At 44.2% G+C, this 125,122-nt stretch overlaps 2 protein-coding genes across 11 annotated transcripts; one reads left to right on the top strand and one right to left on the bottom strand.

Annotated features, from left to right (window-relative positions):
• The first annotated feature begins 15,497 nt into the window (after positions 1-15,497).
• On the top strand, positions 15,498-62,248 carry TGFBRAP1 (transforming growth factor beta receptor associated protein 1). 8 transcript variants are annotated; one of them, XM_090020962.1, is made up of 16 exons: positions 16,146-16,281; positions 20,178-20,227; positions 21,026-21,133; positions 21,952-22,178; positions 22,676-22,862; positions 24,376-25,077; positions 30,236-30,430; positions 33,336-33,490; positions 41,713-41,795; positions 45,122-45,463; positions 48,314-48,371; positions 48,916-49,059; positions 50,707-50,853; positions 53,098-53,257; positions 54,569-55,002; positions 56,193-62,248. In XM_090020962.1, the coding sequence occupies exons 6-16, from the start codon at positions 24,393-24,395 to the stop codon at positions 56,382-56,384; spliced, it is 2,595 nt and encodes an 864-aa protein (XP_089877088.1). In that variant the 5' UTR covers positions 16,146-16,281; positions 20,178-20,227; positions 21,026-21,133; positions 21,952-22,178; positions 22,676-22,862; positions 24,376-24,392; the 3' UTR covers positions 56,385-62,248. The 8 variants fall into 8 exon arrangements, with proteins under 8 accessions (XP_089877078.1, XP_089877088.1, XP_089877116.1 ...); XM_090020990.1 differs by adding an exon at positions 23,651-23,809 and having other exon boundaries at positions 21,026-22,178; XM_090020980.1 differs by lacking the exon at positions 21,026-21,133 and adding an exon at positions 19,068-19,117 and having other exon boundaries at positions 16,150-16,281.
• A 10,534-nt stretch (positions 62,249-72,782) lies between these two features.
• GPR45 (G protein-coupled receptor 45) lies at positions 72,783-106,758 on the bottom strand. 3 transcript variants are annotated; one of them, XM_090031681.1, is made up of 5 exons: positions 106,534-106,758; positions 104,895-105,059; positions 91,832-91,930; positions 90,932-91,007; positions 72,783-74,569 (listed from the first exon to the last, which is right to left on the bottom strand). In XM_090031681.1, the coding sequence occupies exon 5, from the start codon at positions 74,286-74,288 to the stop codon at positions 73,173-73,175; it is 1,116 nt and encodes a 371-aa protein (XP_089887807.1). In that variant the 5' UTR covers positions 74,289-74,569; positions 90,932-91,007; positions 91,832-91,930; positions 104,895-105,059; positions 106,534-106,758; the 3' UTR covers positions 72,783-73,172. The 3 variants fall into 3 exon arrangements, with proteins under 3 accessions (XP_089887807.1, XP_089887806.1, XP_089887805.1); XM_090031680.1 differs by lacking the exon at positions 91,832-91,930 and adding an exon at positions 91,534-91,633; XM_090031679.1 differs by lacking the exon at positions 91,832-91,930.
• Between the last annotated feature and the right edge of the window lie 18,364 nt (positions 106,759-125,122).

Below are 125,122 nucleotides of genomic sequence, written 5' to 3'. Positions count from 1 at the left end.
GGTGTGGTTAGCCTTCCTGACTGTGTCCTCACATTGTCGGTGCATGTTCATCTTGGAGTCAGTAATGACTCCAAGATCTTTTTCTGCCATGTGCTGACGAAAAAGGAGTTCCCCAGGCTGTAGGTATGCTGCTGGTTCTTCCTCCCCAGGTGCATCACCTTGCACTTGTCAGTGTTGAAACCCACCCTGTTCTCATCTGCCCACCTCTGTAACCTGTCCAGATCTAATAGCAGCCTGTCCCTCTCTTCTAGCATGCCCACTTCTCCCCACATCTTAGTGTCATCTGCGAATTTGAATAAGGTGCTTTTCACCCCCTCATACAAGTTGCTGATGAAGATGCTGAACAGTGCGGACCCGAGGACCGAGCCCTGGGGAACCCACTGCCCACGTCCCTCCAGGTCGAAAATGACCCATCCATCACCACTCTCTTGGTGCAGTCCTCCAGCCAATTGGCGACCCATCTGACCATGTAGGCATCGACACCACAGTCATCTAATTTTTTAATGAGAATGGGGTGAGAGACAGTGTTGAAGGCCTTCCTAAAGTCCAAAAAGACTATGTCCACTGCTATCCCTGCAACTAAGGATTTTGTGACCTGGTCACAGAAGGCCACCAGGTTGGTCTGACAGGACCTGCCTCTAATGAACCCATGTTGGTTGCCCCTAAGCATAATCTCCCCTGCTGGTCCCCTGTAGATATGCACCTGGATAATTTTCTCAAAGAGTTTCCCCAAGACTGAGGTAAGACTAACTGGCCTATAGTTTCCTGGGTCCTCCTTCCTTCCTTTTTTGAAAATGGGGACCACATTGGCCCTTTTCCAGTCCCCTGGCACATCACCAGAGCATCATGAGTGCTTGTAAAGCTGTGCCAGGGGTCCCACAATGACCTCTGCCAATTTCTTCAGCACTCTGGGGTGGAGATCATCAGCACCTGCTGATTTGAACACGTCTAGTCCCACCAGAAGCTCCCTGACTAGGTCCTCACTGACCTTGGGCCTGGCTGTGCCTCCCCTGGGACCATTGGGGATCCTGGTAGGGGAGAAGACCTGGTCCCTGCTCAGAAAAATGGAGGCAAAGAAATTGTTAAAGAGATTAGCTTTGTCATCTGGTGTGATCACCAGATTTCTTGCGTGTCCTGCAGAGGCCTCATTTTACTCTGTACCCTCTTTTTACCCCCTATGTATTTAAAAAAGGGCTTCTTGTTATCCTTGATCTGGGTTGCTAGTCCCAGTTCCATCTCTGCCTTAGCCTTCCTAACAGCCCCCCTACAATCTCAAGCCAAGGAGGTATAATCCTCCATGGTGATGGCCCCTCCCTTTCATTGGGTGTATGCCTCCCTTTTAGCTAGAAGATATTCCCAGGTGCTTTTGGTGAGCCATGAGGGCTTTTGCGCCCTCCTGCTCCCTTTGATCCGTGTTGGGATTACCGCCCTTTGGGCTTGGAGGATCGTCTTCTTAAGGAGCGACCACTCTTCTTGGACACCTGGCTCCCCTCCCCTGTGGGACCTCAGTGCCTCCCCGACTAGTTTCCTTACCTCATTGATATCTGCCCTCCTGAAGTCCAGGGCTGCTGCCTTCCTGCTGGCCTTTGACACCCTGCGCTGGATCATGAATTCTAGTGGGCGATGATCGCTATCGCCCAGGTAGCTGAGCACCCGCAGTCCCCTCACCAGGTCGTTGCCTGTGGCCAGGACCAGGTCCAGCAAGGCATTTCCTCTGGTGGGACTGTGCACCTCCTGGGTTAGATGGAGGTCCTGTAACTCAGCTAGAAACCTACGTGAGCAGTCAGACCTGGCTGACTGCTCTTCCCAGCAGATGTCCAGATAGTTTAGGTCATCCATGATGACCACGTCCCTTGTCTTACCTGCCTCCACAATCTGACCTGAGAATTTCCGGTCCAGCTCTTCCCCCTGGTTGGGTGGCTTGTAGTAAACCCCCACTGTTAAGTCCCTTTCCCCCTGACCCCCTTGTTTTTGGACCCAGAGTACTTCATTCTGCCCCTCGTCCGACCCAGTGTTGTTTGTTGAGGATGTGTACTACCCTTTGATGTAGAGTGCCATACCCCTACTTTTCCTCCCTGTTCTATCCCTCCTGTACAGCCTATAGCCCTTGATGTTCACTGTCCAGTTGTGCACTGGATCCCACCAAGTTTCAGTGAGCCCCACTATGTCTGGGTTTGTGTTAGGTAGCAGGAGGGCAAGTTCCTCCTGCTTGTTCCCCATACTGCAAGCATTGGTGTAGAGGCATTTAAGGCCTCTTGAAGGTGCATGTACTGCTCCCCTAATCCCAGGACTATCTGGGTCCCTGTCTCTTACCTGGGTATTTCTTGTGCTCGTTGCCTGTCTTGGCTGAACTGTTCTTGTGGGTGACTCTTCATCCTGTGTTCTGTGGCTCCCTCCATCCTCATTCTCCCCCTCCCCTAATGAGCCTAGTTTAAAGCCCACCAGAGAAATCAGCCAACCTGTAAGAGAACACACACTTCCCTTTGGGCCAGAGGTGAAGCCCATTCCACCCAAGCATGTTTCTTGTCCTGAAGTATGGGTCACGGTCCAAAAAGCTGAAGCCCACCTTGAGACACCATTTCTGAAGCTGCAAGTTGACTTCTCTGATGCAGGTCTCATGGCATTGTCCATGTCCGTTCACTGGAAGGACAGATGAGAAGACCACCTGTGCCCCTTTCTCCTTCAGCTTGCCCCCTAGAGCTTGGTAGTCCTTCATCAGGTGATCTGGGCTGCCCCTGGCCGCATCGTTAGTGCCCATATGGATTAGGACCATGGGGTAGTAATCAGTGGGCTGGATAATGGCCAGGATCATCTCTGTCACATCCTGAATCCTCACTCCGGGCAGACAGAAGACCTCGTGTGCCAAGGAATCCTAGTGACAGATGGGACCCTCTGTACCTCTCAGGATGGAATTGCCTATGATGAGCACTCGGTGTCTCTTCTTCCAGGTCAACTCGCCTACTTCAGCCTGTTCTGTGCATGGAGTAGCCTCCTCTCCAGAGGTTTCCTCCTCTCCTTCCTCTTCCTCCAATGTCTCCAGGGCCTCATATCTGTTTCCCAGCTAGACTGGGGGAACTTGTACTGCACTGCCATGAGCAGCCCTGGCTCTGGAGGGAAACTTCTGCCATTGTGCTGTGGAGGGCACCTCCTGGGGTGCTTCTCCCTTTGGTACATGGCCCTGCAGGAAAAGGAAATACCCGTCAATTTCATCCTCTGCTTCTCTGATCCCCCTCAGCCTGCTAACATCCTCCTGAAGCTCCCTCACCTGTCCCTCCAAAACCCTAAGAAGGACACCTGCAGGACATTATACTACATGGGTTTAAATGACATGGGTTTGAATGAATGAGTGTATGTGTGCTATGGTGACCAGCACCCCTCATAACTCAAAGTTTGCATTTATTGGTAACTTCACGTCCCATACAATAAATTAGAATTCATTATGATCCTGTGAGTTGGTCCTTTGTAGGCAACAATGTCACATGTCTGTCTCCTCCCTATGCCTGTGCCAAAACAACACGTGCTTCTGCTTAAGCACTCTTCTTCTTAGAGTACAACTAACACCCAATGGCAGGATAGGACCCCTCACAAACATAAGTACAAAGAGCGGGCGGGCTAGGGGGGACTGTCCTCCCAAGCTAGGGAGCACCCTCAGGGTTAACCATTGGGGAGCAGGCTCCGGAGGCACCAGATCCCCCTGGGGGGGAAGCATAGGGGGTGGGACTGCCGGCAGGCACTTCTGGGAAAACCAGAGCACCTGATTGGCTGTTGGGGCAGCAGTGGGAAATTCAAACTTCAGTCTTTAAAAGCTGCGGTTTGACGTAGCCCCCGGCACTTGGGAGCAGGAGCAGGGAGGAGAAGAGGGATCCAGGCACACGTGTGTCCTGTATGCACATGTGCCCCCTTACCTAACCCAAGGCGGAGGAGGGCACAGAAGCAGCAGAGCCAGCAGTGGGGGCAGCATCAGCTGATCCCCCTAAGGTAAGTGAGCAGAGAGACCGGACACAGCTGAGCCAGATCCGGGGGGGAAGCCTCCCCTATCCCTCTTAGCTGAGCCAGTAGGGAGTCACGCTCCTGAGACATGCCGCGCGAACACAGTGTGCTGGAGTTTGCATTGGCATTTGCGCCGGTGGGCGAGCAGGAAGGGTCAGGAGGGAGACTCCTGCTAGGGTAGGGCGAAGGCACTGCACTAAGCTATAAATAAACAGCAACTCCTACGATGGTGTCAACATGAAGTGCTGCCAGGGCCCCTGCCCGGGGGACGCAGCCTACCCAGGGCTTGTCTGAGGCCTCCACCCAGACAGAACCCATGGTGGGGGTGGCGTCCCCCCACCCCCTGGCCTGCGGGGGTTGTCCAGCAAGGCCGGGGGGGGTAGGGATTGGAGACCTCCACACCTGTCCTGCAGGCGCCCGCCTTAGAGAGAACAGGTGCGAGGCCCTGGCAACACTAGAGGAGAGGGAAGGAGAGGAGGCAACTGGAGAGGAGGCAACTCCACACTCTCCACGCTCTGAACAGGCCAAAGGAGCTAAGCAGTCCCAGAGGAGAAAGTGTCGAGTGATCATCATAGGCAACTCCATCCTGAGAGGTACAGAGGGTCCCATCTGTTGCCAGGACCCCTCGACACATGAGGTCTACTGCCCGGAGCAAAGATTCAGGATGTGATGGGGATGATCCAGGCTGTGATCCAGCCTACCAATTACTACCCCATGGTCCTAATCCATGTGGGTACTAATGATGTGGCCAGGAGAAGCCCTGATCACCTGATGGCAGACTACTACACTCTGGGGGCGTGCTGAAGGAGATAGGGGCCCAGGTGGTTTTCTCTTCTGTCCTACCAGTGAACGGACGTGGAAGATGGCATGAGACATGCATCACAGAGACCAGCTGGCGGCTTCTGGAATGGTGTCTTGAGGCGGGCTTTGGCTACCTCGACAATCACCTGCACATCACGACAAGAGACATGTTTGGATGGGATGGGCTCCACCTTTCCCCTAAAGGTAAGCGTGTGTTTTCTTCTAGGTTGGCGGATCTCCTCCAGCAGGCTTTAAACTAGGCTCATCGGGGGAAGGGGAAGACGAGCGTGGAGGAAGCCTTGGACCGCTAAACCAAGCAGCACACACAAGTACAGCCCAGCCTAGACCGACAAGCGGAATATATACACAGGTAAGCAACAGGGGCCAGGGCAATGCTAAGATTAGGGGGCCAGTGCACACATCCTCAGGAGGCCTCAAATGCCTGTACACAAACGTTTCTAGTATGGGAAACAAGCGGGAGGAATGTACTCTCCTGCTAGCTGACACCAACGCAGACGTAGTGGGGCTCACTGAAACATGGTGGGACCCAAGACATGACTGGGCAGTGAATATCAAGGGCTATAAGCTGTACAGGAGGGACAGGACAGGTAGAAAAGGTGGTGGTGTGGCACTCTACATTAAGGAGGAATACACATCCTCATAAAATAGCACAGAGTCAGAAGAGGGGCACTCTGAAGTGCTCTGGGTTAGAATACAGGGCAGTCAAGGGGAAAGAGACTTAATGGTGGAGGTCTACTACAGACCACCCAACCAAGGGAAAGAGCTAAACCAGGAATTCTTAAGTCAGCTCATGGAGGTAGTTGGGTCAAAGGATATGGTCATTATGGGTGACCTGAACTTTCCAGACATCTGCTGGGAAGAGCAGTCAGCCAGGTCTGACCGCTCAAGTAGGTTCCTAGCCAAAATGCAGGACCTCCATCTAAACAAGGAGGTGCACAGCCCCACCAAGGGAGACGCCTTGTTGGACCTGGTGCTGGCTATGGGTGACGACCTGGTGAGGGGGCTGCAGGTGCTCGACCACCTGGGTGACAGTGATCATCGCCTGCTGGAATTCACCATCCAGCACAAGGTGGCAAAGGCCTGCAGCAAGTAAGCAGCCCTAGACTTCAGGAGGGCAGACTTCAATGAGCTAAGGAGAATAGTCGGGGAGGCACTGAGGTCCCAGAGGGGAGGGGAGTCGGGTGTCCAAGAAGAGTGGTCGTTTCTTAGGAAGACAATCCTCCAAGCCCAAAGGGAGGTAATCCCAACACGGATCAAAGGGAGCAGGAGGGCGCAAAAGCCGACTCACCAAAAGCATCTGAGAATGTCTTCTAGCTAAAAGGGAGGCGAACACCCAATGGAAGGGAGGGGCCATCACCAGGGAGAACTATACCTCGGTTGCTCAGGGCTGCGGGGGGCGGTCAGGAAGGCCAAGGCAGAGATGGAACTGGGACTAGCTTCACGGATCAAGGACAACAGAAAGTCCTTTTTTAAATACATAGGGGGCAAAAAGAAGGTACCGGGTAATGTGGGGTCTCAGCAAGACACGCTGGGAAATTTGGTCGTCACACCAGATGACAAAGCTAACCTATTTAATGACTTCTTTAAATGGATCTGGTCCCTGCTCCATTTTCCTGAGCAGGGACCAGATCAGCCCCCCACCGGGCCTCCCTCAGGCCCCAGGGGAGGTGCACCTAGGCCAAGAGTCAATGAGGATCTAGTTAGGGAACTTCTGGAGGGACTGGATGTATTTAAATCAGCTGGTCCAGATGATCTCCACCCCAGAGTGCTTAGGGAATTAGCTGAGGTCATTGCAGGACCCCTGGCATGGCTTTACGAGCACTTGTGGTGCTCTGGTATAGTGCCAGAGGACTGGAAGAGGGCCAGTGTGGTTCCCATCTTCAAAAAGGGGAGGAAGGAAACTATAGGCCAGTTTGTCTTACCTCAATCCTGGGTAACCTTTTTGAGAGAATTATTCTGGCACATGTCCACGAGGGGCCAGCAGGGGAGATTATGCTTAGGGGCAACCGACATGGGTTCATTAGAGGCAGGTCCTGTCAGACCAACCTGGTGGCTTTCTATGACCAGGTCACCAAATCCTGAGATGCAGGGGTAGCAGTGGACATAGCCTTTCTGGACTTTTGGAAGGCCTTCAACACTGTCTCTCACCCCATTCTCATTAAAAAACTGGGGGACTGTGGTGTTGACACCTACACAGTCAAATGGGTCGCCAACTGGCAGGAGGGCCGCACCCAGAGGGTGGTGGTGGATGAGTCATTTTCGACCTGGAGGGATGTGGGCAGTGGGGACCCCAGGCTCGGTCCTTGGGCCCACACTGTTCAACATCTTCATCAGTGACTTGGATGAGGGGGTAAAAAGCACCCTGTTCAAATTTGCTGACGAGACTAAGGTGTGGGGGGATGTGGGCATGCTAGAAGGAAGGAATAGGCTACAATCGGACCTAGACAAGTTACGGGGGTGGGTGGATGAGAATAGGTTGGGATTCAACACTCACAAGTGCAAGGTGATGAACCTGGGGAGGAAGAACCAGCAGCATACCTACAGCCTGGGGAACTCCTTTCTCGTCAGCACATGGCAGAAAAAGATCTTGGAGTCATCCCAACACGGGGATGCCAAGATGAACATGGGCCAGCAGTGTGAGGATGCAGTCAGGAAGGCCAACCGCACCTTGTCATGCATCCACAGATGCATCTCAAGCAGGTCCAAGGAGGTGATCCTCCCCCTCTGTGCGACACTGGTCAGGCCGCAGCTGGAGTACTGTAACCAGTTCTGGGCACTGCACTTCAAGATGGGATGTGGACAACATGGAGTGGGTCCAGAGGAGGGCCACTCGCATGATCAGGGGGCAGCAGGGCAGGCCTTATGAGGAGAGGCTATGGGACCTGAACCTGTTCAGCCTTCAAAAGATAAGGGGATCTAGTGGCCTGTTACAAACTAGTCAGGAGGGACCAGCAGGCACTGGGAAAGTCCCTGTTCCCCCGAGCACTGCCAGGAGTGACCAGGAATAACGATCACAAGCTGGCAGAGAGTAGATTCAGACTAGACATCAGGAGGCGCTACTTCACGGTCAAGGTGGCTAGGATCTGGAACCAACTTCCAAGAGAAGTGGTGCTGGCTCCTACCCTGGAGGTCTTTAAGAAGAGGCTAGATGTACACAATGGGGTCAGTTGACCCCAGTACTGTTTCCTGCCATGGCAGGGGGTCGGACTTGATGATCTTCTTAGGTCCCTCCGAACCCTACTATGAAACTGAGTGGAAAGCGCATGGCAGCAGAGAGAGAAGTTCATGGATTTGAAGCCAAGAGAGCATGACTATGTAGCCTAGTAGTCAGGGCACTCAGGGGGATAGGATTCTTGGGTTCTAGTGTCTGTCTCCAGCACTGTTTCTGTGTTTTATACAATGACTGTTTTATATATAATACAGAAATAATTTTGGGAATAGAGACCAGTATCAAACAGCAGGAGAAAAATATGCAAGGAATATTTCATTACATTGTATAAAGTAACCCATGAGAGGGTTACTTTATACAGCCTAGCAAGTGCCCATGGGCCAAGTATGGTTAAGCACAATAGCTCCCTTAGCTAATGCATACAGGGAACTGATATGGCTAGTATTATATCCAGCTCTCCTGGACTTCTACTCTGGATGACCAGATGTTCATTTACAGTTGAGTCAACCAGGGGAGGCTTTGGCACAAGTCTGGAGTGGGACTCAAACTCAGGTCCCTACAGCCATAGTAGACCCCATTAACATTCGCCACCACATTCCACTGAAGTATTTAGTTTCATAGTCAGTAGGGTCGGAAGGGACCTGAGCAGATCATCAAGTCCAACCCCCTGCCATGGCAGGAAAGAATGCTGGGGTCAAATGACTCTGGCAAGGTGTCTGTCTAGCCTCCTTTTGAAGACTCTCACGGTAGAAATGAGCACCACTTCCCTTGGAAGTTGGTTACAGATCCTAGCCACCCCGACTGTTAAGTAGTGCCTCCTGATATCTAGCCTGAATCTACTCTCTGTCAACTTATGGCCGTTATTCCTTGTTACTCCCAGTAGTGCTTGAGGGAACAGGGACTCTCCCACTGCTTGTTGGTCTCCCTTGGCCAGTTTATAGACGGCCACTAGATCCCCTCTCAGCCTTCTCTTGTGGAGGCTGAACAGGTTCAGGTCTCATAACCTCTCCTCATAGGGCCTGCCCTGCTGCCCCCATATCATGCGAGAGGCCCTCCTCTGGACCCTCTCGATATTGTCCACATCCCTCCTGAAGTGCAGCGCTCAGAACTGGACGCACTACTCCAACTGCGGCCTGACCAATGGTCAGAGGGGCCAGATGAATGATACAAACTATGCAGGCTGGACCAGACCAACACACTAACCCAAAACATGTTCTGGAGTGGCCAGAGTGGGTACTGCATGCAGCCCAATGTTGTTTGGACCACTCCAAGGCTGTGCTGCATGTGGCAGCCACTCTGTTGCTCTGGGACACAAGCTGGAATAGATGCCACATGTGGCATTCAGGGCCATCCTGTGTGCCCTGTATGCTGCCTGTGAATCATTCTGAGACCCATGGGCAGCACTGGGGCCTGGATGATACAACTCCGTGGTTGGGATCCAGCCCTCAGACTTTATCTTTGACACCCCTGCACTAGGTGAATGCCATTAGCTTACATTTTGTGCTAAGGAAAGGTTAGTACCATCACAGTATAGCTCAATAGGGAAAATACAAAATCTGTGGCACCAACAAACACGTTACTACAGTTATTGCCAATCAGAAGATCAATAAACAAAATGATTATGTAACTGCACACAGGAGGTTTGTTATTGAATTAAATAGGTTCTGGATTTGGCCTATAAAAATTATAACTAGCTACTAACATTTGATGATATTCAATAACAAAAGATGTTTGGTTATTGTGAAGTAAAATAATTTGTTTGCTGCTTTGAGTTAGTAATCTACTTATCCATCTAAAAACAAAATAGAGAATTACAAATAATTAGGTTTGTAAATTAACCATGTTGCCGTTACAACATACAATTACAATGCAATTTAGAAGGCTTAATGTGTTTTGCAAAATTAAGAAAAAGCCACAGGAAATAAATGATGAAGATATATACATCATTACCAAAAACTTCAGAAACTGAACTCAGACTTTGAATGACTCTAAACCATTTATTTTCACACACAGCTATGTAATCACATTTTTCTATTGCTGCTTGCCTGGTTTCACATTTGTTTTTTTTCTCACTGTTTCCTTGTGCTCTCCCTGTCCCCTTGCATCCGTTGTCCCTTGTAAACTTTCTGGGGCAAGAACTGTAATTTTAGTATGTGTTTGTATAGTGGCAAGTTCAGTGGGGGGTCTTGGTCCATGATCAGGACCTCTGGAAACTATAGTGGTACTAATAAATAAATGTTGAATTTCATTTTAATCAGTGGGGTCAAATGTACAGTCTGCCGTCTGAATCTGGCCCATGATGTTGTTCAATTCAGAACATTAATGAGCTGTTTGAAGTTCATAGGGATGGGGCCTGCTGCAGAATTCAGGGTCCCCAGGCCCCAAGACTGGCTAGGCTAAACCATAAAGACATCCCCTCTGGACTGAGGAAATTCAGGCACATGCCTGCAGTGGCTCAAGCTAGAAGCCAGGGGTGCTAGAGTAGCCCTCCCTTCCTTTCCATAGTACTGAGCTGAGAGAGGGTGTGGCCAGGTTCGGGCAGGACACTCTGATTAGGGAGGGGTTCTCCCCACCTTAATAACAGAGCATTTATAAGCTCTGTTATCAACATTTAACACCCCATCAGAAAACAAAGCACCTCTCATTAATTCAAGCTCTTCTTAAAAAACTTTTTGCAAGGAAGGAAGGGAAGGACATTATCAGCTGATCTGTTGATTAGTTCCAAAAAGCCCTAAAAACACTGTCCTGTCTGCCTTACACAGACACCTCTCAGCATTAACTAGCATACCACATGCTGACTACCACCTGTGCCGTGGAAGGGGAGATCCCTGACTGAGCTGAGTGGGAGGTAAGGGAGAAAAGCAGGAGGAAGCCAGGCAGATGCTCTGTGCCTGCAAGTCTCTGCTGGAACTTCAGCCAGGGAGCAGAGGGGAGGAGCCAGCCCTGCTGTGGAGCAGAGAACCCCACCCAACCCAGAGAGCATGCTGGAATGCTGGGAGTCTAGTTTAACTTAAACCAGGAATGGGGTCTGGGACAGACATTGCATCAACCAGTTTGATCCATATCAGTTAAGTCTGATACTACATTCAACCAGGTTTATCTCAAACTGGTTTCAGTAATTTTCAAACTGGTTTATGTGCACTGAACATCTGTTCTGTTACAAATTTAAACCAGTTTCTGATCACTTAAACTGGTTCATTTGTAATGTCTGTCCGTAGCCCATAAGACTTAGCCCTCAGCTACAGGGGGGTGAGCAAGGCCTATGTCCACAGACACATCCCTCCACCACTGTGCTCAAACTCCCACTGCTGTACCCAGACCCCCAGCACTGACCCTAAACCCATCACTGTAAATCTGGCTTGAGAGGAGCCCCACGATCCAGGTCCATCCCAGAGACCAGGGTGAGGTTGACATCTCTGTCTTAAATGAATCACTGGTCTTACAAGCTAAGTCAGGGTAGGTCTGTACCTCACAGAGTAATGTGTATATGAAGTATGTGTCTGTGTGTGTCTGTGTCTATCACACGGAGAGAGAATCATAGAAAACTACGTTTGGAAAGGACTTCAGGAGGTCATCTAGTCCAACTGCTCAAAGCAGAGTTGTCCCCAACTAAATCATCCCAGCCAAAGCGTTGTCCTAGTTGGGACTTAAAAATCTCCAAGGATGGAGATTCTATGACGTCTCTGGGTCACCTGTTCTAGTGCTTTACTACCCTCCCAGTGAGAATTTTTTTCCTAATATCTAACCTAAACTTCCCTTGCTGCAACTTGAGACCATTGCTCCTTCTTCTGTCATCTGCCACCACTGAGAACAGTTCAGCTGCATCCTCTTTGGAATCACCTTTCACGTAGTTGAAGGCTGCTATTAAAACCTGTCTCAGTCTTCTCTTTTCCAGACTAAGACCAGTTTCCTCAGCCTCTCCTCAGAAGTCATGTGCTCCGGCCCCCTAACCATTTTCGTTGCCTTCCTCTGGACTCTCTCCAATTTGTCCACATCCTTTCTGTAGTGGGGGACCCAAAACTGGACACAATACTCCAGATGTGGCTTCACCAGTGCACTTCCCTTGATCTACTGGCAACGTACCTACTAATGCAGCCCACTATGCCATTAGCCTTCTTGGCAACAAGGGAACACTGTTGGTTCATATTCAGCTTATTGTTTACTGTAACCCCCAGGTCAGCTGCTGCTTAGCCACCTGGTCCCTAGCCTGTACTGGTGCATGGGTTTGTTCTGTCCTAAGTGCAGGACTTTGCACTATTTCTTATTGAACCTTGTGAGATTTCTTTTGGTCCAATCCTCCAATTTGTCGAGGTGCCCTTTCAAAACCCCTGGGCCAGGTCACTGCCAGCTAGCCCGTCACATCAGTGTAGATATGTGTCATCCACAAACTTGATGAGGGTGCATTACAACCCATCTTCCAGATAAAGATATTGAACAAAACCAGCCCCAGGACTGACCCCCTACTGCCAACTAGTCATTGAGCCACTGATTCGTACCCCTTGAGTCTGAAGATCCAGCCAGTTTTCTATCCACCTTACAGTCTATGCATCTAACCCAGGGGCGGGCAAAGTTCAGCCCGCGAACTGGATCGGGGCTGCAGCAGACTCCATTTCCCAGCAGCCCCTGCCCATATTGCTGCTGCCAGTTTCCATGAAGACCCCAGTGGCGGCGGAACCATGACAGTGCAGGGTCACAGTTCCATGGAGACCAGCCCTAGAAGCACTGGTAGGGCATACGGCTGGGCTGAGAGTTGCTCCAGGACTGGGATCTTGCGGTAGTGAGAGCATAGTCCAAAGATGGGGCAGAACTGCCAGGCCATGCAGATAGTGGCTCTGCCCTGGCTCTGAACATGCTGTAACCACCGCAAGATCCCAGCCCTGACCCTGAAGCACTCCCCACCCAGCCGCGTGCCCTACCAGTACTGCTGGATCCGTTCTCCAGGGAAACCCTGGCCCCATGCTGTTACGGCTCACTGCTGCTGGGGTCTCTATGGAAACCAGCCACAGTGACATGCTAGCCGGAACTGCCATTTTGCCCACCCCAATCTAACCTGTACTTCCTTAGCTTGCTTGCCAGCATGTTTTGGGAAACCGTATCAAAAGCCTTACTGAAATCAAGGTTCATGTTCACTGCTCTCCCCGCATCCACAGAACCAGTCATCTCATCATAGGAGGCAATCAGGTTGGGCAGGCATGACTTGCCCTTGGTGAATCCATGCTGACTGTTCCTAATCACCACCTTCTCCTCCAAGTGCTTAGAAATGGATTCCTTGAGAACCTGCCACATGATTTTCAGGGGACTGAGGTGAGGCTGACTGGTCTGTAGTTTCCTGGATCCTTCTTTCCTTTTTTAAAGAAGGGCAGTACATTTGCCCTTCTCCAGTTGTTCAGGGCCTCTCCCACTAGCCATGAGTTTTCAAGATAATGGCCGGCAGCTCTAGAATCACATTGCCCAACTCCCTCACCATCCTCAGATGCATCCCATCTGGACCCAAGGATTTGTACACTTCCAGCTTTTCTAAATAGTCCCTAACTTCTTTTGCCATTGTTAACTGCTCACTTCCTCCCCAAACCGTGCTGCTTAGTGCAGTAATCTGGGAGCTGACCTTGTCTATGAAGACTGAGGTGACAGGCAGAGTACTTGGCCTTTTCCACATCATCTGTCACCTAGTTGCCTCCCCTATTTAATAAAGGACCCACACTTTCCTTCCTCTTCCTTGTGTTGGTGACATACTTGTAGAAACCCTTCTTGTTACCCTTCACATCCCTTGCTAGTTGCAACTCCAATTGTGCTTTGGCTTTCCTGATTTCATCCCTTCATGCCTGAGCAATACTCTTATAGTCCTCCCTAGTTGGTTGTCCAAGCTCCCACTTCTTTTTCCAATTTTCCTTTTTGTGTATTAGCTCACTGAAGAAGTTCAATAAGCCATGCTGATCTTCTGCCATACTTGCAAGTCTTCCTGCACATAGGGATGGTTTGTTCCCGTGCCCTCAGTAAGGTTTCTTATAGAACAAGCTATACAAAAGTCTGTTCTCCATCCATCCATCCCTCTAGTTAGTATATAACAGAGGTGTCGAACTCATCCAACCCACAGCCCTTGGCCCCATGCACTGGAGCCAGTGTACAGGGCTGGGGTTAGTGAAGGCACCTCATACAGTGCACGCCCTGGACCAGCCCTGGTCAGGGGCTTGCATGGGGAGCTGGCGAGTGGCATGGTTCTGTGAGATGCCTGCACTGGAGTGGCCCTGTGTGCTGGTTCTCATGGATGAGGCTGGTGTGTGGGCCCAATCCAGACCAAGCCTGGAGGATGCCACATGCAGCATACACCCCATGCTGCACGTAGTGTGCACATCCAGTCCAGATACATGTGCCATATACAATATGCATCCACTTCTGTCTGGGGCATGCACTGTACACAGCATGTGGGCCGGCACTATGCCAGTCTGTGGGCCTGATCCAGACTGGCCCTGGAGCCAGCATCCAGAGCTGGTTTAGCACAGATCCCACATGAAGCACATGCCCTGGATGGGCTCCCTGTGCCACATTCTACTTGCCACATCAGGTCTGGCACATGCTGTATGTGGCATTTCAGGTTGGTCTGAGACCCCAAGGTTGGACTGTAGGATTCCACAGCCTGGATCTGGCACATATCTTTGACCCCTCCCCCCAGCTCTACAAGTTGCAAACCTACCCTGCTTTCTGCTTTGTCTATCTTACAAGAACATCCACACCCACACAAAGCCCCATTGGCATCACTTGTTTTTCACTGCTTGGAAGGAGAAAGGGCACTTGGTGCCAGAAAGCTTGCGCAATATCCTACCTGACTGGAGCTGGACCAAGAAAAGGTATCACCAAAATAATAAAAACAACATAAGGATGATGACACTATAATGACAAAATAACTACAATAATAAATAATGTTGAAATAACAATAAATGACAATGAGAAATTATAACAGTAGTGATAACATAACGATGAAATAATAGTGATAATAATAATACAAATAGTAACAATAATGTCAATTATATAATATTAAAATAGTGATAACAACAATAATGGTAATAATATAATGTTAAAATAATAGTTATAACAACAATAAACAATTATGATGAAATAAGAATGATAATAATTAATAAATAATTACCATAACAATAGTCAAAGTGATGTGATGAAATAAGTGATTAAAAACAAAAATAATGAAATAATTACAATAACAGCAATAGTCATAGCAATGCGATGAAATAAGGGATTAACAATAATAATAATGAAATAAACAAGAATGATAACAGTGAAATTATAACAACAGCAGTGATAATGTAATGATGAAATAATAGTCATAATAATTGGGATAACAACAACAATCATAGGAATAATGATAAAATAATAGTGGTAGCGATAATAGAAATAATAGTGGTAATAATACAAATCATAATAATTATGGTAATAGGATAAAAGTGCCAACAGCAATAATTATAATAATAAATAATAGTGAAATAATAACAAATATTGAAATAAGAATTACATAATAACCACAATAGTCTTAGCAATATGATGAAATAATAGTGATGACAGTAACAGCAATAAGAAATGAGGATGAAATTATTATAATGATGAATGCTAATAACAACCAGAACTCATAGAAGAGATATCTTTTCTTAGACTAACAAGATTTTTCCAAAAAAAATGTTTTTTTGCAAAAAGCTTGTTAGTCTAATAAAAGATACCATCTCTACTATGAGTCCATTCCCAATTGCCTTTTCCTCTAGACCAACAGCACTACGACCTGGACACCTGAATGATAATAACAACACTAACAATGAGGACACGTGACCCTATTGGGCCGCACAGCAGGTTGCCGGGCCTGTCTGGGGCTGAGTCGTGGCAGGCGCATGCGCACGGGGCGAGGCCGTGCGCCATTGCAGGTACGCGCACGTGGGGGCGGGGCCTCAGGCGCACGCGGGGGCGGGGCGGATACATGGGTGGAAGCAGCCGCGCTTCTCGCCCCGCCCTTGCGCTTCGCGCCCCGCCAGACCGCTCTATGGGCGGGTTCCATCCCACTCCTTGGCGCCGGCACCGCCCCTTCCGCTGTCCATCACGGGGCCGAGCTGGCGCCTCTCATGTGACCGGAAATGGAGCTGCCCCCAGCGGAAGCTCTGATTCGGGGCCCGGTCGCCGCGGACAGGCCCTGAGGCGCCGCCGCGGTGCGGGGGGCCCGGAGCTGCGCGGGAGCCGGGTCAGCGGAGCAGCAGAGACGGGGAGCGGAGGCGGCCCGGAGACGTTGGCTTGGGCGGCCCCGGCCGGTGAGCGCGGGGCGGGGCCCCTCACGTCCGCACCCCGGGGGCGGGGGGATGCGGCAGCGTTGGAGAGTGGTGGCTTGGCGTCGGGTGGGGCGGGGCCCTCACGGGTCCCTCCCCAAGCTGGCAGTATGTCTGTCCAGGAAGGTGCCACTGGCAGCTCCCCCCAAGTATCGTGTGGCTGTTTTCTTGTCCTTTGCGTCTCTGTGCAGCATCTGCTGATTCCTTGGACTCGTTTGAGGGCCAGTGGGCACCGTGCTTTGCGTGCCCCTCCACCCCCCGCACTCCGTGATCTTTTGACCTTCACTCCCGACCATGTGTTGTCTTTTATTTGTGCCACAAATCTAGTCACCTTTTTTATTAACAGAGGGGCTCACTGTTGATCTGGCGGCACAATGCCTGTGTTCTCAATGTGTGTCAAGTAGGTCTGTGTCACGTGGCAGCAGAGAGCAGTTGCTAAAAGGGAGGATGAACTGGGTGCCACCAGGGTTTTTTTTTTTCATTGTTCCTTTTGCAGCCTCCAGCACGTCAGGTCTAGGAAGGTCCAGTTCAGAGTATGTATCCTAACTCCCTTGCTCAGTAGCTCCCGATGCCCCTTTCTTCCAAGAACTTGTCCAATCCCTTTTTAAATCTGGCTAGACTTATCAGCCTCCATCACATCCAGTCACAGTGAGGTCCAAACTTCAATGATACACTTGGGGCGGGGGGGAAATAAACTTCCTCTTAGTTTGAAACTTACTACGTATTATTTTTGTTTTATGACTCTTAGGTCTTAAAATGTGCAAGATAGTAAGTCATAAATCCCCATTTAGTGTTTTATAAAGCCTTTTCATGTTTCTCCTCAAACATCTTTTTCTAAACTGAATAGGCCTAGCCTTTCCCTTTCAGTGGATGCTCTCTGCCCCGTGCGAAACAAGTGCAGGAAGCCTCCCACTCCCCCAAGAGGGGAGGGATGCTTGGTTCAGAAGAAGGTGGAGGTAGGGAAAGCAGTGACTCAGGACTCCTGTTGCTCCCTGGCCGACCAGCCAGCAGCATGGGAAAGTGGTAGGACCCCCCTGGAGGATACTAATTTCCTGATGTGTCATAGGGAAACATGAGCCAGTGCCCACCAAGTAAAGCTGTAAGCCTCCCTTAATAAGAGAGGATGCTAAGGACACACTAGCTGATTATTTGGTTAACTGAAAAACAAAACAGGGACAGGAGTGAGGGTCAGAGGTTGATAACAAGCTCTCCAAGGTGGGGAATGAGCAGAGCACACCAGCCAGTACCCACTGGTCCTCAGATGAATCCAAGGAGCCAGTGGATGCTGTCCTGTGAAATTCTGCCTGGAGATGTGATCAGATAAGGGACATGAAAACTGCCCCAAAGTCACTGGGAGTCTTGTGTAGCACAGGCTTTTTGGTGTGCCTCGTGGATCATAGGCTTGGGTCCATCAAGGAAGAACTACAAGCTTCCCTTATTAGGGAGGCCCCTGGAAATGCATCAGCTGAGTTCAGGGAGCAACTAAATAGAAAACAGGAATGAGAGTGAGGTCACAGGTTTAAAACAAGGGTTCCAGGGGGTGGCACTGAGCAGAAAACACCAGACAGGGCCCATTGGCCCTCTAGCAAGTCAAGGGTGTCAGTATATGCTGCCCAGTGAAACTCTGCCCAGAGACTCGAGAAGCCCAGGGACAGGAAAGCAGCCCAGAGGGTGGGGGGATGGTCCTGTGACGTGCAGGATGTGGGTCAAGTTCCTTTTACACTGGAGCTTTTGGCACTAAGATTTGGTCATGATCAGAATTGTATAGCTGCCCCAGTGAGGCACGGATCATTTTCTCCCTCCTGGGGCTACAGGAACTTCAGGTGCACCTTCAGGTAGGAAGGGCAGCCTGGAGTTCTGAGAGATGTGATTCTCAGGGTGCTGCCGCATGCTGAGGTGCCCTGAGATACTTTTGTAGGATGCTACAAGATGTGAGGAAATAAATGCAGGCTCAGGCTTGTGCCAGCTGCCCTGCCCCCATTGCCTGGAGGTTAGCATGGGAACGATCGCATTATTTCTTGAAATGAGGTGCTGCTCAATCACAAAAGTTAGGGAGGGCTGCATCAAGTCTAGAAAGGTTGAGAACTGCTGCCCTAGGGGTAAGCTTTGCGTTCTAGCTTGCAGGCTGTTTTTCAGCCTTTTGTTTTGACATCAGACTTGGCTTCAGCACTCATTTGCTGAATACATTATGTTCCACTTTTGATAACCTTGTAGGAGAATGTGCCTACTTTACTTTGTCAAGTAACTTGTATTATGATTTTACCCTGGGTAATTTCTTTTCTGGAGGTTGTTTTGATTATCTAAGGTAAAAAGCCTAATTTAAATTCCAAGCAAAGCAGGATTTCCAAAATGTCCCAGATAAACCCTTAATTCAGTATTTTTATAGGTACTTTCTAGGAAAATTATATAACCAAACATGGCAGGAATTCTCTTTTTTTTTCCCCCCTCGCGTAAGAGCTTAAATTGGACCAGATTTATGTTAGCAACTATCAGTTAAGAATTCTGCTATTTTAAAATAGTGCTCTCCATTCAGGGACACGCATCTTTTGATCAACTATAAATTGCTAACTAATCTAGGTGGCACTCCATGCAACTACAAGGCAACAAACAGCACAACTGGACAAACCTTTGCAATGCTTCTATCTAATATCTTTCTTTGTGTGACTGTTCTCACTGTTAGAAGGCAAACCAGATGTTTGTAAATGTACTATTTTTAAATGTTTTTGTGTGTCTAGGTCACTTAAACCAATTTTTTCAAATCTGCATCCCAGATTCATTTCAAGAGTCCAAACAGAAGATACTTACTACCTCTGAAAGCCAGGTATCCTGATTTAAAGTGAAGCTTGGGTGGTTCATCTCTGGTGTGGTCACTTCTGTTTATTCCCAGCTGTCAGCTCAGCAGTGACCACAGACCTAAACAATGCTGCTGCTTGTTTTAGTTTCTGTGCTCTGGTTATTTGCAGTGTCTTAGTGTGACCCATGACTCCTGACTAGTGCCTCACATTCCAAGGTGGTCTCCCATCCAAGTACTAGCCCAGGTTGGACTCATTTAGTTTCTAGGATCAGACAAGATCGAGACACTCAGTCTGGCATAGCTTCCCCTGCTTTTACTTTAGATACTTTATAAACCATTTTTGCAGCTTTCCTGTAGTCACCCAGGGTGCCTGTACATGAGTGCCAAGGCTGCTCTAACATGGTGTATTGCAGTGTGTCAGAGGAGACTCGATTAATTGCCGCTATTTTGAAGCACGGGGATGCTGATGCGCAAGATGCGGCAGTGCTTTAATTAGAGCAGCTCCCAGAGCTGCTCTAATTAAAGTGCCCCCTCCCACCTCCAGAGCATGTGCCACCAGTTCTGAAATATTTGGCTAGACTTTCCCAGTGGTTATTATTTTGCCTATTTTTACCTCTGCTTAATACATGTTGACTAGTAGTCATTACTTGTGGCCTTCTGTGTCAGGGTGGGCAAAATATGGCCTGGGAGCCAGTTCTAGCCTGCTAACTGATTAGGTGCAGCCTGCAGATAGGTGCCCACCAAGTGAATAAATATGGCCTGTGGGTGGATGGCAGCTCTGGCAGCTGCATTGTGCTAGGCGCCAGGCCTGCCACCCATGTTTAATAGTTTCTAGAGTCGGAAGGGACCTGAACAGATCATCAAGTCCGACCCCCTGCCCTGGGCAGGATCGAGTGCTGGGATCATAGTAAACCAGCCAGATATCTATCCAACCTCCTCTTAAAGACCTCCAAGGTAGGGGAGAGCACCACCTCCCTTGGAAGCCCATTCCAGAGCCTGACAGCCCTAGCCATAAAGTAATGCCTCCTGATATCAAGCCTGAACCTGCTCTCAATCAATTTGTGGCTGTTATCTGTTGTTATCCCAGGTGGTGCCCAGTGGAACAGAGCCTCACCTATTTTCTGCTGGTCTCTGCTGGTGAGTTTATAGACGGCAACCAGGTACCCTCTCAGTCTTCTCTTGTGGAGGCTGAATTTCATTCAGGCCCTTTAGTCTATCTTTGTAGGGCCTGGCCTGCTGCCCCCGACCATGCAAGTGGCCCTCCTCTGGACCCTTTCAAGGTTAGCCGCATCCCTTTTGAAGTGCGGTGCCCCGAACTGGACACAGTACTCCAACTGTGGCCTGACCAGTGCTGCATAGAGGGTAAGGATCACCTCCCTGGACCTGCTTGTGATGCATCTGTAGATACACAACGAGGTGCGGTTAGCCTTACTGACCGCTTCCTCACATTGGCGGCTCATGTCCATTCTGGAGTCGGCAATGACTCCAAGATCCCTTTCAGCCACCATGTTGTTGAGAAGGGTGTTCCCCAGCTTATATGTGTGTCATTCTTCCTAGATGCAACACCTTGTACTTGTCTGCATTGAATTCCATTCCATTCTCATCTGCTTACCTCTGTAACCTGTCTAGGTCTAGTTGGATTATGTCCCTCCCCTCCAACGTGCCCACTTCTCCCCACAACTTTGTGTCATCAGCGAATTTGGACAACGTGCTTTCCACACCCATCTCCAAGTCGCTGATAAAGATGTTTAATAGCACAGGCCCGAGGACCAAGCCCTGGGGAACTCCACTGCCCACATCCTTCTAAGTCAAAAAAGACCTGTCCACCGCCATTCTCTGGGTGTGACCATTGAGCCAATTTGCCGCCCATCTGACTGTAGGCATCAATGCCGCAGTCGCCTAGTGGTTTTTTTTTTTGTTTTTTTTTTTAATGAGAACGGGGTGAGAAACGGTGTCAAAGGCCTTCTTGAAGTCCAGGTAGATGACATATATACCTCAGTGCCCTCATCCAAGGACTTTGGCCTGATCGTAAAAGGAAACAAGGTTAGTCGGTCAGGATCTGCCCACAGTGAACTTGTGTTGGTTGCCTCTGAGCATTACCTCCCGTGCTGGCCCCCCTGCAGATGTGTTCCTTGATAATTTTCTTAAAGGTCTTCCCAAGGACTGAGGTGATACTAACTGGCCTCCAGTTACCCAGGGCTTCCTTTCTCCCTTCCTTGTAAATGGGGACCACATTGGCCCTTTTCCAGTCCTCTGGGACTGGCCAGAGCACCACGAGCACTCATACAGCCATGCCAGGGGCCCTGCTGTGACCTCCGCCAATTCCCTCAGTACCCTCGGATGAAGAGCACCTGGACCTGCGTATTTAAACACGTCCTGCCCCTCCGAGAGTTCCCTAACTAGATTGTCCTTGACCCTAGGCATGGTGTCATATCCCCTGAGCCTGTCTGTAATCCAGGGACCAGGACAACTCCCCCACCAGCTCAGACATGGAGGCAGAGAACTTGTTGAAGAGATCAGCTTTTTCCTTTACTGCAATCACTAGATTGCCAAGCCTGTCCTGTACGGGCCCCATGTTACCTGGTGCCTTCTCCTTAGTCCCTGTGTCTAATCCCTATGCATTTCCATGTAAAAGGATAGTATTTTTGGGCACTATAAAAGTAACTGTTCAAGTCCCTCCTTAATCCCTAATTTTGGTCACGAGTCCTAGTTCTGTCTCTGCCTTGGCAAAAGTACAGCTAGCAACCAGAATTAAGGATAACAAAAGTTATACAATATAACTGTTATACAATATATACTGTTATGGTTATACAATATAACTGTCCCTTCTGTCTTTCTAACCTATGCTTCTTCCCCACTAGTTCTGCTAAGCATTTGGGAGAGTTGCTTGCTGGCAGTCCGAAAGAAGAGTAGGAGAAGCTAGTTAGTACTAGTTGATACAAGGCCATAAATGCATGGTCTCCTGATACTAAAAGTGCTAAAGAAGACATCAGCTCAAGTGCCTTATGTACCAGCACCTGTCAATGATGATGTGAAACAGGCATTAAATATCCATCCACACCCCTAGTGTTATTTCCTCTGTGAGAAGGCAAGTGTATTTGGCAGAGATTTCATATAAAAATACTGCTAACATGGTTTTGGCAAGAATTTTCATAACCTCAGTGGTGTTGACTTGCATTCAGTGAATGTTTTGTAGGTAACTCTTTGATTTGTATTTTTTTTTAAATTACTATCGTGTGCAGCTTCCATGCTTGCCCATAAAATACACATGTAGATAGTTAAATAGAGAAGGCAGAAATAACAGTGCATTTAACACCCCCCCCAACTACATGTAACTGACCACTTTCCATTAAAATGTAACTGTTACTTGAGGGTTTGAATGATTCTTAACCTTTGTCCAAAGTTCCCATTCAGTGTGGGTTGTGAGTGTTGCATTTTCTTGGCCCTAACTAAATTCAGCCTAAACACTGAAATTAAGATTTGGCTTTCATTTAAAAACTAATTGTGAAAGCCTTCATGTAGCATGAATATATGTATCTGTTTTTTTACTACCTTGTAATCTGTAAACTGAAAATTTGGTTACAGTGACTTAAATCAGGACCTGTAATGAAGCACTCCTCTTACACCAGCAGCGAGGACGTTTAATCTCCTTGTCTGGACAGTAAGCATACTTTCCCTGGCAGCACTACCCTCAAGCAGCCTGTAGCACTCTGGAAAGGTTGTCTCCTAAACAAAAAGCTGTGTGACTACCTCTGCACTGCACTTTGGACAGGTTGGTTAGCACTGCTGGGTGACTTTAACAGAACAAGCCTCTAGCCATGTTTGCAATTTTGATTCTAGAGATTCTCAACCAGGAGGTCACGACAGGGTTCCACACAATGTTAGCCTTGTTAGGTTTGCAAGCACAACTGACTCTCAAAATAAACCCAGAGATGTCAAATAGAAATCCATACTTGTGGTTTTTCTGAGTTCTTTGCAACAGAAAAAGCTTTATTTTTCTGTTGTCAAAAAATGAGTGAAAACTAGGAGTTAGCAATTTGCCAAGGAATGCCTCAAGTCTAGAAAGGTTGCGAACCACTGTTCTAGTACAACATAGCATCCTTGTGCAGTAAACTTACTGTGCAGATGTAGTCTTCACTTTTTTTAAAGAGTTTCATCATGCAACATCCACCTGAAATTCTTACAAAGAAATTAATAACTGTTACAGTCAACTAGTTTGCATATTTATCTTTGGGTTTTTAGTTCCTAGGATGCCTTGAACAGTTACTTTTATAATGCCCAAAAATAATATCCTTTTACATGGAAATGCATACTAAGTTTCCTTTTTTGCTTTTGTCTTGCCCTAGTGACCAGTTGGAAGCTCCACCTTAGAGAGATAAAACCAGAAAGTAACTGTATAGCAATTTGGAGACATGCTCATTTATACAGTTGCAGCAGACAATTATGCTGTCAAAAAAGCTATGCTTTAACTAAAAGGCTTCCATTGTTCTGCTCTTTCCTTACATGTGCTGTTTCAATGTAATAAGTCCCTGAAGACTTTTTTCTTCTTTTTTTCTGCAGTGATGTGTTTTGAATCATAAGTACATGTTAAATGCATACATGGCTGCTGAAGTTCCTTGTTGACTACACTGTATCCTCCCCTTCATGCACAATATCTTAATAACAGAGGGTATTATCTTCATCTTGTCAGGATATGCAAATTAATAGAAGCAAGTTTGTGTGAGTTATTATAATATTCTAGATTCACAGCTTTAAATTTGAAGTCTGGAAGACAGATTAACTTGTTTTATAGGATGCAAGTACAAGGCACTTGTGGAATTTTGGTAGGAGCCAAGTCTTGTGTACAACCATGTCTTAACATCTAAGAGCTAGTGAAAGGCAGTGGGACTCACTTTTTATTTAATTGGACTACATTTGCACCTGAGACTCCTAGTGTGCTGGGTTCATTTAAACATTTTGAATGGTTTTTAAGGGATTGGCACTAGTGAAGTGTTCCTTTCCTCAGTGCCCCAGCTTCCAACTCCTAACTCCCTGCAGTTTCCTTTTAACAGAGTTCTCAAGTTCTGTTTTCTCTCTGACTTGCTACTGTTACTGCTTTATTTTGTTCAAGCACATAGTGGCTTCCATAAGCATAATATCCATTCTGTTGTGTTTTCTAGTTAGTTCTGAAAGTGTTAATAATCTGAAGTTCTATGCTGGTGAGTGTTAATTACCAGCTCTCATGTTTGCTCTTGCATTTGTGTGGGTTTAAGTAAATTGCTTTTTCTTTCTCCCTCCCCAAATAGATTGGCCAAGAGGCATAATGAGCGTCAAAGCCTTCAGGCTGGTCCCTGCTGTTGAACGGGAAATGCTAATGGGAGATAAAGTTCGAATCAACATTGAGTGCATTGAGTGTTGTGGGAAAAACCTCTACATTGGAACTAATGACTGCTTTATCTATCACTTTCTACTGGAAGAAAAGATATCAGCAACTGGAAAGATCACTTTTGCTGCCACCAAACAACTGTACAAACACCTGGGCTTCAAGAAAGCTGTGAATGAGCTGAAGGCAGCATCAGCACTCAACAGACTTTTGGTGCTGTGTGACAACACTATGACACTAGTTCACATGATGAACTTGGAGCCTGTCCCCTCTGGAGCTAGAATCAAGGGAGCTGTGACATTCACATTAAACGAGAACCCTGTGAGTGGGGACCCTTTTTGTGTAGAAGTTTGCATTATTTCAGTGAAACGGCGGACAATCCAGATATTCATGGTGTACGAGGATAGAGTCCAGATAGTGAAAGAAGTGCTCACGCCAGAGCAACCATGTGCTGTGGCTATAGATGGTCATTACTTATGCCTTGCTCTCACCACACAATATATCATATTGAATTATAATACTGGCAACTTCCAGGACCTGTTCCCTTACTGCAGTGATGAGAAACGGCCAATTGTTAAAAGGATAGGCAGACAGGAGTTTCTGCTGGCTGGACCTGGAGGGTTAGGTGAGACTCACATTTTTGTAACTTTAAGTTCTGCCTAAAGTTCAGTTTTCTAGGTTCAGATACCCCCAGTAACTGATGCCATTATACAGCTTCCTTCTAGGTTATATTAGGGGTATGCATATTGAAGGGTAAGTAGTAAATCACTAGAACATGTCACAGGTTAGTGGGTTGTGGTTTTGGGGGCTTGTTTTTGTGTGTTGTTTTGTTTTTTAGTTTTGCAAATTAAAAAAAAATAACTAATGTTCTTTAAAATGTTAAACTCTTTGTAGGTAACCTTCAGTCTAGGATTTCTACAGAATGGGATAAATTTTTGTCTTGCAGTTCAGAACGAAAATAAAAAAGGGGGGAAAAGTGATATTTTGAAGGCTGTTGGCCTGCAGTTCCAACTATAGTGCTTGTCTGAACCCAGTATGAGGTGGCCAAGTTCTATTCTGACTTGCTGTGTGACTAGGTGAATCGCGCTAGGTTTGTGCTTAAATTTTTCCACCTTTTACCCACTTTTGTGAACTACACTAAATGCTGACTGGAAGTGTTCCTTGAGGTCATGTGAAAACTTGCATTCTGCTTCAGTTTCCTGTAAATATTTCAGGATGACAGCCGATACCTCTTCTGGATTCTTTTCTCCTATCTCCCATAGAAATATTTTTAGATTTGCTCCTTAAAAGACATTGGGAATAATCTATTTTTTCTATAAAATAAAGTACAACTTCGGACTTTTCTCCCATAAATTATGAAAAGAAAACTGAATCACAAAGCCTTTAATGTTCCTCTCCCAGAGAGAGCTAATTTCTGGAAAAGTCCACTTGTACTACAAGTAAGAAGCGGTCTTGCGGTATGCTCTTCCAGTAGACTTTCAGACTTGAGTCTTTCTGGTAAACACGTTCTAGAACTGATGGACCATGCCAAAACATGTCACTACAAGTCCTCTTCTGGATCTGTAATGAGCCACCTTGAATACCAGTGGGAACTATGGTGTATAGTAATATACACAGGCACAGTCAAATATCTGGACTTGAGCTCACTTAAGGCTTTTTGCATTGCTTCCAAACTACGTTAAAGGATGCATTTGCTTTATGTTGATGGCTGCTTACAGACATAAAAATCCCCCTAAAAACAGCATTTTAAACTCTGCACACCCCCATACTGAGCCCTGTACATGCCCAGAAGAGGCAGTGCATTAGTTGGACCTGGCTTGCCCAATGTCTGTATAGAGTGGGTGCTTTAGTGGTGCTTTTTAGGCACTTTTTATCTAATAGTTGATTCAATCAGTTTTGGGTAGAAGCGCCCAAAAGCCCCTCTGAAGCTTCCGAGCTATACAGAAGCTGTGGAGCTGGGTTGAACTAATGCACTGCTTATTCTGGGAAAGGATGGGGTTTTGTTTGTGTTTGTTGTTTTGTTGGATTTTTTTTTCCACGTCTGTCAGCAGCCAATATTTATGAGTCTCTTGAGATTCCAGTTTTTCCTGTCATTGAACTTACTGGATACGTTAATCAAATGCACAAATTATGAAGTGTGGACAGATCATTGATTTACCCTGGAAGAAATGAAGTGATACATTCGTCTAGAGCTCTGCTTTTACCATTTGTGGAATGTACCTTTATTCCAGTTGTCTTGGACCAGCTGCATTAACCTGCTAGATTTTTTTTTTTTGATGCAGGATCTATTCTTATCCACCAAAAATTATTATAACTATTTCTCTAAATGTAGACCCTCATTTAAATGTCATATTCTCATATGAAAATCACAGTGACATTTCTGTTTTCTGTACTTTGTTTTTAATCAGCCTGGTTTTGACATACCCAGAGTAACTCTCTCCAAAGAAAGTCATTTCAAATTCATGCATGATCCTTTCCTTTAAACTAAAGATAAATAATTAAGAAAACTCCACCAAAATTTTTTTCTTTATTTTAATTGCTTTCCATATTGCATTGTTCCCTGTTTTTTAATATGCTTTGGTTTTCTTCCTTTTGAACTTGCTAAATAGTATCATTCTTAATCTATCCTTGTGAAACTTCTGGTGAGAGTGATAGGTTAAACTTTCTGCACAACTTATCCAACATGACCCATAAGGCCAGTTCTGAATTTGGAATGTAGGTAGTAGTGGTTGAAATGTTTTAAGACTTATTAAGGGTGGACTTTAATATGGTTTTGTAAGCACATTTTGCATACAGTCTGGCATTTTAAGTGTCATTTACTCCATTGCAGGTTAAATTAAGTTCAGTAGCTGATTTCTAAATTGTTTGGTCTAAATTTTAATCTTGTTTTGTTTTTGATACTTAGTCATTTTCCTATAAACAAGTTGATTCTTGCTGGCTGATAGCCAGTAATATGTTGAACTGTAACTAAATATAGTATTTTAGTACATGTGGTACTTGTTAACTAGAATACAAAATATAAATCAACGCAAATACACACTTATTTGTTAATTTTTATATTTGGAACGACAAGTGTTATTTATTGGATTAGTTTTCTGTAACTTTGTCAATTTGCTTTTATATAGATTTTGATATTCAACTAAACCATAGAAAAACAAATTAGTTTTAATTTATTCAAAATGATGCTGGATACACAAGGAAGAAATGTTATTGAAACAAGTTTTGGGGTTTTGGTTGTGGTCATATTGGTCTACAGACATAGGCAGGCAAGGTTCTTTGGGTAGATGTGATGATTTTTTTTTTTTTGGACCAACTGAGTAGTTGTAAGAAAGTTCTTGGCAAGCTTTTGGGTGCTTGACTGATAGCCTTCAGCAACAAATGTACGGCAGGGATATTTGTGTTTAAGTTATTAAGTTTTAGCCTTGATTTATAGTTTGTGGTTATCTTAAATTTTATGATGTGTTTTTAGTTAATGGCTTCAAAGTATGCTAGCAGTGCAAGGTAGCCACGTCATTTGAACACCCGTGTTGTCAGGACTGACCTAGACAAAGAAGATGATGCTGGTGAGGGTTGTACTTTTCTTTTTAATGGCTATCATTAGCACCCATGCTTACTGGACAGAAAGTTAGGAAGGTTATGTAGTTCATTTCTTCACAACTGCTGATATTGTTGACTACTTTTAGCTATAACTGATACAGCAGTTTTCTTCCCTGTCTTCCTTCCTCTTCTCCTCCCTTCTCTTCCCCCTGTCTATAATTTGGAATACTTTTAACACTGTCAGCTTTTTATAACACCCAACATTTCACATCACATTTTTCATGTCAGTTCATTCAAAAACAAGTTGGTTGGGATTAAAAATGGGATTTAAATCAAGCATTGATTTTTAGTTTAAAAAATGATGCAGTTGGGTAACACTTGTTACAGTCAGGTTCCTATTTCGTTTTTCACATAGAACTGATTAGGGTCCCCAACCTAATTTTAGCAGAGGCCCATATTGCAAAAACCTATTCCCATTATTAAAAGTAAGTAGCAACTTTAGGTGATATGGGAGACCAGAATACCCTTCAGCTCGGCTTGAGAAAATACTCGCAAGTTCTTAGCCATGCTCTCCCTGCTCCAGAGGTATAGCCTAATCATTTGCTAGTACTTGCAAACAAGCACCCAAGTGGCAAAAAACCCATGTGCCAGTCAACTTACTTTAAGCCTTCTTTAGGCCCAGAGAAAAGCAGGTATATAGACAGTTTCAGAAATATCTAAAATAAACTTGGTGAGGGTTTTACTGCTAAATACAGTGAGTTGGGACTCCACTTACTACCTCTTATTAAAAACAGGATGTAGGCACCGCAAGTAAATTTTTCAGGATTCTGAGGAACTGGTACTGCAGTGCGACTTAGATACTGCTATTTTTATTTTCAATCTTTAGCTAAAACAAAGGCACATGCTTAAGTTGGATACACATTTGGTACAATTTAATATTCGAAAGATATTACTCATAATGGTAATACAAATATTGGCAAAGTTTATAGAAAGAAATAAAGCTTTGTTTATCTGAAGAACTCAGTGCATAGCGCACTAGTTTTAAACATGGTCGCTGCAGACAACATTTTAATGGAATGCCGATACATTGATTATTTTAGCACTTTACAACTATGTAAACTAGTATAGAGCTTTACATGCAATCAGAATACTTTCTTTAAGCAGACTGTGTATATATTTCAATTTAGAAGGGTAAAATAAATTGTGCTGCATAAAATTTATCAACTATTTACAAAAAAAAAAAATAAGGCTTAAGTTACAACCCCTGAGAGTACAAATTGGGAATTGTTTTGGGATGGAGACCTCAGGAAGTAGGAGTTGGAAGTATAACTTCAAAACTCCAGAGGTGTGATCAATGGCAAATAGTTCCAGAAAAAGTGATTTCTCAGTAATTTTTACTTTGGGGAGGTCCAGGGTATGGGATGAATCTGAGACAGATAGTCTACCAGAGAAAAATAATGACAAAAGTAAATGCGAAGATCACACTAAAATAGCAATGCCTTGGAGACCACTTGTTTTACATCTTGAATTTGTGAATTAAGTGTTGTTAATGTTTGTACATTTCCTGGTTTCCTCTTTGGCAGTATGATTTGCAAGAGCATTTGTGTTACTTCTAGGTCATCTTTAAAATTACTGTAAACACATTTTGTGGAAATGTGAGGGAGAGCTATTTCATTCTTTGGCAGTTTATTGAGGACCTGTAGGTAAACATGTTCCTGTAGCCAGAAATGTTCTGAAAGCATTTGAGATGTTAAAGGTAGGAAGAGAAGCCAAACAGAAATGGGAGTGATATCATGCCAGTGTAAGGTCAGGATGGATTGGCTCAGGATTCTGCTTGGTTTGGTGGTTTGTGGGACACTCACTGCATGCCTTAATTCTTTCAGATCTGTTTATTTTTTTTTTAACATAAGCCATTCACATCAATGAGAAAAGAGAAAATAAAAGCTTATGCATTTAGTTGATGCTGGTTGGGAATGGGGCAATGAGAAGAGGATTTTTTTTAACTACCTTTCTAATCAAGCTATAGAGATTGTGTTCTGTAATGGGAGAACATTGATTTTTTTTTTGATTATTTAATAAATAAATGTATTTATTTATTTATTTATTTAAAGTTTTGCATAGTTTCATCCTTCAGTGATTATCCTTGGTTCATAATACAGGTTATGGTGCTTAACTCTTTAGAATCTGGGACAGCTGTTATCTTTCAATGGCCCAAGCTTTCAGACTTATTTTTTCTTTCTCGACAGGTATGTTTGCAACTGTAGATGGTATTTCCCAGCGTGCACCTGTGCACTGGTCAGAAAATGTGATTGGAGCAGCCCTGTGTTTTCCTTATGTAGTTGCTTTAGATGATGAGTTTATTACTGTGCACAGTATGCTGGACCAGCAGCAAAAACAAACTCTACCTTTCAAGGAAGGCCACATTCTGCAAGACTTTGAAGGTATCAGTAGGCTTCTAATATAATGATATATAAAATAAAGTGTGCTAGAATGTTACAAAAGAACATTAACTGGTCTAGAATCTGTTTTCAAGCTTACAGTTCATATGTTGGAGGAATGTGGCATTGTAAGGCCATATGGTGCTTGTTTGGTAGTCTTTCTAATTTACTTCGCCCTCACAAATTAAATTAATTATCTTCCATTAGCCTAGAATTGACATGTGCATCTGTAAAATCATGCTTAGTTGTGATGTCAGGGTACACCAGCTTGTTGCCAGTTCAGATGCACAATCTTTGTTTATGCTTACTGTGATAATAAATCAAACTCAAGAGGCTAGTTGGTCAGGCCCTCAGGGACCATGACCCCAGGGAGATGGAAGTTCAAGAAGAGTGGTTGCTTCTCAAGGAAGCGATCCTCAGTGCACAAGCTAAATCTATTCCAACACGGAGGAAAGGCAGCAAGAAGGCACAGCAGCCCCCCTGGCTCTCCAGAGACCTAGCGGACCTACTGTGGCTAAAAAGGAAAGCCTACAAAGGATGGAGGATGGGATTCGCCTCCAAGGAGGATTACTCCGCGCTGGTCCGGTCCTGCAGGGAGCAAACCAGGAAAGCCAAGGCTGCAACTGAACTCCAACTAGCTTCAGGCATCAAGGACAACAAAAAGTCCTTTTTCAGATATGTGGGGAGCCGGAGGAAAAGCAAGGGCAACGTTGGACCCCTGCTAAACCAGATGGGGCAACTGACAACTGACGCCCAGGAAAAAGCCAACCTATTAAATAGGTACTTTGCGTCAGTCTTTCATCAGTCACACGGGACGCCCATGCTTGCTATGGGACAGGGAAATCCGGGTGAGGGGAATCCCCTACCCTCCATCAATGCTGACCTCGTGAAGGAACACCTTGAGAAGCTGGATACCTTCAAGTCAGCTGGCCCTGACAACCTGCACCCCAGGGTACTCAAGGAGCTGGCGAGCGTCATAGCCCAGCCCCTGGCATGGATCTTTGAAAACTCCTGGCGCTCCGGTGTAGTGCCCGAAGACTGGAAGAAGGCCAATGTGGTGCCGATCTTCGAGAAAGGGAGGAGAGTGGATCCGGCTAACTACAGGCCCATTAGCCTGACTTCTATCCTGGGGAAGATCTTAGAAAAGTTTATTAAGGAGGCCATCCTTAAGGGACTGGCCCAGGCTAACATTCTAAGGGACAGCCAGCACGGGTTTGTTGCGGGTAGGTCTTGTTTGACCAATCTCATTTCCTTTTATGACCCGGTGACCTATCACCTGGACAAGGGAGAAGAGATTGATGTCATATATCTTGACTTCAAAAAAGCTTTTGATCTGGTATCCCATGATCACCTCTTGGCCAAACTGCCCAGTTGTGGCCTTGGCTCCACCACGATCCGCTGGCTGGGAAATTGGCTTCGTGGTCGGACCCAGAGGGTTGTGATTGATGGGAGTCGCTCATCATGGTGCCCTGTGACCAGTGGGGTCCCTCAAGGCTCTGTCGTGGGACCCATACTGTTCAACATCTTCATTAATGATGTGGACATTGGAGTCAGGAGTGGACTGGCCAAGTTCGCCGATGACACCAAACTTTGGGGCAAAGCATCCACGCCAGAAGATAGGCGGGTGATCCAGGCTGACCTGGACAAGCTCAGCAAATGGGCGGACGAGAACCTGATGGTGTTTAACACCGAAAAATGCAAGGTTCTCCACCCTGGGAGGAAAAACCTGCAGCACCCTTATAGGCTCGGCAGTGCTACGTTGGTTAGCACTACAGAAGAAAGAGACTTGGGGGTCATCATTGACCACAAGATCAACATGAGCCTGCAATGCGATGCTGCGGCTAGTAAAGTGACCAAAATGCTGGCGTGCATCCATAGATGCTTCTCGAGCAAATCCCGGGACGTCATTCTCCCCTTGTACTTGGCCTTGGTGAGGCCGCAGCTGGAGTACTGCGTCCAGTTTTGGGCTCCACAATTCAAAAAGGATGTGGAGAAGCTTGAGAGAGTCCAGAGGAGAGCCACGCGCATGATCAGAGGTCAGGAAAATAGATCTTACGATGACAGGCTGAGAGCCATGGGACTCTTTAGCCTGGAAAAGCGCAGGCTCAGGGGTGATCTGATGGTCGCCTATAAATTTATCAGGGGTGACCACCAGAATCTGGGGTAACGTCTGTTCAACAGAGCGCCCCATGGGATGACGAAGTCGAACGGTCACAAACTCCTGCAAGACCGTTTCAGGCTGGACATAAGGAAGAATTTCTTTACTGTCCGAGCCCCCAAGGTCTGGAACAGTTTGCCAGCGGAGGTGGTTCAAGCACCTACATTGAACACCTTCAAGAGTATATTGGATGCTTATCTTGCTGGGATCCTATGACCCCAGCTGACTTCCTGCCGTTTGGGCAGGGGGCTGGACTCGATCTCCCGAGGTCCCTTCCAGCCCTAATGTCTATGAAATCTATGAAAACTTATTAGAAGACTTCTTTATTGACAGGAAGCTTTCCATGGCTGCAGTGCACTTTTTGGTGCTGAGTATTTGTAGCCCTTGCATCTTGGTTTGCTTTGAGATTCATAATAGAATCTATAATAGAAGCTGTACTGTGCCTGCGAGAAATGAATACAAACATAACAAAACAAACAAACAACTCCCTTCCTCCCACCCACCTCCAAAAAAACCTTGTTAATTTGAATGATTCTTTTTTTAACTCTACAAATTTTAGGGCAAACTGCATAGACTTTGTATTTGACTTAAAAGAAGTACCTGCAAAGATGAGTTTCTGAACATGAAGACAAGAACAATTTGGTTTTCAGTGAAGTGTATTTGACACTGAAGAGAACTTTTACTATGCTAAAATTATTTCTGTTGCACAAAATGTAAAATTATCACTCTTTCTTGTTCTCTCTATTCCAGGAAAGGTAATTGTAGCTACTGATAAAGGGATATACATCTTGGTGCCATTCCCTTTGGAGAGACAGATTCAGGATCTCCTAGCCAGCCACAGAGTGGAAGAAGCTCTTGTCTTAGCAAAGGGGGCCCGAAGGAACATTCCAAAAGAGAAATTTCAGGTATGTCCTTTTCAGAAACCTATGTGGAAGCTGATCCATTGGTAAGCAAGTAACTGAAGAGGAAAGAGCTCACTAGGGAAATCCCCCTCCTTAGGCTTAAAAATATAGATTTGATTTAGTATTCCTGAATTGACTCATCATTGGAAGTGAATAATGGGTTTGTAATAGTGCTGTGTGGCTCATGTCGCATGTTATGCAACTTGGATATTAACAGTAGCATCTGTAGTCAGTTGGTAAACAGGTGGGTTCTGCTTTACTTGTGTAAACAGACAGGTCCATCCATTTTTTTTCTTCATTTTTATTTGCTTTCTTTATTTTTAGTTACTTTTTGAAAATGAGTTGTAGAATGAAATTAACTGGGTGTGGGCTAGGGCAGCAAAAAAATGCATAGGTCTGCTTAAAGTAGGATTTTTTTAAAATACTATAAAGATTATAAATCTTGTGCAGCATTTTTAAAGCCAGAAAAAAGTGTATTTTGTAGGGTTTTTTGTGGGTTTTACATTTTTTGTAGTTTAGTTTGATATCCCTTATATAATGCAGGCTATAGAATTTCTTTGAAACACATTCCTGCTTCAATTACAATAGCTGTGCTTGAACTAGAGCATATCTTTTTAGAAAAACAGCACCTCTTCATTAAAAAATGTCCAGTGATGGAGATCCCAGCACAAACCTTGGTAAGTTGTTGCAATGGATAATTACCTTTGCTGTTAGAAATAAAGTCTGAATGTGTCTAGTTTTAGGTTTTCATCTGAGGTTCTAAGAATACATTTACAAACCTTAAAGCCTTACAGCCTTGTGAAGTAAGTTTTGTTATTCCCATTATGGAGCTGATTCTGAGGCAACAAAGGCAAATGCGACTTGAATAAAGGTTTGGGTTAGAACACACAAAACTGGGACACCTGTGTTCTAACCACTGACAAATACAGTCTTAAATGGGTGGTTAGATTTGTGTAAGACAAGTTAAATTTAGAGCTGAATTGTCAGCTATTTTCTTCTTGAGCCTATAGTCTGCGGGAATTCATTTCTAGATGAGACTGGAGTAAACATACTAGAACCGGGATGATATGTATTTTGGTGTGTTGCATTCCTGTTTAGTTTCCAGTAGACTGCTAAATTTAAAGATGAACTGCTCAGTTGTTTGCTGCAGCTCTTACTTCACAGGGCGCTTCTTCCCTGATGGAGCTCTTCAGCTGTCCTGTGCAGCTGACCATAATGCTGCCCTTTGAAGTTGCAACAAACAGCTAAAGAACTTTAGCTTGCATATGCAGCTTTGTGTTGCAGCTATATATGCCCCTGGTGCACAATATTTCCATCATGCAAATCCATACTCAGAACAGCAATATGAACTGCTCAAAAGATGTGGTTAAAAAAAAGCTTAACTTTTTTAAGAATAAACCTCAAGCACTAAGGGAAGTAAAATTCAAGAACTGATTTAGTACGTGAATTAATATTTTAAAGGAAGCTCATTTTCCTTGTATCCTAAGATGGATGTTTAAAAATATACTTGTGGTATTAATATTTATTGCCTTTTCTGAGGCCTTCTCTGTCACAGTTGTGACACAGCTATCAACAAGTTATGAAGGTTTGATGCAAAGAAAGTTTTTAAAATGTCATGTATCATTTCAAAAGAAGAGACTACAAGCATTTTAATAGGTTTGAAACAGTCTGTCAACTATCAAACTCTTTTCTGCTTTTTATAGTTTACTGTTAAAAACTGAGACTTTTTGATAGTAGCACTAGTGCCCCAAAATAATAACAAGTAAAATTTAAGTATGAGGAACTGAGAAGAAAGTCAGTCGTTTGTTCCTGATTATGTTACCCAAGTTCAGTGCCTATTGAATGGTTGAGAGATGTCTTAGGCCCTGGCATATGTTTATTTAATTGCACAATGGGACTTGTTTCCCCATTCCAGCAATCACCTTTCATGTCATGTTGCACATGCGTTTCAGGATGTGCAATTTTGGAATCAGGAATTAAATCTCAGTTATGCCACTAGCACTTATCAGTATAGGGGGAGGTTGGGGTTACGATTGCAGGGTCCCCCTTCACCAGCAAGTTGAAAGCTAGGAACCAGTACAGTCATGGGGTTGTGACCAACAATCAGCTGATTGTGGGTTGCAGCCTCAAGACCACACCAGAGTCTTGAATTGGCTCCAGTGCAGTCCTGGGACTGGGATCTACAATCAGCTATATGTGCTCAGCTGATTGTGGGTCTCGGCCCTGGGATTCCACTAGAATCAGGTGGAGACTCTGTTGTGGTCTCTGGGCTAGGGGATCTGGACCAGGAACATGGGACTCTGGCATCATTTGACAGAAAGGGGTTTGTGTGCGGGTGCTCATCCCCTTGCTGTCTTTGGCACAAGCACCAGCCTCTGCCCTGGGGTGAGTCAGAAAAGGTTGCCTACCTCTGCCTTAAGGATGATACTGTGCAGATATGTGATACTGGAAATGTTGGGGTTTTTTTTACTTTTAATACCCGACTCTTCAGAGACGGAAAATGAGCAAGAAAGATGTATAAAAGCAAACAAGATGGCCACAAGGTCAGTAGTTTGACAGAACTGCACTTTTATGTGCCATGAAGCAAGAACATTTTTGACTTGTCAGTTTAACCTCCATTACCTGGAGGTATATGGGGAAAAATCAGACCACAGTCTGTTTTTAGCACAAGTTTAGCTACTGTCCATGTTTAAAAGCAAATACTGCAGAACTTCTGTGATTTCTGTCATTTTTTTCCTCTGGTTTTTAAAGTGTGTGTGAACCAGTATACAAAGACAGATGTAGCTAACATGCTGTGTTTCTCTTCAGTGCCTTCTTTCAAGCCTGAGTGAAATCAAGAAACTGTTTTTTTTCTTTAACCACTCCTTACCTTTTTTTAATACAGTTTTATAAAATTTAAATGCCCTTTGAGAAGTTTCTGTGATCCTTGAAGTATTAAATGATATTAATACAAAGCTCAGAAATACAAATACAAAATGTTTATGAAAAATATTGTAACAGATTCCCATAGATGTGAAAAGAAAAATGGAAAAACAGTTTATAAAATTACAGCAGCTTTTTTTAATACAATGATTATCCCTAACATAACCATGTAATCTAATTTAATAGATATTAGTGTTGTGACATCAAATCATTATGGAGTATTAATTAGCAAGTTAAATCACTTTACTGGAGCCAGAATACTAAAAATTCTAGATCCAATCTGTGACAACCTGGTAAGGTAAGAGGTAGAACGAAGTTCACCTTCTTTTTTATGAAGAAGACATTTTTTTCAAACTTTGTTTCACGCAACTAAAAATAAACCAACACTTTGATAATTAGTATAATTCAACAGTGGGGGCCAACCCATTTTGGCAGGTGTACTATAAATTAGCCCTGTACCATCCCTGAATACCACTTAAATCTTTCTCCTCTCCAGTCTGCTCCTTGCCCAGTACTCCCTGATCAAGATAATACTCTGCTTTAGCTTTCCTATCCTGTACTCCCTAATCTGATGATCTGCTTTCTGCTCTGTGATATCTGCCACCATGCTGCTTTTCCCTTTCCTAATGTGCTGCCTATCGCACCTACAGGTTGTCCGTGCCACAGGTCGGCTGCTGCTAATATAGATGACGGATGCTATATAAAAATATAAATTGACAAGTACAGTGTAGCAGTGTATGTTCACTATATATATTTTTCATCAGAGAGCAAGTTGATGACAAATTGACATGAAAAACTTTATGGGAGGCATTCTCATACTTGATGAGAGACTTCATTAAAAATAATTTCCAAAAAGTTGATGATTGATTTTCCCCAATTGTGCACAGAACACTCATAACCAGTGTACAGTAACATTATCATTCTGTGACAGCAGGAACACTTTTGCGTCAAGAATAACTTTAAAAAAAGTAAGTCTCTGCCCACTAATCTGATTTTCCAAGTGCTGTCAAATTTCTAGCTTGAATGTTCTTAAAAAAATTATAATTTCACATATTAAAATATATATATTTCTATGCTTTGAACTTTAACCATGGAGATGGTAAAATCCTTTTTGTTCAAAAGCAATGCGTCTGACATTCTGGGGCATTTGCCCTGCTCTCTGCTGCCTCCATTTCTGCAAGACTTGCACCTTTCTAATATTAAATTAATAAAGCTAATGGAAGAGATCAAAAGAGACCTCTTGGCCAGAGGTGTTGGTACCGGGCAGAAAATGGACCTTCTTCAAGGCCTACGTGGAAATGGTTGGCACCCTTTTTGATATATGTTTCCCATTACACACTAGTGGCTTTTTAAATACATTATACTGATTTACTGATGTCAGTTTTGCTCAAAGGTCTCATCTAAGCCAGTCCTAGGAGGAACAAGTGCCTGCCAGCTGCTGGGATCAGGCTTTTTCTCAAATTTAAACTTCTCTCAACTGTGGGGTGGGGGGGGGTGTTAAGGCTAGTAGATTTTGCATCAATCAGAATTATGATATTTGACTGGCATTTAGGAATCTAAACACATTTGGAGGCACTTCTTTGGAATTTTTCATGTTCCATTTAACAATATTCTGCCAAATATATTTTTAAAAGCTTTCGAACTTAAGATTTTTGGCATGTAACCAAGATAATATTCCAGGAAAATGCTTAAGACTTGAAAATAGAGACATTTTCATAAGTATATCCTTGAATTCTCCGATCCCTCTGCACTCTGTGTGTGTATAAGAGCTGGATGTTATCTAAGCACTTTGTCAATTTTAAGTAGAACAATTTGTTCTCTTATTCTAGGTTGCCGTCATGTGGCTCTTCTGGTTGGCTCATTTAAAACAGTGCCAGTCTCAAGTAGCTAGTTTATACTTTTTCATATGCTTGTAGATATGCTTTTCAGATTCCTTTGCTCTGAGGTTTTCTTTTTGTGGGCGTAAAGCAGTAATATGCACTCAGAGTACTCCATGCCTTATAGCGTATTTCCAAAATTAACGAAGGTGGGGTAAAGGAAGCACTTCTGTAGCTTGTTGAATTGTAACAGGCTATATACTTCAACAGCTCTTAAAAATAATAAAACTTATAGTAGTATTTCCCAGTTTTTTGACAGCATCTGAGATGCTTGGAGATGATGATGTTCCTTGCTATACATATTTTTTCAAAGGGAAATGCAGAGCTGGTGGTATCAAACTAGCTAGCAAAGAAATCGGTAGGTTAAAATGTTATACCTAGCTAGCTGTGATTTAGGTGAAATGCATGCCTTCTGTTGATCATATGCATTACAAATACTTTTCAATTTAGATATACATCTGGAAATACATTCAATCAGTATCGAAAACTCTCCTCTAGTTAGATTTAAGTCATTTTTTCTTAGCTTAGTTTCATAGTTAGTAGGGTCGGAAGGGACCTGAGCAGATCATCAAGCCTGACCCCCTGCCATAGCAGGAAAGAGTACTGGGGTCAAATGACCCCAGCAAGGTGTTTGTTTAGCTTCCTTATGAAGACTCTCAGCGTAGGAGCCAGCACCAGTTCTTTTGGAAGTTGGTTCGAGATCCTAGCCACCCTGACTGTGAAGTAGCACCTCTTGATATCCAGCCTGAATCTACTCTCAGTCAACTTATAGCTGTTATTCCTTGTTACTCCCAGTAGTGCTTGGGGTAACAGGGACTGCCTGCTGGTCTCCCTTGGCCTTGGGCCACTAGATCTGCCCCCCCCCCCCCAGCCTTCTCTTGTGGAGGCAGAACAGGTTCAGGTCCCATAGCCTCTCCTCGTAGGGCCTGCTCTGCTGCCCCCTGATCATGAGTGGCCCTCCTCTGGACCCTCTCCATGTTGTCCACATCCCTCTTGAAGTGCAGCGTCGAGAACTGGACGCAGTACTCCAGCTGTGGCCTGACCAGTGCCTCATAGAGGGGGAGGATCAGCTCCTTGGACCTGCTCAAGATGCATCTGTGGATGCACGACAAGGTGCAGTTGGCCTTCCTGACTGCATCCCCCCACTGCCGGCCCATATTCATCTTGGCATCAATGATGACTCTAAGATCCTTTTCTGCCTCTATACTGACAAGAAGGGAGTTCCTCAGATTGTACGTGTGATGCTGGTTCTTCCTCCCCAGGTGCATCACCTTGCACGTGTCAGTGTTGAATCCCATCCTATTCTCATCCGCCCACCTTGTAACCTGTCTAGGTCTGATTGTAGCCTATTCCTTCTTTCTAGCGTGCCCACATCCCCCCACATCTTAGTGTTGTCAGCAAATTTGAACAGGGTGCTTTTTACCCCCTTGTCCAAGTCACTGATGAAGATGTTGAACAGCGTGGGCTCGAGGACCGAGCCTGGGATCCCCACTGCCCACATCCCTCCAGGTCGAAAATGACCCATCCACCACCACCCTCTGGGTGCGGCCCTCCAGCCAGTTGGTGACCATTTGACTGTGTAGGTGTCGACACCACAGTCCCCCAGTTTCTTAATGAGAACGGGGTGAGAGACAGTGTCGAAGGCCTTCCGAAAGTCCAGGAAGACTATATTCACTGCTACCCCTGCAGCGAAGGATTTGGTGGCCTGGTCATAGAAGGCCACCAGTTTGGCCTGACAGGACCTGCCTCTAATGAAACACAGTTGGTTGCCCTAAGCATAATCTCCCCTGCTGGCCCCTCGTGGACATGTGCCAGAATAATTCTCTCAAAAAGCTTACCCAGGATTGAGGTAAGACTAACTGGCCTATAGTTTCTTGGGTCCTCCTTCCTTCCTTTTTTTTTTTTTTGAAGATGGGAACCACACTGGCCCTTTTCCAGTCCTCTGGCACCACACCAGAGCACCACGAGTGCTCGTACAGCCGTGCCAGGGGTCCTGCAATGACCTTAGCTAATTCCCTCAGCACTCTGGAGTGGAGATTTAAATACGTCCAGTCCCTCCAGAAGTTCCCTGACTAGATCCTTAGTGACCCTTGACCTAGGTGTGCCTCCCCTGGAGCCTGAGGGGGGTCCGGTATGGGGCTGATCTGGTCCCTGCTCAGGCAATTGGAGGCAAAGAAGTAGTTAAATAAGTTAGCTTTGTCATCTGGTGTGATGACCAAATTTCCCAGCGTGTCTTGCAGGGGCCCCATGTTATCCAAACCTTCCTTTTGCCCCCTATGTATTTAAAAAAGGACTTCTTGTTGCCCTTGATCTGGGAAGCTAGTCCCAGTTCCATCTCCGTCTTGGCCTTCCTGACCACCACCCCCCGCAGCCCTGAGCAACTGCAGTATAATCCTCCTTGGTGATGGCCCCTTCCTTCCATTGGGTGTCCCTTTTAGCTAGGAGACATTCGTGGATGCTTCTGGTGAGTCCTGTGGGCTTTTGCGCCCTCCTGCTCCCTTTGATCTGTGTTGGGATTACCTCCCTTTGGGCTTGGAGGATTGTCTCCTTAAGGAGACACTCTTCTTGGACATCTGGCTCCCCTCCCCCCCGGGACCTCAGGGAAGCACTGACTATTCTCCTTAGCTTGCTGAAGCAATCTTGCATGTCTTCACATTTTTTACTAACCATTATGTTGGACAGCTTTAGTTTGAAGCTAAATGTTTTGACAGTTTTAATGTAAATAGCAGCTATCTAGTTGGTGGCCTAAAGGGGGGCGAGAGAGGCTATGTGGGGTAGAGTGCCACTGACTGCTCAGGGAGTGGGGCTCCATCCCTGCAGCATGCTTGCCATGTGATTTTGTGGCCCTCAGCTGTGTGGAAGCTGGATAGTGCTGGCTTGAATGGTATTTCATTTTTTGCAAAATCTGTCCTTCATATAATCTTAACAGAAATGTTAAGAGTTTTGTAACTTCTTTTTTGGAAAATGAATTTTATGGCATTGCAAGATCTGGTATTTCCTAGCTATTTATTTTCACTTACCTGTGGTGGGATTTTTTTGGGGGGGAGGGGGTGTTATATAATATTCTCAAGTCTTGGGATGAGGTAGAAGCTGTTGTTAAATGGCTCAGTCAACATTTTAAATTTTAAAAAACGTACACTTTTTATTTTGTTGATTTAAGTTTGTGTTTTTGCATTCTAAGCTGAGGGATTCAGAACCTTATGAAAGAAACTAATTGTGTAATACTTTCAAAATAGTCTTTGTTACTGCGTGAATGGAGTTACAAACCTGAAAGTCTGAGGTTTTTATCATGTACAGTAGTTTGGAACCCTGATTCTAAATTATGCATTGAATACTTGGTCAGTGGTTATTGTTCTAAGTTATTTACATGACTTTTAACATAACTGACTCAGTTACACTAACAAACACTTTCCCCACTCTTTTCAGGTAATGTACAAAAGAATCCTGCAGCAGGCGGGTTTTATACAGTTTGCACAGCTTCAGTTCCTTGAAGCAAAAGAACTCTTCAGGTAAATAGTACGATGAACAACACATGTTCTTTAAGCAAGGAAGTTACATGCTTGTTTTGTAAGGCATTGAGTGGCTGTAACATTTGTGGTAGAAGTGTAAGATTGCTACAGTAGAAATGATTATGATTTCTGCTCCTTATAACTTATGGATCAGCTTTGGGCAAAGAGTAATATAATGTTTTTGTTTGTTTGTTAGTTTTAAACTACAATCTGTTTAACCCGAAAGACTATTGACCTGTTCCTGTAACTTGATCACACTGTGTCCTTATGTAAATCCATTGGCTTTCTATTTGGAAAGAACCAGGTTTCTCTTGGAGTGTATTGATACTGCAAAATCTAGCCCAAAGTCCATGTAAAACATCTTAGTTGCTAGGTAGATGAGGCTTTACAAAGGCAGGGGGGTGGAAAAGACTGTACTAATGTGCCAGGACTCCAGTACTCCAATGGGCAATTAGTTTCATTTTTTAAGGTAGAATAAGCTGTAGATTGCATTGCTGTTAAACATCTACCAAATTTACCTATAAAGCTGTTCATAGAGGCAATTTTCAACACTTACCCTATTAGACTTTTTCCACAAATCCCGCTTTCTGTCATTACAGTCTTTACAGATGCTCTTCTTTTTATTTATGTTTATTTCTGATTTTGAAAATATGTGATGAAGTGCTCACTGCCCCCAAAACTGTGGTAAAAATGCTTCTTATGTTTCTGGTCTAGCTTCTGTCACAGTTCTGTGACGTTGTGGGCTCCTGTCTCTCTGGAGTTCCAGAGGTACTTCGGTGTTTCAGCATAGCCCATACCGATTACTTCTTCTTTGTCCAAATCAAAATGGTAGACACAAAGAGGGATGGGGTGGGGAATGATACTACAAGAAAACATTAATTCTATGTCCTCTTCAGATCCTAGATCAGAGAGTTTAATCCTTCAGAGAGGAGGGGAAGTCTAACTCAGATGACAAAAGTTTTAGATTTTACACTTTTTCCCTTTCATAGTTTCAGCATTTTTTGGCTTTTTTGCTGTGGAAGTTGTGTGGCCAGATGAAAAAAAGGATAGTGCAGTAGCTACATCAGCTCTGTGCTACATACAGGGAAATTCCTTGTATTAGAAGACCTTTTGGGAGGCAGTGAGCCAGCTGGAGCAGTGTAGAAGGGCAAAGGTAAGATGCAGCAAAATGGAGCTACTAATAATAATTTAGGAGGAGACTTAGCAGGCCCTTGTGTTCCTGAAACTCCAGAAGCTGTCAGCACAGTAATTTGGCAATCAGAAAATTGTCCAAAATGTGGACTGGATGGTTAATTCTTCTAGCCCATCTTGTATGCTGCTATCTAATAACAGCCCTGAAACTGGGAGCTTCAGGGCTCCCATTAGAAGTAAGGTACTTGAGGTATACGTTACTTAATATAACCAGCCTTAATTATGTACTAACAGCTGGGCTGTGGCTGAGGGCAAGCACTGAGTAACTATTTAAGGAGAATTAATGTGGGAACAGCCTGTTTAGTTGTTCATGTCTCATCAGTTAACACACTTAAAGAGGCTTAAGCAGCATCTCTGGTTATTGAAATCAGTGTAATTTTAATGGTATATACTGAATTCTGTCCTGACCAGGAGAGTCTGAACACCTGCTGATTCTAAGCATCCTGTCAGTGTAGATGAAACACTAATATCCCATAGTTGGAGCTTCAAAGGTTTTTTTTTTTTTTTTTTCTACAATTGTTTTGAATAGAGGACTGTCTACTCTTCTAAACTTAAGTTATAGCTTTAATACCTAGATCTCAGTAAGGCAGATATTCTAGACCTCCTAGATCTCAGGGTATGCAACAGCTTGTTCTCTTGTTCTGATTGTAACTGTATCCTTGAGGAATAACTTCAGCTGGGGATGAGAGTCTTCCTAAAAGAGAAATGGTTTCTATTAGTGTTGCTAACATTTATTAAGCATTGCTAGCCTGTTCACATGAGTTCTTGCTATTCTTCAAAGCTCTGTCCTTCATGTATTGCATAGTGGTCACTTAAAAGCTATCTATACATATACTGATGGCCACTTTTGAGCCATAATCAGAACTGTGATGTAGAGTTCCTGATTAGCTTACTATTTTTTTTTAAGGGGGAAAAAAAAAGCTAATTTTAGTGCTGTTGAAATGTACCAACATAGTACTGGAAATGTCACCTTTTATCTCTTGAATAGTTTGCGCTAGTCGTCTTAGTATGTCTCAGCTCTGGTAATATAACAATACTTGCCATCAACGGAAAGACCAACAGTTGATATAAATTGTATACTCTCCACACCCCTGCAGACTGGTCTGGAGCTGCCAACTAATTTCACACAAACCACTTGAATAGTTGTGAGATATTAACTTACTTAAGCTGGGTCCAGACTCCCCTCAGAAGCAAAAAGCTGATCACCTTGATACCAACCCCAGAGTTAGTGTGACACAGTGGTTTTCAGCCTTTTTCATACTGGGACCCATTTGCCAAGATCAGTGGCTTGTCCTGACCCACACCACCATGGCCCTGCTGGTGTCCCTTGCTCCCAATCCTCAGTCCCCTGCCCCGCTAGTCCTGCCGGAGGGGGACTGCAGCTGCCCCCGTTGTATTTGGGCCAGAGCATGAGTAGCAAGTCCAGGCCGCTGCATGTATGCATTCTGGCCCTATGCCACCAGCCCGGGCATACAGCTCCCTCCTGCAAAGGATCACCCCTGCCTGCTTCCCTCCCCTGAAGGGCCAGGTGTCTTCTCTCCCTGCTCTCCCTTCCCTGGCACAGCCCTACACCAGAGCACCATCCCTAGTGCTGGGATGTTTGTTTGTGTGTGTGTGTGCATGTGCACACACACATGCACCACTCCCCCTGCCCTCCAGAGAGTCCCCTGGACATCCATCCCCTCGCTGCTCCCCATAATTAGCTGGGACTGGCCTTACTGTATGCTGGCTGCGTGCATCTGCCTGCACAGATGGACATGAGCCCACTGCCAGCATAGCAAGGTGTGGTTTCATGGGTTTTTGTGGGGACCTCCTCTCAACCCTTTCAAATATTCTTGCAATCCACTTTTGGGTTGCAACCCACTGGTTGAGAAACGCTGCTCTAAAGAATGTAGATGGAATGGCAGATGTTTTTAATTCTCCTGGAGTATTCATTCCCTATGCTTGATCTGAGTGAAAAACTGTACTAAAGTTAGTCACTGTAGTAAAGTTAGTTATTACTTTTTAACTCTTGACACCTTCAGTGGTGTCTGCCTCTCAAACGTGTGTGTGCACTACCTCAATGTTATTTTTTTGTGCCTATGTATACTTTTTCTTTCTTTTTTGCTTCATTTAGTTTGACACTGTAATTGCAGAAGCGGCCAGCTTGATGTCCGGGAGCTGATCTCTCTCTACCCCTTCCTGTTGCCTACTTCCTCTTCATTCATACGGTCTCATCCCCCTCTTCATGAGTATGCTGATCTAAACCAGCTCACTCAAGGGGACCAAGAGAAGATGACCAAGTGCAAACAGTTCCTCATGAGTTACTTGAATGAAGTCCGGAGTACTGAAGTTGCAAATGGCTACAAGGAAGACATTGACACAGCTTTACTGAAACTATATGCAGAGGCTAACCATGAAAGCCTTCTGGACCTGTTGGTTTCAGAGAACTTTTGTCTTCTAACAGACAGTGCAGCTTGGCTGGAGAAACACAAAAAGTGAGGTTTTTTGCTTGATATCTTAACATTTGGAGTGAGAGGAGGAGGAGAAATAAATAATTGATTGAGTTCATGCGCTGACCATTCTCAAGGAGCAGCAAGTTGATGGCTTGCACGTACTCACAAAAGGCAGTTCAGCATGATTTGGCAATTGGCTTGAGCTGGACTAGAAGGGCAGGTTGAGAATGAAGGGCAATCTTGAGGGCCATTGGCAGAGCTGTGTGTAGGGAGCCCACATGCCGGCGACGGAACATTCCCTTCAAACAAATGGGATTGAATCTAAAGTTTGGTGAAAAGAAATTGATGACCCCTTGAGGTTAAAGATGTGCGTGTGCAAAATCCTTATCTCTTTCCTGAATTAAAAGATCTTTGATCTCACGTAAAATTTTGTTGAAACTTTTAATGCGACTTCTTTTGGTACTGGATAGATTAGTTGGCTGGTATTGTCTGCATCTGAGACCCAGCTTGACAGTTGAGTGGGAGCAGTGGTAACAAGATATTTCTTTTTTTTGTTAATGTCTTGGACTGGGAGAAAAGAAGCCTTAAAATGAATTTGATTTGTTATAAGTGGTATCTTCATTTACTGACTCTAGCATTAAACAGTTTATTAATTCTAAAACTAATAGTTTATTCTCTGGCAAGCCATGACTTCTGAATTTTACTATAGGTCAATATGCTTCCACTGAAGTGAGGAAAGGAAATAAAGGGACTTCATTTTGGAATTTACCAAGGGAGAACCTAGAAAAGAATAAGGTAGAGACCTGGGTGCTAAGTGCTAGTTGGTACCAAAGCCAAGACATATTCACAGATGTGAAGTCTAAGCAATCATAGAATCATAGAAAGTTAAGGTTGGAAGGGACCTCAGGAAGTCATTTAGTCCCGCCCTCTGCTCTAAGCAGGACCATCCCCAACTATATCATCCTAGCCAAACTTTTGTCTAGCCGGGTTTTGAAAACTGCCAAGAATGGAGCTTCCACCACCTCTCTGGGTAACCTGTTCCAGTGTTTTATTACACTCCTAGTGAGAACTCTTCCTAATATCTAACCTAAACTTCCCTTGCTGCAACTTGAAACAGTTGCTCCTTGTTCTGTCATCTGCCACTGAGAAGTCTAGCTCCATCCTCTTTGGAACCACCCTTCGGGTAGTTGAAGGCTGCTGTCAACTCCCCTCTGTCATCTCTTCTCTAGACTAAATAAGCCTAGTTCCCTCAGCCTCTCCTCAGAAGTCATGTCCCCCAGCCCCTGAACCGATTTTGTTGCCCTCTGCTGGACTCTCTCCAACTTGTCTACATCCTTTGTGTAGTGGGGGCCCAAAACTGAACACAGTACTCCAGATGTGGCCTCACCAATGCTGAATGGAGGGAAATAATCACTTCCCTTGACCTGCTGTCAACACACCTACCAATGCAGCCCAGGATGCCATTAGCCTTCTTGGCAACAAGGGCATACTCTTGGGTCATATTCAGCTTATTGTCCACTGTAACCCTCAGGTCCTTTTCTGCAGAGTTGCTGGCCAGCCAGTCAGCCCCCAACCTGTACTGGTACATGGGATTGTTCTGTCCTCAGTGCAGGACTTTGCAGTTGTTCTTGTTGAACCTTTGTGAGATTACTTTGGGCCCAGTGCTCCAATCTGTGTAGGTCACTCTGAGTGTTAGCCCTACCCTCCAGCATATCTATTACTACCCTCAGTTTGGTATCATCTGCAAGCTTTATGAGGGTGCACTTTTTCATCTTCCAGGTCGTTGATGAAGACATTGAACAAAACCAGCCCCAGGACCAACCCCTGGGGCTCTCCACTTGATACTGGCTGCCAACTAAACTGCCAGTGTCTCTGCACACTTCTCCCTACTCTTGGATTTCATCCGTTATCTTAAATAACCAATATAATAAAAATTAGGATGTATGACAATTTAGATATGAAGCCTTAGTTTCTGATTTGTTGGATTAAAGACCTTTTTTACTGTTTCAAGTGTTCAGCACTGTTTAAGACTATGACAGACTTCATAAATATGTGCAGTCTTTTAAATTAATCAATTAGAGGCACTACATTGGAAACAGTTGCAAGGTCATGTCCAGGGATCCTGGTTTTCCCTGATTAAACCCCGGCCCCCCTCCAATTTTCAGATTTAAAAAATAACCCAAAATCCACTTTTTCTGTGATTAAAATGAAATGCTGTGTGTGTGTGTGTGTGTATACACATACAACTGGCATTTTTATTTTAATCATGAAAAAAGTGGATTTTGGGTTAACTTTTTAAATCTGAAAATTGGTTTTCTCCTGTTTAAAAAAAAAAAAACAAAAACCCCAAAATCCCTGGTCATGTCATAGATCATATAATTCTGGGAATGGTCAAGATTGATTTTACTGTGTCTTGATCCTTTATCCTACAGTGCACAAATATGTTTTAAAGGTAGAGGTTTACAGATGCTTCAAGCCAAATATCAAGTAGTTCAATAGCAGAACAATAATTTTTAGTGAATTGAAACTGTTGGGGGGGGAAAAAAGAAGGAAAGCCTTGTATATGAATAGAGAGAGGTAGTTATCCATGTTCACCTAAAGTTAGGCAGAAAGCAGGGCAGGGCAACATGGACATTTGTAAGTGACAGCCTAGTTCCTCAGACGCTACCAATGTGAACGGCATTTGTAATATCTGATGAAACAGGCCACCACCTACAAATGGTCATGCCTCTCTGAACAAGTTAGTCTATATGATGCCACCCTGTTCTGCCTTCTGACTCATGTGAGGACAGTAATAAATCGTTCTCTTGTGTGCTGTTTGAGTAGTAATGAAACTGATGAAGAGGATCTAGGAACTTACATGTTATAAACTTCTTTCTTTTTGCAATGCAGATATTTTGCCTTAGGACTCCTATATCACTACAATAGCCAGGATGCTGCAGCACTTCAGGTTAGAATACATTTTTTTAATTCATCCATAACCCACCCTAACATGTAACAAATCTCAGCCTCTACTTATAATTTATAGTGTCATATACCTGGAAAATTGACATGCAGACAGGCAAATAAGCTTCTGTGAAGCCTTAATTCCTGGAACTTGTTACAGTATTAAAAGTATGAAACCTTTAAGCGATTTTCTTTTTTTTTAGGTGGCTGTCATCAGAACCCCCTAGGTTCATGGGTATAGCAATTACAAATGTTTATACCCCAGTTACTTCTAGGAATAATAGAAGCTTAACATTCCATTAATGTTTGGCCTTCGCGTTTGACCTATGTAATCTTAACTAGAATTAAAAAGGGTTGCATTTATTATGAATAATGGGGGGAAGGGTGGTTTAGCACCTTAAAAGAATATTAAACCTCTGTGTTTCAGGTGTTAAGCTCTAACCCGGAGATGTTGGGGGACCAGTCCTCAGGTCAGATAAATCACCCACCATAGATAAAGGTGGTAAATATTGGAGCATACTTTAATCATAATTTATTATCTTTTTCAGTTATGGGTGAAAATAGTGAATGGAGATGTTCAAGACCCTACACGTTCAGACCTCTATGAGTATATAGTCGACTTCCTTACTTTCTGCTCAGACCAAGAACTAGTGTGGAAGTATGCTGAATGGGTGCTACTGAAAAATGAAGAGGTTTGTGGTTCACTCTCGCATAAAATGGGGCAAGGTTGCTGGATAGCAATCAAAATAATTTAACTAAAAACTACTGGTAGTTGGGTGGTTTTAAACTATCTGTTGGTATTGCACAAGTCCATGAAAAACTTATTCCTGTATGCTGAAAGGGAATTGGCTGTGTGTTTTTAAGCAACAACACTCAATTCCTGCATTAGAATGGAGGCACAGGGATGCTCAAATGGCTCCAGGGACTGTGCTTCCTTTCTCGCTGCATGCAGGATGGACAAAGTCCACTCCTCAGTGTCACTCGTCCTCTCATTGCAGCTCCACAGCCTGGTCACAGCCACAGCCCTTTTGCATGCATTCAGCTTTGGTGAGCCTGTGCTATGACAGGTTAAGTTCTAGAAAAATTCTCTCCCTTCATTTCATTTTTCCAAAATTTAAGATGCTGGTATTTGGGGGTATGTGGTGTACAGGAGACCCTTGCCATTTGCAGGAGATCCGTTCTGGAGATCCCCACAAATGGCAAAATCTGCAAATACTGATGGGGCTCCCTGTCAGATCCCACAGCTCCCCACTGCTTCCCCCTGGCGAGAGGCTGGAAGCATGGGGCTCCCCCACAGCCCCTGGGGACTGACCACGGCTGTGCTCTGCCCACCTGACTCTGCTCTCCACTCCACTCTCTCCAGCTCTGCTCTCCTCTACCCCGTACAGTGCTCCATCCCTGCTTACGCAGAGGAAGGGGCTCGGTGCAGCGCCAGAGGGAGCCATGGTGGTGCTTGCCCCAACCCACCCCATTGGCAGGGCAATGACAAATATTCAAATTCACAAATAGCAGGTTCATGAATAGTGAGGGTTTCCTGTACAAAGAAAATATGGTAGTTTTGCCTCATATTAATTAGGACTCTTCTCTCATAAACTGAAACTTAGTCACCTCAGCATGTTAACAGTTGAGTGCTTTGTGTTCCTTTCTTTTAAAGGACTGCAGTTACGTATATACCTTGTGCATGAGGAGGTGAAGCAAATAGCTGTCATTCAGGACAGTGACAGTGCCGCTTCAAGAATTAGTATGAGTTTCTTCTGTCATACTGCCTCCTGATCCCAAGTGCATTATTTTTATACCTATTTGTGTATTTGCTTCCAATTATTTTTGTGTTAACTGACCACTTGGTGCTATAAATGAATAAGCTGTTTTCTGTGCCAAGTAGAATATTAGCAGTCTCATTAGTTGCTGGTAACATTTAAACTAAGACCTGGTTATTGCACAGGCTGCTTGGCATGCAGACTGAACAATTGCTGAATGCTGCTTGCACAGACTTTAACTGTTACTGTGTCATATCTGAAACCTAGTGTTTCATGCTCTGATTTGTAATCTTGTTTTTAGTCATTTGTTAAGGCCTCTTAATTGTGTGCATCAAAAGGCAAAGGTTTAGGGCTGAAAACATTCTGATCCATTAATCACTCCAGCAGAAAAATAAATACAAGAATAATCCTTTGTTTTTCTTTATGTAAGTGTTTATATTATAAAATGATTTTTTGAAATAGTTTCTATCACAAAAGGTTTGTATCTTTATAAGCCTCCGTGCTTGTGTACAGGCATCCCAAATGTCTAGCACCTTCTAAAGTTGCAGTCTAAGTCCCAAAATGCAACAAATCTTGTTTCAGGTTGGAGTACAGATTTTTACCAAAAGGCCTTTGGAAGAACAGCAGAAGAACACCTTTAATCCAGATGATGTCATCAGATGCCTTAACAAATACCCTAAGTCACTCGTTAAATATCTAGAGCATCTAGTGCTTGACAGGAAAATAGAGGTAAGTCTTTCAGAAAAGTCAAGGACACCTTTTGTCAGAACCTCACAAGGAGAGTCCGAAGTCCTTTTTGGTTTGAGTTCCAGATTGCTGGTAATTTGTCCAAAGTGCTGATAATTTGTGTGATATTAAGCAGATCATTTAAGTACTCGGGTAGTTTCCATACCTGAGTAAAAATATTTGTCTTCCTGATTAGTGATATGCCTGTAGGAGAAAGTACTTTGAGATTTTCAGCTGGGAACATGTTATGGAGGGCTAAACCTGCTAATGATGCCCTTGTGCATTGTGCAGCAGATGTCTAAGAAGGTTAAACAAAATTGCTAGCAACAAAATAGGTAGGCAGCAATACTTTGTAACAAAGGTGTAATTTCCTAAACTGTTGTACATCTAATTCCATCTGGGGCAACTTCACAAGTGGGAATTAGTCAACAGCTTCTGGTGGCTTTTATCGGAGTAGTCATGACACTAAAAACACTCTTGAGTTGGCTACAGGAAGATGTAGCTTCCAGCAGTGGACTTGCAGCCATAAGAATTACAGAGCTAAAATAATCCTCCCATACGCCAGCTCATAAAAAGCAAGAGTTGAATGGTAATTTTGTTGCCCTTTGGTATTAATAGTTCAGTTTGGAAGCAGTTTTGTTCTTTTTTAGCCTTATGTGATAAGTCATGGGAATGAGCTATTTAAGTAATTGAGCAACCTTCATCTGTAGAATCTGAAAACACATTAGAAACTTTACACAAGAGCTGTTTACCTACCATGGATCAGCAAATGGTTAGAAAACACAGAAGCTGTATATCAGTACATAATAGTAGAGTTTTAAGTGAAACAAAATTTTGGAGGTAGCTAAGAGATGTTTCCCTGAGTCAGAGTGGAAATGTCTTGAGCCAGATAATGGAGGAAAGAAAAAGTATTGAGAGAACCCGAGTTATGACTTGACAGCACTTCTTTCCCTGTCATGCATGCATTCAAGCAATAACAACATGCATTATCAGAGCAGGCGCTTGAGGTTCATGATTTCTCTTTTCTCCATTGCCGAAATTACTAGGATTAGTGACAGCTTGACTACATAAATGAGCACACTGGAACTTGTACTCTTTTGATTTCCCTTGAATTTTTCTAGGCAAATAGTTGCCATTAGTATAAATTCAGTAGAATGATGCAACAATTTGCACATTAGAAGAGAGAATTTGAATTTCTCCAGACTTTCTTAAATAGCTGTAATTGATTTATAACCTGAAGTTATTGTGGATGTGTCAAAGAAAATATCAGTGGCTGTAATCCAGAAAGATCAGACTTAAGTTTTGCTAAGTATAGTGGGATGGGATATTCCTTTATAATGCTACAAGTCATGCTGTTCTACAAATCTTTAGTGTATTGTCACCTTTATCTCTAGTATATGAGAAACAGGAAGGTCCATAGAACAAACATGAATGTGAAACTCATTCCCACAATTTAACAGCTTCACAAATTTGTTTAGACAAATTCAGGTAGGATAGGTCCATCAGTGTTTATTAAATATGATGGTAAAACTGCAACCTCCAAGGTAGAACTTTGTATGCGTCAATGCTGGAATCTAAGGCAAGAGGAGCATAGGACAGATTAATCTGGATCAGCTCCGCATAAATACTGTTCCCATTAGTGTCTTCTCTGCCACTGAGAGATGCAGAATACTGGGCCAGATGGACTTATGGTCTTAAGGCATCTTTTATGTGCTTGTGACAAAAACAGGATAAAACTGTTCACTTGACAATGAAGGCAGGTATAAGAGGATTCAATAGAAATATGTTAAACTTCTGGTATCAGAGAGGTCAGTTGAGAGCTCATTTTTATGTATAGGCCAAAAGCAAGGGAGTAGTCCAGTCAAACTGGAAGGCAGCAAAAGCAGAGTTGATGAAAGGGAGTTCTTTCATATATTACACAACTGACCTGTAGTGCTTATGGCTGCACAGTATCACTGAAACCAAGAGTACTTTGAAGCATGAGCCATCTGCATGTCAGACAGCATATAGAATTTGATAAGGCATTGACTTTAAAGGGACAAAAGGCTTCAGGACTTTACCAGTCTTCTAGAGTGCATACCTTAAGTATCTGACTTATTTGATCACTGTTTACAGCATGCTTCAATATACTTTCCATCTGGCATTTAAATTACTGAAATACTCAATAAAGACTACTTGGTGAGCTGGAGAGTGGTATGCTGGAGTCTTGGAGTTAGACCTGTTGAATTTCCTCCTTTTTCCCTGCAGAAGGAGAAGTACCATACTCATTTAGCTGTGCTGTATTTGGATGAAACACTTCGACTAAAATCTGTGGCTACAGACAGTTGTGCAGAACTGAATGGAGTGCAGACTAAACTACGCAGTCTCCTTCAGAAATCTGACCTCTACCGGGTTCATTTTATTTTGGGTAAGCTTGTTTTCTATATTATATATCAAATGCGTTTTGTCTTTTGTCAGCTTCTGCGGAAGCAAAGGATTGGTGGAGCTTACTGGGGTGTGGCGGCATAGCTGGCAGCCCACCTCCACCCCGTGCAGAAAACTGCAGGGGGGCACATGCCCCCCATGCCTCCCCAGGGGTGTGTGCAGTGGTAGGGAGCTGGTGCCCCCTCACCAGCCCCTTTGTATTCCAGACAAGCTGCCCACTGCTCCATCCCGCACCCCACCTCACCCCAGCTGGGCAGTGCCTGCCCCACTTCCTCCATCACTGGGGGGGGGCCCTCGATCTGTGCCCCACACCCAAAAAAGACCAAACAACTTACCAGCCTGATGTTGCAAGTTGTGGGAGTTCATATTGGCTATCAGAGTGGTATCGGCTGATGTGGCTGGTTAAGAATCGGCCATCGGTATCTGGCAGAAAAATCTTTATTGGTGCACCTACAAACAGATATTAAGAAGGAAAAGCTCCAAGGCCTGCTGGTCTCAAGAAGGGGACCTTTACCCTACCCTTATTTATAATGTACCCATTCTATAGCAAACAGAGGCCAGATTTTAGGTGTCTTGCTCATGTGTTAAACACAGTATTTGATCTCTGCTTAGCATCTTATTGAACATGTACTACAGAAGAAAAGAAAACATCTGATTAGTTAAAACCAAAAAAAAGTGTTTTTTTTAATGGGACCTTGCTGCTCTACTTGCAGTGTATGAGTTTTTCCATCTGTAAGAACCAGAAATGATGTTGGATACAATGGAGTTTGGCTAACTTGAGGTAATCTAGTATTTCCCCCCCAGAACTTGCAGATCTGTTGCCCAGTTTTACCTGGTTAATTCTGTTCCTTTGGCATTTTAATGTCTGTTTAGTGAGAGCACTTCTGGTAATGTTCTTGGGCTTTCATGCCAAATATCAGGCTGAATTTTTTTTTTCTTTCTTTAGCCGTATTAATGTTACAAATAATTCACATCCTATCTAATGGAGAGAGTTTCATGTGAAGCCAAGCAATAATAATTAACCAAAACAGTTATCATTCAGTTCTTGGAGCAGTTAGTTAATGCTATGGTGAAAGGTCTTGGGGATAAGAAGAGAATAGTTTGTGGGGCATGGAAAGGTGATGCATCTTCAGAAAGTCTTTGGAAAATTATCCATTTTGGGGAGAAACACGGTTTGTTAGTAACTAAAATCCCCTGCCCTTATCAGTGTGTACATAGAGCAGACATTAAAGACTTTACTATCTAGATTCTCCGTTGAACTGAGCAGCATCTTAAATTGATTTTTCTTTGACAGAAAAAATTAAGGGCACAGATCTTCACATGGAAAACGCAATTTTATATGGAAAACTGGAGGAACATGACAAAGCTTTGCATATCCTGGTCCATGAATTAAAGGACTTTCCTGCTGCTGAAGACTACTGCATGTGGAGCTCTGAGAGTAAAAATCTAGCCTACAGGCAGAGGCTTTTCCATATGCTGCTCTCAGTGTATCTGAATCCAGGCCCTTCAGACTGTGAGCTAGTTGTGGCTGCAGTAGATCTCTTGAATAATCACGCAGCTGAATTTGATGCAGCTCAAGTCTTGCAGCTTGTGCCTGACAATTGGTCGCTGCAGCTCCTCTCTCCATTCCTGACTGGAGCAATGAGGCAAAGCATCCACACAAAAAGAATGACCCAGATTGCACTTGGCTTGGCAGAGGCTGAAAACTTCATCTATAAACACGACAAGGTGGGTGTAGTTGTTTTCTTTGATTAAACTGGAACACGTAGTTGTCCTTTACCTACAAAAGTTGTGTATTTTTGCTCCTAAAGGAAAAATCCTTTCTTTATATTTCCTAATATCTCTTCCTCCGTGTGGCTCTTCCTTTCTCAAATGTTTGATCTTTTTATGCAGTGTTTAAATTGTGAACATACCGTAGCAAAAGCCCTCTGCCATTTTCCCTTTTAAAAGGAGGTGGCAGCAGTCCAGTGTTGAGTAATAGCTTAGGTATATTGTTTGTTACAAATGAAAATCAGTGGAATTTTGTGGAGGCTTGGGTGAAGCTTGCTAGTCAAAAACTGAGGTTCACGTAATGAGAATTTTGCTGTGATCAGGACTGAGATGTATTTGACAGTTGGATGGAGAAGTTTTGTATTGCATTTGCCTGTACAGCTCTCTACTCAATCCCACTGGATTTACTTCTCTAAGCACTGTGTTTATTAAGAAAGCTTCCATGCATAATCCCAGGCTACATTACTTATATCTTCAAATAGGCCCATAAGTCCTATTTAATTAAGGAAGCTGACAAACTCAACATTTGGTATCTGCCTCAGGTAAGAATCCATGGGCTAACCTGTTTTTCTTGAGCATGCAGCTGGTATGTACTTGAAAAAGTGTATATACATTTCCAGAAGTTGCATGGAATATATACAAAGTGTTATCTTTAAAAAAGATTCAGGGATTTGGGGGTGGGGGGAGTGATCTCTTACTGGATCAACTAAAATAAAGTTGGAAAAGATTTTGAATACAAGACATGGTGATGCAGAAAACTTTATCCCAGCCATACAGCATGTCTGATTTAAATAAATAAATAAATAAAAGATCACCCCCCCAAAAAATCCTTGCCCCTCACAATTCCTGGACGATTGCCGCTACAACATTTAAAGATGACGGTGTTAGACCAAATAAACATTTTATTTAGGAGGGAAAAGTTGTAGCAATTGGATGTAAATATGGAAACTAGTTCAAGTTAAAAACACTAGGTAGCTGGGTCTTGTAATCCTAAGCAAGGAGCTAGATCTGTGTACTTAACAGTTGAAATAATGTAAATATAAACAGGTTTTGTAATGGGTATGATGGCTGTCCTTTTGTAGCAGAGTGCCACTTCCCCTTCCTGTTGCAGTGACACTGGATTCATGTTTGTTTCCCTTGTTTTGTAGGCTAAACTAAAAGGAAGATCTATTATTCTCTCTGACAAGAAGCTCTGCCAGGTGTGCCAAAGTCCTTTCTGTGAGCCTGCCTTTGTGAGATACCCAAACGGTGGTATGGTTCACACCCACTGTGCTGCAAACAACAGACTTGTAAACTCTAACATGACCCATCGTTTTTCCAGCCCCAGCAGTCAGACTTGAAAAATGTTTCAGGTTTCATTAGTTTCCATTACTTAGTCTGTGGAAAACCTGCTGAATAAAGAACAAAGTGCAGCTACTTTAGGTATAATTCAAATGAACAAATTGCTGTAGGGCTAATGGGAAGACTTCAATAAATGTGAAATATGGCCACCAAACTGCTGATTCTATGAATGTAGACAGCAAAGAAAATTAGCTAGCAGAAATGGAGATGTGCAAGAAGGGTTCCGCTCTGTATAGTAATAAACACACTTAAATGAGCCTTTTCTTCATAATAAGGATGAATATGGGAGCGGGGAGGGGGAGATACTTCATTCTTAAAGAGACTTAAATTTGCACTGAATGTAACGTTCATAAATCTGATGTGAAGGGGGCTCTTTGACCCAGGAGTTGGAACATCTGTCTCTGAAATGCTACCTGAAGAGACTGACATGACACAGCTTAACCCCAAGAAAATGCATATCTGTTTTGCAGGCTGCATTATGTCCTCATCAGAGCTGAACTCCTGTTCCACAACACTGGATTATGAACCTGTTCTATGCTCTACAAATTTGTTGGCTTTTGATGCACTTTTGTCTATCCCCTTTCTCTGTTGTACAGCTCTCATCAAACGGATTTTAAGCACCGTCCTGTTAGTTTCTACTTTTGTTGCATTTAATGTAATAAACTCAGTGGAAACTGATAGCTTCTATCATATATAACTGTGTTTGAAAAGAATAGAAATGAAACGGTCGGATATAGTTTGGTCAGACTGTAGTCACTTTGTGGGGGAAGAGGTTTTAATAACCTTAATACTAGAATTATTTATTAATATACAACAATACTGTACATACAGTTTAATAAATCAGTGAATTTTATTTGGAGGATAAACATATAACCAAATAATCCAATGATATGAGGTTACGTTATGTCAGCTGCAACATAACCTTAGATTGCAGAGACTTCATTGGCACACTGAGTAAGATTCAGTGTGTGTGAATGTATTTATGTGAACAAGATTATAGATCATGGAAAAAAGTGGAGAGATTGTGAAGAAGTCAATAATAGCACATTAAGGTGCTAATAGATTTGGTGTCACTGAGTGAATGGGCTTATAAATAAGTGTTCTCTGACACTTACAAAATAACTAATTTACTGACCCCATAAATACTAGTCAAAACTTAATGACTTTATAAGCAGCTTGAGAGTTTGGAAGAGGCAACTTTTACACAAGATGATTAGATATAAATATATTTCTAAAACTTTAAGCCAAAGAAACCAAAAATATTGCCCTTAATTACACAAAACTGTAATATGACAGAATCTTGAACAATACAGGCTGAAAGTGTTGGTATGACTAGGTTGATTCAGAATCAGAGTGAGATTTTCAGCACAAATACTACTTCTGCACAACATTTTGTATATACAAAAATCTCAAACTGTATAGACTTTTATAATGTCTGAAATCTGATCATAGACTGGGTGCAGAAGGATAAATTCTCAACCTTCCTGTCTTTTTAAAAAAATGTTTTTCAGTTGTTGGGCTCTACTGGGGGATGATACAACTTCTTTTTATCTTCAAGCAAAAGTTCTTTGGGTCTGTCTTAAGCTTCTTCCTGATCAAGATCAGAAAATGTAGCAGTTAGTTTTCTGGCTTGGATTCTTAGCCTGCATACCTCTGTAAGGGTTTTCTGTAGTGCTTCTGCTGGATTGGATTGTTCCTGAAGCATGTAGGCTAAACTAATTCAGTCTGTGATATCATCACAAAAATAAAAGGATTTAAGCATTTCTTCTTCTTTTGTGTCAATTTCAAGAATTCTTACATGAAGTCTTCAGATACTACTTCCCAGCAGCTCCATTTTATTTTTTTTATTTTTTGCCTGATCCTGTATTGGCTCTGCTTTACATCTGGTTTAATGTTGGTCCCTTAATTTTTTGTACTCATTCTGTAACTACACTTCTTGAATTGTATCAAATCCATCATGTTTGATATACAAAATAATTGAGGATGAAATGGAGAATGTGTTTAAAAAAAAAAAAAAATCATGGTACTGACATGTCAAAGTGGCAATATTATCTTTTACAATGATTTGACTGGGTGTTCGTTGATGTGAATGGTAGCATGCGATTTGTATGAAACACTATTTATGGCTGTTTCCCAGCAGTGTAAACAAATACAAAGTTTATACACTACGCTGACCTTTTTGTTTTTTCATTAAGGTACCTCCTTATTAAAAGGAAGCTGGCTATGACTTAAAAAATAAATTCAAAAGACTCTACTGTTCAGACACCAAGGTAGCTCTTAGTGCTTTGCTCTGTGTCATGAAGTGGAGCAGTGGGTCCTCTGACAACAGACTAAGGCATATTTGTGCCCATTTATGGAAGACCTTAACTGTGGGGTCACTCAGTGTCTGGCCTTCTCTCTTCGGATAATGTCAAATATTAAATATATTACAATGCATCTCAAATCAATTTGATGCTGCCATTGCATGTGTATAAGATGAAAATAAAACATTTATACCAAAAAAGTGTGTAGTAACTTAAGCTGCAAGTGTGGAGACCAAAAAAAAAATGTAGTTTTCTTTAGCAGAAGGCAAATTCCTCTTCCTCTTAACTCACCTAGAAGTGCAGTCCAAAAAAACCAAACAAATGAATATTGTCATGTTAAATCCTACTTCTGTATCACTCCTTACCACTGTATGCACTTGAGCTGAACTTGGGACTAGTTTAATGTTGGCCACTTTGTGTATTTATTTATTTATTGGCAGATTTACTGTTTCCTATAAAATTTTGCCCTGCTCTACATCTTGAATTTCCTTCCTTGTTTCTAGTCACCAGATTATTCTCTGGCTTTAACTTGTAGAAGGGTTCAGTTCTAGTTTGGTACATCACTTTTAATAGCCCTTGTGACTTCAGTAGTGCTTGCAGATTACTTGGAAAACTTACTGGCTGTTATCATTTTAAAAGACTAACTCTCTTGTAGGGAACAGAACAGCAGGGAGTTGACTCAGCTCCCCAGGTATCTGGGCAGGGCAGAGAGGGAGTAGCCAGTACGTGCATAGGAGAAAGCAAGTGTTGGCTCAAACCTAGATGGAGCAGAGGTACTTCATACTGTCTCTTCATATCCCCATGTATCAACTCTAGAGTTGATAAGAAAAACGCTTCTCCAGCCAGAAGGAATTTCTAATTAAGCTTTTACTGTAGTGATCTTACACGACTCCCCAGCATCTCTTTCCCTTCCATTTTTCCTGCTTTCATCCTCTTTATAATTCAACAGATCTATTCCTTTAAAATATATTTTCTGGCTCAGCCATACAGCACAAAAATTAAAATGGTTCCTTAAGTTACCAAGTAATGTATATGATATACATGAGAGGCTTTCATATAAAACTTCAAGAACGAACTCCAAGTAACCTATGAGCAAACTCCTAGATTTCATAGACATTAGGGGCTGGAAGGCACCTTGTGAGATCATAAAGTCCAGCCCGCCAAGTATTTAGTAAAAGGACCTGATCATGACACCCTTATTCATCACTTTTTGTGCTGCTTATTGTAAGTACAAAGTGCAGTTTCATACACACACATGCACACTTTAACATTTCTGGAATTTACGGGGTGGGAGGGAATGTGTCTGCAGCCATCTACTACTTGGTTGTGACCTATGTGTACCAAAGCCTTGCTTAAGCTGGCATTAGTTTGAAACATAGCATTATAGAAGTTTAGGGTTGGAAGAGACCTAATTCTGTCATCTGCCACTACTGAGAACAGTCTAGCTCCATCCCCTTTGGACCCCTCTTCAGGTAGTTGAACACTGCTGTTTAATCCTTCCTCAGTCTTCCATTTTCCAGACTACAATTCCCTCAGCCTCTCCTCAGAAGTCACGTGCCCCAGCCCTTGAAACATTTTTGTTGCCCTCTGCTAAACGCTCTCCAATTTGTCCACATCCTTCCTATAGTGGGGCCCCAAAAAGTGGATACTGCTCCAGATGTGGCTTCACTAGGCTACATAGTGGGGAAGAATCATTTCCCTTGATTGGCTGGCAACATGCCTACTAATGCAGCCCAGTATGCCATTGGCCTTCTTGACAACAAGGGTGCACTGTTGGTTCATACTTGGCTTCTTGTCCATCTTATTGTCCACCAGGTCCTTTTCTGCAGGGCTGCTGCTTAGCCATTTGGTCCCCAGCCTGTACTGGTGCATGGGATTGTTCTGTACTAAGTGCAGGACTTTGCACCTGTCTGTATTGAACCTTGAGAGATTTATTTTTGTCCAATCCTCCAATTTGTCTTAAGTCGCTCTGAATCCTATCCCTACCCTCAAGCATATCTATTACTCCCCCCCAGCTTGGTATCATCTGCAAAGTTGCTGAGGGCATACTCCATACCATCTTTTCTCTGATTCCTCTTTCCTGTTCTCTGTTCCCCAAAAAGCTTGTCCCAGTTATCTTGTTCTAATTTTATTCTTTCCTTTTTCCTTCTCTGAAGCAAAAAAAGGAAGGCGAATTTGGAGACAAACACAGAATTGAATGTCAGATTTTAGAATGTATATTTATGCAAAATTACATTTGTATTTTTTTAATGCTACGTTCATCTACACTGGATGGACATAAGCCTTGAGAACTGTAGATGAACTCCCAGCTCTGTCTTCATTACAATATCCTATTTGGTTATATCAGTTCCATAACATAAATGTATCTACCCATTATAGTGAGGGACAAAATTAAATTATAAAGAAAAGATATTTTTACACATGCTCTTAGAGCAGCTGTAATTAAAATGCTTGCACCTGTGCTTCAAAATGGTGGTGGGGGCACTTTAAACCTTCTTGAATGCTTAGTTAAAGAACCCCCACCACAATTTGAAGTGTGGGGATGCTGATACATGAGACCCTCAGGCTGCTGGAGTGCATTAATTAGCATGCTCCGGCAGGCTCAATTGAGTCTCCTCCAAAGCTGCAAATACAGCATGTCAGAGCAGCCTCCCCATGCATCTACGGGCACTGAAAGTCTTAGGCAGCTAATACAGTTTTAAAGCCTAACTCTGAATCAATGCTCATAAAGACTTTACAACAGAAACTTTCATCAGTCTGTTATCATAACTATATATTTTTAAAAGCCTCCTTTTTATACAATATTACAGCAAAACCAAGTGAAAAAGATTTCTTGTGCTCTCCTATTTTTTATCGTTCTTGAACATTGAGCGTCTGTGGTGGGAAGAGCAGCATATACATCTAAATAAATATCCTGAATTAGTGTTTCTCAAACTTTCCAAATTTGTTGTGCTGTTATTTCAATTCATATTTTGGATAATGACGGGGGGAAACATGAAACAGTCACTACCAGCAGTTTGTAACTACCCCAACAAGATATATAGAGCTGTTTCAGTTGAAAGGTTTTCCTTTCTTTCTTCCATTTATGTTTCCCCTTTCTGATTCCTGCCTTTTTGCATACTCTAGAAGTTTGCTCTGTACCCTATGTTAAAAGTTACTGCCTTATCTTCTCTACCATCTTACATGTTTAACATTATAGGCAATAATGAGTATAGTTGCCTATAAATTACTAGTGTAAAGTTTTTTATGTTACTAAAGAACAGTTTGTTTCTGAACTGTAAGAAACTGGCTTACGCCCTGTGAATGCTAATTATGAAATGTGCTGCTACTTCCGAAGCCAGAGAAGGAAAGAAGTTAATGATTTGCTATATTTACAGCTAACTATACAACTAAATACCCCTGCATTAAACTTGCTCCTATGGTAACTTTTTACACTTGCTGTTCTGGTTTTTGAGTTCTTATTTGTTACATCAGTGAACGTATACAGCTGTATGTGGAATGTATAAATATGTTGATTTTAATAAAAACAAACAAACAACACTTAATTACTCTTGTAAATTAATTTGTCAATGACTGCATGCCCTGGTCTATGTCCACTAAATGGAGGGAATGGATATAAGGAGAGTGGGTTTTGGTGGCAAGTAGTTAAGCTGGGTTTCCAAGTGAGGCAGTCAAATGATAAAAATGCACTACAGTGAAGCCTCATAAATTGGTTCTTTTTGTACACAAACTGCAGGCAATTTGGAAAGAAGTTTATCACTTATCTGAGTAATTCTGGGGATTTAGTTGGGAGTTACCAGTGGGTTCTAGACTTGATATTTATATGACTGATTATACAAACTCATCCCTGGTGTGACAGGAGTTATGCTCTTATACCAGGATTGAGCTAGTATAAGAATCTGTTGAGCTAAACTGGCCTAACAGACAGATGAAAAAATTAATCCCAGCTGAAAGGAGCATTGAGTAGAGTAATATTGTCTTTGCCATGGTTTGGAAGTATTGGGAGCGTCAAAATAACAAGAACCCCTTGCAGACATTGTTATAGTGGCATAATTGGAATCTGAGGAATTTGATGCCCAAAAATTATGTGTCCTACCATGCCAGATGTGCATGACAAGATCCACGGCTTTTGGGACAGGGCTTAAAAATACAGATCCCAATTGTTCCATTGCTGGAACAATCCTGGAGATTGGGTGGGGGAAGCTGTTTCCTGGACTCAGTGACTGTCCTGAGCCAATGCTGAAAATCAGTTGATTGTCAGCATGGCCTGGGACATCCCTGGGCCCAAGCCCAGACCTGGACCCAGTGCCAACAGTCAGTTGACTGTTGGCATTCACTGGGACAACCCTGGGTCTGGAGATATATGTCATGTGTTTAATGTTGTGCCATACAAGTCAGCCACACAAAGGGTATTTATACACGTGCTCTGGGAGGTGGTGTGTGTGGGGGGGAGGCACTTTAACTAGAACTTCTCTGAGAGCCACTGTAATTAAAGCACCCAGAGTATCACATGTATCAATGTCCCTTTGGTGAAAAATGGCAGCGGGGGTGCTTAAACAAAAACTTGTTGAATGAGCTTTAGTTAAAGTACCGCCACAATTTTTCAGCATGGGGTTGCTGATACACATGTTGTCAGAGTCTACTGGAGTGCAGTAATTACCATGCTCCAGCCGACTCAATCACAGCACATAATTACAGCAGCCTTAATGCACACATATAGGCACCCACTGATGTTCCACAATCCATTTTATGTGAAATTTCTTTGTGGCTGGTTTACCATGTTCTGCTGCCATGAAGCAAATGAACGTGTGCCATGTTGCAATTTATGGTATGATTAACAGGTACCAAAAATGCAACATCTGCCAGGACCCTTGCAGCCATAAAGCCCCCAATCTTAGTTGATATTAAAAGTTATTTAAGTGTTAATCAGCCCAATCAGGCAGCAAGTACATTTTTTAAGTCACAGAATTAAAATATTTGATTTCTCGAGCATCTCTATTATGTTTTTCATGATGTCATGTGAGCCTTTAGTCCCTATATTTATAGCTTTTTGAGGGTATTGACCCAAACTGATTTGACGATAGCAGTGTATTGTGACTTCTAAGTAGGTTAACTTGTACTTTTCTAAGGGATGGTGGCCTCTTATTTGCTTATTTGTGGGAGCTGCCCAGTTACTGCTGGATAACAGAACTTGGTGATGATGTTTTATTAGTGAAAAACCATTGATACTTGTGCCCAACTGTTTTGTCATTCAGGGTGTTTTGAAGGCAGCCCTTTCATCTTGAATGCTGGGGTAAGCAGTGATGGCTACAGAATCATATTTAGAGGTTTGCTTATGGGAACTGGCATGTAGGTAAAGTAGGTATGCATTAGAACAATGATCTAGGGCAATGGCAAGGGTTAATTGATTTCTAAAAAGCCTGTTTTGTGACAGAGTTTTCTTAAGGCCTACTGCATCTGACACAGGCAAGTAGCAAACAGACACAGGCTGGGAAATTGAAGACTTGTACTACACTGTTCTGTAACATGAGATAAGGTGGCACCAGGTCACAGTGCCCTTGGGATTTTCAGTTTTGGGGAACAGACTAAATTAGGAGAAGACCGGCAAAGGCCCAAATTAGGATGTGTGCATGTGTTGGGTTTGTGAAACAAAGGGACGTGCTGACAGGACAGAATGTGGACAGTATCACAACCACAGACAGACCAATCACTGAGGCCCCAAAGTTGAAGTGTCATCACAAACAGGAAAAGATACAAAGGAGGGATTTCAGAGCAGAAAAGGTCCTCGAGAGGGGAACCTGAGGCTACCATGGACAGAGGGCATACCACCAGCTCATCTCACTGACAGCCAAGAAAGAACCTCAGAGTGAAGCTCACATACTGGCCAGATGTACCTTGACTTTGATGACAGCTCTCTAGGACTGCTAGATATAGAATTGCTTGCATTGTTCTTATCTGTTTCACTGTAACAGTAAAATTCACCTGTTATTGAATGGAGAGGCTGTGGTCAGTCTGAGGGTTTTGGGTCCACCCCAAGCAAGGTATCTGGGTCATAAATCCTGCAACAACAGCAGTGTTATGAGACTTGTGACTTGTTGTGAGACTTGTTATGAGAGGCAAACTTTAATAGTTTGCCTTAAGGTGTTGTTTAAACCAGTGCACAAAGTTGTTCATCACTCTATTTCAGTCTAGGTTAAAATGATTAAGAATCTGTTTTATGCTATACCAGAACAAGGATGCCTACATCAGAGCTGCCTATACACATGCTTATTGGCGCTCTAATTAGAACATGTCAGAGCAGACTGGATTAATCGATGAATTGGGTCTGCTATGCATTCTAACTAGAATGCCCCAGTGTCACCACAGCGTGCCTTAAGCCCCTGCGTGTTTTAAAATGGCTGCAGGGCATTTTATCTCAGCCTTATCAAATGAGGCTTAGATAAAGCATCCTGCATCCATTTTTAAACTCCTGGGGGCTTAATACATGTGATGGTGAGGTGTTTTAATTAGACCTGCTCTCTAGGAACCACTCTAATTAAAACACCCCTCCCTTTGCCCCTGAATACATGTATAGGCAAGAATTTGAAGCAGTTTAAATCAACTTAAACGTGGATTTAAATTAACAAAAATTTCTCAGGTAGACAAGGTCTTAAATATGTGACATCAGTTGCAAACCAATGTAGGTTTCCCTGTGGATAAGGCAGTAAAAGGACATTGAAGCAGAAGAAAGATAAATGCCATCATGCATGAGACTGACCTCTTTCTTCCCATTTAAATCTAAGAGCTTTTAAAAGAAAAACCTAATTATATGTCCTGAGGCAAAGAAGGACCATTGCTTTCATGCAGCAAAAGGACATGTGCATCCAATGAAAATCAAAGGCAACAAATCTAAAACTGATGAGAAGGAAATCCTTTTTGAGTATGTGCATTTACAATTAGGAATCTGTTGCCAGAAGATAACATCAAGAGTCTTATAAGAATCCATAAAAGGGACTGAGTAATTAAATGGATATGATTATAGAACCACAGAAATTCTATAACCAGGGGCCCCATATGGCATGTGGAAGCTGGCAGTGAGCTGGGAAGCAAGCTTGGCTCCCTAGCTGCTGCTACTTAGTTATTTACTGGTACTACAAGGAAAGATTTTTATTTTGTGCTGCCTTTCAAAATGTATTATAGTCCAGGGCACATAAGAAAATATAATACAGCCCTGTATGCCTTGACTTTTTTCTCAAGAAGAGCACACAGTTGTCTCACATTCAGTTTGTGATCTGCTATGATCCCCAGTACCTTTTCTGCTGTACTGGAGCCTCACCTAGTCCAGGGGTGCTCACTTGCCAGCCCACAGGCCAAATACAGTCCATGGAGCCTTTACATCTGGCCTGCAGGGCTCCCCATTAGTCAGGAAATTTGGTGGTGGGAAAGCAGTGTCCATTAATACAGCCACACCCTCCCTGCAAACTCCCCAAACACCAAGACCTGTGTGCCTAGTCAGAGCCAGGCTGGGCCCCCTTCCTTGTGTAGGGCCAGGCCATACCCTCTTTCCCCCTGCAAGGCTAGGTCAGGGCTAGGTCAAGCCCCCTCCTCCCCATAGGGCTGGAATGGGGCCAAGCCATGCCCCCTTCACTCCCTTGGCTGGGTCACATCCCTTCCTCTCCCTCTCAGGCCAAGCTGTCCCTGCATCCCTCCATGTAGCTAGGTGGTACTAACCACACTGGCACTGTATCAGAACTACCATCATCCGGCCTGCAGTCAGACCAGGCACTGCCCATCAGGCCCACTAGGGAAAAAGGTTGAGCACCACTGGCCTAGTCTGTATTTGTGCATGTAATTGTTCTATCCTAAGTGCAGAACTTCCTATATGTTATTGTTGAATTTCATGTGTTTACTTTTGGATCACTTCTTCAGTTTATTGAGGGCCATAAACAGGTGTTTATTACTCAGAAATTTCCACAGGTATAAAACTTTCCAGGAGAGGGAGTGTACAGATGTTCTGCCTACAGCTGCCCCCTTTCATCCTGGAATGGTCTGGGAAGGGAGGGGAAAAGCCCTTCCTCTCCACCACCCTGTCCCCCAAAGGACCCAGTCTGGGCAGCAGGAAGCTCCTTGGCTCTTCACCCTGTCTCAGGGATCAGAGTAGAGGGAGAAGTGGGGCAATTCTCCACTTGCTTCTTACTTCAGGACTCCAGTATAAGAAGCAGGTAGGGTGCAGTGCTGTTGCTGCTGTTTCTGCTCTTGGGCACCAGGAGTTGTGAGTGGAGTGAGCCCCATGGCATAGAGGGCACCTAGGACTCCAGGGTGAGGAGGGGTGGGTGTTTTACCCTGCTACCTTTTTAAATCACCATCCCCGCTGCCCAGCTAGGTGGCATGGGTAGCAGCAGATCTAACAAAGCCCTTCCCACCTCTTACTATTAGCTGAATACAGGTTATTCAGAATTCTGCCTTACTTTGTGGTTCCATTACATCTTCCTGTGCAACTTCTGGTATTGGTCACTGTCTGAGGCAACAGACTAGACTAGACAGATCATTTACCTTGTTTGGTACTGTAATTCCCATGCTTACAATAATTCTAATGATTGCCTCTCTCCGCTTATTTTATTTTAAGATGTTCTGGACTATGAGACTCTCTGAAGTTTCATGTTTGCTTGCTCCTTTGCTTGAACTGTACAGTTTACGGGCTTGGTATATCTGATCTGCTCCATCTTTCATCTAGTATGCAATACAAACACGCAATACAATCATTTTATTGACCAGTATGAATTAGAAATATAAAGGGATCTACAAAATATTAATATGGTGTTAAAAAACTGCAGAATCTAGAGGACTGTCCAGCTTTGTTTCCTTTTACGTAAGACTGAAATGGTAGCAACAGACTCTATTGAAGTTAAGGTCCTTTTGGAATGTAAAAGCTATGTACTCCTGAGTATTTCCAGCTCTCTGAACCTGCTGTGCTGACAATGTTTGCTCTTCAAAAAGCTCTTCTCTGCCCAGTGGGAGTCTGTCAAACTAATGCAGCTTTTCTGTGTTGACTAATGAGCATCTAAAATTCAACATATCCATTTGAAAAGTTTTCAGGAAGTCGATCCATGACATGTTAGTTCCCCATCTGGTTGCTCGCAAGCAAATATCTTCTGCTACCAATTTAAGCCGAAATAGTTGGAGTCTTTGCTTTGTTCTTGAAGGTCCTAAATTTGTTACTTCAATGACTCACTGCGGGGGGGGGGGGGGGGGGGGGGGGAGGGAAGAGGCAGCGGATGCTATATTGGTGAAAGTGGCTTGTGATCCTAAATATAAAATACTTTGCTACCACCTAGGAATGAACAACACAACTGCAGTTGCATTACATCCTATGCATGACTATTTTGAAAACTGCCGTCCAAAATTAAGGGTACTGGAGCATCGCTTTAATAGCATGATCCATGGCCCATATGCTCACACGATGACATTAGGCAGAGATGTTGCTTTCAGTGCCTTGAAATGATCGATGATGTGATATGACAGTCACATTCCTTGTGATAAGTGATTTTTGTGCATTTGGAAAATACCACAGGTTACTAAGCCATTAGTTAATCTGTTTTTCTTATCTGGTTTTGAGTTACTGTTGTTGCACTATCTAGACCAGTGTTTCTCAACCTTTTAAGTAGCAAGTACCCCTTAACTTCTGAAAATATTAATAAGTACCCCAACACTTAATTTTCCAGGGGATTTTATATTTACAGACTAACGTGTGCCACGTGTTGGAAGAAGGGCTGTGTATATAAGGCCGTGATATGACAGATGCTTGACCTGGTGTGGTTAGGATTGCCACCTTTTACACCAGGGGTGGACAACTCAAGTATGTACCTGGCCTAGAGGTGATGTTGGCCAAAGCTAGGAGGGCTTTGCGCAGCATGCCAAATTATTACTGGGGAATTTAAAGCGCCACGCAATGCACAGCGCACCAAATTTTTTGCCATAGTTTTGAGAGGAGGAAGGGGCAAGAGAGGAAAAAAGGGTCAGAGAGAGTGAAAGGAAAAGAGGACGAGAGAAAGAGAGTGTTGGGATACCCACATACCCCCTGCCTGTGTCTTGCGTACCCCCAGGGGTATGCATACCACAGGTCGAGAAACTATGATCTAGACCTCATATGGCCATGCAAAATACTATCACTGTATGTGCATCAAAATATACAACCAGCACTGTTTGGCCAAAAACATATTTTTTATACCATTTTGCTAGGTACCTTTTTTCATTTTAGCTCAGTGCTCAGAATGTGTCTATGATCCCTTGTTCAATGAAGTCTGGGAAATACAGATTACTCCCAAATTACATTTCTCCCAAATTCTAGTTATAATTTAGGCTACTAGAGTTTAAATATTTATTTTTAAGAGAAACTTAATTGAATATTTCATTTATTGTACAGCTTCCTTGACATCAGACCTTGCCACCTCAGTATTTCAGTTGTGCATAATTTATAATAACTTGTGTATCAAACCTTCTTTGCTGAACAGTCCCATTTTAACAGCTTTTTTATCTGTTGATTTTTAGGCTCTATCTTTTCTAGGTCCTTGGTATGGTATGGATACTTACTGCATTTAGGTAACTCTTTATAAGCTTACCTGATGCTGCCAGGGTTGTTCTCTGGTTGTTCTCTTTAGCATTCTCTGGAAACATGGCATAAACAGACCATCCTTGTAACCTTACTAAAGGCTGTGAAAAACTGAAAAAAAAAATGCTGCAGTGATCTAAACAGATGGAAGTTTTTGCCTGGTTATGAGGAGTGTTTTGCTCTGCATATCCTTTGCTTTTCCCAATGCAGGTAGACCAAAAGCTAGGAAGGTTCACAAGGTCTGGATTGTTTAAGTTTGGTCTGAAACTTAAATGCAGATTCACAGGACCCCAGGAATCAATAGAGCAATTTCTCCTCACAAAGACATTGCTCCTGTGCGATCCCACTTCGGCATAGACCATAATATGAAAACCCGGGAAGTTTTTGAAGATAGGCCTGGAATTTATGCAAACAGACTCAAGAGTGAAGGAAATCCCACTGCAGAATAGAAAAATAAACAGTCCTGGCTTCACCATTGTGAATCCAAGGTTTTGTTTTGTTTTTTGTCTTCTCCATGGATATAGAAATTATTTCTAGGCTTAAGGTCTTGGCATTGCACAGAGACTCTTACCGAGCCTCTGAGCCTCAACCAGACACAAAGGTGGACTCCACACCATCTAAGTGGGTGCATCTACATGTTCATTAATAAACTTTTGCTACTGCACATTAAATTTAGTACCTGTAATGTGAGGTACTAACTAAATGCATGGTAGGCTGTCCTAATGTACAGTAGCAAAAGTGCATGTTTTTTTAGTGACACTTAGCCTAATTTTACTGTGCATTAGCATATTGGCATGGTTTTTGCCGTGACACTCTAATGTGCAGCAATATAGGCTGCTGCGCTTTAAAGCGCACATATAGACATGCCCAGTAAAACCTATCTCTTCTGTGAGACAGTCAACCTTTTTCTGATCCATTTTGTTTCATTTGTCTTCTTTTGTTAACTCAAAGGTCAATCACACAAAGCAACGATGAAGAGTATTACCTGTTTGCAAGGGTATCTGGAAACATGACAAAGCTAACAGATAAAACTGTTGAGTAATGGCTCCTGTTGCTTTCATGGATAAAGTGTAAAGGAGAATGAAGCAGAAATGAAAACCTTAAGGTTTTGTGGGTGGGGAGCATCCACATTGTTATATTTCTATGTTTCAGTTTTTTGATTCTGTATTTCATTTGTTAATTAACTTTCAGGAAAACAAAAGCTTAAAACACCTCCCAACAGAAGGGGATGTCAAAGTTGACATCTCTTTGCTAGAACTGAGCGAGCCCCTTTGATGGGACTCCTTCCTCTGGGCTTTAGTTGGCAGTAGTCTTTCTGTCACTAGGGTTTTGAAATAGACTCATTTCTCTTTGTCTGTCGATGTTTGATCACTGATTAAGAAAACTGATACTGAAGGTATGATCAAATTGTTGTGCCAAGTTCTAACTCCTTTCCTGCCCCTCCCCACAAAAGGCCACATGATGATAGAGCCATTTCCTCTGAGGGAAAAGGGATTTTTTTTAAATGAGTAGCCAATCTAATTTTTGTTCCCTAACATAAAAAAGGATGATCCTAGTCTATGTGACTAAGTAGAAATACTAGGCAAGCTTTTTGTAGAGATTCTTTGATCTCTCAGTAGCTTTTGATCATGAGGTGATGCTGATCTGACTGCAGAGATAGGCAGCTGTGGATGGGCTTGCTTCAGAGCAATGCATTTGAATCTTAACCAAACCAGTCATTCTAAACTGTGAACTCATAAGGTATAAGATAAAGGTCATCTCTGGAGTGGCAAGCATGTATCTGCTCATTAAAGAAATCTTTCTTCTCTTATCACTGGGGAGGCCTGACTTTCTCTTGTCCTACCACTTCTCCAACTCTCTCCCTCAGAGCAGCATATTGCAGGTGGCAGCCAGGTGAGCCAGCCAGCATTAGATGCTTCATACTGGTTTCTTATGCACATACCCTGGACATCAGCACTATCACCTCCTTGACCCATGGGAGAAGACCAAGGACAATAAGAATGACATCTGTTGGCAAAAGTCAAGTCATGTGAGCTAAATAATTGTGGAGAGCAATGCAAGAAGTAGCTGGGAGAAACAGGGAGGGAGACAGGACCAGAGGGATAATATGGAAAGTGGTGGAGAGTGGAGAAGAGGGTCAGTGCAGGAAGAGAATGGGTCTAGGAATGAATACAAAAAGAAGCAGAAGAGTGAGCAAGAGGTAGAAGAACAAAGAGGAATGGAACAAAGGAGAAAATGACTACTGCTTCTGCATAGGACTGGGAGGCACAATGGTTGGGCAGCGCAATGTGTGTTCTGCCATAGACTTGCCATCTCACTACAGGCAAGTATATAACTGTTTTTTTCTGCATCTCAGCTTCCCATTAGTAAACCAGAGGTTTCATCAACCTTTGAGCTTGATGTTACATTATTAAGAGTCTCAGCTGGGAAGTGTAACCAATGTTGCAAGGAATTTGTTAGAAAGCAGGAGACAGAAAAGTCAGAAAAATTAACTTGTCTCTGAAAACTGCTAGTCCAAGGAACTGGAGAAAGTAGGTCAGGGCGGTACCTTAGAAACTAACTAGCTCAAAGAGGCATGAGCTGTTGTAGGCAACAGCATACGTTGTCAGATGCACCCTGCCTTCTGCCTGCCTCCAGACTAATGTGGCTAACCACCTCTATACTAAAGAACCTTGAAAGCATCTGACAGCTATAGCTATATTTGAAAAAAATGGAATGCCACATGGCATATCAGTATAAAATCCCTTGTCGAGTGGTGACTTCTTTGGTACCTCACATTATACCAGCTCCTGAAAGTGATACTTTGTGTACACATACACATTATATCACAATCTGTAACAGCCTTGGGTTACAAACGGATGTTGTCTTAGTGGCCGGATCAGCTGTGCCAAGATGTGTCCTAGCACAGCTGATCTGACAGATGCAAGGAGACAGATGTCAGTGGAGATCATTGTTGTTGGGGCATGTCCGCAAGTGTGGAGCAGGGGAGCCCACAGTCACATGCCCCAGGAATTCCCACATAGGTGTGGATTGGGGAAGCTGAGGGGGTTGCTCACTGCACATCTGCAGATATGTGCCCTGGGTTGGGGCCAGGTGTCTTGGGTCACTGCCCACAGGATCAGCTCCTAGAGTCCAGGAGTGCCTGCCTGCCCATAGCAGCTAGAAAGTGCATCATAGGCAAATATGCCCACTGTGAAAAGGTGGCACAAGCTTACTACAAATTGTGGCACTCACAATTTTAAGCATTTGTGGTGTTACCAGGGGCACAGACTCAAGTTTTGTATCACTATAACCATTTTCATGGTGGCACAAAGGAGACATCTATTTTCAGCCTTGATCTAAATTTGCAGTTCCCCCCACCCCACCTAAAGAATCTCTACCTTGTCCCTGAAGTTCTGTGCACTGAAAATTAACAGGAAGATGAAAGGAACCTTAATTCTGCTACTTGGCTGGGTTTTGTTCTTTGGTAATGATCAGAATTCAGCATTTGTTCTAGAGTTTGCCAGTAGAGATTTGAGACTTTTATTTTTGTTCTTGCTGTTGTATTATTTTTCAATTGAACTGTGAAGAAAATTATAGTTCTATATAAAGAAACAGGATGGTACAGGCTTCCACATAGTGACAACACAGTAGCAGCCAAACTATTTTTGGTTACAAGTGTGATTTTTTTTTAACATTGGCACTATTGCATCAAGTGGGTTAAAATGAAGCAGTTATAATGAATGGCTTGTAAACAGAGTGAAGTTACAAGTACAATCTTTACACATAAAACAAAATCTAGAATGAGTAATTGTTCCAGAGATGTGTAATGTAAGCAGAAAATAAGCAGTAGAAACAATGTATTGTCTATTTTAATCAACCCTTTCCTGATTCTTCCTCCACCCCATTGCTTCTTCCTAAACAGCTGACTGGTTCTCACTACAAACATATATTGTACTTGGTTGTATTCTCCTCTTTGTTCGTCCAGGCACTTTAGGGAGGACCTTGAATGTCTTAGGCATGAACTCCATGCAAGCCTCACGGAATTTCTTGATCCTCCAGCAGTAGATGACAGGGTTAAATACTGATTTGAGGTAACTTAGCCACAGGATATAAGTGCTGGTGACATAGAAAGAAGGGCTGTAGTAAAACTGCCTGCTGAATACAGAAAGCAGGCTAAACACTGTGTGTGGAAGCCAACAGAGTGAAAAGCCAATGAACAGGATGAGAATTGTCGTGAAGGCTCTTGTTTTGAAGCTCACATCCACATTCATCTGATGAGGCTTCTGTAGCCCCATAAGGCCTAGCTTGCTCACCTGGCTCAAGCAAAGGCTGTCAGCATGGTTGTGGATCCTAAGAGCGTTCCTCCGCACAGTGTTTAGAATGCAAAGGTAAGAGTACAACATGATACTGAAAGGGATGAAAAAAACAGCCACAACTAGCATTACAGCATATGCTCTGTCAGCAGGAAATTCAGTGTAACCCAGGACACACTGGGGAGCTCGGGTGGGAACTTCCACAAATGATCGTCCAACCACAGAAGGAAAGGAAATGCAAAAGGATAGTAACCAGGAGATGGCAATCATGACTTTGGCACGGTGAGGGTTCAGCTTGTCTTGCCGTTGAACGATGATTAAAAAACGGTCAACACTGATGATCAAGAGTATGGCCACTCCTTCCAAGACAAATAGCCAATACAGCATAGCTGATATTCGACAGAAGTGAGCCCCAAAGTTCCAGTTCACTGTAACTATTGTGACTGCAGTAAAAGGCATACAGAACAAGGACAACATGATATCAGAAAAGGCCAGAGTTGCTAACAGCAGATTGATGGCAGAGCGCATTGCTGGTTTTTGGTAGACAATGAGACAGACGATGGCATTGCCTAAAAATCCAATAGCAATCATGATTACCATTAATATTGCTAATAATATCCTGAGTGGGGTAGGCAAAGCTGTGTAATTGGAGCCTGTGGGTGGGGTGCTCTCACTGAATGGAACATAAGTGTCTACTGGAGTATCATTGCATGCCATTGCTGCCAAACCCAAACAAAGGGTCAACAAGTTGCCTTGTTACCTCTTTGGCTGCTGTCATTTTTTCATCTTGCCTGCAACAGAAATGTGCTGTGTGGAAATCTGCAGGCAGCCGACAGATTAATTGGCCAAACAGATGTCTGTTTTTGAGGAAATCTCTTTCAGGCTTTACAAAAGGGCTGAACAACAGATAATATTTTGCACAAAGCAAATTATTTGAGGATTTATTAAAGATGCAGTTAAGGCCATCTTCAAAAACATCTTCTGGGTGAATCTTCGACCTGGAAAATAAATATATTTAGATGACTTGTAAGTAGTTCTCTGCATCTGTTCACACAAAAACAGACTACATGCAATGATTAGATTTGTTCCGTTTGTGCAACAAATAAGAGTATTCAAATGGTGTTGAGAGAAGAATGCTTCCATAGCTCAATAAAAGTTTTTTCTTGTAAGTCTATTGGAAGAGCTAAGGTCAGTTTTTATCTTTTTTGGTTTGCTTTTGTGTTTTTTTTCTGGGTTGCAGTTCTTTATTTGTCAGACTCTTACATTGTGCTGGTGGAGAAAACAGTGGAGAATGCACTTACAGCCTGGTGTTAGGGTGCTCTCCTAGGAAGTGGGCTATCTGGATTAAAATTCCCTCGAGGTGAGGAGGGAGGGAGGGGATTAGAGCCCAGGTTCCATGTCCAAGGCTATTCGCCAAATGTTAGACCACCAGAATTCTTGTCTGAATCACCTATCTTCAGAAACTCAGTACACAGAGATCTCACAAGTATGTCTAGGCGTTGTGAATCACAAGCAAACAGATGCATTAAGGATATCTTGAGAAAGGCAGTTCAAACATATACCCATGACTTGATATTTCTCATTTGCTACTTCCAGGTGCCTCTATGCTTTCTGAACTGTGCTTTGGGGAAGCACTTACCTCTGTCCATTCTCTACATAGAGCACCTAGATGCTTGATGCCTAGCTGAGTCATTTTGAATCTCTTTAATTAGACAGGCATTCTAAAGTTTGGCACTGCTATACCTATGAAGATAATCTGAATCCTACCCCAAGTGCTTCAGTCTTGAGTTTCTTTTCTTGGCAGAAACCTCTTATTAAATTATCTGTATTTCAAATGAGAGGGAGTAAAACATATAGAGCATTACTCAACTTTATAAGCACTGAGTTTTTGAACAAAGAGAGTATTAACTATGGTGGTGGGTTTTTTGTGTGTTTTTGTTTTTTAACAAATATGGGAATTTAACTTACCTGGGGAATTTGCACTTATAGTACTTGATAAGCTTTTTAGGCATTTATCTTAATGACAAAGGAATCATGTGTAATGGAAGTCTTCTCTGCTGACTTCAGTAGAGTTACAGTGAGGATTAATTTGGTCTACCGTCTCAATGGAGAGAGGACTCCCAGAATGTTCCTAAGCTCTACTCTGTATAGGCTTTGTCAGCCCTCCAGTTACACCCTTCTAAATCCTGGAAAGCCAAATGAGGCAAAGTTTTGCATACTGCATACAGAGTTCATTACATGTACTATAACATACAATTACAGAAGCTGATTTCACACAAAATAAAAGTGTTCCTAGAACAAACTGGTCATCCAAATGATCTTCTCATCTGAAGAAAGTGGGGTTGAACTGACATAACAGAACTTGGCTTCATTTGATTCAATTCCTGCAACAATTCCTGTCTGTCTTTTGTGCAGTAAAAAACAAAAGACGTAGAAGTGGGAAAGTGAGAAGTTTTGGCTGTGACTACAGAATTGGTATACCATTGCTTCACGGACTTAACCTTTTAGAGGTCTCCATCTCATGTTTTTAAACCTATATTTTGAGTCTTAAAGAAAATACAAAACAATATAAACACAAGGTAAATGTGCAGTATGTGAAGAGCATATTCATCACATGTTTTCTACCAGAATTATTAAATGAGCATGAGGCTCCTTCCAGACCTGTGACACTGAACAGCCACTGGTAAAATATGCCCTCAGTCACAAGGATGAAAACTGCATTTGAGTTTGGCCTATTTTCTTTTGTTCTATCACTGTAGGATTTAAAAAGCCAAATCTGCCCTGTTTATTTAAAGAAATAATTTGTGGCTGATAAGCATTTGGTTGATGGAAGTTATGCTAGTCATGGAAGAAAGGTACCTTTTTCACTTGACCTGTTCTGTTACCACTGTTGTTAATATTACTCACCTGCACTCCTGATGATTAAACTAAAAGTAAAGTGAGAAAGCAGGGGGAGCAGTGAGGATGAAAAGCTCAGTTTAATACAAGCTGCCTAAATATTCTACTTTTGATGTCCTACTCTGGTAAATGCATTTCAGTGCTCAGGGATATGATACAAGAGTTTATCTTAAGTAGCAGAAGTTATGTCTACTGCAGAAAAACTGACTGTAACATACAATGCTGATAAAAAGAAGTTTGTTTAACTAGTATAATCATAGAAACATAGCACAGGAGGGGTTGGAAGGGACTTCAGGAGGCCATCTAGTCCAGGGCCCTGCTCAAAGCAGGACCATCCCCAACTAGATCATCGCAGCCAAAACTTTGTCTACCTGGATCTTAAAACCCTCCAGGGATGGAGGTTCCACCACCTCTGGGTAATCTGTTCCAGTGCTTTACTATCCTGCTAGTGACAGAAGTTTTCCTAATATCTGACATAAACTGCCTTTGCTGCAACTTGAGATCATTGCTCCTTGTTCTGCCATCTGCCACCACTGAGACCAATCTAGCTCCTCTTTTGAACCCCACATCAGGTAGTTGAAGGCTGCTCTTAAATTCCCCCCTTAGTCTTCTCAAGCCAGTTCCCCCAGCCCAGTTCCCTCAGCTTCTCCTCAGAAGTCATGTGCCCCAGCCCACTAACCATTTTTGTTGCCCTTTGCTGGACTCTCTCCAACTTGTCCACATCCTTCCTGTAGTGGAGGGCCCCAAATTGGACACAGTACTCCAGATGTGGCCTCACCAGTGCCAGATAGAGGGAAGAATAACTTATTTAATGATGCTGGCAATGCTTTTAATAATGCAGCCCAGTATGCCATTAGCCTTCTTCACAACAATGGCACACTGCTGGCTCCTTTACAGTTATTGTCCACTGTAACCCCCAGGTCCTTTTCCTCAGAGCTGTTTCTTCACCAGTCAGCCCCAGCCTGTACCACTGCTTGGGATTGTTCCATCCTAAATGCAGGATTTGCACTTCTCCTTATTGAACCTTGTAACATTTCTTTTGATCCAATCCTCCAATTTGTCTAGGTTTCTGAAACCCAGCCCTACCTCCAGTGTATCCACTACTTCCCCCAAACTTGCTGAGAGTGCACTCCATCCCATCTTCCACATTGTTGATGAAGATAACGAGCATCCGACCCCTGGGGCACTCCACTTGATAGCAGCTCCCAACTAGACATTGAGCCATTGATTACTAGTACTCTTTGAGCCCCATGATCCAGCCAGTTTTCTATCCACCTTGCTGTCCATTCATCCAACCTAGACTTCCTTAGCTTACTGGTGAGAATGTTATGGAAGACCATATCAAAAAGCCTTGCTAAAGTCAATAGGTAGACAAGGTTCTTTGGGTGAATCTGATATCTTTTATTAGACCAACTAAATAGTTGGAGAACAATTTTTAAGCAAGCTTTCGGGTTCAAAAACCCTTTGTCAGGCTAAGGAAGTTTCAGCAGTTGGTGTGTGCTCTTCCTGGATGGAATGAAAAGTTAAAAAGCCAGAGGCTGGTCTAGTATGCATACAAGACAGGCAGTCAGTGAAAATGTAGACTGAAGAGTCAATGGGCGAGAGACTGGCTGGGTGGTGGGGAGAGAAGGGGGATGAATAGTGGAGAAGTACCTGGGAAGTCAGCTGTCAGGCAGCTTATAATGTGTTATAAATCAAATGTCTACATTTAGTCCATGATTTTTAGTATCCAGGAGGTTGATAAAGTGGAGTTCATAGGCTCGTCTCTGGGAAGTGTTTTGTAAGTTTCCTTTGAGGATCAGGACTGAGAGATTGGAGAGAGAGTGGTTTTCTTGTGAGAAATGTGCCCCCGCAGGTAATTAGGTATTCCTGTCTTTGATAGATTTCCGGTGGGCATTCATTCTGGTGCGCAGTTGTTGTTTGGTCTCACCTACATATTTTCTACCTGGGCATTTGGTGCATTGGATAAAATATATTACATTTCTGGAGGTGCAGCTGTAAGATCCAGGAATGCTGATGGCTCTGTTGTGGGGTGCAGTAATTGTGGGGGTGGTGGAGATGTGTTGGCAGGTTTTGCATTTCTTGTCATGGCATGGTCTGGATCTATTTGGTGTGTTCTGGGCCTGAGGAAGTTTGCTTCTGCTAGCTACAAGTCCGATTGCGCTTTGGCTTTCCTGATTATGAAATACATGCCTGAGCAACATTCTTCTACTCCTCCCTAGTCACTTGTCCAAGTTTCCATTTCTTGTAAGCTTTCTTTTTGTGTTTTAGGTCACTGAAGAGTTCTCTAATAAGCCAAGCTGGTCTTGTGCCATACTTGCTAGTCTTCCTGTGCGTTGGGATGGTTTGTTCCTGTGTCCTTAGTAAGGTTGCTTTAAAATACAACCAGCTCTCCTGGACTCCTCTCCCACTCAGACTGGCCCCCTAGGGGATCCTGCCCATCAGTTGCCTGACTGAGTCGAAGTCTGCTTTTATGAAGTCCAGGGTCCTTACTCTGCTGATATTCTTCCTTCCTTTCCTCAGGAACTCAATCATCTTTGTTCGCTGCTGCCCAAGTTGCCATCCATTACTACATTCCCCATCAATTCTTCCCTTTTTGTAAGTAGCAGATCAAGAAGAACACGGACCATAGTTGGAAATTGTCCCCAACACTCTTCAAAATCTTCCTGGATTGCCTACACATTGCTGTATTGCTCTCACAGCAGGTGTCAAAGTGATTGACGTCCCCCATGAGAACAGGCCCTGTAATTGGGAAACTTCTGCTAGCTGTCTGAAGAAAGCCTCATCCACTGCATCCTTCTGGTGATAGCAGACCCCCACCGCGACATCACCTGTGTTGCTCTTCCCTCTGACCCTAACCCAGAGATTTTTAACAGGACCATCTCCAGTTTCATACTGGAGCTCTGAGCAATCATAGAGCTCATTTACATAAAACACAACTCCTCCCCCTGTACTCCCCTGACTTTTCTTCCTGAACAATTTATACACATCCATGATACTACTTAGGTTATGTGAACTATCCCACTAAGTCTCTGTTACTCCAGTCACATCAGTATATGATATTAAAACTATGGTCATAAGCTGAGTCCTTGATGTGCTCATTTTCCATTACCCAGGTGTAACAGGGAACCCTAGCCCTGGCACCAAAAAGCAGGTCCACCAAAAAGCTGGTCCTTTAAGACCAGAATTTTCTGGGCACGGCGTGCTGGTAAGGAAGGGATTAAATGCTGAGCCTGGCCAGCTAGTCAGCTGGCCGGAAGGGGCAGGACTATAAAAACCCTGGGCAGAGCGATAGTAAGGGGGGCAGCAGCTGAAGGGGAAGGAGTGCCTCTGAGACCTCCACAGAGAAGCTGGGTGAGCAGTCCAAAGGCGGGAACTATGGCAGCTGTAGGGAGATGGCAGCCACACCACAGCAAAGACTGTAGCTGACGGAAGGGAGCTGAGGCACGAGCCCTGCGAATGTAAGCTGACCCGCTGCTTTGCTTGATCATGTTGGTTGGTGACGTTTATTATTCTTTTTTTTTGTGATTATTGAATAACACCAGTGGCTTGGGTGAGGCTATTGGGAAGGAGGAGGCCTCATTTTGGGGACCCACTACAGAGTGGGGAGCCTGGTGCCAGCGAGGGCACAGCTTTTGGGGGGCACAGACCCTGGCACCAGTGAGGGCATGGCTTTTGGGGGGCACAGACCCTGGCACCTGATCTTAAAAAGGCCAGGGAGGTCTGGCACACCTGAGGTGCAATTTTATTTTGATTTTTTTTTAGTTTTGACTGAGAAGGTGTGAGTTTGGGGTTGTCCCCCAGTTTTGAACTTGGCCCCCCATGGCTGTGGGGCCAGCACCCAGACCTCTGGGCCAGGCTCTAGACTAGAGCAGGAAAGGAGGCCATAAGCCTCAAGACACTGGAAAAGGCTACAGCCTCGGAGTCAAACCCTGTTTAGTGGGTTTAGATGGGAAGACCTAGCTAGAGGAAAACAGTGGTCAAGCCCATGTAGGTGAAAGTCCTTAACATACACAATACAATAGGCAGGCTCCCACTCACAAGAACATCATCATAATAATTTCCATCAAGACATGGCAGGAAAGTACAGGGTGGGACATAAGAACTCCCAACAAGGCTTCAAGGGTGCCCCACATAAAGCGCAGATTACCAGGAATGATGGCACTGGGGAAGGCAACCGGTTACACCAGGATAACTTCCCTGTGCACTGAACCTCTCCTCGGATAGCCAGAGTTGACACTGGAAAGCTCAGGCCTGGGAGGCAACTAGGATTTCTTCTGCTTTTTAGAAGATGAAGTTCCTTCCAGACCACTCATATGCTTGGAATATTTTACCACTATATAAATATGGGCATCCTTTCCCAAAAGCAAAGAGCTCTTTGGGACATACACAGCTAGTCCGGCAAAACTGTACTTTATATTAAGTTAGGAAAGCCACAGCTCTTCCCTCATCATCCCCCATAAGGAAAAACAATAAAAGCCATTTTGCCAACATAACCACATCTATACTGGGGGCTTCTGCTAGCACAGCTAAATCAGTCAAAAGCTACTGCAGCACAACTTTGAAGCATACAGCTTGGAACAATCCTCTACCTGTTTAAAGGCCATGACACAACTTCTTAATGTCTTTCATACTTAGTACAGAAATAACTCACTGAAATTTAAGAGATTTTAAGGACACAATTTCAATAGCCTTTTACTTTAATATTGAGGACAAAAGGAGTAATTTCATGTTCTATTGCAGAAGATTCTGGGTATGTTCTGCTAAGTGTCTTCCAAACTTTCAGAAGAGAGATGCCACAGGATTATTCAAAGATATATTAGTCAAGTTTGTTACTGTTTTGTAGTTAACATGTTCAAGGTCATTAAGAAGCAGTAGCCTATCCCTCCAATGGCTACTTTAACAGGTTTTGGGGGGGGTTTTGAGACAAGTACATGGACATATTAGAGGGCTCCTTGTATAAATCTAGCTCCCCAAATGACAAAAATAAGTAAACAAATCTTAGTGAGGATCACTGGAGGGTAGGGACCCAGCGTCCCAGTAACAGGATTACAGCTGCAACAGCAAACTCTCTATAGGACAATTCAGAGCCCCAGTAGGCATTGAACCAACTCCCTATTTTTCAGAGCTTGTATAGTGTTATAGATCTTGAGTAGTTATGGGTCTACACAAAGCACATTGGTTGCAGGGCTTCAAACCCTGATGCAAGATAGATTTGTCATGCTTATCTTGTGCTGCTAGTTGCAAAGACTTCTTCTTGCAGGCAGGTAGGATGGTTGTGGCAATAGTGATGTAACAAAACACTTATGATTATCCTATTTTTTAAATGAACAAATTTAGAAAGTCACTGTGAAGTCAAACAAACCATATACATCTTAGCTGCAGTGTGGAACTGGCCACCTATCCTGCTACTAACTTTTGAAAAAATCATCCACATTCAGCTTTAGAATACTTGATGCCTCTGTTTCTGTAGCACCAGAATTGGAATGTTAGAGTGTGTCCTCATTTGCAGCAAGCTTATACTTGCTTTAATGGCAACAGTAAAGATTACTAAATGGTTCCATGAAGCTGGAAAAGACTGTCAATCTTATCTTTAAGTCATGAGCACACTTAATGATTTTGTTAATATTTATTTGCATTCATTCATACCAGTGTTGCTATTTTTATCTCATAAATAGGCATTGCATTCCTAATAAGCATGTGCACACCTTCCAAAAAGATGGCTGCACTTCTCATTGAGCATAATTTCAGTAATTTAAAAGTGGGTATTCAAACCTTAACTAGCCTCTGGCAAGAGCACTTATCTTCCACTCTTTCACTGGTATGTTATGAGAGATCATCTGGGATGCTGGCAGCCAGGCCTACAATAGGCACCTAGGAGTGACCTGGTGATCAGCAAGACAGGGGCACAGGTTACTGGAGACCAAGAGGAGCGATCCAGGAGATGTAGTCTGGGATATAAACTGAAGTCAAGAGCCAGGAGTTAGAGCCAGTGACAAGTTCCAAGGGAGATCTAAGGTCAGGGTCAAGGAAGCCAAGCCATGTCAGGGTGTTGTGAAAACCAAAGAGAAAAGGGCAAGTGCTGAGGTTCAGGGGAGATAAAAGATCACGGTAGGCTAAAGTCAAGTTGATCCAGCAGAACTAGAGAGCAGTGAACATGAGGCTTGCCAGAACAAACTAAGGCTATGTGAAGGTGTACCTGCACAGCAGGAAATTTAGTTGTGGAGAACTGGGGCAGTCATGTATAAGCCAGGGGAAATCTGTGACCACTAAGGTGGTTTTCCTAGTCACTGGGGATAACCGCTTTTCTGGCATTGTGTAGTACCCACGGAGGTAATGTATAGTTAACCTGTCACTTTTATTTCCAGTGGGAAGATTTTTGGCTTTATGCCCACTTTATGGAAATGGGAGACTCCTCCCTAGCATGCTCCTGCAGTCATATGGCTGAAGGCAAACAAAACTTGGGGACACTCAAAACCTAAGCCTCTGGACTTGGGCCTGCATGTAGGATGCCTGCCAAATGATTTGGAAGCATTTGAAGCCCCAGGTGGGGGTGGAGGATGTTTGTTGGTGGTAGGGCCACATATGGTTCTTGAATGACTCATGGATCCGGAATTGATTTGGCCTGAAACACAAAAAATTTTCCTTAAAAAAAAAGCCAGGGATCAGGGGCAGGTATGACAATTCAGGTGCTTGGCCCAGCCAGGCATGCCTGATAAGAGGCCCTGACAGGTCTTCCCAATTCCGCTCCGCCAAAGACTCCACCAAAGACTGCTGAGCAACCCTTGCAAAGCCAGCAGACCAAGGCACTTAAGGGAGCCCACCCCTGCCCCAGCCCTGGCACAATCCGTGGGCAAGGCAAGAGCCCCCAAGGGGACACTTGCCTGCCTGTACACTAATGCCAGGAGCCTGGGCAACAAGCAGGAGGAGCTCATCCTCCTGCTCAGTTCAAAGACTTATGATGTCATTGGGATAACAGAGACCCATGACTGGACCACGGGTATAGAGGGCTATACCCTGTACAGGAGGGATTGTGTTGACAAAAGGGGCGGGGGTGTAGCTCTCTATGTGAAGTAAAGCTACATGTTCCTGCAAGCTGATGTTGGCGGCCAGCGTGGACAGCTAGAGACCCTCTGGGTAAAAATTCGTGGGGAATATGGCACAGGGGACACAACAGTGGAGTCTACTACAGACCTCCCACTCAAAGTCCTGAGCTTAACCAGGAGTTTGCCCAGCAACTGACTGAGGCCGCTTGTTCCAGGACCTTGGTTGTCATGGGTGACTTCAATTACCCGGACATCTCGTGGGAAGATCACTCAGCAAAATCCAAGCGGTCGCAAAGCTTTCTCTCGTGCGTGGATGACCTCTACCTGACTCAAGAGGTCTACGGGCCAACGAGATGCAAAGTGCTGCTCGACCTGGTACTGGCTACGGGGGATGACCTAATCGGCGACCTAGTGATCGATGGGAAGCGACCACGAGCTGATCACCTTCACCATCCGCCGTAAAGCTGGCAAGTCAGTCAGCAACACAGAAGTCCTTGACTTCAGAAAAGCCGACTTTAACAAGCTCAAGAGGCTTGTCGGTCAGGCCCTCAGGGACTGTGACCCCAGGGAGATGGGAGTTCAAGAAGAGTGGTTGCTTCTCAAGGAAGTGATCCTCAATGCACAAGCTAAATCTATTCCAACACGGAGGAAAGGCAGCAAGAAGGCACAGCCGCCCTCCTGGCTCTCCAGGGACCTAGCGGACCTCCTGCGGCTAAAAAGGAAAGCCTACAAAGGATGGAGGATGGGATTCACCTCCAAGGTGGATTATTCTGCGCTGGTCCGGTCCTGCAGGGAGCAAACCAGGAAAGCCAAGGCTGCAACTGAACTCCAACTAGCTTCAGGCATCAAGGACAACAAAAAGTCCTTTTTCAGATATGTGGGGAGCTGGAGGAAAAGCAAGGGCAACGTTGGACCCCTGCTAAACCAGATGGGGCAACTGACAACTGACGCCCAGGAAAAAGCCAACCTATTAAATAGGTACTTTGCGTCAGTCTTTCATCAGTCCCGTGGGACGCCCATGCCTGCTATGGTTCAGGGAGATCCGGGTGATGGGGATTCCCCTACCCTCCATAAATGCTGACCTCGTGAAGGAACACCTTGAGAAGCTGGATACCTTCAAGTCAGCTGGCCCTGACAACCTGCACCCCAGGGTACTCAAGAAGCTGGCGAGCGTCATAGCCCAGCCCCTGGCATGGATCTTTGAAAACTCCTGGCGCTCTGGTGTAGTGCCCAAAGACTGGAAGAAGGCCAATGTGGTGCCGATCTTCGAGAAAGGGAGGAGAGTGGATCCGGCTAACTACAGGCCCATTAGCCTGACTTCTATCCTGGGGAAGATCTTAGAAAAGTTTATTAAGGAGGCCATCCTTGATGGACTGGCCCAGGCTAACATTCTAAGGGATACCCAGCACGGGTTTGTTGCGGGTAGGTCTTGTTTGACCAATCTCATTTCCTTCTATGACCAGGTGACCTATCACCTGGACGAGGGAGAAGAGATTGATGTCATATATCTTGACTTCAGAAAAGCTTTTGATCTGGTATCCCATGATCACCTCTTGGCCAGACTGGCCAGTTGTGGCCTTGGCTCCACCACGATCCGCTGGCTGGGAAATTGGCTCTGTGGTTGGACCCAGAGGGTTGTAATTGATGGCAGTCACTCATTGTGGTGCCCTGTGACCAGTGGGGTCCCTCAAGGCTCTGTCCTTGGACCCATACTGTTCAACATCTTCATTAATGATGTGGACATCGGAGTCAGGAGTGGACTGGCCAAGTTTGCTGATGACACCAAACTTTGGGGCAAAGCATCCACGCCAGAAGATAGGCAGGTGATCCAGGCTGACCTGGACAAACTCAGCAAATGGGCAGACGAGAACCTGATGGTGTTTAACACCGAAAAATGCAAGGTTCTCTACCTTGGGAGGAAAAACCTGCAGCATCCTTATAGGCTCAGCAGTGCTACGTTGGATAGCACTACAGAAGAAAGAGACTTGGGGGTCATCATCGACCACAAGATGAACATGAGCCTGCAATGCGATGCTGAGGCTAATAAAGCGACCAAAACGCTGGCTTGCATCCATAGATGCTTCTCGAGCAAATCCTGGGACATCATTCTCCCCTTGTACTCGGCCTTGGTGAGGCCGCAGCTGGAGTACTGCGTCCAGTTTTGGGCTCCACAATTCAAAAAGGATGTGGAGAAGCTTGAGAGAGTCCAGAGGAGAGCCACGCGCATGATCAGAGGTCAGGAAAACAGATCTTACGATGATAGGCTGAGAGCCATGGGACTCTTTAGCCTGGAAAAGCATAGGCTCAGGGGTGATCTGATGGCCACCTATAAGTTTATCAGGGGTGACCACCAGGATCTGGGGGAACGTTTGTTCACCAGAGTGCCCCAAGGGATGACTAGGTCGAATAGTCACAAACTCCTGCAAGACCGTTTCAGGCTGGACATAAGGAAGAATTTCTTTACTGTCTGAGCCCCCAAGGTCTGGAACAGTCTGCCAGCGGAGGTGGTTCAAGCACCTACATTGAACACTTTCAAGAGTAAATTGGATGCTTATCTTCCTGGGATCCTATGACCCCAGCTGACTTCCTGCCCTTTGGGCAGGGGGCTGGACTCGATGATCTCCTGAGGTCTCTTCCAGCTCTGATGTCTATGAAATCTATGAAATTCATAGCTGGATCATTTCTATTACAACCAATAGATCTGTTAACAGAATTTCAAAGCACATGAAAAGCATGCTGGCAAATTCTGTATGTGTGTATCTGTGTCACAAAAGGAACAGCATAGTTGGGCAGCAGACTCGGGTGGACTAGGCCTACTCTGCTGTGGGCAACCTGGAACATGCTACCACCACAGTAGGAACAAACCTTCATTTCTCCCTACCTAGGCAAGCTACATCTTTTCTAGGCTCAGTGCAGAACCTCAACTGAAATTTCAATGAGTAATCTATTTACTTTAATTTTCTTTAGCACATGAATTATATTTTCAACTATCTTTCATATACCTGCCCTTTTCTTGCAGCCATAGGGCTATCAAAAACCAAGTCATGTGTTTTTGTACTTCCAAGCAGGAACAATTGGAAGTCCTCGCACAGTCATGGAACTATGACATGATTTGACAAGGGACTTGGTGGGAGTTTGCATGACTGGAGCAGAATCATGGGTGGGTATAAACTGTTCAGGACAGGCAGGGGAGAAGAGAAAGAGTTGCGCTTTATGTAAAAGAGCCATATGAATGCTCAGAGCTCTGGTACGAAGCTGGAGATGGGCCTATTGAAAGTCTCTGGGCTAAAGCTAGAGGAGAGAGCAACAAGTGTGAAGTTGTAGTGGGATCTGCTACAGACCATCAGGCCAGGAGGAAGTGGTGGGTGACGTGGTCTTCAAACAGGAAGTTTCCCGATCACAGGTGCTGGTTCTTATGGAGGAAATTAAATCACCTTGACGTCTGCTGGGAGGGCTATACTGCAATGTGCAGGCAATTCAGGAATTTTGGAGAGTGCTGAGGACAACTTCCTGGTGCAAGTGCTGGAACAGGCAATTAGGGGCAGTGTTCTTCTTGACCTGCTGCTCACAAACAGGGATGAATTAGTGGGGAATGTAGTAATGGATGGCAACTTGGGCAGCTGTGACTACGAGATGATTGAGTTCAGGATCCTGAAGGAAGGAAGGATGGAGAGCAACAGAGTAAGGACCCTGGACTTCAGAAAAGCAGACTTCAACTTGCTGAGGGAACTCATGGGCAAGATCCCCATGGAATCCAGTCAGAGGGAGAGAGGAGTCAGGAGAGCTGGCTGTACTTTAAAGAAACCTTGCTGACAGTGCAGGAACAAACCATTCTGATGTGCCAGAAGACAAGCAAGTATGGCAGAAGACCAGCTTGGCTTAACAGGGAACTCTTCAGTGAGCTAAAGCACAAAAAAGAAGCTTATGAGAAGTGGAAACTTGGACAAATATCTAGGGAGGAGTATAAGAACTGCTTGGGCAAGCAAGGATGAAGTCTGGAAGGCCAAAGTGCAATTGGAGTTGTAGCTAGCAAGGGACGTGAAGGGTAGCAAGGAGGGTTTCTACAAGTATGTCAGCAACAAGAGGAGGATTAGGAAAAGTGTGGGTCCCTTTCTGAATTGGGGAGACAACCTAGTGACAGAGGATGCAGAAAAGGATGGAGTGCTCAATGCCTTTTTCATCTAAGTCTTCACAGGCAAGGTCAGCTTCCAGACTAGTGAAGAAGGCAGCAGAGTTTGGGGAGAAGGTGAGTAGCCAACAGTGGTAAAAGAACAGGTTGGGGACTATTTAGAAAAGCTGGACATATACAAATCCATCGGGCTGGATGGGATGCATTGAAAGGGTGGAAGGCTGGAAGGGTGCTGAAGGAGTTGGCTGATGTGATTGCAGAGCCAGTGTCCATCGTCTTTGAAAACTCATGGTGATCAGCAGAGGTTCCAGATGATTGAAAAATGGCAAACAGTGCTTATATTTAAGAAAGGGAAAAAGTAGGATCCAGGGAACAACAGACCTTTCAGCCTCACCTCAGTCCCTGGAAAAATCATGGAGCAGATCCTCAAGAAATCCATTTCTAAGTACTTGGAGGGGCAGAGGTTGATTAGGAACAGTCAACATGGATTCACCAAGGTCACCAAGGGCAAGTCATGCCTGACCAACCTGATTACCTTCTATGATGAGATGACCAGCCCTGTGGATACGGGGAGACCAGTGGATGTGGTATACCTTGATTTTTTTTTTTGATTTTTTTTTTTTAAGGAAGGTTTTTGATACTGTCTCCCACAGCATTCTTGCAGGCAAGCTAAGGAAGTATGGGCTGAATGAATGGACTATAGGGTGGATAGAAAACTGGCTGGAGCATTGGGCTCAGAGGGTAGTAAACAATGGCTCGGTGTCTAGTTGGCAGCTGGTATCAGGTGGAGTGCCCCAGGGGTCGGTCCCAGGGCTAGTTTTGTTCAATGTCTTCATCACCGACCTGGAAGATGGCATACAGTGCAGCCTCAGCAAGTTTGCAAAAGACCCTAAACTTGGGGGTGTAGTGGACAGGCTGGCAGGGAGGGCCAGGATTCCAAGTAATTTAGACATATTGGAGGATTGGGTCAAAAGAAATCTTATGAGGTTCAACAAGGACAAGTGCAACAAAGCCCTGCACTTAGGATGGAACAATCCCATGCACTGATACAGGCTGGGGGCTGACTGGCTGGGCAGCTCTGCAGAAAAGGATCTGGGGGTTACAATGGACAATAAGCTGAATATGAGCCAATGGTGTGCCATTGTTGCCAAGAAGGCTAACAGTATACTGGGCTGCATTGGTAGGACTGTTAGCAGGGCAAGAGAAGTGATTATTCCCCTCTATTCAATTGGTGTGGCCACATCTGGAGTACTGTGTTCAGTTTTGGGTCCCCACTACAGGAAGGATGTGGACAAGTTGCAGAGAGTCCAGCAGAGGGCAACGAAAATGGTGAGACGGCCGGGGCATACAATTTTTGAGGAGAGGCTGAGAAAAATGGGCTTATTTACTCTAAATAAGAGAAGACCAAGAGGAAATTTAATAGCCTCCTTCAACTACCTGAAGTGGGGTTTGAAAGGGGATAGAGCTATACTGTTTTCAGTGGTAGCAGATGACGGAACAAGGAGCCACAATCTCAAATTGCAGAAAGCGAAGTTTAGGTTAGATATTAGGAAAACTTTTCTCACTGGGAGGGTAGTGAAACACTGGAACAGGTTTCCCAGAGAGGTTGGGGAATCTCCATCCTTGGAGATTTTTAATACCCAGCTAAACAAAGTGTTGGCTGGGATGATCTAGTTGGGGATGGTCCTGCTTGGAAGAGGGGCATGGACTAGATTACCTCCTGAGGTCCCTTCCAACCCTAATTTTCTATGACTCTATGAACTGGAAACTAGACACTTGATAGTTCTTGTAACTTATTATAAGAGAACAGCTCAGAACTTTCAGCCTCCATTTATGTTACTGCTGAGGATCTTTTGAGTCTTCTTCCCTCTAAAACTATTGGTTTGTTTTTTTAAACAGAAAAAACAACTGACCCACATCAGCAAGAAAAAAGTCCCAATGCACTTACATCCACTTTACAGTTTCATCTGCTGGGAATAAGGCAGTCTGAGTCAGTGTTGCTTTCTGCTGTTCTCAGCTCCTCCTCTTTAATAGTGTTGGTAAATCCTCTGGATAAGTAAGCGTGGCTAGGACTGTATCAAATGCATCCCTACCTGTATCTACTTTTAGAACACGGTTCCTATTGGAAAGGGCAGTGGGAGTGAGCTCTATCAAGATTTTTTTGGCCATTGGCCTCCTTGACTACAAAAGTAAGAATTGTTAATTCATAACAATTAATAAGGGTTTAAGTGACACTATTTCAAACACTGCTTCAAAGGAGAGTCTTGATTCTCCCGCTAATAGCACTTATAATCTGTGCTCTCTTTCCACCTCTCTCATTTTGCCTAAGTGCTAAACTGAAGATATTCTCTCATGCTCTGATCCTATGAGGCACTAAGCACCTTGCAGGGCTGAGTTCTAGTGTCTTAGTCTGTATCATTCTGCTCCTTTGTTTTGCACATGAAAGGAAAAAGTAAGAAATGAAGCAAGAGTCACAGGACTAGCAAAGCAGGAAATCCTTTCACTGAACAGATGTCAGTGGAACAAGAGGTAGTTTGCAGACTAATCAGCAGAAATGCAGGCCTGTGTTCCAATTCAATGTGCAGATTTTTTAGTAGGAACAGTGTGCTAAGGGGGAGCCTGCCTTTGCGCAAACAGGAAAACCAATTCTCAAAAAAAGAAGTCATCTGATCCAGAAATTCTGTTTTTAAGGTATAATTACTATGCAATTAAATTGACCCTTAGGGAACTGGAAGAGGGGAATATCTCTTCAGCATGGATTTCCTTAGATACTAGTGGATTGGCCAGAAACGGATAAAGTTATGCATCCAATAATACTGTTTCTAAACTTGTTTTTGGCCACCTATACATTTGATTCATTTTTATTTTGATATCTATGTGGGTTCAGATAATAGCTACAATTACAAAAGAAATACAAGAGACCACCGTGTCATCTGCCAGTGTAGGCTTCTTACCCACAGTAAGTTTTCTAGGTTTGTTTCAGTCTATTTTTCCTATATCCCCACCTATAGAACATCCATTGCTTCTGAAACCTAAATACATCATACTCTGATACAACATTTCCTGGCAGTGAGACCTTTCATTAATTTATTTCATCTTATAGCAATCAGTCTTCTTGCAAACAGGAAAACAAAATCACATTTACCTTGTCTTTTAGACTATGGATAAACAGTACTAAAATCAAATGGCTATGTCACATAATCTTCAACACAGACCACAGATGCACAGGGAACATAATTCACTTTTATTCATGGAAGGTCTACAAACAATTAGGACTGAAATCTTACCCCACAATCTGGTGTCACTCCAGGAAGGAATATTTTCTACACAGTAACATATACCCAATGAAGACATTCCGCAGCTCTAAAACAGAAACAAGAACAGTCAAGTCCCCTTAAAAAGCATGCTATATCTTTCTTCTACAGTATGACATGTCATCAAATGGCATCAGACTTTGTACTAAGGCAGATTTGTAGCTACGTTAAGATGCACTAAAAGCCAGAATGATTATGGCATGCATCCCAGTCCCCCAGCACAGAAAGAAATGGTTGAAGAGTTAACGTAGTCTCAAGCCTCATTGATGCTTCTGTAGATTCTCAGGTGGGGTTTATTAATTTTCCAGGAGGCAATCCACTGCTTTCCTCCCCCTATCCCTCGTCTGCCCCACGGTCTTCCCACATGAAGATCTACAGATCTTCACAATGCTTTTCTTCAGGCCCAGAGATAGAGCTGGCACTTCCATTTTTACAGAAAAAAAGAAGAGGTCCATATCTGGAACAGACTTTTCTCCCAGAAATCTTCAAGGAATGACTCTCTATCTGACACACGCGCACGCACACACGCACGCAGATGCGCATGCACACACACACACACACACACACACACAAACCTGCTATTTGCTAAGTCCAGGAATTAACTGATATATGCCTCTTCACTGTCACAGACAGAACTGCTTTTCTCAGTGCGGCTGTTCTCCACATTCATCTTTGCTGTTGCCAAGGAAACCAGATTAGTACATTCAGAACCACTGCTAATAACCAGTTTTGCCATGGGATCAGCGCTTTTTTCTGCTTGTTCTTATGTTCATCTATTCCAGTTGACTATTAAGTCACTTAGTAAGTTTTCTTCCTACGGTAATGACTGGGTGATGCCAATAAACACATCAAAACATATACCAACATACTCACTGAATGCATGGATATCCCCCCGTTTCTTTCCAGGAGATGCAGGTCTTGTTCTTTAGGCTCAGTGCCAACAAGTAGATTGAACAGATTGCTGCTGCTGTTCTGTGCATGAAGTGGGGAATTTTTTTGTTCACTAAGAGCTTTAACCTATTCATAAGCCATAATAATGAGGAAACCAAACAAGAAGTTTCTAGTACTACTACAGCAGTGAAACATCAAGGATTCATTAGCTAAATCCACTATAAAGAAGATTTTTGCATCCTCACAAATATAAAGAAAAGACCACAACAAGTTTATTTAAAGCAGATTTAATGCCATCTAATTACTGCCCCTCTACTAAAAGCAGAAGGAAAAAAAATAATTTAATTTTGAATTGGAAATATGTAAAAAAAAAAAAAAAGTCTAATAATAGCTAGCTCTCCAACAAACAGAAAGGTTATAAGCAGAATTCCCAGAACCTCAGACTCAAAATAATTTTTGAGAATGAAAAGGTTAGAAGCAGGGAAAAAACAAAGAGAAATAATCATGCAAATGCAAATAATAAATTAGTCATCCACATCTGCCACAGTGACGGTGAGAAGCAAGACAATGAAGACATTGGTCTGATTCCAGAGAAATGAAGTCAATATAACTGAAATTACCTGACCTAAACCATCACCCTAGGGACCAGTAAAACAGTTGCTTAGTACAGATGTTTTAACTAAAGGCTGGATAAATCATGGGTCCATCTAGTCAGACTCTGTAGAATGTTCAGATTCAAGTAAGTCATTCCATTTACTTTGAAACAGCAGATTCCTCAAAGCTCCAGGCTGTCATGAAATAGACTTATTTCTTGAATTGCATACTCCAGCATTTTAAAGAATATTCCACTTTCTCCACAGGGGACAGGGAAATCATGAAATCGCTGAGATGTTCACAAGTGAAAAACTGAAGGCAGCTCTCTGCTTGGAAGTACCTCTACCATGTGCTGTTAGGCTACAAACCTTGTCCACACAGTTTTCACTGTCTGGAAAGGCAGCAAAGCCTGCTTTAAGAGCCGTTTCCAGTAGCTGTATTTAAGCCACTTTACAGCTACTGGAAATGGCTCTTAACAACATATCTTGATACAACAGATGAGAACTTAGTGCATTACTGTGTTTATAGATGGTGAACTAGAGCTGAATGGGCTGATCTATAGCAAGCACTTCAACTCTGTAAAACTCCAACTGGATATGTGATGTTGCATAACTCAGGCAGGGATGTTGGAGTCAGACAATTTATACATGCGAACATGAATGACGCGTGCCTCCTGAGGCTGGGGGGGGGCACAGCAACCTTCCGTAGGCGGCAGTGTCAGTGGCGGGGGTGTGGTGGCAGCAAGCGGAGACCACCCACAGGTAGCTGCAGTGGTGAAAGTGGGCTGAGCAGGGACTATGCACAGGCAGCCACAGGGCTGACGAGTGGTAGTTGGGGACCACTTGCAGCTGCTGTCCCCACTGTAGGTGGCAGTGAGCATCGAGCGGGGACTGCCCACAGCCGCTAGTGGCTGTGTTCGCTGCGAGGAGGGTGGGGGCGGCAACCACCTGCAGAAGCCAGCAGCGGCTTTGGTGGCAGGCAATCTCAGGGGCCACACGTGTCCCCCTTTCACCCCCTTACATATCACTAGTGCATGCAAACAGACCTTATTACATCACTGGGGCCAGAGGTGCTCATCCCCTGGCCTGGGGTACAAGTCTGGGCCTGGCACCTTGTCATCTGGCATGTAGGAAGCCCACGGGCTGTGGTTCTACACACAAGATCTAGTGTGCAGGGCAGTGTGGCACATGATCCTGGCATGTGGGGTTGGGTAAAGGTGGCACAGGGCCATGGAATATGATCCAGTGTGTGGAGTCAGGCCAAGGCAGTACAGAGTCTGATGGAGGTGGCAGGAGGTCTTGAGGCCCCAATCCTGGAGTACAGGACCAGGTGTGGGGCCTAGCGCCCAATCCCAGCATGTGGAACAGGACAGAGGCAGCACAGGGTCTGCTGGGTCCTGATCCCAGCATGTAGAACCACGTGTGGAGTCCTGGGGCTTGATCTTAGCACACAGGGCCAGGTAGAGGCAGTGCATGGTCCCAGGACCCCAATCCAGGCATGTGGGGCCAAGTGGAGTAATGCAGTCTAGATTAAGGTATGCAGGCCTAATCCTGGGTCATGGGGTCCAATCTGGTCCATGGACCAGGTCCATGCCACCCATTTGGTCAAAAGGTCTAGGCCCACCCCATCCAGAGATAAGATTTGGGCATATAGGGCATCTTTACATATGCTCTGGGTTTGGGCGGTGGGAGGGAGAGGCACTTTAATTTACGCAGCTCTTGGGAGCTTCTCTTGGAAGCTGCTCTAATTAAAATTTCCGCAGCGTCTTGTGTATTCAACATTCCACACTTCAAAATGGTGCTGGGGGTGTTCATTTGACAAGTTTTAGTTAAAGCGCTTCCACCATCATTTTAAAGTATGGGGATGCTGTATACAGAGACTCTGAGGCTGCTGGAGTGTGCTAATTAGCACATTCCAGCAGACTTGATTAATCAAGTCTTCTCCAGTGCATTCTAATTAGAATGCACTGGAGCAGGTGTTGGGCACATGTACAGGTGCCCACCATGTGTTTCTCAGTGCTTCAAGCAGGCTGCTCCAAGCTATGAGACTTCCAGCGCTTAGCATACATGATTTTCTCTTAATCTGATAGGTTTCACGATTGACACATTTTGACTCTGTTATATACAGAGGATATTAGGCTTTGCTGAATGATATTACTACCATTTTAACTATATGAATCAAGTTTTATTCAATGGTCAATAAGTTCTCTCCCTCAGTATGTGTATCTAATCTCTTTTTACTAGTTAATTTTCCAGTACTTCAATCAGTTTAATGCCCTTCTCTAAATAGTGCTCTGTATTTTTCTTATCATATTTCTCTGAGCTAGCCCAACAGCCAGCTTGAGTTGGAAATGCTTGTGTTTCGCAATCTGCTGAATGTCAGTAGAAGGATCATACATAAGAAAAGGAGACTTAATTCCCAGTCAAGGGAAATTTGAATTACTTGGGTTTAAGCAATTTGGGTTATACGTATGTCTCCTGGTTCAATTTCATTCACTGTGTTCTATAGCTTCTCATAGCTTCTTCCCAAAAAAATTTTGTCATTTCTTTGAATAGTTAAAAGTGGCTAATCATATTAGTATCTCTACTGCAGACAGCCAGCTGAAATACAAGCATTGCTTCTTACCTAGCAGTATTTCTCTCCTAAGCTTAGGAGTGTATATGCTTGGTTGAAGAGGGCAGGAGGAGGTGACACAAGCTGAGATGTTTAAAAGTTCACAGCTCTGCACCTGCCAAATTTGTACTGAAAGTCATTTGTGCCAAAAGACTGGAATCACATGAAGCAAACCCATTTCAGTTCGGTGCTTCAGGGCTTTGCTTTGCAAGTATACAGATTCATGTGGCATCTAGAGTAATGATCATATTAGGGGAAATTCTCTCACACGTCATTGCCTGCTCTTGGGAGCAGCTGCTGTTCATGACACATGCATTACTGCACCTCTTGAGTGATAGTCAAGGAGACAGACCAGTGTCAGTGAGCTCTCCTTACATATTGCCCTGCTCTGTGCATTAAGACAAGATGCTCCACACTCAAAGGTGTCATGGGGCACAGCTCTGCTTCACATAACCAAGCCTCAAGCATGAATGGTTAATTCATTTATTTCTAGTGCCTTTAGTTTTGACAAACAGCAGTCCAGAAAAATGAGGTTTTCTTTAACTTTTCACACCCTGGCTTCTCATTTACATTCTCTGCTAAATAAGATGGCCATGTTTTGCACTACTTAGCAGAGAAAACCTGTGCATACAGTTACTGATGATACCTCCTGTCACCCCTTACTGTGGCTACTGCTAAATCTTCATTGGATGCAGTTCTCTTTCTAGCTAGGTCATTGATGTTTGTGAGCAGAGCAACATAAAGCCCAAATAAACATCAGTTGCCAATCATTCCCAAATCATTTCGTTCTTGATTTGGGACAAACTGGGTGTGTCTACACATTCATTAATGCACTTTTGCTACTGCGTATTAAATGTAGCACCCCTAATGTGAGGTACTAACTAAATGTGCATTATGCTCCCCTAATGTGCAGTAGCAAAAGAACACACTTTTTTAGTGATGCTTAAGGCACAGTAGACTAATTTTACTGCACATTAACGTATTAGCACGATTTTTGCTGTGACACTCTAACGTACAGTAAATTGGCCATTGCGAGTTAAAGTGCATATGTAGATATGCCCACTATTCTGCCCCTATTCAGGCTTGAAAGCTATGAGCAGGGACCTCAGTTCTGATTTCAACTGCTTTAATTGCTAGCCTGACCCATTGTGACATAGCTCAGAGCAGTGCGCAAAGAAGACATTGTTGGAAGATGCATTTTGCAGGTCAGCTAAATAGCTCTGGCTCTTAATATGGGAAGTGGCAGGATATTGCATAAAGCAAAGATTCCACTAGCCAACAAGCAGAAGCGACACAAAAGGAATGACAGGACAAAACCCTCAAAGCCATTTTTCACTGGATTTTGCTGAATAAATTCAGGGATTTATTTTATACACAAAGAATTTCCCCTGTTCAAATTTTAGCCTAAACTCAAAATGTGAACATTTGCTCTGTATTTTGGACCTTATAGAGAAAGGTGCTGAGTACTCTTAACTAGAAGTCAGCCAAAAGCACTTAAGCCCATGATGTCAGTGGGACATAAGCAACAAAAAACAAGCACTGGCTTAAGTATTCAAGTGTATCCAAAAGTCTGTGGGATGTAGCCTGTATTGGAGGTGGCAAGTTGGATGTGCAGATTTTACTTAAAGATAGATGAGGAATATTTTTTTACTTCTGGTGTCCAGGGAAGTAGAGAGACTCTTTAAAAAGGCCAATTCTGCCTTAATTTACATAAGTGTATCTGGAGCAGAGTCCCTGCTGATTTAAACCTGTATACATGAAAGGAAAAATCAAGTATGTTTCTAAAGAAAGAATAGATTTGGTACTTCTCCCCTGCTTCTAAAATGGTAGTGATGCACTCGAGAAAAAAACACAAATAAGGCTTTTTCACATTTATATTGCAGTAACACTGAAAGGATACCGTAACGTTGGCTCCTGTAATGCTAAGTTTCTGTACAAATGCTTGTAATCTACATAGGTAGGTGGGTCAAATTCAAATAGGATGGATGAATCAGATCCTGGTGCACTAGCATTTATCTATTCAATTTTCACCAGAAACCAGAAAACCCCTCCATGAAATGCTGAGAAACTGAAAAATTAAATACCCCCACTATCCTATACATAATAAATAACAAAGATTAATATGAAAATAAGAAAAAGTACTTGAGCTTATTAACATTTTAGGCTCAGTTATAAACCAAGGAAACGAGCCTGTGCTTTGCTCATGAAAAAATGCTGTCTTTTAACTACAAAATATCCCAAACGTGATCCAAATAATTTGATTAAAAAAATATATAATAATGAAAAAAAAGTAGGGGAGCAACAATAAAGATTTTCTTGGATGATACCAATGGCCAATTATTAACCAGCCATATCAGCTAATACCAATCCAATAGCCAACTTACAGGAATGCAGCCAGGCAGTGTGGAGAGCAGAGTCCTGCCGGTAAGTCTATTGGTGGGGATGCTGAGGGCAGGCGGTGGCGACGGTGGGGTGGGCTCAGTTGCAGCAGAGTGCAGTGTCTCGAGCATGAGCAGCACTGGGGGGGGGGGGGGAGGTTAGAGGCTCTACCAAAATTCCCCGTAGCCCCTCCATAGCTACCCCTCCCAGCACTGCCATTGCGCACCCCGCATAGCTGAGCCCACGCAGCCCCAGCTCAGACCCTGCTCTAGCAGGGCAGAGAGGCTCTAAGCCTGGCTCTGGTGGCCTCTCCTACCCAGACCACTCCTCTACCCTTGTCCCCCATCTCTCTCTCATGCACACCCCTTCTGCCACCTCCACCCCTTCCCACAGCTCCTCACACACCAAAGTGGCTCCTGGAACCAGGAATTCCCCCCAGGCTGGGGCCACATGTCCCTGCATTGGTGTGGGTACGAAGCAGGGCTGCAGTGTGGCAGTTGCCTCTGCAGCTGCGGCTCCTGCAAGCAGGTCCTTTCCCTTCCCATATGGCAACTGTGCATGTATAGTGTGAAATTGCAAGGGGGGGGCAGAGATTGGGAGGGGGACAGGTGTGTAGGGGCTAGATGGGTTTGTGGGTGAATGTAGGGGTAGGTGTAAGGTTTGTGGGGGTGAGGTTTGTGGAGGGGTATGGGGCTTGTGGATGTGGGGTATGTGGCTAGGTATGTGGGTGGGGAGTTTGTGGGGGTAATTTGAGGTGTTGGGTTTGTGAGTGGGGGGTTTGGGGTTTATGGGTGGATTGTGGGGGAGTCTGTGGGTGCAGAGGGACTGTGTGGAAGTGGGAGGGATTGTGTGTGGGGGGGGCTATGGGTGAGAGGACTGGGTACCCCATCCACTCCTCCGCATGGCACATAGCCCCCCCACAGCAGCAGCAGCTGTCAGGGTGCTAAGGGCCTGCTACTGGCAGAGCTCCCTGGCAGCATGTCACAGCCCCAACCACCTGGAATCTGGTGCCACCTGTGCCACAATGGCCCAGCCCACTAGTGCACAACCTCAGGCACAACCAGGCTACTCTTGCTGTCACCTGGGGTCCCAGCGCCACACGCAGAGGCTGCACACCCTTGGGCCAGGTCCTGCCTCCAAGTGCCCCATGCACCTTCAGGCTGGGCCAGCTCCATGCAGGCAGGACCCAAGGGTGTACGGCCTGAGGGTATGGCCTGGTTCTGTTTGAGGGTACGTACTAGCAGGCTGGGCCTGCACGGCACCATGTGGCACAGGTGGCATTGGATCCCAGGCTGCTCGGGCTGCGCCATGCTGCCAGAGGTCTCTCAGTAGTGGGCCCTCAGTGCCATGATGGCCGTTGCTGCTGCTGGGAAGGGGCTGTGTGCCATCCTGGGGGGTGGGCGGGGGACCCAACCCTTCCAAGCAGTCTTCCCACCCACAGTCCCCCCCAACCCCACAATTCCCCCCACACCCCTCCTCAGTTCCCCCTACCCCCATGTCCCTACTTACCGGGGACAGAGCCTGGGTCCGGGTCATTGCTGTGGCCATGTCCTGCTCCTATTTGCCCCAGCACGCTGAAGGAGCATGCTAGAACAGCAGAGGACAGGGCAGCCATAGAGACACTCTGGCCAAGTGCCAGATTATGTCTCTGGAGGAGCAGGTGCAGGGAGAATGTGTGGATGGGGGAGGGAATCCAGAAACCCCACAAACTCAGCCTCCAGGCATTATCTAGGAGCTACTGTGCCACTTTTTTTCAGGGTGTTGTTTCTTATACCGGGATTTCCTGGTATTAAAATTAGAGTCCGTGCTGCTAATATGCAGTGCGGGGAACATTTTTTGTTCCCAGCCTGCCTCCTGCATTGTCTCAAATTGCTTTGAGATGTCACAACAGGCACATGCTCACTTGTCTGGATGCATCCTTTGATGCTAAAGGAGATAGAAGCATATGAGCAGAAGACTTAGCATAGAAATTATAGCAGATAAAAAAATGCCAGTTAAATGTCACGGAAACCAAGATCCCATTTCCTACCATTATTTTTACCTGCTGCCTGCCAGGCTTGTTCACAACAGTGGCACATTAACTAAGTTTTTAAATTGTTTCTTATTTTTACCCTAAGCTTTGAGATCTTTGGAAGAACAGTACTATAAAAGACAGAACATTATTCTAACAGTTTACTGCACTTCTTAAATTTGGTTTGTCGCAAGGAAAAAATTAACCATACATCTTGAGTATATACTATTTGGGGGTTTTGGGAGCAATTTTGGGACTACTTGGCTTTAGAACCTTACAATAATAGTCTAGATGTTCTCATATGTCTATAATATCGTGATGGATTTGACATTCCAGCAAAGTGCTCAGTGAATGTTTCTGGTAGTTTTTGCTATCCTAAGATTTTAGCTTAATAGACTATCCACAATGCTTGTCTCCCTTCATGTTTTAAACAAGTTCCAATACTTTTCCATTGTGTTCTCAAAGTGAAATCAATTTTGTTTTGGAATGATCTCCTTAAATCCCTTGAAAAAGGATGTGTCAACCCTATCATAATGAAAATAACAAAAAGCTTTGTTTTTTTTCTTTTTTTAGAGGTACGCTGACATGTGAGTCACATATTGGATTGGCACCGGTAACAGGAAAATTAACATTATTGGCAGTTGGCCTTTTTTGGCCAATAATGTCACTGATAAATACTACGTACATGTGCGCAGCTGCAGTATTCACGCAGCCAGGAGCCCAAAGGACGTGTCCAGACTTGGGTGGATGTTTGGCTCCCAGGGGACAAGTAGCAGCACTGCACCTTGTGCTGCAGCTACTTGTCCCTGGGGAACACCCATACCACGTGTGCTTTGGCACATGGTAAGTTGCCCAGGATGGGGTCGGAGAGGCTGGAGGCAGCACTGTGCTGGCCCCAGCAGCCTTTCTGGGGGCTGCAGCTGCGATGATTCTGACGTGCAGAGCCTGGCCAGCAGCTGCAGCACAGCTCCAAGTGGCCTGGCTCTGCTTTTCAGCAGCACTCAGTGCCTGAGCATACACTACACTGTTTTTATTTTCCCATGATTTTTTTTGTTCCCTGGATATTCAGGGGTCAGAAAAACCTGCAGGTAAAAAAAACCAGCGCAGCGCACACTCAGGCACTGCACCCTTGCAGCGTGGAGAACACTGGATTGTGCGGTATGTGGTGCTACAAATATGTTTGCAGCACCACATACCACATGACCTCACTCATCTGGATGCATCCGAAGGGTGTGTCCAGACATGCATAGACATTTGGTTTCCTGGGCACATCTAGCAGCACACCTTGTGCCCCAGCCTCTTGTCCCTGGGGAATGCCTGGGCCACATGCGCTTTGGCGCACAGCAAGTTACCCCAGGGGCAGAAGGGGAGGCTGGGACCAGCACTATGCTGGCCCCAGTAACCTTACCTGGGGTTCTGGGGGCCTCCCAGGGCAGCAGCCATGGTGATCCACCTGCACAGAGCCTGGCTGTGCGAAGCCACAGCACACCTCTGGGCAACCCAGCTCTGCTTTTCAGCAGTGTATGCTGCCCAAGCATGTACTGCTCTGTGTTTTTTTTCCTGGATATCCAAGGGTAAAAAAAACCCACAGGAAAAAAAACCGAGTAGCGCAGGCACGGGCAGTGCACCCTTGCAGCGTGGAGACTGTGCAGTATGTGGTGCTGCAGTTGTGTTTGCAGTGCCACATACCACATGACCACGCTTGCCTCAAGGTGTTCAAAAGGAACATCTATATAGCCATCTGAATGTCATGAAAGCTCCTCCTCCCAGTCTGTTAATGTTTTCAGGATGAAATGTCCCATATATGACCAACCTGTAATTCCTCCTATTGCCAAACTTGGTTTATGCTTAGGTTGAATCTGATCAGCATGGACCCTTATTCAACAGAACAGAAGAAAATTCAGCTTGCTAAATGCCAGTACAATAATGTCATGAAAATAGATTTAAAACATTTGTTATTACTTTTACCCACTCCCTATCAGACTTAGTCACAACAATGGCAAATTAACTTTAAAAAAATTGGCACAGCAAAGATACATTGGCAATATTGAAATGAACCACTTAACCTTTTGGTACTAAAAGCTTCCTGTTATAATGAAACATTAGTCATTAAACTCTATGTGCTTTGTTAAATATTAGACAAGAGAGGGCATTCAATGGAGGTACTTACATATACTCAGCGATAAGAGCCATCTGTGTTAAATACAGCCTCCAGGACATTTTGTGATTGGCACCCTGTTCTAGTAAATCACAGATGAGTACTAATACACAATAACTTGGTTGGAGGGAGGAAAAGGGGGGCCATCAGGCTGGAAGCAGGGGTTGCCCCATAAGACCTAAATGAAGTGAGGTACATGGAATTGTTCCTGTTCCCTCAAGAATCACAGCCCAGAACCACAGTGGGGCAAGGTGGAAACCAAGTTCAAACCATGTCCAAGCAGCAACTCTGGACCCTAGTCCCTATCTTGGTCAGCACTGGGGAACAATCACCACCAGCTCTATGTCTGGCATAGATTACAGTGTCCTCTCCATAGCAGCTCAAGTGTCATAACCTGCTTGTGTATGGATGAAGTGGAAGTAGAGTTATGGCTCTGTCTGCTCCACATACCCATCAGCTCCCTAAGCAACTTGACTCACAAATGAACATTAGATATCTCTGTCATTTCCTGATAGAGATTCCACAAAGAAGCACATACTTGACCAGAATGCTAAGCAACACCAAGTTCACTATAAAACAGTTGATGAGCTTTACCCTTTACCTAACAACATTGTCCTGTCCAGTTTTGTCCTGTCATATTCACACCAGGTAACAGCCATGGACTCCTATTTCTCACTGACTCACATAGTTATTTACTGGCTCCTCATATCACCTTGTCATAGTCTTGTTTAACATTTAGAGCTATTGCTCTGCGTAAGGTAGGAACGATATATTACTCTGTCAGGAGAAGGAAACCTAGAAGCAGCAAATAAGGAAAGGTTTCAACCATTTTGGGAGTCACGGTTGTAAATAGATGTTTGGTATAAAGGGGACAAAAAGTAGCAGAGATATCTCCTGCTTTGTATGTTCCTAACTATTCTTAGTTCTCTTGTACTCAGAAAAATGATTTTATAATTCCAACTAAGCACCTTCAGCAGGTTACAATGCCAAGGGATTTGCAGGTTCTATGGGTTTGCACATTACAAATAAAGAAATCACAGTAGTTTGAGCATGTTTATTTCCTGCTCATCACTATGGAATAACTACGTAGAACATGTTCAGGCAAAGGAAACAACCAATTTCCAAAGATATTTCTCTTGCTGTATTTTAACTATATTGTCATGGGTCATTGGTTTCTGAAAACTTTTCAATATCGTATAGATCAACTATGTCCTTGACTGGGAACAAGTGACTGGCTCATCTACAAACTACGAGTTTCTGGAACAAGCTAAAGGATAAACCTTGAGTTCTTACGCTAGAAGCTACCACAAAAAGGAGATGAGAAATAGCAGAAGAAAAATCTGATATTGCCATTTTCCAAACTTCAAACACTTACATACAGTGTGCTTGCTTATGAATTAAATGACCCTTATCAACTACAAAATAGGGGTCATTTAATGCATAAGAGAGTAAACAGGCAAAAAGTACAGTTCTGACACTTCTTTGTCTGTTGTATATTTTGAGACTGTAAATAATGTTTTCCTAGCTGAAATCCTTCAGAACAGCTATTCTGAGAAATAACAGATGACTGGTCATAATATTAGGAAGATGTATGTAGGGCTGCATGCACACGGGGAATAATATAACCCTGCAGTTTATTGACCCCCTGGTACTTAATTAAAAATGTAGCTCTGCATCATACATCTATATCAGTTTTACACACACACACACGTATGTATGGAATCAAAAGTTACAAGGGAAAAACATGGGTGCTTGTATGGTATTATCTAACAACAAAATTGCGTAAATATAATAAAACATTATTATGGAGGCATACGCTGAATGATTTAAAACCAAAACTATGCCAAAGTGCTACAACTGTGAAGATTATACTCCCACTTCAATCAGCAATAGTAAAAATGGATGGTGTGGAGCTGGGATACTAGAATTATAGAATAATAGAAAAGAAGGTCTGAGAGGGATCTCAGGAGGACATCTAGTCCAACCCCTTTGTTCAGTGCAGGAATATTCCAGTCCAAACCATCCTATAAAAGTGCTTGTCTAAACTATTCCTAAAACCACACAAATAGCCCTGTAGCAAAACTAAAAGCCACTTTGGTCCAAAATACTGAGAACACCCTAACTGCCACAGATAAAGTAGTGAAACAAGGGCATGTCAAGGCCCCACCATCTCTAGGGTTCTTAAATACACCCAAGAGATCCAAGAATATTACCTGTATCTAATTCTAGGGCTGGCTATAGATAGAACTCTGAAGATCTTTAGCTGTAAAGGCTAAACTCTTGTCATGGACATGGTACAGTTAATCTTAAGAACTCCCTCTGTCTCCTGCTCACAGGCTATGTGTAGTAACATGACAGTTATTCTCTTATCACTTTCCTCCCATACATCCATGAGATCCGCTATTGTCACAGACAGCTACGCAGACAGCTACACAGCCCAGAAAGAGACAAGACTGAAATTCAATGGTTTTAACAAAGAAGCACTCAGACTAAATGAACTCTACAACCATCTGCAACTAGTCCTTGCTCTGATTCAACAAGACCTCAAAGCAGAGCTGACTTGGTTCAGAATAGGAAACACACAGATGCACCTAGTATGCATGTGTCAGTGGAAACCATTCTTTCCTTAATGTCAGTACGGAGGAATGAATACCTGAGCACAGCAGCTCTAGGCAGTGAGATGTGTCAAATATATATGTATGACCAGGTCTGACCTCTCATGCTCATCAAAAATACTACCATGTTGCTACCATTACTTATCAACATGTGGCTGGCTAGCAAAATGTTTTGGGGGAAGACGTAAATGGGGAAGAAGTCCTAACTTCAATAAATTAGGGCACTGTATTTCCTGCTCTTGAGGGATTAGGAATTTGGTTAATTGTTTAGTTTCTGGGTGCTACTTTAGAGGTGGATAATCTAACAGTTTTAGATAAAAGCAAAGTCAAGACTAGAACTCAGGAGTTCCTGGACTATTCATTTTGCTTTGTGCTATAGACGAAGCATATAGCACAGGACTGCAGAATTTGAACTCTATAGAGGGCCTCTTAAAAATTATATTTCCCGGCTGAGCTGCTGCCTAGTTTGTCTCAACTCACCAAGCCACCATTATTTCCCTCGCATGCCATATGTGAACTTCATGTTGTGTAGTATTATCCCCCATTTCACAGGTTCAAGACCTATTAGTGGCTTGTTAGTTACTTTCCCTAGGACCTGTACTTACTAACTTCAGTAGCAGAAAAATGCTGAACTCATACTTTATATTATGACAGCACAAAAACCTCCTTCCTTACCTGATTTTCAGCAGTATTTTCTTCCTTTCTCTTTTCTTCAGCCCTTTTTATTCAGAAGCTGGTGCTTTTGCTGCCATCAGCTTATACATCAAGGCTCAGTCTGTGGGGCTGTATTCCTCTAGGGGCCAAAGCAATCCACTTCTCCATGTCTCCTTCCCCACATTCCTGTTTAAGAGAAACAGAAGGGATTAGAATTTAAACTTGCAGCACTGCAACCACTAGTAAACTGTTTAAATGCTGGTCACACCACTGTGATTGCAGACGTACAGCTCCCCTACTGCTCACATAACAACAGCTGACACTGGACACCCAGACCCTTTGCTACAGACATGTGAGAGATTCTGCCATCTGAAAATGTGTATAGTATTTTATAGAGGCTAAAAACTAGGTCCTGTAATCCTTATTCACCCTAAGCAGCTAAACAGTGCCTTATTCTGGGTAGTCTTCTTAGTAACAGAGTAAAACTGGCTCCAGATGCTGCTCTGGCTGTGTAGGAGTAGCCGAATCTGGCTGTAAATAAAGACAAATGGAGTTATATCCTAAAGATGGGGTTAGGGGGCTACTCACTGGCTAGCATTTCAGGGCCAGATTTTTATGGGTATTAAGGTGCCTAAAGGTACAAGCACATTCTTGTAGGATTTTTCAAAAGCCTGTACATCTCAAGGCACTTACATGCATTTTCAAAAACAGTCATTGTCAGCCAGGGTTTTGTGGCATCCTGGAGTGCCCTGAGATCCTTCACAGGGTGTCACGTTATCCTGGCACTGGTAGGTGTGCCAGCACAATTCACATAGCAAGACCCAGGAGTTTTCAAACAGGAATCTATACTGTCCAAACCATCCTGCCCTGCTCTGATCTTTCCAAGTTCTTTGCAAGAGAATTATTTTTCTGTGGTGAAAAGACTAGCGAAAGCTGAGAGCTGGCCTGGAGTCTAAAGAGGGACGTCGTGAGCATAGCCAGGGGCTGCCTCGAGTCTAAACAAGGTTGAGAACCGCCACTTCATACGGTTGGTCCCGACTTGTACCACTGAGCTTGCGAGTCAGGACAACAGGTTGCAGGCAGCGGTGATTTAAGAAGTATGCTGCTTGGACAACAGCCAGTTCAATGCCCAGAGAAGCTGGCACTGGATGACACGAGGCTGCCCCCGAAACTCCCCTGGGGCATCTCCCAGGGACTGGTGCCCTGGAGGCACACTGGGAAGCAGAGAGGGCACAACCGCAGCGTAGGGACATTGGCACCCGCTCCTGTCTGCCTTCACCTTTCAACACCGGGGAGATGAAATGGGGGGCAGCAGAAAGTGCAGAGGGGACAAAGAAAAGCAACTCAGGCGGGGCCCTGGGAAGGATCTCCGGGAGAATCCCTGTTCCGGAGGCGGGGGAAGTGCCTGGAGGTGCCTCTGAGCCATCCCCCAGCACCGCGCTTGCCCCTTAGGCACGTCCATCCCCAAGCCTGGCCCTGAAGTGCTGGCACGGAGCCGGCCGCCTGCCCTCAGGGAGTAGCTCCGGGGGCCGGCGCCAGCCCCTGCAGCGCTGGGGCACGGGGACAGCTCGGCTCAGCCCCGCATGCACCCTGCGGACAGCGCCTCTCCCCGCCCGGCCCGGCCCGGCCCGGCTCGGCCAGGCCCCGCAACGCCACTTACTGCAGCGATGCGGCGGCGGCGGCGGCGGCTCTCCCTCCCCCGCCCGGCGCGCCCGGCCGCCTCCGCCGCCTCCTCCCGCGCTCTGCTGGCTGGGGCTGCGCGGCTCGGAGCGGCCGAGGGGCGGGCGAGGCAGGGCAGAAATGCGCCTGGACAGAGAGAGAGAGCGCGTGTGTGTGTGTAATGCGCCTTGATAAACTGAGCGTGCACGTGCGTGCCTATGTGTGTGTGAAATGTGCCTTCATAAACTGAGCGCGTGTGTATGTTTGTGTGTGTGTGTGTGTGTGTGTGTGTGTGTGTGTGTGGTGGGGGGAAGCTTGTGTCACCACAGGCTGTGACAGGCGGGAGGGTTTGGTCAGTGGGTCCTGCCTGGAGCCAGGGGCTGAGCTAGGTGACCTTGTGAGGTCCCTACCAGCCCTGCTGTGCTGTGATCTGTGTCTACCAGTGGCCCCTGCTGTCAGTCATAGAAAATGAGGGGAGGCAAGAACCTCTAGTCCAACTCCCTGCTCAAAGCAGGACCATCCCCAGCTAGACCATCCCGGCCAGGGCTTTGAGGAGCCAGGCCTTAAAATCCTCCAAGGACAGAGATTCCACCACCTGTCTAGGCAAATATCAAAGAATAACCTTAGAGCAAACAGTGTCAGCTAAGTAGTTGTTTCATTTGCTTCTACATTACAGCAAGGTATATATCTAGATACGTTTCAAGTAGTTTACTCACTTCAGCATCCTCAGCATCCTGAGAGAAGGGGAGTTACAGATGTTCCAGTGCTTCACCACTTTCCTAAGGGGCATTTATACACATACGTTGTTTCCAGCGATGCACCAGAAATGTGCCGATTCAGAGCACGCTCCATTAATCGAGTCTCTTCCGCACACAAGCTGAGGCAAGGTGTACTGCACCGCATGCAGTTGTATAAGCAGTGAAATGTCATTGGCGGGCAGAAAATGGCAGCAGTGCACTTTTGAACTAAAGCACCTCTGAACTGCTTTAATTCAAAAGCGTGCCACCTCCATTTTCTCACTGCTGATGCACATTTTGTCTCTTATACAACTTTATGCATCACAGCACTGGATGCTATTCAAAGCACCCAGTGCTAAAAATACCCCTAGTTAGTGAGCAAGTTGTTCCTAATATCCAACCTAAATCGCCCTTGCTGCAACTTGAGACCATTACTCCTTGTTCTATCATCTGCCACCACTGAGAACGGTCTGTCTCCCGATAAGGATGACAACTGCTGGCCTGCGCTTGCCACCCGTTGCAGATTCCAGGCTCTCCCTGGATAGACCCCACTCAGAAAATGCCCAGCTTACAGCTTTGCCTCCCTTTTTTCTTTGGCTAGGGCGGGGTGCTCAAGCCTCTGCTCCTGGGCCTCATCGAGCCCCTGGTGCTAGGTCATCCAGCCTGCAGGATTCCCCACAGGTCCAAAAATTTGTCGGTAGGGGGGCTGTTGATCTGCAATCGCAGTGGTGTGAGCAGCACTTAAACAGTTTGCTCGTGGCTGTAATGCTGCCAGTCTGAATTCTAATCCCTTTTGTTTCTCTTGAACAGAAATGTGGGGAAGGATAGATGGAGAAGTGGACTGCTTTGGCCTCTAGAGAAAGAAAGACTGGGCTTTGATGTATAAGGTGACGGTAGCAGCAGCACCAGCTTTAAAATAAAAAGGGCTGGAGAAAAGAAAAAGGAAGAAGGTAATTGATAAAAATATCCAGCATGCAGGGTCATGCTTGGGCATGCAGGGTGGTGTGGGGCCCTATTCTGGTGTGCAGGGGTGATGTTGGCTTGATCCCAGCATGCAGACTAGCCCTGCCCCACTCGTCTGTCCATGGGGCCAAAAGATGGAGCACCATTGTGCTAGAGCCATGCTGTTATTGCAGAAACCTCAAGAAGGGCCCTGGCAGAGTACAGTGATTTTAATGTTATAAAGTCATAGAGAAGCAGGGCTGGAAGGGTCTTCCAGAGGTCATCTAGTCCAGCCCCCTGCCTGTCCTTATCCAAACCATCCTATCCAAACCATCATCTAAACTCTACAGAAGACAACCGTTAACCCTGACACCCCACAGACCTAACACTCTAACCTGCCACAGGTAAAGCAGGGGAAACACAGCACACAAAATTTTGTTAATATATGCTCAAGAGGTCCTGGGTAGAGGGTCAGACCCCCTTTCTACAGAGGAAGGCAAAAACACCCACAGCCCTTACCAATCTGACCATGGTGTAAAATTCCTTCCTGGCCCCAAACATGATCGCTCTGACCCTGAGCAGAGGAACAAGACCCTCTAGCCAGGAACCTCTGGCTTGGGTCTCAGTCAAAGTCCCCAGCCTTGGCTGTAGCCAACACCCAATGCCTCTGGGATAGCTTAATTACACCTTGACATAAGTTGGATGGATGCACGTTGGTTTCCCTTGTGAATCCTAATAGCACACCTCACAGTATTATACATTGCATGGCACCCTTAAAAGGATCCCAAGTCACATGCCCTCCCACAGCACCCTGGTTGAGAATCACTCACATAGACTCAGGGACCCCCTCAGAAAAGGCGAGCTCTTTGCTTTTACTCATTTCTCAACTGCAGAAAAGTACTACAGTGGTGGCTTAAAGTCACAGAACCCATTCATGCCACTTCTGCTGTGGAACCACTACCATCTCCTAAAGACTGACATGGAACCAGGCAACAGGCAACAGGGCCCAACAATGCCACACACCCCAACCTGGTCTGGCAATAGCAGTGCAGTGCCTCCCAGCCAGCCCCTCCATTACTCCCAATCTCTTTGAAGAACCCCTGGTGCCATACTGCAGAAGTCCAGGGTTCTACAAAACAGTTTGAAAACCATTATAATAGAGCAATTCTTCTGTTGTAGAGAACACAGAAAGACCACAACAGGCCAGAGTGTTTTTGACACTGTAGATTCCTATTTAAATACTCTGGGTTGCTCTTGCGAACATGTATAGGTGTTTGCACACATAACACTGCATATATTGTATGGTGCCCTTGAAAGGATCTCACATCATCCCAGGTATCATGTCACCTCAGCTGAGAATCACCGCTCTGAGCATCAAGGCAGCCTTCATGATTTATTTTTAAAATACTATGAAATATATTGAATAAATTTAGCTGCTTCTATTACAGCACATCTATAGGTGACGCTATGTCACTGTAGCAACATGCTATGGCAATATAACATCCATGAGTGTCTACACATGACCAGCTACTACTTCGCTGTAGTGGCACGCTTCCCTGTTATAGAACACTTCTACTTCACTAAAAATAACCTTGCGCCGTGTATATGGCACAGTGCAGTCCGTTACTTCCAAAAGCAAGTACTAAAACACCATGCAGTAACAACATCATTGCAGGGCAATGTGTAGACATGCCCTTAAAGTAGTTGGCTTTAGGGTTATAAATGCATTGGGGAACCTGTTAGGGGGCTTTTAAGAGTCCTTTTTAAAAACTGCATAAAAGGGACCTTTGATTCACCTCAGTGCTGACACACAAAAGGTAAAATGACAGCTTGCAGGAAATGAGATTCTCCTACTTCCACATGCTGGTACTCTCAAAGAATTTTTGCAAAATATCTAATGCATTGAGGTAGTCAAGTAGGTTTTTTTCCCCTTCTTCAACATGTGATGTGTGAAAAACAGGATATAGCTCACAATCAGAAATGTAAAAGGGTACAGAATGTAAAGATTAAAAGAACAGTTTTTTTCTTTAAATGGGTGTAATCAATGTGCTTATTAGTTTGCTGCAGCAGAAAGAGGGAGTGGGTGGGTAGTTCATTGCTATTTGGCAACAGTGAATAGTCTGAATGTTTACAGACAGCACTCTGTGGAATTCCCCATCTTCTGCAGATTTCCTTACCAATTTTGTCTCAGATAATTAAGATTTTTAAATAATAAAAGGAAAAGTTAAAGAGGAAGTGCAAGCTCCAGCTGGATCAAGTGAATTAAAAAAAACACTTCTGTCTTTTTTTTTACAATATTGCCTTAAAATTAAACATCAGCACTAAAGCACAATTCTGCTCTGAAAAGTAGCTATGTAAAACTGACACCTGCTTCCTCAGCAGATCTGCTCCCTGCGTATATCCCAAGTAGCATTCATTTACTTAAGTGATTAAAAAAAAGTAGTTGTACAGCTGTTAGCACTGCAGAGACAACAGTTATGAGAGAGGGAGATGGATGCTTTCACAAGAACACGACTTGTCCATGCTGAGGATTGGGCCAGTTACAGCTCCAAGTTTTCCAGCCATGAAGACAGCTTACGCAGGTGAAGTATGCCAGGTAACAGAGGTGCAACTGAGGGCAAAATAAGAATACTGTAGGGCCCCTGTAAAAAAGGAGGCATAATTTGGCCTATGGACTGCTGACTCCTTATTACTGATAACGAAGCACAGTGTAGAAACCCAGTTTGATTTTCAGTTCCAAGTGTGTTTCCATGGCTTACATTAAAAACAAAATCTTCTGATTTGTAAGCTGAGCAAATTTGATCAATAAGTTATTAAAGGAGTAAGGTCCTACAAAAGGAAAGCTCTGATTCCTTGGTACATGTGAGCCACATATATTGGGCTAACAGGAAGTAGCCAATACATTCTAAGAACTCCCCATCTCACTAATTGGAAAATTATGCAGGGAAGAGGAGGGGAGAACCCCATGTTCATATAGTTATTCTATTCTAAAAGGGGGTTTGGCCTTATAGACTTGATTTTGGTGTTTAGATAGATGCAGCAGGCAGCTGCTTTGTTACGTCCAGAGGCTTCAAATAGGTGCAGATAGTGTTGGGACCACTCAGCAGAGAGAAGCCCAATCTTGCTGTTATGATGGCCACATGCACAATTTGGCTTGAGATCAATCAAAGTAAGAGCACATGCACTACTTCCATGTCAGTAGCTCTTAAGACCAAAACACATAGTATGGCACTTACTCTCTCAAAAGGCCCACTGTTAAGTATTTTCCCCCTACTATTATCATCAGCATCTCTCACCTCACCTAAACAGAATCTTGTCTTGACCATAGTGCTAGTCCCAATGGTACCATTGTATAAAATAGAAATTAATTTGCTACACATACATTAATTTAGAACAAGAAGAACTATAATTTCATCAGGTGATAGGTCTGATTATAGCCTGTTAGCAGCATTTCCCTTACATGATTAGTTTACTCTCACTTCAGAATACAGAAAGTAGAGATAAGCAAGCACTATTATGCCATCTAGTTTATTGTGATGTGAACACTTCACAAACATTTAATATATTTATCCTCATAATACCCTGGCAAGGTAGGCAACTCCTAATATTTCCATTTTGCAGATGAGGAGATGGAGAGATGCTTAGGGGCTGAGATCTTTAACACATGCAACTTTCTTGACTTGAAAGAAGCTATATTGATTTGTTTTAGTTGAGTGACTGGTTCTAAGCAATTTGCCCAAGATCTCAGATGAAGCCTGTGATGGGGCAGGGAATTGAATCTTGATCTCCAGCTAGCACTCCAACTCTAGCTACTGCACTATCCCTCTTTCCCATAATTTTTTGGGGGCTAAATCAGTCTAACCTACATGATCCACTCTCACAAAACTGAAGTAGAGTTTTAATTCCCCAATAAAAACCTTGTGTAACATGCCACTAGTAATGCTTACTAGCTAATAAAACATAATAGCTAAGAATGAAACCACCTTCCTAAATTCCAATGTGTTTCAGGTCAATGCTCTTGGGTGAATAATGTTTTAACATTGAGTAGTGGAGATTGTGCTGTTTTGTGTTCTAAAATCTGTTTTTATTGCTGAGAGAAGACTGGTATTCTCGGATAATGCACCATTTGGCTAGATGTGTGAATTTACAGGCTTGGGGGGAAAACAAATAATTGAGACTGATAATCTTCCAAGGAAAAAACTATGTATCGTGTAGCTATGTATCTCTGGTGCATCAAACTGTCAGTAATATGATTTTGACAAAAAATTCAGGTAGAAGAGTATTGGAAGCAAATATTGTTTTTGAGTTTTCAGAACACAGATAGCAGAGGCACTCTGAACTATAAACTCCTAATTATTTAAACATAATCAGAAATTATACTGAACTACTAAAAATCCTATGCCATGTATTTATGTGCAATCATAATTCACTACCCCACCATATCTACCTTAATTAAAAGATTCCTTATTGCTCCTGATGCCATCTCTACTCTATATATTAAAAAACAAGAGAATAATTGTGGGAGAAACGTTACTCCTTTGAATTCACTCCAAGTCAGTTCCATACGTTTGTCTTGGAGGGAGTTCAGAAAAGGTTTAAGTAGTATCTAGTTGCCACAGAGGCAGAAGAGAAAAATTGCAAAGTCAAATTATCTATCATTTGTATATTGTGAGGTAGGAAGCCATGGCTATTTATAACACCTTTACCTTTGCAAAAGGTCAACATATGATAGTAAGTGTAATATGGTCCAAATTTGAGGAGTACTGCATGCCAAAAAAGAATGAGACTCTTGAAAGAGAGATTTTTTTTTTACATGCAAACAAACAACAGAACAAAGTCTAGACAGCATGTTACTGAACTGAAAAGACAAAATAAGAGCTGTGCTTTTGAGAACTTGACAGAATTTCTGTTTAGCAATAGGTTGTATTATGGCATTGAAGACCCTGCATTACAAGAAGGTCTGTTCCATGAGAGAGACTGGTTTCTACTATCCAAATGTAGAAGGCAGCAGAAGCTGTAAAGGCCCAGGCTTCAGAGCTGAATACACCAAAAGGGGGTGTCTATGCAGTAGGCGTGAAACAAAGTGGCCAGAAAAAGTCATCTCACAGGGTTCAATTTTCCCTGTAAGAAATCACTTCACAGAGTAGAATTATCCATTGGCAAAACGAATGCAAAGGGAAAGAGTGCAAATAACCAGATGTGTACCAAATTGTCACAGGGTACTGGGATGTGCCTGCTCCTTTAAGCAGGGTTTGAATTACACTTTGACTCTTAGGGGGTCTGCAAAAAAAATTGGCCAGAATCGGGATTGTGCACACAGATCCCTAGTACCATAGGGCTGGGGCCAGTGGCAGTGGCAGCCAGGAGCAGCCACCACCACCTCTTGGGCTGCTTAAAAAGGTGCAAAGCAAGCCAGGGACTGCGCGGTAGCACGTGGGCTCCAAGCTGGTTTAGGAGGGGAAGGAAAGGGTTGCTGACTGGCCTGTGGGGGGTTCTCATCTCTTATGCTGTGCTGTAATTCAAACCCTGCCTTTAAAGGGACCAAGCAGCCTAAGAGGCTGCTTACAGGTGTCAAGGGGGAGTTAATGAGGGACTCACCTGACTGGAAGAGGGGTCAGGCTTGAGCTATATAAGCCCAGAACCTTTATGGGTCAGATAGTCTCTCCCTCAGTAGCTACAAGGTAAGGAGCTCTTGGCTTCAGGGCTTCTAAAGGGACCTTGATTGAGCTAAACAGCTCTGCAGGCTTGGGAACAGAGGCAAAGAAAGACTGGTTCACAGGAAAGGGAGTATATAGGCTTGGGTATAGCCCTGGGCTGGAAGGTATACCTGCTGAAAGACAATGAAGTCTTGCTCTCTTAAAGGGGCAGAGGGCTGCTTCCACTGTATGTGTTTCTGTTATAGCTCAGGGACTTATGGTTTATGTTAATGTTTAATCTGGTGGTTTGGATCAGGACTGTAAGGATAATGGTTATGGAGGTCCCATTACTGCCCTGTCAAGGGCAGGTTCAAAGTTTGAGTTTCTGTTGAGCCCAGAGAGGGGCACAGTGCAAGGCTGAAGAGAGACACAGGGGCCAGAGGCCCATTGACCAAAGGGACAAACAAGAACTAGAGCCTCAGAACCAGGTCCAACACAGTGGGTCTAAGCTAAAAGGCCTACTGAGATAGAAGGGGAAGGGGCTGAGGAAGCTGAGGCCCCAACAGAAGGAACAGTGTTATTGTAACATCCAACAAGGCATGGGGTATGGTGTAGGGAAGAATGTGGAGCCATGCAATTAGCCCATACAGCTTGAGATGCCCTGTGCGGCACAGTTATGGAGTGAGGCCCAGGGAGGGACATGAGGACCAGTGAGTACTAGTGTGGGTTCAGCGGAACTAGGGCCACACAAGGGAATCAGCCCTCCCTATTTATTATTTTATCATCAAGGTATGGCAGGAAAGACAAGAAGGCACCCTAGGGGCAGAGCGGGCAGAGTCATCACGGCCACCCTGGGACCCCAACTGATGACACAAGCGTGGAAGGCAACACGTCCTCAAATGTGGTGCTGCATTTCAAAAGGTCTGTTTTAAATATAACAAATGTCACCATGTACTGTATATCCCAAGCACAAAAACTCCAAGTGCATACAGCTGAGCATAAAGTGGAGACATTTTTTATAGATATGGTAGAATCAAGCAAAATCAATTAGAGGGCCTGATTTTGTTAGTGGAAGAGCAAGAAGCAATAGTTTTATTTAACTTGGATATTGGAGTTCAGGTTAATATTTTACCAGAGCATAAATATAGAAAAGTAAAATTGAGACAAAAAGTTACTCCAAAAACATTCAGAATAACTGGCTATTCAGGAACAAATATACTAGTGAAAGGGAGATATACTACTAGCATCAATACGTAAGTGTGAGAGAGAAAAGGAGCCAGCAGGCTCCAAGGCTCCCCGGCTAAGCGGAGGGCCAGCGGCCCCAGGCCCTCAGCCCCAAGGAGCCCGGCAGAAAGTTCCCTTATCCAGGTGTGTTGGGAAGGGAGGGCTAGTATTCCCCCCCCCCCCCCCCCCCCCCCCCCCCCGGTATAAAGGAGAGGCCGGGACTGGAAAGTGGCAGCAATGCAGAACTGGAAAGAGCACGAGGAGGAAGTGGAGCAGGCCGGCGCACGCTGCGAGGGATGCTGAAAGCAATGCTGAGTGCTGGTAGGAGCTTCTGGCAGAGAACAAAGCCCCAGCGCAGGTTTTGAATCCCTCTGCTGGCCCCTGCAGGGGCTAGGACTGTTTGTTTACCCCCGGGAGTGTGGAGCCTGGCAGGAGAAGGGTACCGTAAAAGCCCTAGTAGAAGGGCACTATTGACTTTGGGTACCGTAGGCCCTGTGATAGGGGCGCACTTCACTTGTGGACTAAAACTGTTGAAAGGAGATCTTGTCAAGCCCCACAAGGGGGCTCTCGAGAGCCAATAAGGGGGATCGGCCCCTCGGAGGGCAAGTTTGGATTGGAAGGCAGCTGCAGATGGCCAGAGCAGCGGCACAGATCAAGGGAACCTTCTTGGTCGTAGTGCTTATTTTGATTTTCATTTTTGTTCGTGGATTATCTGAGTGGACGTGAGGATACGTGGCCGGACCAGCTAGTTGGCCACCACCCAGTGGAAAGGGTGAGGGTGTAGGGGCAGCGGAGCCCTCAGAAATTCGGGACCTCACGAGATGCCGGTGAGACTCATAATTGGATTGCATGCGTCAGACATCTGAACCAACTCTGTTAACATCAAAGTCGTGGCAGGTGAAACATACGCATGTGACACCCCAATTATAGTTGAGGACACACTAGGCAACTGGCAGGTGGCGTCGGTCCGGCCTGCGGGGGACAGCAATACCCGACAGTAAGTACAGCATACAAACCTAGGGAGACTAGTGAGAAACAAGATCTAATTAAATGTATTATTGCAGTACAAGAAAACACAATCTACGTCCTCTTAATTGTCCAGAATTGGCTGGTGACAATCTTCTGAGGAAGAAGCCAAGTGTTCTAGAATACAAGAAGCAACCATGCCCATATAGAAAGAAATGTTTCAGACACAAATGAAAATACTATCATGCAGAAAGAGGAAATCACCCTTAGCAGCCCATAGCTAATGAATTTTGTGATACGTCCAAAAGTGTGAGTCAGTCAGATCTCAGTATAAGGACTCAAATCTATCAAGACTTGGAGGACAACCTGCACACCAAAAACAAATTGTAAACTAGATCTAATAATTTGTCAGTCACAAAAGAAAATGAAACCTTCTCAAAGACTCATTGAAATTTGCTAAAGCAGCTGCAGAAAATACGGAATAGGTAAGTGAGTGGTAAAGACTCACTCCAGAGTAGTGTGCTACTAATCTTTCCTCTGTAGATGGGTATTAATTGATTTTAGCATTTATTGTTAAGAGGGAATATGTACTGATAGGAGGTGTAATTTAAAAATGCTCCTCAACTGAGGAAGTTGGTAACTGGGACATGGTCCCCCAGTTAATTAGAAACAGACAGCGGGGCTGCAGAGGTTGCCTACTGTTCCATACTAAAGTTCATTGTATGGCTGTATTTATTGAATCCAGTGATCAATACATGTGCTACCTTCCTGTAATATGTTCCTTTGTTCATACCCACAGTTTTTATCTTTTGGCACACAGGATACAGACAAACAAATATTAATTACTCACATATTGTGGCAGCTAGCAGTACTTTGGCACCTTGGGCTATGGACAAACAGTTATTTTGCTTTAAGGTTGAGGGAGCTTACTGCTTGTGAGTATGTGTGAGTTATTCCATCTGAAATGTTTTATTTGTCTGTCCCACAGTCAGAGAAGGTAAACTGCAATGACTTGCCCATGATAAATTATTGTGATGTAGCTTAATTTACCATGGGAAAGCAGCAGAGAGATAGCAGGTTCAGATGAACTGCAGTGACTACTTCCTACCTCCTTTTTAATATGGCAAATTGCTACATCTCAGTCCTAGATGTTTGCCCAAACCTACACTAGGGTTACTCAACCCCTGGCCTGAGGGCCAGATCTGGCTATGGAGTAGTGTAATTTGGCCAGCAGGCCAGATGGCATGGCTCTGCATGTTAGATGGAGCATGGGGAGCTGGGCCACCTCACTGTACAGCTTGATCCAGGCACATGGGACTGGAAGAGGCAATAGGGGACCAGATCTGGGAGTCCAGGGCCTGGTCAGGGCACACGGGACCCAATCTGGATGCATGGGGTCTAAACCTACGTGCCAATCCATGTGGGGGATCTGGCACATAGATTGGCCCAGCACCACTTATGCAGCCCATGGGGTCAAAAGATTGAGCACTGCTGCTCTTGCAGTGATTTTCAGCCCCAAATAATCCCACATTGTACATATACAACAGAGTATATAATTTTCTTCCTCTCTAGCCTGTGCATATGGATACATGTGATATTTCACAGCCAAAAAGAAAGACATTATTCCCGCTCTTAAAAATCTAAAAACCAGTTCCAAAACCCATTGAAGTCAATGGAAAGGCTCCCGGTGACAACAATGATCTCTAGAGCAAGCCCTGAGCACCATATTTTCTTGCGTATAATATGCCTCTGAATATAGGATGCCCCTTGTTTTTGAAGGCAGATTTAAGAAAGATATTTTCAGAGTTATGGTTGCATAGAGCAGGAAAAGGGCCTAATTTTCAGTTGGCTCAATTTCCCTGTCCTGCTAAAGCTCAGACTCTAGCTGCTGCTGAAGACTGATCTCAATGGGTTGACCTGACCTATAACTTTGGAAAGAGCTAAAGAGTCTCCCAGGCTGTGAAATAGGAGGAGAGAGAACAAAAACTGCTACCAGGCTACAAAATTGCCTTAAGAAAGATTAGCTTGATTAGTGGAACATTGGGACCATTAAAAAGGAGAGACAGTAGTTAACCATTTATTGTTCTACACTCCAGAGGTGTTAAGTCAATTAATTCTCTCAGCTGCCTGAATAGTAATGTCACAGCAGCTGCACTGTGGAGCAGGATTCAAAAGGGAGTGCCTCTATCTTCACTTACTACACACCACCCCAGTTTTGAGGGGCTGATTTTTGGGAAAAGGTGCATATTGTAGATAAGAAACTACACTATCTCATACCATCTTGGCAGTCCTGGCACTATATACACTGAAATCATAAACATGCCTAATAAGAAGAAACAGTTCTTTCCTCTCTAGGCAGGGGGTTGGACTCAATGATCTGTTGAGGTCCCTTCTGACTCTAGCATCTATGGGTGTGTCCAGACGAGCATGCACGTGCCTCTTGCCCTGCCTCAAAAATCTTTGAGGCGGGGCAACAGGCATGTGCGGGAACGAAAAAATGTTCCTAGTGCTGCAAGTTTGCAGTGCAGGGAGAAAATTAGACCCCTGAATATCCAGGGGTCTAAAAAAATTGAAGTTTAAAAAAGCAGACCTGAGGCCACCAGATGCTGGGTCCTCCATGCAAATGCTCTGGCTGCCAGAGCATCTCTATGGTTGGCCCCTCGCCCTGGTGCTGAAACATGTGGCCGGCCAGGCCATGTGTTTCAGCACCAGGGCTCCAGTGCCAGTGAGTAAGGGGTGGGGGGGGGCTGGAGGAGGGTGGAAGGGACCATGGAGGGGACCCCTGACATCCCTGCCCACTCCCCTAGCCCCCCCGACCCCACCCCCACCAGCCCCCCTGAGGCCCCCAACCCCTGCCCTGGCCGGCCCCTCCCCTCGCCAGCCCCCCCCAAGGCCCTCGACCCCTGGCTGGCCCCTCCCCCCACCAGCCCCCCCAGGCCCCTTCCCCCTTCCACCAGCCCCCCAGCCCCAGCCCCCCAAGCCCCCTGATCCCAGTCCCCCCCCCCTTAGTTTAAAAAAAACAAACAAAAAAACCCAGCACTTACTGGCAGTCTGGCTGCCGTCTGGCTGACTGAGGTCCTGTCGGCACAGTGAGGGGCAAAGTGACAGCCCCAGCAGCCCCAGCCCAGGCCCTCCTGCCCCCCCCACTGTCCTGTGCTGCCCAGGGGGCTCTGCCAGGAGGCCCTGGAGCTCCCCCACCCCTGCTTCTAAGGTAATCAGAGGCTTTTTTTCCCATTTTTTTTCCTCTTTTTTTCTGTTTGTTTTTTTTAAGTGATGGTGCCTGAAGTTGTGGGGGTAGCCATGGGGGCCTGGGGGTGCAAATTGGGGGGCTGAGGCTGGGTTGGGCAGCCATTGGGGGGTCTGGGGCTGAATCCCCTTTTGGGAGGCCATAGCCCTTGTGTGGGGGCTGAATCTCCTGTTGGGGTGCTGTAACCCCTGTATGGAGGCAGCAAAATATATATTCATAAAACATGTATTTAGAGTTCACTTTATTATTATGATAAGAGATTTGTTTTAACACTGTAAGATATGTCAATAAAACATTGTCCAACTGATTGCTGTCTCTGTCTCTGTCCCTCTTTCTTTATAGTGGTCTTTTGTTTTACTTGTGGAGGAACATGGATTTGGGGGTATTTTACAGAGTGACTTTGGGATTTTTTTTTATCAGGGATTTTTAAATTTTCCAATAGGGAACACCAGAATTCCTGCTAGGGAGGCCAGTGGCAGAACCCTGCCTGCTCAGAGCTGGCACCTTGGACCCAGCTGGCTGTGGCTGACCTCCTAGCCAAATGGGGCCAGGAGGACATGCTTTGACAGTTCAAAGCAGGCCACTACACCCAGAACAACTTCCCGATAATAGCTGCCCAGATGGCTGAGCAGGGGGCACACATGGCAGTAGTGCTGCACAGAGGCCAACCCTGCAAACCACAGTCCACTGGCTGCTGGCCCAGAGAGGCAGATGCCTCTGTTGGCTATGCAGTCCCCATCCGGGTCTGGCAGGTGCACAGCAGGTCACAACCAGGCAGTAGCCCCCACTGCAAGACTGCTGCAGTGGGTCAAGGGTGCAGGGAACTCTCAGGGCTGCTTCAGCAGTCCAGCGGGCATAAGGGGTAGTGTCCCCAGGACTGGGCCCCAGAAGTTCCTGAGACCTAGTAGCCTTGAGCTACTTGCCAGGGCGGCTTTTTATACTGCTGGGGCCAGGACAGGGAAGCTTTTTATACTGCTGGGGACAGCATAGGTGCTGGCCCCGGGCTCCAGCTCCCCCTGGCTGCAAATCTGGGAGGAGCCACGCAGGGTTATTTTGCCCCAAGTAGCACAATTTGCTCCACACCAAAGTGCATGTCGGAGCACATGCGCTGAAGCAAAAAGCCTCAGCTCAAATTTGCACCGCTTCTATTTGAGCTGCTGCAAGCGCACTTGCTTGCATGTGTGGACGTGCCCTATGAATCTATGAAAAAAGCTTTTTATCCTCAGCCTTGAGACACAAATGAAACAGCCACACCATGTTTGGGCTTTCTTTATTCAGTGTACATTTTATTTGGGCAGAATATTTAAAGTGTATCTTTCAAAATACTTTTCTAATGATTCTGATTTTTGCAGTTACGGTTCCCACATGCTACATTTATTACTCATGTGCTTTTCATGGCCATCAATTATAAATAATGACCATGAAAGGCATTGTGTGGGTGTAGCACATTAGTGCATACGCCATTCTATCCGGAAAGCTACAATTGACACATGCAAAGCTGCTTCTATGGGAAGGTTTTTTTCTGCCTTTTGATTTTCTGCTGCTATACTTGATGACTAGCAATAAAATGGGTAAACAGAGATCCAAGGGAAATGAAAACTACATCTGCTGAACATTCACAGCCACTGCCAAAATACACAAGGTGGATAATTTGCATGCTGTATGTAAAAAGTAGTTATGCAGCTTTCTTCCTACTCTTTACATCTCCATAAAACATAATAATGGATTTCTAATTATACATCTGAATAATGGGCAAGCTGCAAGAACAGCTCTGGGAGAAAAATGAAAACCTAACCCAAGGTATAAATGTAATGAGGGCAGTGACATCATTCTAAAGATGTTTTAAATGGTTGCTTAACAAACATTTGGAAGCATGCAGTTTCTTAGACTTCTGAATAGTAGTTTTAATTTTTGGCATCTGCCTTCACAGCTAAGGGACGAGTATAATTCAGAGATGTGAGCAAAGGGAGCTGTTTCAGTGTTTATTTAAATCAATATTACAGCCTTATATAGACTTTATATAGGCTGGAGAAAAACATAGGTTTCTACACAGTACAAACAGTACCTAAACAAACTAAGAGAAAAAGTGAAAACACTATTTTTTCTTTTAAGGGATGTATCAGCAGTCTGTAATAAGTTGTAAAATGTTGCACCAGTCCACAAGAACAAAACTCTTTGATAGGGAGGTTTAATAGGGATTGCTACCCTAGTCTCTAAAGGAATTTGTAACAATATTTGCCATCAAGCTGGAGCACGAACACAACATTGCTCTTAAACATATTTTAAAACTGCATTTACATGATGCTCAGGATCTAGGCCACTAGTGTTCAACCTTCTCATAGCCTGAGGGCCTATCTTGTTACTTCATTTCCTTGGGAGAGCGTCTCTGTCCTGTCCCTCTCCTTTTGTACCATTTGGACAGAAGGGAGAAGAGAGAACTCCAGGTTACCTCCTCTTCCCTTCAATTCTGTCACAAAGGCTCTTTAGAGGAAGAAAAGTAGCTGGGGTATATTACACATATCCCACCTGATTTCCAGACCTAGGGACCAGAGGCATGGTCCCTTGGGTAGGCACATGTTAGAGCAAGTTCCAGGATGATTTACCATGGAAAAGTAGAGCTGGAAGGGACCTCCAGCAGTCATCTAGCCCAGCTCCTGCCCAAGTCAGGATAATTCTTATCCAAACTACCCATACAAGTCCTTGTCTAACCTATTCTAAAACTACAACTACCCTATTCCACAACTGCAAGGCATATTGCCCCAAAACACCAAAGTACCCTAACTTGCCACAGTCCTAAATGTTTGCTTAAAGCTACACTAGGGGTACTCAACCCCTGGCCTGAGGGCCAGATCTGGCCTATGTCAGATGTCAGGATGATTGAAGTTCCCCATGAGAACTCGACAAAGGCAGAATCTCCCACAGTCTGTACTAATCGAGTCACGATAAAATTCTTTCCTGATTCCAAATGTGATGATCAGTCTGACCCAGAGCAGACAGGCAAGACTTTCTAATGATAAACCTCTGGGTTTTAGTCCCAGCAGGAGCATTGCCAGACCCTAGGCAAAGTCCTGTGTCGTGTCTGAAGCCAGTACATCTGAGGAAGGCAAAAAACCCTCCAAAACCAAAGAAAACCCTAACACCTGTAACAACCAGAGGCACAAAACTTCCTTCCCAGCCACTAGAGCCCAGAAGCATTGGAAAAACCAAACACTCCCCATTTTACTTCACAACTTGGGGACAGCAAGCATAACTCCACACATCGCACCTTCTAACTGAATGTGTTAGAACGCGCTTTTCTGTAGACCCTTAATAAACTTAACCCAGATGCTTTAATCTCCTTTTATCACTTAACCAGATCTGGAAGTTGGTTCTCTGTCATTTCCCCTTGTCCTGGGTTAGGATCACAGGATCATAGAAAGTAAGGCTGGAAGGGACCTTAGGAGCTCATCTAGTCACTTCCTGCTCAATGCAGGATCAGTTCTCCCCAGTCATTGCAGCCAAGTGTTTGTCCAACCTGCTCTTGAAACTTTCCAGAGCTTGACACTCCACAGCTTCCCAAGGTAGCCTGACAACCTTCATACAGTTTTTCCTGATCTCCAACCTAAATTTCCTTTGTAGCAGTTTGAGGCCATTGTTCCCAGTCCTGTGCTGTACAGCCACAGAGAAAGCTAGGGTAGCTGTTAGGAAGGGAAGGCCATCCTCTGCTAGATGCCTTCCTGGACTCAGGCAGAGGTAGTTTACTGCTTATTCTGCTTTTCTGGAGTTATCATGGACTGGCAGGTAAGCAGACAACACAACAACCAGAGTTAGTCTCTTCACATAGCCAGCAGACAGCTTCTGAACAGCCACAATAGAAAAGGCATACCTGCCATTTCTGAATGCTCCCAGCTCACATCAGCTGGAGACAGTGCCTGTACTGCTTCCTCATAGCAACACACAGTTGATTCAAACACCTTTAAATGAAAAAAATTAAATGGGTGTGGGGAAGGGGTGGGAGAAGGGGGCCTCTCTGAACACAATTACAATAAAAATTACAATTTAAACTGCTAAGCCATGTGTAACAGGGGACCTTCTTGAGGCCAATCTACCAATGGCCCACCCACCTGTTTCCGGGCCAACTGCCCACCTCCTCGGCTTCCATGCCTTGTTGATATCTAATTAGAATGTTAATTAGGTGGGAGGCTTCCCATATCTTGCCCCGATGCCAGGGGGCGCTATCTGCAGCTCCATTCCTCCCCTACACTGCAGCCCAAGCCTCACAGTTGACATCCATAGATGTTAACCTCACCAGCCCCACTCTGGACCCCAGAATTCTCCATTCCAGACCCCTACAAGATCCTTCCACTCAGGTGGCCTACTCCGCCTTCATTCTGGGTTGCATAGCTCCCTGAACTGTTCCTCCTTTTGGGCGTGGTCCCCCTGGGACCTTTGGCCACACAGGACCTGGCTTCACCTCCAAGGCCAGTTGGAAACCCCAGGCCCTTAGCTCTGGGTGTCCCTTGTGGTGGGTCCCTGGCCCTTTTGACCCTTCCGGTTCTGGCCCCAACATTGACCAGTCAAGGGTTTTGAAGTCAGGTCCCTGAGCCTCTAGCCCCCTCTCTAACTTGACCCTTTTATGGAGTAACCCACCTGGTTGTGGGAGCTGCGGTTATTAAGGTACCCCGATACACCTTTCACTGGTGTGGTAACTGGCCTGGCATTTCCTGGAGGCTCCCGCGCCACTGGGAGCCCCACCAGGCCACCCATCCCTGGCAGAGTGCAGTTTTAGTTCATACCCAGGACCAGGAGCCTCCAAATCATTCCCTTACGCTCCTGTCCTTACCTCCAGTATGTTACTGCCTGGCCTGCCAGCAGCGAACTACTCTCTTTATATAGGCAGCCAGAGGTCTAAAATGGCTGCTGCAATTAAGCACCTGCTGGCTGCTTGGCTCAGCCCTTAAAGTGGCAGGAACCAACAGTGCCCTGCCACACCCTGACATCCAAAACAATGCTTTATTTTAAGGTAGTGTTGGTTGTAACCATATTCGTGTAAGGACACAAGGTTCTTTGGTAGATGTGATAGCTTTTACTGAACCAACTAAATAGTTGGAAAAAAATATTCTTTGTGAGTTTTTGGGCACAAACACCCCTCTACAGCTGTTGTTTTGTGTTCTCCCAAATGGAATAGAAGCCAATATGCAAAATGCAGGACTGTGAAAATAGGTGTCAGTGAAGATCAGAGGCCATGGGAGACAATAGGTGTGAGACAGGTGGATGGGGATGGAAAGTGGGGAATGTTGACCTGGTGATAGAATGTAGCTGGTAAAATGTAGAGAAGTTACCTGGGGTTATTGGATGGCAGGCAGGTTATAATATGCCATAAATCCAATGTCTATATTTAGTCCATGATTTTTTTATCCACTAGATTTATGAAGTGAAATTTGTAGGCTCATCTATGAAAGATGTTTTGTAAATTCCACTAGCACACTAATCAAGAGGAAAAAAAAGATGTAATAGTCACAGAAAGTCAGGGCTCTATCTTATCAGATAGCAATCTGATGGAAATACCAGAAATATATCCTTTAAATGCTCTCTCTTCCAGTATTATTAAAAAAATATAGCTGCCACTTCAGAAATTGAAAACCAGATCTCATGTAGTATACTGCTAAATTGTTTCTTTAATCACATAATCATTCTGGTGCGTGCGTGCGTGTGTGCGCGCGTGCACGCATGCGCGCGCATGTTCATGCACATATGAGTAAAGGTCCTGAATGCCCCAACACGACTGCCAAATTTGTAGCACATTTTGACTGGTGTTGACTTCAAATCAAAGAGATCACCTATGGAAACCATGTTTTT

This window comes from Crocodylus siamensis, chromosome 1, assembly GCF_052110815.1.
Source record: "Crocodylus siamensis isolate JL-2025a chromosome 1, ASM5211081v1, whole genome shotgun sequence".
Taxonomy (NCBI): domain Eukaryota; kingdom Metazoa; phylum Chordata; order Crocodylia; family Crocodylidae; genus Crocodylus; species Crocodylus siamensis.
This window is presented reverse-complemented; position numbering and strand designations above follow the sequence as displayed.

Excerpts from the sequence above, each read along its gene's own strand:
- TGFBRAP1 (XM_090020952.1), top strand. The coding sequence starts at position 15,777 with ATGATAATAACAACACTAACAATGAGGACACGTGACCCTATTGGGCCG. Across the intron at positions 48,372-48,915 it reads AGGATGCTGCAGCACTTCAG|TTATGGGTGAAAATAGTGAA; the intron begins GTTAGAATACAT and ends TATCTTTTTCAG. Across the intron at positions 50,854-53,097 it reads TGCTTGACAGGAAAATAGAG|AAGGAGAAGTACCATACTCA; the intron begins GTAAGTCTTTCA and ends TTTTCCCTGCAG.
- GPR45 (XM_090031681.1), bottom strand. The coding sequence starts at position 74,288 with ATGGCATGCAATGATACTCCAGTAGACACTTATGTTCCATTCAGTGAG.